The following is a 129,171-nucleotide window of genomic DNA, read 5'->3' on the forward strand; positions in this document are numbered from 1 at the left end:
ACTGGGCAGAATTAGCTCAACTTTAATCTTCTTTATTGTTGACCCTTCAAAGAGCACAGAGAAAAGTATAGAAAAAGTATCTGTGTTTCCAGAGATGTAATATCCATCTACATGGATCTATAGCTCCGGCAGTAGCTCAGTCCATAGGTACTTGGGTTAGGAACCAGAGGGTCGCCTGTTTGAGTCCCCATCCAGACCAAATAATGGAGTGCGGACTGGTAGCTGGAGAGGTGCCAGTTCACCTCTTGGGCACTGCCGAGGTGCCCCTGAGCAAGGCACCGAACCCCCCAACCACTCAGAGTGCCTGTCATGGGCAGCCCACTCTGACATCTCTCCACTTAGTGCATGTATAGGTCCAGTTTGTGCATGTGTGTGTTTGGACCTGTGTGCAATTGACAACAGAGTGAAAAACTGAATTTCCTGGGGATTTATAAAGTATATATATATATATATATATATATATATATATGTGTGTGTGTGTGTGTGTAAAAAAATAAAAAAAATAAAAATAAAACTTTGGTGTTAATCCACTGGATGCCCACTCCTAAGGCATTCACTTGGACTAGGAAGCCGCATTCAAAGTCAGGACTCTGCAACACAGGAGATGAGCATCATTTCTCTTTTAGACCCCGAAAAGCACTTTCACTCTTGTCAATTCATTCCACTGGATTTCGAGCCAACTTGCAAGTGAGATAGGTCAGTGGAGCTGCCAGGCTGGCAAACTAAGGAATGAATAGACAAAACCCAGAAAAGACCAGACCTGGGTCTTGGTGACCTGGCCTTCACCACTCCCCAACTAATATCCCAGGTAACGAGTTTCCTGCTTGGCCCTCTCAAATTTCTATAAGATGAGTGTATGTCCCACAGCATTGATTGCACCTATAACTCAATGAGGGTGCTCTAAATGCTTCTTCTTGGTCAGGCTGAGGATGTCCACATCAACCTTGGCAGCAGGCAGCACTGCAGTCCTCACATACTTGAAGCACTTTATCCATCACAATCAAGTGAAAGAGGCCTAGCGGTTCCTTAATGCAGTGAGGGGCACGGGTCTAGATATCCAGGAGGACCCATCAATACCCCTTGTAAAGGTTCAAGGTAGTGATGCAGTTGGCTCGCCCAACCCTATCCTGCAGGTCCTCAGGCTGGGGCATTGGGTAGGCATCAAAAACAAGATGGCATTCAGTTTCTTAAAGCCAGTGCAAATGCAAAGGGATCCATTCTTCTTAGGCACAATGACAATAGGGCTACTTAACTCACTTTCAGATGGTTCAGTGACTTCCACCTTCAACATCAGGTGAATCTATCCCTTCAGCACCTCCACCAATTATTATGATATTCTATAACTGGAATCTGACCCAATTTGACTTGGATGGCATGCATCTGAATAGCCTGGTTTCTGTGTGAACAGCTGGGGAAAGGTGTTGAAAAGAACTTGTGATTCAATACACCTTGTATAGTCAACCTGAGTGTCCGTGGTGAAGTGATGTAATGAGGGCTGCTTCTTTCCTCCTAGGCTGTCAGAAATTTGCCATGGTACATTTGCTTCAGTTTCCCCTTCTCCAGATGCAGGACCTCATATGTGGTGAGGCCCATCCTCCTTAGAATTTCAAAAGGTCCCTTCCACTTGGCCAGCAACTTGGTGGATGACGAAGGCAGAAGCAACAAGACCTTCTGACGTGGTTTGAAGTCACATTGGTGTTTCTACAGTAAGCTGATAATTTTTTATTGTCAATTTATTCTCCCAGTGGAGAATAAAAGGAGGCGTGCGGAATACGACAACATCAGAAGGAAACTTCTTACAACGGACCTCCGATATGGCCTCCTGTATCCAGCCCGGCTCATTGTCACAATCGATGAGGTGAAACACATGTAGTGTGCTGCAGAGGCCACCGCAGGCCTGAAAAAAAGATTGCCCAAGGGTTTTGGTTAATACGGGCGTGAACACTATAGAGATATTATCGTCTACTCTAGCGTTATTCCTAGAAGCATAATTTCAGCTACACTAGCGCAAATTTTTTTTGTTACCACACCAGTGCTATTTAGAGAGGCATAATTTCATGTTTGGCAGCGAAATAATTTTATACATTAATTTGACTACATCAGCGCAAGTATCAGAGACATTATTTTGAATATACCAGCGCTATTAAAAGAGGCATATTTTCAATTAAACTAGCGCAGTATTTGAGACACTATTTTGACTACTCTAGCGCTACTTCTAGAGGCATGATTTTAGTTACACCAGCACGAATATCGGATATTACTCTGACTACACCAGCGCTATTAAAAGTGGTACAATTTCAATTAAACCAGCACACTATCTAAGACATTATTTCAATTAGCGCTTTTGGCTAAAGGCATTATTTCAATTATGTCAGTGGGAGTATTGGACACATTATATCTACTATTTTAACGTTTTTTTCTAAAGACATAATTTCAATTACACAAGCGTGATCACTAGAGATATTATTTTAACCACACCAGCACTACGCTATGTCCCCTCCTCTTGTCCCTTTATCAGTCTAAATCCATGGTTATTATATCTATACTTAGGCCAAGTGACATCGGAAATGGGGGCAATTTATTCATTGTATTCTTTTTACAAGGTAAAAAGGTTTACATTGATTTTTTTTTATTGCGATGCGCAGATGTCGAAAATGATAAATGATGCAGTGAACCTCATCATTATAATTAGCGCTGAAATATACAAGTGGTGTTTCAGACTATAACTGGCTTAATTTGGGGGTCAGAGTGGTGCGGGCAGCACGGCCCACTGTGCGGCTCGCGGTCTAGGGATGGACAATAAGTGCATCACTGTTGCAATTTTTGTTTTTCTTTTGCCTCATGGCATATTTTATACCGTTCTGTGTTTTGTATTGTTTGTCCTGTATATCCATCTATGTTGGTACAGAATATGCAAGGATGAGACAGTAAATGTCAAAAATATAATTCATGGTATCAAATGGTATTAATATGATAAGTTGGAATGTGAAAGGGATTTCAAACAAAGTGAAAAGGGATAAAATCATCACACATTTAAAATCAGTGTCTTGTGACTTGGCAGTGCTTCAAGAGACTCATTTAAATGAAATGGAATCAGCTAAATTGAGACAGAGATGGGTGGGTCAAGTCTTCTCAGCACCTGGCCGTGGAGCATCTAGAGGGGTCTGCATTTTCATCTCAAAAAGAATATCTTTCAAGGTTGCCTATCAAATAATCGATAAAGAGGGTAGATACATTATATTGTCAGGTTTCCTCCAAAATGAAAAATGTTTATGTGTAATCTCCTAACTCCAGGCAGAACACATTCCTTTCCAAGTTAAACTTGATGTTGGCTAAATTTGCTGATTGCCCTATCATGATTGGTGGGGACTTAAACCTGGTCAACAGTGCTTTAATTGATAGGTCTGGACGCCCCCTCCCATCGGATGCTGCACTGTCCAGTGCTTTAATTGAATTACAAAGTTCACTTGCACTATGTGATGTCTGGCGGATTGTCAGTCCAGACACACATGATTACACTTTCTATTCTCATGCCCACAATTCATAGTCTAGGATTGATTATCTGCTTTTTTCACAGTCTTTGGCTGGTAACATAATTGATTCCAAAATTCACAGTATTATTTTATCAGACCATGCTTCTTTATCGGTCCGGTTTATCCCATCTGTAATTGACAGTAGAGCAAGACAATGGAGGTTTATTAACTTTCTATTGAAAGATCAAGATTTTGTATCTATGTTAAAGGAAAAAAAACAGGAATACATTTGCATTAACCTTAATTCAGTCCAGTCAATACAGACAGTATGGGAAGCATTTAAAGCAACCTGAATGGATTATAAGTTATTCAACAGCCAAGAAAAAAGAAAAAATGTCAAAGAAGCATGGTCTGATAACTGAACTTAAGGCCCTCGAAACAAAGCATATGCTGGACCCTGGCAACCAACAATTAAAAAATACAGTGTCTATCATTAAAACAGAACTGTAAGCTCTTTTACATGAGGAAAATGCATTTGCTCTTTTTCAGTTACGCCGAAAATACTTTGAATCTGGTGAAAAGGCTGGTAAGATGCTTGTGCCATCAATCAATTAGTAGCATACCTGATGTAGATGGGTGTAGATCCTTGGTGTGTGAACAAGCACAAATTAATCAGGCATTCAACGAATTCTACAGTGCTTTATATACATCAGAATGTTGTGGCAGTGATGAGGAGATGGAAAACTTTTTCAGAGATCTTCACCTAACAGCTATCTGTGAAGAAGAAAGGGAATCATTAAGGTACCTATAACGCAGGATGAAATTAAATCAGCTATTAAAACCCTCTCAACTGGTAAAACACCAGGTGATGACGGATACACAATTAAACCTATAAATGTTTCCAAGACACCCTCACACCACTTCTAATGCTGCTATTCAAAGACATAATAGTAAATCAATCCATACCACCAACTATGCGCTAAGCTACAATTTCATTAATTCTTAAACCAGGCAAGGGCTATTTGCAAATGGGCAACTATAGACCACTGAGGGCCGAATTCACAAAGAATGAACTGCGGCCGCTGATAGCACCTTGAACTGCACTTCACTTGCACCCGCAGTTTGCTCCGTCTTAACGTCCTATTCACAAAGGATATGGCGCTAATGATATACCAGCGCAAACGCCCACAAAGTTTGGCAGCTGAGTGCAGTTTGCCCCTGATTTGCCCCTGATTGCAATTAGCCACACATGATAAAGTATAAATGCTGGCTTTGCACCAAGAACACCGTGGCAGAACAATGGCAGCTAGGAAGACAAAGATGAAATTTTCAGAACGCGAGAGGTCCTGACCGAGGAGGTGCAAACCCATTCCTCAAAACTCCAGGCAAGATATACAATGGCTGGAGAAAGAAACCGTATTTGAGATTTGATATCCCAGTCTGTGAGTTCCATAGGAGTTTTCAAACGCACGCCATCGGAATATAAAAGAAGATGGCATGATTTGAAGCGGAGGACCAAAGAAAAATTATCATTATAATGCCTCACAAGCTGCACAAGCGTGTGGCTATTAGCGCTGGTATTAGTTGGGCTAACTAGACTTTGTTTGGCAAAGTACTGAATACTGTATACCCTCATGTAGTGATGCCTGCTGGTGAGTCAGTCTAACAGTGTCAGATGGGTTGAGGCTGTGGATTTGACCAAGTTTGACCACTTTATCACTATTCCCTCTCACTTGTAGCTGTTTTTTCGTTATCTTTTAAATTTAATATGAATTATGGAACTGTTTTTGTTCACGTTTGTTTCCCCCGTTTCGTAAAATAAATTATTGAAAGTTGCTTTTGAAGTGCGTGACAGAAGTGCGTTCTGAGAACGACCGCAGACTGTCACCTGTTCAATGCATCAGTATCTTCGGATGCCATTAAAGTAATAATGATTATAATGATAATGTCAAAATATTATTTACAGACTGATTTAACAGACCATCACTGCTGCCACGATCGCTGGAAAGTCTGAGGCTTCCACAGAGGAGCGCCCAGTTTGCACCAGCTTTCTAAATACGTTATTTACTTCACTCAAACTGCGTGTGGCTATTAACGCTGGTGTTAGTGAATTAGACGTTGTTTATCAATGAGGCTCATTTGCATAGAAATGGGCAATTTTTGCACCAAATATATGCATATTACCATGGGTGCAGATCCCGGGGGGGACGGGGGGGACATGTCCCCCCCCAAATTCTGAAAAACACAAATTCAATCAATCAATCAATCAATCAATCAATCAATCAATTTTATTTATAAAGCCCAATATCACAAATCACAATTTGCCTCACAGGGCTTTACAGCATACGACATCCCTCTGTCCTTAAGACCCTCACAGTGGATAAGGAAAAATTCCCCCAAAAAAACCCTTTAATGGGGAAAAAAAAACGGTAGAAACCTCAGGAAGAGCAATTGTCCCCCCCAGTTCTAAATAGCTAAAATGACTGAATACAGTACACTTCTGTATACAGTAGTCCTATATACTGGGAGAAAGGGAAGATGATGAGGAGAAATGGGAATCTGTGAGAGGTGAGAGATGAGAACGTGAGTGGACATAACATGCCTGAGACCCTGAAACTAGAAGTAGCATTAACTAACAGCAAAGCAGTGAAAAGGAGGGTGATGGCTGGTTCCATATACTACTGGCTGTTTAAGAGAAATAAACAGTAAAGGTAAGCATATGATTCTCTTTGTAGTGCTTTTTGAATGACTTGGTGATGGTGATGAGCCTCTATGAAATCGTGAAATATGCTGGCAATCTCAAGTGCTCTGTGGGCATGATTTGCACGCATGCAATTAAAAAAAAAATCACAACTGATTGTGTCCCCCCCAGACTTGTCATCAGATCTGCACCCATGCATATTACCTCATTTAAATACGTGCAAGTAACACCGGAGCACCGAGACGCAATCTGCTTGGCAGTGCAGTTAGTGGAGCATTTCACCCTCTGCGTGTGCTTTGTGAATTAGACGGTATCTGTTTGCTCCATTTTTACCGGTTTAGCGGCCACAAAAGCCACGCAATCCTTTTGTGAATTCGGCCTTGAGTATCCCTGAGTAGCCTCACTGATACATGTCGACCAGTCAGGTTTTGTTAAAGGTCGCTTGGCCTCAAATAATATGAGGAGGCTCCTCCATGTTATGTCAAGGGCGGAGGCTTCTCAGCATCCGACGATAGCAGTATCGTCGGATGCTGAGAAGGCCTTCGACCGTGTGGAGTGGAAATATTTGTTTTATGCACTCCTCAAGTATGGATTTGGAACGGTACTTATGAAATGCATAAAGGCATTTTACCATGAACCAGTTGCATCCATTAAAACCAATGGGGTATGGTCTAGTCCGTTCCACCTCTACCGGTCTATGCATCAAGGCTGCCCAGTCTCACCTCTCATTTTTATTCTGGCACTTGAACCCCTTTCCTGCGCCATATGGGCCCAGAAGAACATAACTGGCATTAGTATTGGGGAATATGAATTCAAGGCCAGCATGTTCGCTGATGACATTAACTAATCCAGCACACTCCATCCCACAAGTACTAAAACTTATTGATATATTTGGCCACATTTCTGGCTATAAAGTAAACTACAGTGAAAGCGAGGCTATCCCACTGAATCACTTTACCGGTCAGTCACATTTGGGCACTGCCCCCTTTAATTGGAAACCAAAAGGCATGAAATATTTGGGAATCAAAATCCAATCACCTGTTGAAAAAATGGTTGAATTAAATGCACCTGACCCCTTGAAAAAGATCAAGGAAGACCTCAAAAGATGGACAGTATTCAAGTAAGTAAGTAATCAAGATGAGCATACTGCCATGACTGGCTTTCCTTATGTCATCTATCCTACTCAAGTTCCCTCCCAATTGGTTCAATGAAATAAATAAACAACTATCCAGCATCCGATGGAAGGACAAGAAACCAAGTATCAGTTACAAAAAAATAATACACACACGAATTAATGGCAGAATAGGCTTACCAGACAGTCAGCAGTATTATATAGCATACAATTCAAGATACCCACTGCACTAGGCCTATAATAGTGCGAGACACATAGGCGTAGGATTGGATAGGGACGGTAGGGACACGTCCCTACCAATATTCAGCCCCTTCTGTATTGTCCCTACCAATATAAACATTGGCTGTTGGCGTCCGCTCAATATGGTACACAAAGGGTTAACAGTCGTTGGTGTCTTCCATACGTCCCGCCTCTAATATCTTGCTCATCGATTGGCTCTCCACTGACTTTGTGGTTGCGCGTCACCATAGAGTTCACGGCAGTTCTGAATGGCGTTCCTTGGCAACTCTTTGCCAGATAATGAGATGCTAACGAGCTAATACTAGCTGAGCTAAGTTTGGCAACTATTAGATCAATATTATATGCCAGAGAACATGAAATTCCACTTCACATGCTCCATCAGCAATCATAGATGTCATGTAGTGATGACACAGTTCAAATTAATGTTTGTAGTAAGATGACATGATAGAAACAGTCTGAATAAATAAAGTGTAAACACTATAAATAATAGCTCCTTCAGTGACAGTCTTCAGCATCCATGGTGTGTGAAGGAGAGACTTAGGAGAATACAGATCCACTGCTCCCAGTAAAAACACCAACACTGAGTCATATTCATGTAATAGATATTGGGTGTAAGTGCAATATTTTGCACACAGTTGTATTATAATGATTTTGGAGCATTTACATTTACGTTGATTTATTTTATTTTTGTTTAACATGATGAAGCTGACAAACTTGTGTTGACATTATGGCTGTTCTTTAGCCTATATACATTCAGATGTTGTTTAATGAATTACACAATTGTAAAACACACAGTATGTTTTCCTCAAAACAATCAAAATCTATGACTGTTGCATCTCAAATTGTCCCACTGTTCACATGTCTTGCATCAATATATTTTTTGTCAGATGACAAGTAGTAGAGAGACTGGAGGAGATGGAGGAGATGGAGGAGGAGAGGCAGGAAGAGAGACAGAAGGAGATGGAAGAGAGATGGGGAGATAGAGGAGAGACAGGAGCCTCACAGGTGAGATTGAATCATGAAGGATATATGTTGATAGTGAGATTCAGCATTGTGACTAGGGGTACGTAAAAATATTGATTCATGCATAATATATGTTTTTACCTGATATCAATATCAATTTGGATCACTATTACCAACCCAACTGCAGACCGCAGGCTGGTACTGAATTTACGCCCATTCGGAGTATACTGTTATTGTTATTATTATAGTTTACCTTGGGAAGCACATACGGACAGATGTGGTGAAGTTATCAGTGTATATTCATGTAACTGATAACATTAGAGAATACATTAACCAAGACATTCTTGTATTTAGTGTAGATATCTAAATATGCATTATAAAGCAGTGATCAGTTTCACATGACGTGAAACTGCATTAAAAAATCATCAACATACAGGTCGCCGCCATGGAGCACTTTTATGTCCCTACCAATGTGAAAATCAAACCTACACCCTTGGCGAGACCAAATGGAAGTTGGGACTGGTTAGAAGAACAAATCATAACAAACCATAATAAGGACCTATTTCTATCAAGCCTGTGGTATAATCATAAAATTACTTCCCAAATTAAATAACCCTTTGTTAGAATTTTCATGTGAAATTATCAAAACATTACAAAAACACTTTTCTTTCAGTGGTGATTCCTCACCCTCCTGCCCACTGTGGAATAACACATTATTCACTGCAGGTGGCAAAATACTTAAAAATAATATAAAATATATAAGACAATCAATATAATATCAATATCAATATAAAACATGTGGGACATGTTGGAACAAATGGAGACATTATTCCTTTTAATGAATTAAAGTCACAATTTAGCATGGAAGACTCTGATATATTTAGTTATTTGCAATTGAAATCTATTATTAAACCACTACTCACCAGGGGTGTAGGAACAAAGAGAGATTTGGAGGTCAAGGGTTTTTTGTAAAAAAAAAAAAAAAAAAAGATTTCAATGTGCACGCATCACCAGTAAGGTTGCCAACTCCCAGAGATGGAAATAAGGGACAGGCCATGGGTGGACGTGTCACGGGGCGTCATAGGGCATGGCACAGTGCAGGTGGTGGCAATGGGACGAGGGGATCTGGCACAAAACAATATGTCTTACATCTGCATGACTGCATCATTATTACCTAATTAGACACCTGCCATATCTAAATATATAGGCCTACTTTAGTAAGAAGTCTTATTCATACCATACATTGATACCTACCATATCTAGGCCTAATGTTACTATTAGACTGCTACAACTGCTATTTGACTGGGGAGGCCAGCATCAAGAGTGGGCAGGCAGGCTCTACCAGGCCTTCCAATAGCTACGCCCCTGCTTCAAAGTGACATTTCTTCAAGAAATGTTCTTGGCTGATGTCAGCTAACGTTAATGTTAGCTAGCAATGCTTTCATGGTGTTTTGGGGTGATAAAAACAGCTAACAGTTAGCAGTTATAAGTTAGCGTTACCTTATCAGCCTTGGGAGTATTGAGCTTAACGACGTATTTCCCGATAGCTCCCGTGCTCTTTTGAGCCTTCTCATTTTCTTTATGGGTGTGTCCTGAGCTGTGCTGCTTCACATCATTAACTCCTCCATGACAGACCGTGAACTCACGTCGGCAGAGATTACAGGTGGCTTTATATTCATTGCCTACAACTTTCTCCAGCCAGTCGTAGTCTTTTTCCCAGTCATCTCTGTATTTTTTCTGTCCTTCTTTTTTGGACTTGTATCATATAATGCTGCTGTCAATTTTTTGCACGACACACACCTCAGTTTCATAGCAACAATAGCGGATTTCATTGGTCAACAACAGAGCAGCAGTGCTTCTTACTGGTCAAAGAGGATTGCATTCTAGACAAGCAGAGAGATGGCACCATCTGACAGGCACAGTGTGTGATAGAAGTGGAATGCTCTGATGGAAATTAGGGTTGCTCTCCTATCAGGGTAAATACGGGACAAAGTGCGTCCCGTATTGGTTCAATACGGGACATGAATTTTAGTCTCCAAATAGGCCTACCACACTGTCCCGTATTATACGGGACGGTTGGCAACCATAGTCACCAGCCTCAGGTCACCAGCTGGCAATGGATGGTTGTGCATTAGGCTGCGTGAGTGGGCGCAGCAGCAAGAAAGGTGAACCAGAATAAACTTTTGGAGAAACGCAACCTGTAACGCTTTACAACCCTGCCATAAGGGAAGACAAAAACATTACTAGGAAGAAAGAGGACATTTGTCTTTCTTTGATAACGTTAAAAGTATAGTTAGGCTTTGCTGATGGCTTCCAGACAGATTTTAAAAAAGAGGAGAGAGCAAGAGAGAGAGAGAGAGAGAGAGAGAGAGAGAAGCAGTGGTCGAGCGAGCTAGAGAATGGATGAGGAGAGTGAGCAGCGGTAGTGAGAAAGCCGGTGAATGAGAGGAATATTCATGTAGCCTAACAAATATACAAAATCCAAAACCAGTGAAGTTGGAAGTTTCGGCCTTGTCGCTTACGTGCAGTGATTTCTCCAGATTCTCTGAACCTTTTGACGATATTACGGACCGTAGATGATGAAATCCCTAAATTTCTTGCAATAGCTCGTTGAGGAATGTTGTTCTTAAACTGTTCGACAATCAGCTCACGCATTTGTTCACTAAGTGGTGACCCTCGCCCCATCCTTGTTTGTGAATGACTGAGCATTTCAGGGAAGCTGCTTTTATACCCAATCATGGCACCCACCTGTTCCCAATTAGCCCGTTCACAAATAAGTGTTTGATGAGCATTCCTCAACTTTCTCAGTCTTTTTTGCCACTTGTGCCAGCTTTTTTGAAACATGTTGCAGGCATCAAATTCCAAATGAGCTAATATTTGCAAAAAATTACAAAGTTTACCTGTTCGAACATTAAGTAACTTGTCTTTGCAGTGTATTCAATTGAATATAGGTTGAAAAGGATTTGCAAATCATTGTATTCTGTTTTTATTTACGGTTTACACAACGTGCCAACTTCACTGGTTTTGGGTTTTGTACAAATGTCAGTTAAATGGTAATCTGCATGAGAAATTAAGAAAAAGAAAAAGAAATTGGTTATAATAATTATAAGCTTATAGTGATCAATTTGACCCGGACGGAAGGGATCACTATAAGCGGTTTCCACTGTGTGTAGGCCTTCTATGCAGTTATTACAGTAAAAAATACAGGCGCACGTGTGTAAATTAACACTCCCTTTATTCCAAAAGTCGTAGAGAAAGCAGGGGAAGAGCTTTTAATAAAGCCCTGGAGGGCGGAGTGGAAGAGTAACTGCCTGGACGTGACACTCTAAAACTAAAGCGAGCACGCTTGCAAGGAGGCAGGGATCATTTCATTGGTCAATGGTCACATTTTGAGAATAAGGTTGGTTTTGTTCTGTTTTTTATAGTTATTCTCGAATAATCAAGTCATTAAGAAAACAGAGCTGGGCTGCACATCAGATTTTTAATGATGGGAAGCATCTTTACTTATGTTTTCACTCCTTTTTTTTTGTGTTGTTTTGCCTCAGCTTTTTCATGATGTAAAGTATCTTAACTGTTTATCAACTTCTTTTCATTAGTCGTCATATTTTAATGACACTGGACTGAGTTCCAGATCTCAAATTACAAATCCTCACAAATTCATAGAAGTTACATAAAATGCTTCACTCTTTCACTTTTTCAATTTATAATTTTTTGTTCTTGAGTCATTATTGTAAATTTGGGTTGACACCTCAAGTGTACTGTCACAATATGCCTGCGCTTGACAATTTCTATTTTCCACAGAATATTTCTTATATACATTTTTAAAAATAGAGTGTGCCAGGGCTGATGTCAAAACCCGGAAGTTTAGTGAGAGAAAGAGAAAGTGAATGTGATTTTTGCATTGCGTTTTGGATTATGTCAGAAAATAAGCTCTGTGGCTAACACAAGTTTATGATACTTACAGGTTTTGTTCAGCGAGATAATCTTCACATATGAACACCTTTCATACCGCATTTGAAGCTTAAATGCGATCGCCAGAAGTAAAACGATAACGTTAGGCTTTAACGGACTACATGACTACTCCACGGTCGCATGACTCTTGACATCACCGCCACTAAGCTTGCAACTGATTTCGGCCGCTTTATTTTAAAAACATTGTATAATTGGGAAATCGGACTGTTTAAGCTAAATAAGAAGCTGTAATGGCGGACTGCCTGTTCGGGAGTGATGACGTTTAATGTCCCTGACAGGGATTGTAGTCGTATTGAGCAACTTGTTAGCAACTGCCTTTTTTACGACACGTAAAAGCTTCAAAATTCACAAGTAGGGTGTTTACTTACGTGTTTTATGTCGTAGAACAAAACCTGAAACTCGCTTAAGCTTTTGTTAACCACAGACCTTATTTGAGGCGTTTTACCAAAATCCCATTCAAAAAACGTATTGACTTTTAGATGAGAGAACCGGAGGTGCTAAAAGCACTAACGGAGTTCCGGGTTTACTGGCACACTCTATTGACATATACTTTACTCTTTTAGTGTGAGATGTGTATTAGTGTGTTTTTGACTGTGACTGCTCCAATGCAATGCCTTAATACACTGCTGCTGGGATCAATAAAGTACATCTAGCTAGCTAGCGCTGGGTGATAAAGAGATTTCCTGATTGCGGTTATGCCAAGTCCTTATTCCTCCATGGGGCCCGAAGCAAAATTTGATTTTGGGGCCCTCTATTACTGCCAATAATACTGATTATTGATCATTCACACACCTACTATAAGTTATTTTATGTTCTACTCTGTCATTACAGATACACTTGTAAAACTAGATGTGAGAACTTTTTGTTGTAGTTAGATTGTAATACACAGTGAGTAAGGCCATGGAAGCAGACAACAGATTTGCAAACTTGCTGAAAAATCTTTCAATTAATATTTGGCAAAGTCAGCAACTCCCCCTACTGGCCACACAGAGAATCAATACATAAAACCTCAAAGAGCAGCGTGGCATGTTTTACCCATCTATGGTTTTTAATCTGAAATGGTAGCAAATTCAGCTACAAGAGCAGCCTGGGGTTGATTTACACTTAATATTCAAAGTGATAAAGTACTAAGTGGGATACCGAATGTCATCTAGGCCAACTATTATTTACTGTAAACACAATCTGCTTTATTATTTTTTGTTTTAAATAAACTGCCACATAGAGGGGACAGTGGGCACAGTGAATGGAGCAAGGGGTGGAGATGGACCTAAGATGAAAAACAACAACAAAAGCTAGCCATGTTAGATGTCATATTACACTTGAAAATGATGCTGCTTATTTTCTAGGTAAAATAGTACAGTTAAAGCTTGTAAAAAGAAAACAATCTGCCAGTGAACAACTGAAAATTGCTTGAGAAGTTTTGAAATAATATGCATTTGTCTAAAAACATGTCCCTTTTCATATGATTACATCTTATATTAAAAATGATTCATCTCAGAATGTTCTGCAGTATGCTGAGCAACTACAAAGGCTGTTTTGTTGTTAACTTACCAGGTAGAGCTGAGGTTGCAGCAGACACAGAGGAGACAGTGGATGATGGAGATGGACCTAAGATGAAAAACATTTCCCTTGTCATATGATTATATCTTATATTAATATCTTAATTAGATAATTTGACTAGAAATTAAATATATACGGTGACAGTTTTTCCCTCACCTGATTCATTAGCCTTGGCTGAGCCTAAGGAGGTGGACTGCCCCTGGGCTGAGTCAGTGCCTCTTCCAAAATACTTTAACAGTGCTCCTGGGGAAGTTTCATATAACTTAACTTAACAGGGAGTTGATGTAAAAGGAATATGTTTATTTACTCTCATAAATTACTATGCTCTGCAGCAAACAATTGCAAACAACATATCTCAAACAATTACTTTCAAAGCTCTTCTAAAAGCTGTTCGTGGGGCAGTTGCAGTCCTTGGTATCTGCTTTTGTGAATGATGATGTAGTCCAATTTCTGGCCCAGGGACTGCCAACGGCCAACTTGACTGGTGTCAAACCAACCTCCGATTCATCTTCTCTCACCCACGTCCTGATGTCTGGAGGGAGCACTTGCGACAGCTGCTTAAGGATGATTGTCTCACCCAGCTGATCATTAGAGCCAGTGTCCACCAAATAATATCTGAGTTACTTAACCTAAATGTTGATTATTCATATCTGACATATTGACAGCTGTAGTCTGCATACAGTTATTTCACACACCATATTTTTCACAAGCCACTTAAAGGAGGAGTCCAGTATTTTGCACTTTGAGCCCCATTTCTGGGTCGTTTATGATGAAATAGAGTGGCTAAGACCAAAATAGTGACGATTGCTCATTTTCGGAGAATTTGGCTTTCCTCTACCTGGCTTAACACTGCTGCCTATGGCCATGTGTATATCTGTCCTAAAACCACCCTAACCGTTCTTTTCAAAGCCATGAAGATCACCGACTTCACAAACTTCCAGGGAGGAAAAGGTGGTGCAGAGCGTGGCAAAAAACGGAACTGAGGATATGGCAGGGCACTGAGGACAAGGAAACAGAGACACAGGTTAGCAAAAATCAGGTTGGTTCAAAGATTGAAAGTACAAGATCCAAAAACACAGCAAAAAAGGGCCAAGCTGGTTACCACTGGAGGATAATCAACGAACTGGCAATGAGTGGAGAATGAGACCAGGTATTTGTGCTGCAGCAGAGGTAAGTGGCAATCAGTGGTGATACAGTTCAGGTGGTGGAGGAGGAGATGCAGCAGAGAAGAAGGTCAGCCACACCCAGCCAGTAACAGACAGGGAAGACAAAGCAAACCAAAACAAGCAGGGAGGGGAACAGAGAGAACGCACACACCCTGCATCCCAACAAAAAATCGTCGCAAACTGAATAGAATAGAATAGAATAGAAACCTTTATTGTCATTGTATACCAGATACAACGAAATTGGACATGCTGCTCCTAATGGTGCACAACAACAATTCCACATTAAAAAGAGTATCACTCATACACACACGTTCCACATTAAAATAGAGTCCATAGTGCAATACTGCATCTATCAGCAGTAGTCAGGTGCAAATAGCAATAAAGTGCAGACAGAGAAAAAACAGAACAAGAAAAAAGTCAATGAGAGTTTATCGCAGTAATAGCCTGGGGGAAGAAACTGGCTACGGTTACATAATGGCTTCTCATTCGGAATGAAATGAATCTGAATGAAATCATTCGGAATTAAAGTGTTTCCAGGTAGTTTACATGGGAAATATTAGTTCCCAAATGAGGGTTTACACGGAGATCAGTTCAATCGCCTTTATTCAGGTCCGCACAAGGTTTGGGGCAGGGAAGGTTTCTGACTGGATAGGGGGCGGGGTGGATGTTACGTGTTTACGTTTACTGGAAGAAAACACTGTAGTCCTCACTCCGGATAACAAGATGCTTGACGACGCTGTTCTTAGTGCCTTTTTCGGGCTTGTTTTGCTTATATTCTTGAAGCAGCAGTACGACAACAACCTTGTTCTGCTAATGCTTCATCTGTTGAGGAGAAGGGAGGTAGAAGGCTGTGCTGTGGCGAATGGAAACTGGTGAGTGCAACGAGTCCGACTGCTCTAAGCTCATCCCATTGCTATGCGCGCTATATACGTCATCGTGCCAGAAGGGCAAGGAAACGAGCATGCGCAGAAAGACCGGAATGAACTTAAAGAGGAATGAGTGTATACATGCACACAAAATTCTTTCATTCAGAATGACAAACGGAATAAACCACCCCCTTTAATCGGATTTAATTTTCAATCGGAATGACTATTTTTCAATCGGAATGACCATTTTTCAATCGGAATGACCGTTTACATGACCACTTTTAATCGGAATGGCCTTTCATTCCGATTAAAAGTGGAATTAAACTGTCTATGTAAACGTACTGTTTCTAAATCTGGATGTGTGTGTTTTGATGGACCGATAGCGCCTGCCTGTTTCAGCAGCTGAAACAGGTTATGGCCAGGGTGAGTGCAGTCTTTTGCGATGGTGGAAGCTCTTTTTAGGTAGCGAGCAGTGGTGATGTCGTTTAATGAGGGAAGTGAGCAGCCGATGACTTTTTCAGCTGTGCGGATGATGCGTTGTAGTGAGTGTCTCTCCGCAGCTGTGCTGCCTGCATACCAGACTGTAATGTTATATGTTATGATGCTTTCAATGGCTGACCAGTAGAAGGTCACAAGCAGCTTCTCCTCCAGGTTGTTCCTCCTCAGCAGCCTGAGGAAAGGGAAGTCCGGTATGGTAGCCTCCTTAGCCTAGTGAGTAGGAAGGCTACCATACCGGACTTCACTACCTAGCATCTTCCTCACCAACGCCAGATCAATCACGCACAAAATGGACGAACTGGAGCTGACCATCGATACAAACAGTTACGGTGTTACGGAAACTGTGGTTTCCATCCGTGTTTTTGCTATTCATCTCGATTGTGGAACTATTTTTTCAGCTGCCTCACACCCGTGTGTAAACTTCCGCTTGATGGTTCATTTGACCCTGAAGCGTTATACACTCCAGCCCACTTGATGGTGATAATGCTCCTTTACATGGGTGGTAGCCACTCTATTTCATCATAAACAACCCAGAAATGGGGCTCAAAGTGCAAAATACAGGACCTCTCCTTTAATAATGCATACTGGAGTTCATGGTTAAAAAAGTGTACAGAGTGCTATAAAATTAAAGCTATAAAGTTAAACTACAAGTTTAATTTTGGTCTGTCTCTAAATTACTGATAGACTTAACATTAATTCCCAGTTGGGATGCTGGTCATTTTCACTAGCAAAAGTGATGGTATGAGAAAGAAAATGAGAAGCTGCTACCTGAAGGTTTTTTACACCGCTCTTTGCTAATCTTAATTAGCATCAGATCTGAGATAATCAGTGTCGACAGTCAATTGCCAGTGTAAATAGTAAAATAGTACAGTAGAGGAAGGGTCAGCATTGGATCATCAGTTTTATTAGACAATACCAGTCCATTAAAATATGCTCAGAATGGTCTAAATACCAGTTCTTATGAAATGTTCACACCAAACACAAAACAAGTGAATATTTGCTCTCACAAGCTATGCTATCAGTTGTGCTAACTAACTGGGGATGGCAGCTAACTGCTAACTTTGTGAGGTGCCATAGCATTGTTCCGACCTCTCATTAGTCTGACGTCCCGTTGTTCCAATATGTGATTATACTAGGCTATACTGTATTTGTGTACCATAGAGGATCAGCAACGCAACAAAAGTAGGCTACTGGTCGAGATACAAGTGTCATAGAGAGGAGAGAGTGAAACACCATAAAATCCTGTTATTAACTCTGGTCCAGGTTGTGTGGGGAGCTCTCCGCGGTGCTGAACAGCTCCCGGCGGGCGTATTTCTACCTTGATGGTGCGCCGCGACTGGCTCTGGGTAAGCTGGGAAAGGCTTGAGGCGGAGCAGGCTCACAGCTTCTGTGTTTGTCACTTTCTTTTTCATTTTAACCCACACCATGATCTTTTCCTGACCCTAACCAAGTGATTTTTGGACCAATGGGCTGTCGGACCAATGGGCAGACCCCACTTTGGTGAGCAGTAAAGTACAAGCAGTAGCTGGAATCAAGTAATGTGAACATGGTCAACATTGCTCTAAACTAGTGTGAACCAAGATGGTCATTTTTCATACTGCAGCAGTACATTACTGCTTCACTCCCTCCGTTGTTTAATTTCTACAATAAAAGACTAACTTGAACTACTCAAAGTAATTTGCTAAGAAACAACTCAACAAAATAAATTACACAAATCATAAAAATATATTTTCAGAATTTAGCTTGTATTCCTATGGCTTTGCTATCTAATGTCTGAAACCTCTCCTTTATTGTTTGTCTCTGTACAGCCCTGATGAGTTGTAGAGCTCCGGGTGCCCACAGGTGGTGACAACACGTTTGTCCTCCATCTGTAACAACAGAAGAATCTTGACTAGATCTCAGTGCTGATAGATTTCATGACACAGTTACTTATAAAGTGAATCACATCCTCATGTATGATTAATTAAAGGGCCAGTGTGTAATATTTGGCATGGTTTATTGTCGAATCTGAATCTGAATCTGAATATTCTACCCATTAATATGTTTATACAAGTGTATAATCGCTATAAATTCATTTGGTTTTCGTTGCCTTATAATTATGCTTTTATATATATATATATATATATATATATAGCAAGGGCCTTGCTTTAGAGAGATCGCCATCTTGCGCCGCCATGTATGTACGGCAGCCCAAGTGGACAATCCAGCCAGCCAGAGAATGCATTTCGCATGTATAAATGAACCACCGAAGACAGCGGGAGGAAGGAAGAAGGAGGAGGAAACAGCAGAGTGTTAGTAGTTCGTCGATAGAGAGTAGTGAAACGTTTTTTTAGTTATAAAGTTTGTGAATGGACCACACTTACCACGCAACAGGGAGAATGAACCCGAACCGTCATCTGCGAGTAAAGAAGACGCAACTTCACTCCTTGTGATGCACTCTCTGCGGCGCTTTTCCTCCTGATGATATATCTCCCCAGCGATGGTAGCACTGAATCCCATTCTGTGCATTCAGCCTCTCTTCTCGCCCGCTCAGCATCAAACACATGGAGTTCCTCATCTGTATGCTCTGGCTCAAACAGGTATGGCTCTGGGTCTGTGTCCGCCACAAGAAACTCTTCAAAATCACGTTCAAAGTCGTCCATTGCAGCTACTATAGTCCGGAGATATTGCTAGGCTAAATAAACAGCTGAGCTCTGTTTACAGGCTACGCTGTCAGTCAGTGTGCGGGCTGGAGATTGGTGGAGCAGAGAGGGGAGGGGGTCCCCACTCGGTATTGTAAACGAGTATGTGTGTATGAAGTGTGTCTGTTACGCTAGAAGAGTCAGAATTTGGGACGGACTCTTTTACCCCCTGGAGTGTTATGGGAGTTTCTGGAGTGCTCAAATAAACGGGCCTTTTTCCCGAGGGCTCCTCCTGTCTCCTGCTCATGAGGGATCCATTACAATATCGTAACATGGTTTAGATTTCTAAATAAATATTCACCTCATCACTAGATAGACCTACTCCTGAAAAACTCTTGTCTGTGCAAGGCTTTTTGTCCCTACGAGGCCACCGTCATTTACCCGACAGGAGGGGTGAGTGAGTGAGCCCTGCAATCTAGAATTTGACCACTGATGTCACTGTTTTCAACCCATTTTACACACTGGCCCTTTAAGTGGATTATTAGTACACTTGGCCTCATATTTATTTACTATAGTGTGGCAGTGTACCAAAGTTCAGATAACCATTGCAATGGTGGGGTTGTCTTGCAGTAGTGGTGGGTGCAGTTTGCAGGGGTGTGTCTTGTGTGCTACAAATGGAATATGTCTGCAGTTATGCATGTCTCAGAAAAATGGCAGAGCTTTCGTCACACACCAGCAAGAGTGTTTATTGGTCTGGAGTGGGGCAGTGTATTCTGGTAATTGGAGGCTTTCTACCTTTTGAGCAAAAGCAAATACCTCAGCCCTTTTCTTGTTTTCTCTGGTCATGTCGCACCAATTTTAAAAGTATTTACATTTTCCTATTGCAAAGACAGCCCAGTTTTTTGAACAGACCATCTTTCTGGCAGTGAAATTCTTCTGTAAGTACATGATTGTTAATAAATATTGATTTTTTTGTATATAAGAGTGAAAATTCTGCAGATATGTTAAAATATTTCATTGACTGCTTTTTAAATTATAGATGTTGACTTCATTGATGTGTATAATGCTTTGCAATGCCAAACATCCACCCATGGACATTTATGTTGTCAAAGTGTTGGAGCTGCCATGCAAGGCAATATAATTACACTTCAAGAACACTTTGTTTCTGTTGAGAGGAGCTGGGAATCAAACCAACACCAGCCATCATCGAATATCACGTGGGAACTAGTCAAAACACTGATTCAGAGGTGGTGGATGATTTTGCTCAGGGCCACATAAATGCTTGTTCCGGCTTTGAAAATGGGGATTGCTTTTAAACTGTTCTGCCATGTCCCTGAGTTGAGTGAAACGTGATTCCTATGATGAGGTTTTTATTTACAAGAGGGAGGAATAATCTGCCTCTCTTGTTGTGTCATGCCAGGCTGCAAATAATCCCTGTGTGTGTGTGTGTGTGTGTGTGTGTGTGTGTGTGTGTGTGTGTGTGTGTGTGTGTTTTCCCCTCGGAGCATGTAGGCTACAGATGTTCAGCCCCCTCTCTCTCCCTCGCTGTCGGTCTCTCCCCTTTCCTCTCTCTCTTTCTCTCTCTCGTGAGGATGAGTGCAGACCGTGTACAGCATCGCACACACAAACACATTCCTTTCCTGCAGCCTCGCGCGGCAGACAGTCTGATGCCATGACCGAGAACACATCCATTCTCTGCTGAGAACCATGCGCTGCCGGCTGAGCCCTGCTGGAATGAACCGACTGAAAGGAGCTTTCAAGAGACTCACCTGTGGATTTGCGCCGTCAAGATGCCTTATTTGACCAAACCTCTGATTTTACTTCTGTGTCTGGTTATTACTGGTGAATGCCGTAAGCACGGCCACCGGGTGCGTAGATGGACCGGTACCGTGGAAACGCAAAAGCATGGCACGTAAGTGAAAAATAGATACAAGATGCCAAAATGTGCAACATCAAATATTTTTTTTCAACTGAAATGTCATTATCACTACACTTATCAGGTTACATTAGACAGTAGGCAACCGCTGGACAATGTGAACATTATTTAGCTGGGATCTATGCAATGATGGTTTTAAGATGCTCCAGAGAAGTGGATATATATATATATATATATGTATATATATATATATATATATATAATGTTTTACATCATCTTCCCTAATAAATAGAATAAGAAAAAGACCACTTATCAAAAGAAACAGCTATCACTTGTAATCACCTGTAGATAGTCAAAATGTATTATGGAGTACCATGTTACAGTATCTAGTATCTTATAAAGCATTGGGGTCATTGTCTTTATACCTTCATTATTTTTCTCTCAGTAGTATTATTTTAGTTGTAAAAGATGTTTTCTTTACTGCTTTTGTAAAAAAGCAACCGTTCAAGTCTGAACTTTGTGCACTGCATAAATGAGGTGTGTCAGCAGTGGATCTCTCAGGCTTTGTTTCAGAACATCTTGTTAAAAAGGTGCCCGACAGTTTGTGTATGGGAACACTTCTAAACAAGATCATTAACATGTATTGATTCCTTTATGACATAGAGGAGTGGAAATGATAACAATCCTATAAAAAAGTAAGTGAAAGTATTTAAAATGGTTAATGGACTGCAGCTCTGTCAGGTGGTGGTGAAGCTGCCTGCAAGACTCTTGATCTGCTCATCAGGAGAACTTTGGCATTCAGAAGGACACTTTGACATACTGTTGGAGCCTGAAAGCATCCATCATTTGTTCAAATACGTAAAACAACCAGCACTTAAGTTAAGCAGACTAAGACCTCTTGTGGCTGTGTAAATTATGACACTGACACTGACATAGAGCTTCAAAACCTTGTAGGGTGGAGGCTAAGGTGGGTGACTGGATCATCAAATCACTCACTTAAATGTTGGAATCATTGTCCCAGCTCCCACACAGTCAGCATTGGTTTGTCACAAAATGTCCACTTTTAGTTATGACCATGATTTTCCCTTAAACCTTAATCTAGCAGGGTTTTTCCTCTTCTTTTTTTTAAGATTGTTTTTGTGGGCTTATGCCTTTAATGGATAGGACAGTGTGTGAAATAGGGAGACACAGAGAGAGAGCGGGGACTGACACGGAGCAAAGGGTCGCAGGCCTGACTCCAACCCGTGACCACTGCAGTGAGTTGGGCGCCGGCACCACTACGCTACTACGCCCCAGGCTTTTTCTTTAAATATAAATCATATTGTCATGGTGTAACAGGCATATTCACTTTAGAATTAACTGACAAATAATGTAGCTTTGCTGATAGGGGCACCAGATCAGAATATACTCCTACTACTGAGTATACTACTGAGTCCTTTTTGGAAGGCAGTGGCTCAAACCATTTTGAAAGCATTCAAAGTCCAAACATTTTGGCTCTCGCCATCTTGGTTTTTTGGAGAGGGTGAAGATGTGGAGGAGCGAGGGGTGGATCTGACTGAGCCCTTATTTATGCATAACTTTAAGCCTTGTAAAATATAAACCAGTGAGTTGTTTAAAAACTCATCCAGATACAGTTGTAATGAATGGGGAAATCAGTCACAGTCACATGTTGTAAACATGTTTATTTCTGCTGTAAAGTTGGGCATTTTGATGTGAGGGTCTATAAGAATTGACTGGCTTCTGGAGTCAGCCTCAAGTGGCCATTAGAGGAACTATAGCTTTTTGGAACTTGAGCTTTGGCTGCATCTTTCAACCCTGGAAGTTGCTGCTTGCTTAAAACCTGTTTCGTTGCTTAGTTTGAGGAACTTATTGTAGTATTAGGAGGGATCTGGGAATCAAAAAGATTGGCCCTCTAATCTGTATTATTCTTTCTACGAATGCCAAAAAAACGGAGAGGTTTTTGGCGGGGAGGTGTACTAAGTTTTGAGAGTCCAGTCTCTGTGGTTAGATTTAGGCAACACTTTGGTGAAGATTGCGTTCTTGATTAAATGTTAATAAACATCTTACCTGTACCTTGACCAAGTGCTGGCATAACGGAGATGTGCAACACCAAATTTTCATTTTTGTTTTCTGTTAAATGCCTGTATACCTTTATATCAGTCTGTGATCCCTCTCTAAATTTGTGGATCCATTAATGCACCACAGACAAAGCTCTCCATTAGTTTTCTTGTTCCTTAGCAGCAGTTTTGGACTTGCTGGATGGATAACTGATCTGTTGATCCATTCAGAGCTTATTAGATCAGAGAGGAGCAGCTGTTGCAGGTGAATGCAAATGTCAGACCCAGCAGACTGAAAGGTTAAGTGTTACTTTCAATATGCCCGTTGTTCCGCTGCTCCATCACTGCCCCGAGTGCGCTCTGCGCTCCAACAGTGTGGTGCTACAAATAACCGATTGGTATACATATTCCAACAGTGCTCCTAAAGAATAATCCAGTTCTACAGGTGTGTAGGAGATCATAATGTAGCCTGGGTTTGAAGGTTGTGATACAAGAAATGGCGCTAAAAAGTGGGGAAAGAGCCATTGGACCTCCTTCCACTTTTTTCCCCTGGCCAACATTTACTTTAGTCATGTATCACAACTGGACTGATCCCATTGCAAGATGGTCTCTAGTTTACTGATGAGTTCAGTATCAACATCTTTGCAATTTTGGGTGCTGTGGGGGCCAGAAGTAGGGGGGTAGAAAGTAGAGAAGGGGCCATTTGTCCATCACATTACACCACTGGCTCATGAAACTTTACAGGAGATCACAATGAAGTTTGAAGGATGTGGTACAACAAGGGCACTGAAAAGTAGGTACGTAGTCAGTAAGGAAGGGGCCACTGCCCCCTCCAACACTGTCAATTAAATTAAAACTATTTTCTTCTTGTTAAATGATATAGATATATGTTTCTTTATAAAACACTGCAAATCTTTAATTTATTAATGTCATTTCTGGGAGACAGGGTTAGACATGACACAAGAGACCACCGTTTGCCTCCCATCTCCTACAAACATTTTTTTTTCATGACCACAATTTTTCTGTAACCTTAGCCTTGTGGTGATTATTTCACTATTTCACCAACTCTTTTTGTTTGTGGCTAAATCTATCCAAACTATAGCCATCAGATAGAAAGAAGCTATTGGTAATCATTTTTTTAATTATGATATGCACAATCAATGCTGTCCGACTGATTGAAAATGTTCATATGTTGTTGGGGAGGACTGATACAAACAATGTATGTTGTAGGACTTGTTGGAGTCAAACTGCCAACATGATGGTAACTTCTCAAACTTGACTTGGCTCATGAGTTTAGCCACAGTGTTAGCCATGATAAAAAAGTCTCTATGCAAGCTAATTACAACAATTCTTACAGAGCATAATAACAGCTTCAACATTAGTGAACGATCAGATTGATATAGGTTTCAAATCATTGTCATGCAAAACACAAACTTAAATCCACAAAATGTGGGAGATTAAAAGACTTAGGTCTCAGGCTGAGCCAATGGCAGTAACTCGGTGAGACTTCTTTTGACTGCAGGAACCCTAACCATATAAGTCACTCCCTCTTCTGAGTCCGTTGCACCAAATGTGCTGCATTCCAACAAATACAAACCCAAAATGGAGGGCACAATATTTATCTCTTCTTCTTTGCTCGCTGGTAGAGAAAACGTATATCTGTCTTTCATAGCTCTGCCAGAGCATTGCCATGTGAAGCTCATCTGTCCTTAGAGGTGATTTAACACAGCATGTGGTCTGCCATCACTGTTAGAGACACTGACAATTACCACAGCTCAACTTTCCATTCAACCAAGGGCACAAATACAATTTTAGGAGTGGCATGTCTGCAGTTAGGATGACTGTTTTGCTTGAACATGGGGTTGATCTCAACATTTCTATACATTTGCATTTTCTCTATTGTGATATAATGATGAGTTTCTGTGTGAGCTTTGAGTTGCTGACATTTTATGCGTGATCTTTAGGAAGTTTGGAATGCAGATGTTATGCACAATAGAACACTGAAGGTGAGAAAAAAGAAATCGGTTGTAAATAATTGTTCAATTTATGTAGTTCTTGTTCTCAGTTCTCACAGCAGATTGGTTCAGTATTCTCTGGTGTTGATGCTTTTTATCTCTTCAAAACCAAACCCCACTCTACCAGTTGCCTACCTTCTAACAGTGAATGTCATTTTCCTCCAGCTCCTTGCCAAAGAAGCCTCCAGATGTGACAAAGTCTCGGAAAACAAAGACAGAGCATCTGCTCAAAGTAGACGATCATGACTTTACCATGAGGCCAGCATTTGGAGGTAGGTGTGGAATGCTCTCCTGTCATTAGAAGTCAGTGATGAATTTTAGTGTCTCACAGGACACAAACAGTGATCTCCTGGGTGAAAGTCTGGTGTTTGTTTGACCCTTCTACAATCCTGACCTCCTCCACTGTGGACTTTCTCACATTTTATACTACCTATGGCAGGAGTGTCCAAACTTTCTTGAATGGGGAACAGATTACATGATGTGAAAATACCTGCGGGTCACCTGCTTCTCTCATCAGGTGGCTTTTTACTCAGTCACATCATACAATAAGACAAACCCAACAGTTTCATCTTTTACTGAAAAATGATTAAACTTTCCAGTGCCCCTGAAAGCGGCACATCTTTACTCGTCTTTGCTGTGGCTATGTCTATTACCTAGCAGGAAATGTCTGCTAGGTAACCATTAGTTTGGTTGCTTACCATCTTTTAATGGAAAGTTCTGCCTGCTTAGTTCCTACTTGTTGCCTGTCCACAGACTGTATGACAGTGCTGCCATCGAGAGCTGAACAAAAAAGGAAAGCAAGCTTGCTTGATTAACGAATAACGTGTGGCAGGCCACATATAGTGCAGTTTGAGAGACAAGCCGCGGGCCATTTAAAATTAGTCTGTGGACCATGATTGGCCCTGGAGCCGGACTTCAGCCATGTCTGTCCAGGGGGCTGTAACATGAAACCCCGCCCATTGGGAGACGTTGTTGAACCAGGGAATTCATGTATCAACCACAACAAAGGATTCTATATTGACTTTCTATTGGCATAGCTGCTGTTGTGCCGAAATCTCAACACATTACATTCCACCATGTGTCATTTCATGTATTTCTGTGAAACAAGATTGAGCTTTTTTTTTTTTTTTTTTTTTTTAACCACATCTCATTTGCCTGATTGCTGGCTTGTAATGTAAACTCCATTCACTGATAAAGACCTTCAGTGATGTGGTTAATAGCTCTAGGAAAAGCTAGTGGATGTCTGGCCAGTCTTTTGAGGAAGAACAGTATTAAAATTAATACAGCAAGTTTGGTCGTCCTGATTTATGAACTTCCAGATTTTCAGAATCTCGAGAGTCTGTCATGCATCAGCTTTTTTGTTGTTGCTGTTGTTGTTGTTCGTTTGTTTTATACTGTTATTTGTGTGGAGCTCAAATTCGAATGTTTGATCTCAGCAGCAGGACATGAGATTTTGGTCAGATATCTCTCTCTGAAAGAGTTGGGTCCTGATGACACAGCTGTGTTTTTTTTTTTTTTTTGTTTTCGTGTTTATATGTTATACATATGACATCTTCATATCAAATGTATATTGACATTGACATTTGACATTGACATTTTCATGACATTTTTCTATATTATTTAGATATATATAAAAAATAGACTTAATTTCCATTTGATAGAAAACACTGACTGCACCTTTCAAAAAAAGAAAAAAATGAGTAAAAACTCATTTCATTTGCAATTTATTTTACAATAAATTAAAAAAAAAAATCATCTGTTGCTCACATTGATTCACATAATGGTCTTTGACATATCAGTCAGTATTAACTTACTGTCAATATATTGTTGACTGATAAGTAACAAGACTCTCAGTACAGAAATGCCAAAGACATGTTTGAGGTCATTTAAGTCCAGTTCAGACCAAAGATGCACAATGGGATGAAACTGTTTTAGAATGTTGCAGAGAAAAGTTGCAGCGGTGTGAACTGGCTGGTCTGAGCTCGACTTAAGCCGTGTCACAAGCCTGCAACTCAGCTGGTCAAATCGCCAGGTACGGGTTTTACAACATAAACCATGTCACCTGTTTAAACAGCCAATTGGCTTGTAGTGAAATCCACTGGTCAAGCCAAAATGACTGCAGACGACATGTTCGCTTGCTGCAGCAGGTGCTTCATTACTGCTGAGCCCTCTGTTTCTGTCCTTATAGTGTGCCGGTGTCAGACGGTAGGTTGCTGCTGCTGCTGCTGCTCTCTGTATGTGCTTATGGGCTTTAGAAACGGTGTCTCCATTACATATTTTGCACACCAGAGAGCACTGACATTCTTGTTTACAGCGTCAGATTTCCCTCTCAGTCCTTAGGAAAAATGGTTGTTTTTGCTTTGGGTTTGTGTACAAAATATATATATATATATATATATATATATATATCAGCCTATATTGTTAATATATTTTGTATTCAGACTGCAGATTTTTGTAGTTCTCAAATTCCAGTATTTGTATTGGCCATAGGCTTTAATAGAACATATAAGCTTTAATATATGAGTCGAAAAGTGTGCCAAGGGTGTAGGAGAACTATGGTGACTGACGTGAAAATGTGAAAATATGAATGGCCCTATCAAGAGCCACTGTTTGATTTGTCTGTTCTGGGCTACTGTAGAGCAACATGGTAGACTCCATGAAAGAGGACATGCTCTGTATGTAGATATAAACAGCTCATTCTAAAGTAATAAAAACATAATGATTCTTACAGCCAAAATAGGAAGATCCAAAAGTGCTTGATCCTACATTTCTATCAATTACATCTATCGTTTGCCTCCATGTGTCTCATAATTGATTGGTCTTTGTTGTCCAGAACCCAACCAGTCAGCAGAATAAATGTTGGCATTGGACATTTCTGCAAAATACAGATATATTACATTTGTATGTCATTATACAGTTGATACATTGCAACTTTATGTTAAAGCTTTTTGTTTCAACAATGCTGGTCAATGTGTGGTTATGTTTATGTTTATGTTTATGTTTATTTTATTTAAGAAGGGACAGTGCACATTAATTAAGTCACGTAAATGTGCCAGATTTAGCCATACAGGCTAATTTTCATCTGCAGTCCCTGGCAGGTTGACGGTATATACATATATATATGAACAGGCATTAAAATAATGTACAGAAGTACAAAAGCACATAAGCACGGATAAAAGGCATGTCCATAGAAAGGCAGATAAACATATATAGAAAGCACATAAGCTCAGAGCAAGTACATAACCACAGACAAAAGCACATAACAAAGCACATAGCAGAAACAGCAAGATTTAAGTAACTTAACCATATAACAAAAACATTAAAAACTTACTATACAAAAGTAGAACATAAAACATAACATAGACCAAAGCACACAGCCAAGAAGAGGCACAAAATGATCATGTTTTGGCTTAAGATAGCTGGTTTTGAGGCCACGATCCCTGCTGAAAATGTAGCAATGTCTCAGTAAAAAACGACTGCTTTTTTTTTGGCACTACTCCTGCTGGAAAAACAGCCATGGATCCCTAAAACACCCACATGTGGTGGCTGGAAAGCCACTTTAAACACAGCAAGGACAAACCAGTTCTGTTGTTTGTTGATCTCAAACAGTGGTCTGCAGCTTGGTAGACGTCTCCATCATCCACCATTCTCTCCACTTCCAGATGACAGCGTCAGCTCATACACAACATCAGTCTAGAAATGTTGATATGATTTGTATGATCTGTACAGATGTAACATTCATGGTTTGCAGAGATGTACAATGCCAACAGTTTCTTCCAGTGAGTGGGCTGCTAGACCTTTGATGTTACGCCAATTTAAAGTATCATCTCAAAGCGTGAAGCATCTTTAGCCCGCACCTGTTTGGACTGAGTTTAACAGACATATTTTTTGTTCTGCTGGCTGGATCACAAGAAAAACTAGATCTAAAGCTTTTTTTCCCAGGCTGACAATCTAAATGTCTCTCCTGGGTTTTTAAGATAAATTTCTCAGTATGATAGATGCTCACGCATTAAGGAGTTGTTCCCTGAGTTGTGAAACATCCCACTGGTGTCGTTCTGTGTGCCATCTAAAGACAGCAGTTCACAAGATGTTTCACAGTGTTGTGTTCAAGCTGTATGTCTTGGTATCTTTGTAAGGCACGAGTTAAAATCTAAAGATAGCAGTACTTTATCATAGAAATACTTCAGAAAGTAGCTCAAGGCTAGTTCTTTGTTGATATGCTTAGAAGTGTCTGCCTCTTGTATCTCTTTTGAGCAATCAAGTGAAACTTGTAGGACTGCTCAAAACTCAAAACTTGACTGGGCTTTCATGAAGATATTTGGATACCAGGATACACCCACACCTCTGCTCTGAAATAGGGCGAGAAAGGGAATAAATCTTCTGACTCTTCTTCCTTTTGAAGTTGTACCTTGTTGGGAGCAGAAGTGTAACTGTCATTAAGCGAGATCACTCCTCCCCTGTTAGAGCGATTGTTACTTCAGAGAAAGGCAGAGCATGTAGCAGGAGGTCACAGTGGAAATGGGACTAAAAATAGCACGGGTACAGGCACAAAGTCCCAGCAGAGAATGCACGGCTCTAGTCGCATTAGTATAAAGAGTCTCATACTCCATCCTTTTCCCTAGAAAGGGCTGCCCCCTCCAGATGTGTTTAAACCCGTAGCTTTTTTTATATTGAATAATGCTTTAACATGGTTTTTCCACCAAAACAGATCAGTAAGCTACTGGCTTAGTCGCATCCGAATGAAAGAGGCTGAAAATTGAAAATGCCCCCAAACACACCCCACCACTTCCTCCACATACTGTAGGCAAGTCAATAACAGACTCAGAGCCCATAGAGCAGCTTGTTGTTATCCAAGTTAGAGGCTTGATGTTAGAAAGTATATCTACTTGTTTTTAATAAAGATTATTACAAGTTTTTACTTTTGTAGCTGCAAGTATCAGATGTATCAGTCATGATAACATTGTACTCATGTTGTGACCGAGATCTTTGAATTGGGCAACATCGCTAAAATAAAGTCCACTCACACAAGAAAAACAAGCATTTAGTCTTAAACAAGCCTACACTTTACCCAGATTCTCTATATCACTTTATTTGGAAGTCAAACTCAAAGTCTTACTTTTCTACTGGTAGCACTGATGCTATCAACATTTTTATTAGTCTGTCGCACCAGCACATGATTTGGTCACACCCTTTCTTTGTTGATGTTGTTATTATTAATCAGATAGCCAAAAAAAAAAGATGAATTAATTGAAAAATGCCCACCCACAGCATTACATGTTCAGTGTTCAGGGTTGGGAAATGATCTAATACTAGTAACAGTGTTACATATTTAAAATACAAAATGTAAATAACTGTATTCTGTTAGTTTAAATTGCCAGCATTCTGAATACAGTTGCTGTCTTTAAAAATAGACAAAAAAATTTATGGAAATGAGTAACAGTTATTTTTTAACATTTTAATTTTCATTCATCAGTGTTGTAGCCTTTAATTCTTACATTTTCCAGTTGTTTAAATGTGTAGCCTATACACTGGATTAAAAACAAAAAAAGGTTTTAATATCGAGTCAGCTATATTTGTCATACATCTACAGCCTAGCGCCTTTTCCTAAAATTTGCTAAATGACAATAGTGATGGCTAGTCTTGAGTCTCCTTAGTGAGGCTAGCTATTGATTCCAAATCCAAAAAAGAAGATGTCTCAGAGGAAAATAGAAAATTTCATAGTGAGTGGACAGATTTGTTTGCTTTCATGACTAACGCTGCAAAGTTTACGTACCAAATATTCATAAATAGCTCACTGCAGAGTGGCTACTTTGTTGTAAAACATGTTAATGAATGCTCATTTACACTGATTATGAATATTTCCAGGCTAATTTAGATTAAATAAGCTGTGTTGCCATCACTATAAGGAACAAATATGCATTGTGGCTTCAGTCGGATTTGAAAAAAAAAAAAAAAAAAAAAAAAGGCCACTTCTTTTTGTGTTTTTATAGTCAAGATGGCTGACCCCTGTCCTGCGAATGATGTAGCTTGCATGTCGTTTCCTTTAAATATCACTTAAACATTAATAAAAGTGCAAACATAGAAAGATAACAAGTACTTGTCCAAGTGGTTGCGTCTCCAGTCGAGCGCGCAGATCAATGTAGCCTACATGGTTTGCTTACTTGACATTAAAGAGGTGCATACATAAAGCATTTGGTGTGGACAGAAAGTGATGTTCGCTTGCTGTTAGGACAAGGTGTGAAATTCATGTGAGGCATGCATTTCCCATAATGAGATTTAGTAGAAAGTGTGTGCAGTGAACCTGCCACACACCAATGGCAGAGGAGATTCACAGCCAGGACACTGTCAGGAATGTGTTTTCACTATGAAAATATAAGACCAATGTATAGCCTGGTAAGACCGTCCTGATGATGTGAGCTCAACATTCTGTTTTTCTCTCTATATCAGTCTGGACTCCGTAGTGCCCTGCCTCGTACCCAGAAATTAAAATCCAATTGAGGCGAATCAGGGATCGGCAACATAGCTGACAACATATGCAGCCAGTCAATAGTTGCTGACATAAAATGCATAAAATGCCACAGTTGAAAGGACAGGGAGCTACCAGAGTAATTCCGATTTTTCTTTAGGGGACTATGAATCTCAGTACAAAATTTGATGACTATCTAGTAAGGCAGTTTTCAAGACATCTTGCTCTGGATTAAAGTGTTAGGCAGCTGATGATGATTATTTCCATCCTCAGGACCTACTTTAGGTCTATGGCTTAGATTCATGGCTTTAACTCCTCTTGAAATTCCTTTTTTGTTTTCACTTGAGTACAGCCCCCCCAAAAAAGACAGAATCTCAATTTAATTTTGACTTGTCACAGCAGGAAAAGCACAGGTGTAAATAATGAGGCTATTTGGGTAAATTCCATCTAGATGCTTGAGTTTCAGGTCCATGGTATCCTAAATGCCCTCACTGGAACACTTGCATGGAACAGAGCCATCCTTAATGTTGTTATATATGCCTGAGCTTTTTCTACTGTAACAAGGCAACATGTCAGCTGTGAAAAAGGCCTATTAAAGGGATAGTTTTATTATTACTTACAATCAGTCAGTCAGCATGCCCCCAGTTTGGAGAAGCAGGCTGGAGCACCAACACAGAAGCTAAACAATGTACTGCTATGGAAAGGAAAAAGCAACAAAAATGTTTTAGGCACCTTTAAAAATCCACTTTTCTGTTAGACGGCGATTTCCAACGGGGCACTGAAGCTGTTATATGGCTCTCCTCCAAGCCCAATTCCATAGAGAAACATAGTTATTTACCATTGCTCAACACACAGATTGTCTATTACTGCCTCAGTTACTTAGTTTGTTTGTGCTATTGTGTGGTTGAAGGGTTAGTTCAGATTCAACAAAGCCACTTTAATAACACTGACTAATTGATCAAGGCAGCAGTAGACCAACAGAAAATTACTGTTTTCGTCAGTCTGATGATTTGATGAAATCATAGATGTGGATCTGAAGCTGGTAATGGCTTCCCCATTATTACTTGCTGTCTTTTTTTGGTGCAACTCTTTTTAAGTTGCTAAAATGCTTATTGCTGCTGACCTCTCCATAGCAGTTCATTAGTTAGCTTCTGTGACGCTAGTACCGCCACCTCTCCAACTTGGGCACATGCTAACTGACATCTACTGTATGTAATACACTGCCTATGGTTAAGTGCCTCATACAACAAGCCTGGTTCCAGACCATAGACCCCGCCCACTCAACTGAGTAGGCTTGCATCTGTGGTCTGGCATACTGCAATGAATTTGTGATTTATCTCGTCCAAACAATGGAAGGACCAATGACCGCCGGGGGTAGGGGCGGGTCTAGCGATTAGCCAATCAGCGCCACGCTGATGTCAAGCTGTACGCCGGTAGGTAACTGGTGAGGATAGCAACAATAGCGACCACTACAGATCCTACAGACCACATTAACGATGCTATCGAGGTATTTCGCCACTACTCACGTTAATGGAGGACCAAATTAAGGAAGCTGCTAAACTGGATGTAACGGTGATGCAGCTGGGCGTGCACGACAATGGAGACATTTTAAACGGGCAATGCTCGCTTGTTTTTGGCACCCCCGAGGCATGGATACTAATGACGTCAGATTCTGGGTGAGTCGTTGATCTCTACTGATTGGTTAGGGAAAAAATCAAATTCCCTCCCCCTTGTAAATCGCCTTCAATGGAAGCCATGTCAGACTGAAGGTTCTGGGAGCTTCAGTCTGACACTATCATACAACCACACATTAAAAAATCCAAACTATCCCTTTAAAGGTTCTCTCAAGCAATTTAGTATTTTACCTCCATAGCTGTGAAACTCCTGAGATTCTATTGATTCAGTCAATAGCATTTTTTCATTCATCCCACCCTGCCTATGAAACTAATCTCACACCCCCAGTTTGTAATGCAAGCTGAAGCTTAGATACCCCTTGATGTCACCATCAGTAATACTGATGAGTACATACTGTATGCACTGTAAGACTGTTACATATGTATGTGGTTGTAGACATACACTTTCAAACAGATGCAGATCAGAGTCAGCTGCGGCATGTCTTTCAGTGGACGGGGGGGTGAGTGTGGCTAACGTGTGGGGTGTATTATTGCTCTTAATCCTCGGTAAGATAACACATTAAGCTTGTTGTTAATCCATGCTGAAGGGAAAGAGACAGAAAGCCCATCGGCCGGATCATTTGATGTATGGGCTCGGAGCGAGTCATGTTATGATCTGTTAACTGTATATCAAAGCCACTGTGTGCTTTTCAGAAAATGTGGTGGCTTAGCAGTGTTGCGGATTTACTGAAGGTCACAAAGTCAGGTGGGGTTGTTTCATGCTGCCTAGTACTTTATTATAGCATTTTTATCACAGCCCTGAAACCACATTGCTGGATTCAGTGAGGAAGGTCTGTCTCGAGCCTTGCAAAGAAAAAAAGAAAAGGAAAAAAAAACCCTACAAACTGTCTCATATGGTCCAGTGAGTAACTTTTTTTATTTGACCCAAAAAGCCGTGACCTTTTCACATTAGTGCAGGTGACTCTAATCGTATTTTAATCGTACAAGCGCAACGACAAGTGCTAAGTGATAGGTCTTGGCATATAAATTGCCACTGTAAATCAGAATGTGGTAATTATTAAATACACTCAGCCAGTCACATCACTGGTGTCATAGTTGAGATTCAACTCAGCCAATTGCGTTGATGTATGATGACAACAGCTCAATAAATGGAAAGATGCTACTCAAGCAAATAAATTTCTCCGAAAGTAGCAGAGTGATACAACTTGAACACACAACACCACAAATCTGCAGGCCTCCAGGAAGTGTGCTGGACTTTGAAGTCAATTTCCATAGTGGCCATCAGTGGAATTACAGCTCCTGGGATCCATCAGCGATGCCATGCTGCCCAAAAAGACTTTTTCCCATTCACTTACATGGAGAGAGAGAGAGATGTCAATAAATCAGTGGATACTTTTTTTTGAGTATCACAACCCCCACAGAATGACTCATTTCACTATCAGGATTTAATCCATTTGGCCAACACATTCTCACTCCAACCTATATTGATGTTTGGTCATGGACTTTCCACGTTGAGATGTGACATGCAAGGTACCCTGAGTGACACCATGTCAACTTCAGCCTGTTACATGCATTGTCTGTTTTCAAAATACACTTCCATTTTCACAGGAAATGTACAGTTTGCATACAGTCTCTGTCAAAATAAATGCACTTTGTCAGTATAAGACCATGACTTGACGTTTTTTTCCTCTGACAACAAATGCGTGTGGTTGGGTTTAAGCAATAAATGTACGTGATTGGGTTTAAAGAGAAAGATCAGGGTTTGGCTTAACATTCACATGGGAAGCAAGCACCAGCCTCCCGGGTGAAAGTTGGTGGTTGTTGGAGAGTAGTGTTTGCACGATAATGCATTTCAAGAAAAAAAACTAAAGTTGGGAAAGAGGCTGTGACGCAGAGGATTGATGACGTCTGCTAATCCAACGTGTCCTGCGTAAAAAGAAATACCAAGTTTCAACAGAGCCGTCTGATGTGTGTAGAGGTGTGTGTGTTTATTCTGGAGCAGCCTGGTGTTGTTTGAATGTGATTTATTGAAGAGAAACACAGCAAACATCTGCGTGTAATGGCCCTGCGCTCTGCTAAGGCACCTCTGAGGCTACAGAACTGCCAACATACGTGTCCCACTGCCTTCAGACAGATTTGTACTGTCTGTGCCTTCATACAGCATAAAGCAACAGTGGACAACAGATATGCCAAGACTCAACCATATTAATCTTTAGCCAAGTAACAACTGATTTGCCAGTGTTTCTGCTTTAACTTCATTCAACAATATGTTTTATGCTGATTTAAACACAGAGACTGTTTAGAGAGTGTTTGGTTAAATTGCTCGGTTTTTTTTTGGTTGTCTGAAATTGAGCATTATATAGGGTCTTTAAGTGTTATTCCATTATTGCTGCATATTTGTTGCAGTTATTAAGTTTGCTACTATTATTTTATAATGACCCAAGTGGCTATGGAGTTGCTTCGCTCCAGAAACAGACACCATGGAATGTGTACGACCCACCTACCAACTGTCTGTTTTTCCCTCTCATCGATGCACTGTGCACTCTGCACTGAGTACCAAAATACCACATATCAATCAATTTTATTTATAAAGCCCAATATCACAAATCAGAATTTGCCTCAGAGGGCTTTACAGTATACGACATCCCTCTGTCCTTTGGACCCTCGCAGCAGATAAGGGAAAACTCCCCAAAAAAACACTTGGGGAACATGGGAAAAAACATAGATGTTGATGTACAAAGCAAATTTCAAGGTCAGGAAAACACCAAACTGTGAAAGTGTTGCTAGTGCCCTAAATGTGATGTGAAAGGAGTCACTCATTATCAACAACTCTACAGTTCTGCTGAGATCTCAGAAGTTTTTGGCAGAGCATTTTACAAATTGTGGGCTAGAAGCTGCAGTGGTGCTAGTTCACCTCCCAGACACCACCATGGTTCCTTTGAGCAAAGCACCAAATCCCAATTGTTTGAGATGCTGTGCTGCGGCAGCTTTATCATTCTGACAGCTCTCTACATTCATTTGTGTGTGTGTGTGTGTGTGTGTGTGTGTGTGTGTGTGTAAAAGATGAAAATAATGGAATAAAAAAAATAATTTCCCCAAGGAGAAAATAAAATTAAGTGCTTAGTTTTGGCAGAGAGCCCTGATAAACCTACTTACGTAGCTTAGTATGAAACAGCAGACAAAATTAGCTCTCAGGTGTTAAACAAAGTGGAGCATTTAGCAGGTAAAGAGACAAGAGTCATGGAATAAGCTAAAACAAGAGTGACTATTAGACTTGTATTTGTTACATAGCCAGGAACAATGAAAGCTAATGTAAATTTGTTGCTGTTAGGACAGTAGATGTTTTGCAAAAACCCAAGCAGCAACCTCCAGGGTTAAAAAAAGAAGGCAACACAGAATTGCCAAAACTGCAGTCCTCCGAATGGCCACTGTAGGCTGGCTCTAGAAGCCAGTCAATTTCCATTGATCCACATGTTAAAACTTTACAGCAGAAATAACATTTTTACAGCCTGGTACAAAAAAGGTTTTGGTCTGGTTTACCTCTTCATGAGAACTATATGGAGGGTGAATTTTTAAATAACTCAACTGTTTACATTTTTATAAAGGCTTAAAGGGCCAGTGTGTAAAATGGGTTGAAAACAGTGACATCAGTGGTCAAATTCTAGATTGCAGGGCTCACTCGCTCACCCCTCCCGTCGGGTAAATGACGGTGGCCTCGTAGGGTCAAAAAGCCTTGCGCAGACACAAGTTTTTCAGGAGTAGGTCTATCTAGGTGAATGTTTATTCAGAAATCTAAACCATGTTACGATATTGTAATGAATCCCTCACGAGCAGGAGACCAGAGGAGCATTCGGAAAAAAGGCCCGTTTATTTGAGCACTCCGGTAACACTCCAGGGGGTAAAAGACTCCTCCCAAACTCTGACTCTTCTAGCGTAACAGACACACTTCATATACACATACTCGTTTACCATACCTAGCGGGGACCCCCTCCCCTCTCTGCTCCACCAACCTCCAGCCCGTACACTGACTGACAGCGTAGCCTGTAAACAGAGCTCAGCTGTTTATTTAGCCTAGCAATATCTCCGGACTATAGTAGCTGCAATGGACAACTTTGAATGCGATTTTGAAGAGTTTCTTGTAGCGGACACAGACCCAGAGCCATACCTGTTTGAGCCGGAGCATACAGATGAGGAACTCCATGTGTTTGATGCTGAGCGGGCGAGAAGAGAAGCTGAATGCACAGAATGGGATTCGGTGCTACCATCGTTGGGAGATATATCACCAGGAGGAAAAGTGCCGCAGAGAGTGCATCACAAGGAGTGAAGTTGCGTCTTCTTTTCCTCGCAGATGGAAACTCAACTCCTTCCGTTGTCTTTGTTGGTTTATTTATACACACGAAACGCGTTCTCTAGCTGGCTGGATTGTCCGCTCGGTCTGCCGTACATACATGGTGGCGCAAGATGGCGACCTCTCTAAAGCAAGGCCCTTGCTATATATATATATATGTATATATATATATATATATATATACATATATAAAAGCATAATTATAAGGCTACAAAATCCAAACGAATTTTATTTTATAGCGATTATACACTTATATAAACATATTAATGGGTAGAATATTCAGATTCAGATTCAGATTGACAATAAACCATGCCAAATATTACACACTGGTCCTTTAAAGTTATGCATGATTATGGGCAAGACACATCAAGTGACAGTGTCCTCGGCCTCTCATTCAGATCCACCCCTCGCTCCTCCACAGCTCCAGCCCTTTTACACAAATATGGTCACTACTGGATCCAAAGAACCAAGATGCCAGCGGCTGTAATGCCAAGCTGGAGGAATCGAAATGGGAATCCACAAACCAATGGATGCAAAAAGACATTTCCCACAAGCCCTAGACCAGAGTGCCTGAGGGATGGGTCCCTTTTTGAAAACCCACACCCGACCATACCTGTAAAGCTCAGTACCAGTTCCTGTTACCCGTCATTATGTCTTAGTCAAAGCTGCACCCATTAATAAAAGTCCCGCGACTTGACTTGCACTCATAGTAAAACACACAGGCTACAGCCACTCACATTAAGTTGGGCTCTCCGTTCTTGAATTATAAATCCAGCAAAATAAAAATGTCTCTTTCACTGGCTGCGCTTGATGCCAAGATGGTGAAAAAAATTCTGCACAATGCACTGCCAGGTTAGGAAATATTTTAGCATTCTCCTTCCACCACCATAAAACCTCAAAATGATCCTCCTCGGGTGTCTTGAAGTCGATGTAGGTTGCTACTTATCCTCAGGCTGCAAATTTTAATCGCTGGAGTCCTCCACATTGGAGATGAATGTGACAGCAGAGTCAAAGGTTCAACTTGTGTCACTGATTTTTTCATTTGTCTTATTCTGAAAAATAAAAAATGATATTTTTGTTCTCACCTGCTGCCAGCCCACTGGGGCAGAGTCCTGCACTGGGTCAGGTCTGAGGGGTAAGAAGTAAGAATAAGATTATGAAATAGAAGTATGTAAAGATAAAGCAAATAAATAAAATAGAAATGAAAATGTGCATTAAAAATAAAATCAATAAAATGTTTATCATGCTACATTGTTTAACAGTAGTAGTTAAGATATAAAAAAATATATATTTTCAATACATTTCAATATAATAATTAAAATATTTAGTAATATATATATATACCCATCCCCCTCGGATACCCCTTGGACTCTGCCCCAGATTATTACAGATAATGTCATCATCTCACCAGAAGAGGCAAGTCCATGATTGAGTCGAATAGCCACAATGAGATCAGACATAATAACTGTAGGAACATGTTTCACCATTTCTGAATGTCTAATTAAACAAAGCCTCAGTGAGTATATTGAGTTAGAGAAGCTAGTGGAACAGCACTCAAAATTCAAGTGGTCTTTGTTGAAGGCCAGAAAAAGCTAAAATATTTAGCAAGAAAATGCTGGAATGTCTTTTGAAGTGAACCACATTACATAGCCTACTGTTGTACAGTGTTTCAAGCTGGATTTTTGGTCATTTGTGTCATTACAAATATTGATGTAATTCTGAATGATCTAATGTCCAGTTCAGGCCAAAGATTAACGACGGGACAAGTTGAAACAGGCACCAACTTGCAATGTGCCGTTCTGCAACGTTTTAAAAACCTGCCGTTTCACACCAATGCAACTAGATGAAATGGTGTATCATCTCTATGCAACATCCCTCTGTACTTTGTTCTGATTTCCAGCTTTTCAGACTTATTTTGTGGTTGAATATAATTTGTAGCTTCGCAAAATATGAATGAGGATAATGATGGTGAGATAGTGGCTACAGTTGCATTTGTAGTAGTGATGCAACAGCAACAACAACAACAAAAAAAACGAGCACCAGATGGACTGTACCAGTACTAATCAATCAGTCAGTGAGAATGTGTGTGAGGGGACATAAACACATACAGTGAGCAGCAGCAGCAACCCACTGTCCGACACCGACACACCATGAGGACAGAAACAGGGTTCAGCGGGGGACAGAGCACCTGACGTGGCAAGCTAACAAGCCGTCTGCGGTCATTTTGACTTGACCACAAGCCGCGTGGCTGTAGAAACAGGTAACCGGCCTTATGTTATGAAACCAGCCACTGGATTCGATCAGCTGAGTTTCAGGTGACACCATTAGCCAGCTTGAGTCGAGCTCAGACCAGCCAGTTCACCCCGCTACAATTTTTTTTTATGCAACATTCGAAAACGGTTTCCTCTCATCACAAATCTTTGGTCTCAACTGAGCTTTAACTTCCTGAACAGATCTCAAAATGTCCCATTCTATTTCTGCTCTCTGTGTTAACTTTTTAAGCCAAAATGTCAGATGTTTAAATTGTATTAACAAACCAATCACCATATATATCACACTTGCACATTTCTATGTAGTGGATCCGTTGAAACCTTACATTTCAACAATGCTGTAGTTAATGTGTGGTCTGGTTTATGCACAAAAAAACATTTGGTTATGGTCTGGAAAAGATCATGTTTTGATTTAAAATACCTGGTTCGGGGGCACAATCCCTTTTTCTTGGTAGAAAAAAAAACAACACTTTTTATGCCTCTATTCTGACAGGAACTAAAACAGTGACTCACTAAATCACCGTCAGTTTGTTGTTGATCTTGAACAGTGGTCTGCAGCTTGGCCAGCATCTTGCGTAGGTGTCACGCCATCCACCCTTTCCTCCACCCCTGGATTGCAAAGCCAGCTCATGTAATTCATCACTTTAAAAATACTGATAAGATACATATGAGTCTTGCAAATGCAATATATTGGTGGCTGGGGAAACATTCCAACATTACTTCTGGCAACTGGGCAACTGTATATTAGAGTATTAGAGACTGAAGGCCAAAAGACAGTGGCTGTGATTATGATAATAACTGGCAGTAAACTGGACCTTGAGGAATACAGGCTCTATAAAGAAGGTAAAACCAGGACAGGAAAGTTAAGCACTGTTTCCCTCTTAAATTATCCAGTGGAAGACAACAAAGCTGTGGGTCTTTTCCAGGGACTCCCTGCTGCACCCCCACTCTGGGAGCTTTGCCACTGAGCAGTTTCTTATCTTTTAGTTTTGATGAAAAGGTTCAAAGGCCATTGATGCATCAGTGAAATGCACAGAAAGCTATAACAATTTTATATTCCGTTTAGAGGCTCTTAAAACCTCCAAATGAAGTGATTAAATATCATCCCCCACAAGTCTTAAAATAACATGGCATGACATCCACCAAACATCAGGGCTATGACTGCTACCGCTGCCATAGTTTGAAGTCAAGAGTGTGGAGATTCAATTAGAAGATTGTATCAAGCTTGCTACATCAAAGGGAACTGTAATAATCTATTAATTAAGGCTCTCTGCTTTATTATTATGTAAAACCAAATTAAATACCGTCACGTTTAAATGTGTGCATAATTCAATGATATTTTCTATTGGCAGGAGAGGACATTCAGCTTATTAAATGTCATGAGCAGCAGAAATGTGTCATTCGCTTTATCCCCGATCACCACAGTGCCATGCTATCCCTGTGTGTCATCTGTGAGGGGACATGAGCTCAGGGGAACATCACAATAATAACCACCAGTTTTTTGTTTCCTCTTTTTGTCGCTAAAGCTTTAAGCGGTGTTCACTGATGGTTGGGTAAGTAGCACCCAGATACCATCTGGAGATATCGGCTTAATTTGAGGTGACTGGAGTATAGCTTTAGTTTGCTAGCTGCACCCAGTCTAATTCAGTTCGCCTAAAGTGTTAGCATAGCCTACCTCTGCCTAGCTGCATGGCAGGCCCCACTCCAGCAGAGATGAGCAGATTAAGCTGGCAGCGGTTCCTTCTGCTTACAGCTTAGATTAGCACAGGCACCAATCTGTTACGCCATCAGGCAGCTGTTACCCCGCAAATGACACTTTGTCCTAACTGAGGAATAGACACAGAAATGAAAAGAGGCCTAAAACTGGCTGTAAAAGTGCATCCGGTGCTGCTGAAGGTACTTTGAAATTCTGTAATAAAGAAAAGAATGAAGGTCTTATCAGTATGAGTGTTAATCTCATATTTTGGTGCATTGTGACAATTGGTCATGAGAACATTTTACTCTTACTGTTTACTATATCATCATGTATTGCATTACAGCGCACAAGGATTTCTCTGGGACTGCTTTTGCTTTTGTGTGTTTAGTTTGAGATTAAAATTGGAGTGTTGTTCTTGTTGAAGTGGTGAGTTCAATTTTATAATGAGCACATGGCAAAATGGGTCAAACTTTGAGAAGAACACCCAGACTGACAAAAGTTTGCAAGCTCACAGAGAAATCTGCAGATGCCCTCAGCTCTATGGAGCCTTTTTTTTTTTTGGTTTCCAACAGCAGCAGTTTTATTTGATTTCATCAAAAAAGCTCTGAGTTAGGGACTAGCTGGTTAACACAGTGGAGAGATTAGCAGCTAAAGGGACGGAGATTTTTCTCAGGAGTTGGTGGAGACCCAATGTACAGAAGCCCGGAGGGGCAAGGTGAAAAATCTCTGATGTTTATCTCCTACCAAGAAGATAATATCTACTAGGAGATAAATAATTAGGCCTATTTAGGCCATTTATGGGAGCAAGAAATTCATCCAGAAAAAAGCACTTAGTGCACCAAACAAGAGCCATTGAAAACTCAAAGTCAAATGCAGCATAAAGAGAATTATTAGGAAGTGAAATAAGAGTAGGAAAACAGGAAATATATGAATATAAAGCAAATAGAATACAAAAAAAAAAATGTGGTGGCACGTTGGTGCAGTGGTTAGCATTGCAGTCTCACAGAAAGATGGTTCCTGGTTCAAACCCTGCTACGGGGAAGTCCTGTGTAGAGTGTGCTTGTTCTCCCCGTGTCAGTGTGGGTTTTCTCTGGGTTCTCTAGCTAGTTCTCCCACAGTCCAAAGACATGCAGGCTAAGTTAACTGGTGACTCTAAATTCCTGTAGGTGTGAATGTGAGCGTGAATAGTTTTCTGTCTCTATGTGTCAGCTCTTTGATGGGATAGGCTCCAGCACCCCCACGACCCCCAAGAGGATAAGCAGTTATGGAAAATGAATGAATGAAAGTGACTACATTATGCTGCAATGTTTAACACTAGTATGTAAAATATTAACAAGTTTGTAAATGGTAAATTTGTGTTTTACACTCTCCTATGGTTCACTAGGAATTGGGCCTGAAAACACATGTAATGTCTTATGTAATCCAAAACAAGTGCTCTATCTATCCGTATGCTGCTGTGGTCAGCTAATGTCACAATATGGATTGACTGTTGCAGGGCGCAGCTGGAACAACTCAAAATCCAACTGTAAATGGAAGTGACTGTAGCCTGACCACTAAATTTAAAACACAAGACCGGAACCTGCTATCACTCTGAAATGACCCGACAGGTGTTTTAAACAGATTAATCTAACATATGACTGTTCTTAGCTACTGTTTATGGTTTGTTTATACCAATAATGTTTGTGAATATTGAGGGGAAAAGGCTAAAGTCTCCATTATGATCCATTACAAACACACAAAATGCTGATTTTTTTTCAGTTATCGTAACTTAAGTTATTCATGTGCATATAGGCTACATCATTTTTATGTGTCCATAACAGTTATTAATTGGCACACGAAGACTGAGTCAGATTGTGCTGACAAATATTCAGTGAGCAATAAAGGTTTGCTGTTTTGGTGCTGCCATCACTGTGCTGGGTCTAATAAACCAGGGCTAAGTGGCGGGGCTGTTGGCATTAATGAGCCTTGAGCAAAATGCTTTTTATACATATGCAGTGGTACAATAAACCAGTTTTGATAACACCCTTGTTTGATTGGCTATATTAAAAGCTCCAAATGACAGAGCTAGGGGAGACATAAATACACCAGCTGGGTTTGTGAGAACAAAAAGTAAAGAAGGAAAATGGGCCTCATTTAGTAACTTCAACAAGTTGTTAACACTGAAACCAATAATCAATAACACTGACACACTGCTTTGAGGTGAAGTCGCACCATTTAAAAATCTGGCAGTTTAATTAATTTATTTTTTTCTCAGGAAAAACATTGCACTCTTTATAGCCAGTGAAACACAACCTGTCCTCAGTAGTAATTGTCCTTTCGAAAATTTGATGCACAAGTAATAAAGTTTCAGGTACTGAGAGAAAAATAATTCATGCATGCATACTGTTTGCCACCATCTGCTGCAGGCCTTTGTCTTCTTTCTAATGACTATCCCCGACAGTATTTATCAGTTTGTTCCAGCACGTCACCCCCATCATTGAATCTATGGCATATAACCCAGTGAAAAACTTGATGTTGATTCTCAAGCCCCACAAAGATGTAATGGAATGTTGTTCATCAATATGGGATGACAAAGCTTAACACAAATAAACATGTTAGGCTGTTCAACAAGTTCTCTAGACTGTTCAGGTGTGTCTGAAATAGATATCAGCAGTGTATTCTGTGTGTCTGTTTGAATCTTCTGTTAATTCACTTTGTACATCATCACACAACAGCAATGTATTTGTAGTGTACGCAAGTCTGTGGTGGCCAGTATTATAATGCAATGATTGAATCATATTCAAACGTCATCTTTCATTTCAACCATTAGTCAACCATTATGACCATGACAATGGTCATTTTTATTTCACTGACTGTCATTATATATATATATTTATATATAGAAAATCACCCTCTCACCCTCTTGGGGTGGTATCATCCTCAAGCTCGGGTCCTCTACCTAGGACTGCACAATTCTGACCTGAGGCCTCAGATGTTGTTCCTGGAATCTGCCGGAGCCACACTCCCAGTTTGGGGGTCACTGCCCCGAGTGCTCCTACTACCTGTACACTATCCCAGCCACTTGGTTGTGCCTCTCCATGTATGCTGATCCTGCCTGCATCTTACACCCTGCCACCGTGCTGCGATCATTAGTGCCTCTGTGCTGTCAGTCAGTCCAGCATTCTCCAGCCACTGGTACGTCTTCTTGATGTCAGTCACTTCCTCTATCTGACGGTGGTATGCACCATGTAGGGGCTTGTCTCTCCATGTTGTTTGCTCCTCCACCTCTTTGCCCTCATCTGGTTTCTGTTGTCTGAGGCATTCACTTAGCAGCTCGTCCCTTGGGGCCACCTTCTTGATGTACTCCTGGATTTTGGATGTTTCATCCTGGATAGTGGCACTGATGCTCACTAGTCCTCGGCCTCCCTCTTTTTGCTTAGTGTATAGCCTCAGGGTGCTGGACTTGGGGTGCAACCCCCCATGCATGGTGAGGAGCTTTCTTGTCTTGATATCAGTGGTTTCTATCTCCTCCTTTGGCCAGCTTATGATCCCAGCTGGGTATCTGATGACTGGCAGTGTGTGGCTCGGACCTTGTTCTGAGCATTCAGCTGACTCCTCAGGACTAACCTTACTCTCTGAAGGTATTTGGTTGTAGTCAACTTCCTTGCAGCCTCCTCATGATTTCCATTAGCCTGTGGGATCCCAAGGTACTTGTAGCTGTCCTGGATATCTCCAATGTTGCCCTCTTGCAGGTCAACTCCTTCAGTTCTGATCATCTTGCCTCTCTTTGATACCATCCGGCCACACTTGTCTAATCCGAATGACATCCCTGTGTCTTTACTGTAGATCCTGTTGGTGTGGATCAGTGAGTTGATTTTTTGCTCATTCTTGAGCACATTCCACCGGCACCACTGTTGCCTTTATTCCCCACATCTTTTCTAGCTCCTTTTTCAGCCCTTGGTATTTTCCGAGCTTCTCATGTTCCTTCTTTTGATTTTGCTGTTGCTTGGGATTGCCACATCTATCACAGCTGCCTTCTTCCGTTGTCTAAACACGATGTCCAGTAGGTTAGCCATCACCAGTTCGTCAGTCTGGATCTGGAAGTCCCACAGGATCTTAGCTCGATCATTTGTCTTGCAGTGATATTATGTTGATATTTACTGTGTATATATATGTGTGTGTGTGTGTGTGTGTGTGTGTGTGTGTGTGTGTGTATTTAATGTAATGTTTATGCTGTTCAGTGCCAATGTATTTAATAATTTGTAATTACTGAACTGGTTTGCATGCATGCAGACATAAATTGAATGAGTGAATTACAGAATTGAAGTTACACTACACTGGTCATTTGCAGCTGGTTACATCCATGATAATAAAATGCTTTTGTATTTTATTAACAAATAAACAACTCAATTTGATCAACCCACTGGTGACTCTTACAGACAATCAAATCAAAAAGAGATTAAAAGTTGACAGTCTTATAATTAAATGCTGTAGCTCGGGGTTTGTCCATTACCTGTCTATAACCATGAGGAGCAGCCTTTAGTGTACGACAGTTATGAAGACGGAATGGCAGAATGGCAATACAAGACTTACGTACACATCTGATATTATCCTCGTTGTATGAAATGACAATGACAAAATGCATTCTTCGGCTTTGTGTGTGTGTGTGTGTGTGTGTGTGTGTGTGTGTGTGTGTGTGTGTGTGTGTGTGTGAGACAGAGAGAGAGAAAGAGAGAGAGAGAGATTTTGTTAAAATGATTATAGATGTACAGAGGCATTGCAGGTCATTCCTCACTGCTATATTTAGGCTACATTTCTGAAGAAGATTCTCATTTGTGTATGGCAATAATTAATGATGATTGCCATTAGTATATGAGACACTGAAGTTATTTTAGAAACTACAACCAGCAACTGGTAGTTTCACTGGATTTGAAAATTGATTTTTAAAAATGAATCAGAGTCATTTACTGTTGATCGAATCAACTTATCATTTCAGTTGTACAGCTGGTTGAAGTGTCTACAAAAACAAGTCAGAGTTCAACTGAGCATCCTGTTCACATCTGCTTTTTTCAGAGTGCTGTTTTCCTGATTATTGGTAAAGGAATACTTCACCCACAAAATGACCTTTCGTATGTACTCACTGCATACTTTTACCTTGAATTCATGAGGAAAGCGTGTTTTTCTGCGGTGTCAGATTGGACATAACTTTCATAACCCAGTCAAAGATTAGATCTTCAAAGATTTAAGCTTGTCAGAGGTGCAACACAACCTGAAATTCATTGGTTGCTGCTAGTTTTGTCTCTGCTGTCACGTTTGTTGAATATATGTTTTAATACAGTCTCAGGCTGGAATCTCTAAACATCTGAGTCCAACACATTCTCACTGCGACCTTGCAAGGTACCCTGGGTACGCTGGTTGTTGATGTTCTGGGACGCCGTGTCAACTTCAGCCTGTTACATGCATTGTCTGTCTTCAAAACACACTTCTGCTTTTACAGGAAATGTACAGTTTGCATACAGTCTCTGTCAAAATAAACATACTATATTGGTACAACACTACCAATTGACATTTTTTTCCTTCACAAACAAGCGCATGTGGTTACATTTAGCCAACACACATGGTTGGCTTTAGGTAAAAAAAAAAGCACATGGTTGGGTTTAGGAAAAAATAACAGGCTTTGTTTTAACATTCAAACAGGAACCGAACGCTGGCCTCCCAAGTGAAAGTCAGTGGTTGTTGGACCTGAATCCTAAGAAGAACGAAGGGGAATGGCTGTGTAGCAGTTGCAGAACAAAGTAGGAGAGAGTGTAAATACAAAAAAATAGTCAGCAACAAAGTAAAAGTGTCTTGTGTTACAAAGACATGGTTCATATATTACACACAGATACTTTTACACAAAGTGTGTCCCTGACATTTCTGCTGCCACACCAGCATAATGGATGTGGATGGAATTTTGTTTGTGCTGCTCACCACATTACAAAATGACATCTGAAAACCTGAACAGCAGCTTGTTTTTTTCCAGGAACTGTGTCTGTGTAACTCTGGATAATCCACAGAATACACTGTCCCCAGTTTCTTTTATTTTTTTTCCACTTATGTTCAACTAACTGCTTGACACTCAGAGCAAAAAGCAGTCTTTTGAAGTTCTCTTTTCCTCTATCATTATTTGTTTGTAATGCAGAGCAGAAACAAGCACAAAGGTTTTGGATAATGCCTCCCTCAGTAATTCACAGTCCAACCTCTTTTACACAGATAGAAAAAAAAGCCAGGGCAACAAAAAGCAGCCCAGAAATTTGCTATCAGGCAGCCTCAATATGACACACCAAATTCAAACAGACACATGTTTGTTGATCAACAAATCATTAATTAAAACACACACATACACACAATCTGTTGATTTGGTTTATTATTGGCAAAGAAAAAAGGATGATTTTAATTATCCAGGGTTTCCCTCTCCATTGCTGTGTACAGAAAGCAAAAATTCAAAGGTGAGTCACTGTAATGACCATTCATTCATTCATTCATTCATCTTCTAACCGCTTCAGCCTCTTGGGGGTCGCGGGGGGGCTGGAGCCTATCCCAGCTGACATGGGGCGAGAGGCAGGGTACACCCTGGACAGGTCGCCAGACTATCGCAGGGCTGACTCACATAGAGACAAACAACCATTCACGCTCACATTCACACCTATGGACAATTTAGAGTCACCAATTAACCTAGTCCCCAATCTTTGGACTGTGGGAGGAAGCCGGAGTGCCTGGAGAGAACCCACGCTGACACGGGGAGAACATGCAAACTCTGCACAGAAGGGCTCCCACACCCGGGATCGAACCGGCAACCCTCTTGCTGTGAGGCGAGAGTGCTAACCGCTACACCACCGTGCCGCCCTGTAATGACCATATGATACCTAATTTGACTTAAGTGCCTGCTTTTCAGAATTAATTGAAATATTGCGAAACAGTCAACAGAGTTATAAATCACAACCAGCAGACTTTGTCCACATGGAGTGTATGTTAGAAGGCGTTAACAAAGAGGCTGGCCTCAAACGATGACCCGCCAGGTAAATTCCCAAACTCCCCCTTGACCAGTCTGCACCTGAAAAAAGCCATTGCAATCTGCACGGGAGGTAACTTTGAAAGAAAACTGCTCCAAAAAGAGGTTTTCCTGCCTGTTTTCCTGCAGTGTCTGCTGACAAGTGGTTTAATGCTTTTTGGTGTGTATATATTTTGGCATATAATTACTGTAAGCCCCGCAGCTAAGCAAGTGGGCGTTTGTCCTGTCAAATGGTGAAATGAGCATGGCTAAATTAGGCGTTGCTTGTGTAGGTAGCGTGACACTTTCCGCAGTACTGAAACAAGTGGAGGAGATCAAGAGACAGACAGAGAGAACATGTCATCGCTGTCCGATGAAAAACACGTATCTCCACTTTTGACGATTTTGATTTTCTACAGTGCATGGAGTGTCCATAATATTCTCTAGCACCCGTTAGCGTTGGATATCCAAATAACCAATGGAAAGACGTCTATTACATCACCTATTCAACACGTATTTCCATTGGGTGTCAGAAGTGTCTACCAAAGCACGTAGAAAGTCAAAATCGTCAAAAGTGGAGAAACGTGTTTTTCATCGGACAGAGACGTTGTCATGGTTTCTTAGCAGACAAAGAGAAAGAGAGAGCACATTACAAACAGCTGTTTCTATGCTGTTTCTAACACTAGCAAGAATTACTTCACCTTGTAAATATGGACTTCAGAACTGTTTTGAAATGCAAAATGGTAGAAATTTAAACCTGCAATTGAAAAAAAAATCATAATAATTTGATACTCGTGAATTAGCCCGAAATTCTGGTGTCCTATTTGAGTCAAATCTCTCAAAATGGGAGAAAATGAAGATGTCTAAACACTTTCTTAAAGCGCTGTATGTGTTTTGTTTTCCCACTTGATCCACACCACTTTTTATTTGCATACTTTATACTGCTGATGTTTTGCCTCACATTTGATATATTGTAAAGTATTTAAAATATTTTGTTTACAGTGCTTTAGTATTTTATTTCACTTTTACATTCTTATATATTGTGCCTTTTTATGTATAGCACTTTGAGACATGCTTTGTGATATCAGGCTATAATAGACTTACTTGACTTGACCATGAGAGTCCATAGAATGTCCACTTGAGGCCGCTTGTAGACTTTGTGAAATGCGGATTTGGTCAATCCTTGGCCCTTGCAAACTTTTCTTCCTCAGACTGCAACATCTAAGTCTGCAGGTCTGCTACTGCAATGACGTGTGGACATTATGGATTCAGTCAAAATGCTACTTTATACTTTGAGTGCCAACCCATTTATCTTTAGGTGGACATTGCTGATTTAGTTAGTTTTAGTGGAGCAGTTAAATAAGGGTGATCTTTCACTCTTACTGTTTCTTAGTCCTGCTCTGAGCTGCCTGGATGAGGATACTTTAAATAACTGAACATTGGTGTTTAAGTTACTGTGTGAAAGACCTTTATGTCCCTAATGTGACAAGAAGTGCAACACACTTGATGGCATTGTCCCATTAAGTGAAGAATAATCCCAAACACAGAGATCCCTCCACAGCCCCCCATCTGAAGAGCTTTGATGACTGTAATCTAGCATTTAGCGTTTCTGCTAATCTCTTTGGATTACAGACTGTATAGATAAGTGATGCAAAGTGGTTCAAATCGCCTGTAAATCTTCCCTCCACTTTAGCTCTGTCTATGCAGTGTGTGTGTATGCTGACTGGTGATGTGTGAGAGGGTCACATATAATACTGTTATACTTATGCAGAGGTCAGGGGTCATGGCAGAGATGGTAAAGAGATATGAAACATTTTAAAGTCCAGGTAAAGTCAAGCCAAATGAGGTGCAGTAAATAAAACACTGGTGCCTCCCATAGCTACAGTTCATGTACTGTAAAGGCATGAGGTGGTTCATGCAATATATAAAGAGAAAACCTGAGCATGACCTAACATGTATAAACATAGCCATCAAACAAAATATATCCCAAGAGCTGAAAGCTGTTAGTTTTAATAATAAATCTTTGCAACTGGTGCTGCCTAAATCCCCTATTTTCCATTAAAAACAACCCGTTAACAGAATTCAGATCTGTTTTTGGGTCACTCGTCCCACTTCCTGTGGACTTGGGTAATGTTTTGTGATCTCTCGTTCATACAGTGAAACAGCTGCCGATTCCTGGATTCCACACAGTCACACTGAGAAACTGGGCCAAATGTCACCACGGGTTCTCATGGAACTAAATAAAATTGGTGTCAACTATGCTTTTTAAAAATGTAAATCCCATTTAGGGGATGTTTAGGTCCTCGGAACTCACATTAATATTTCAGAGGGAGGAATTCACTTAGGCTCGAGGCTTTTTGTTGTCTTGGAAAACAAATCAGATTGCTTGTTTGTCCAAGTGGTGTACTGTAGGCAGTAGGGGTGTAACACAAAGGTACTATCTGTATCTGTGGCACTTTATTTCACAAAAGTATCTGTATTCAGATTTATAGCATAACTGGGCCGTTTTCCTCTTATACAATATATACAATTTTAGCTGCTGATAAAATATACAAAGCCCAGCGATAGTCTGACGACCTGTCCAGGGTGCACCCGGCCTCTCACCCAATGTCAGTAGGGAAAGGCTCCAGCCCCCCACGACCCCTAACAGGATAAGCAGTTACAGAAAATGAATGAATGAACAAAATATACTACATATATATGTGTATATATATATATATATTTAAAATTAAATAATTTAATTATTATATTAAATAATAATATATGATAATGATATAATATTAAATAATAATATTAGATAATATCTATCTATCTATCTATCTCTCTCTCTCTCTCTCTCTCTCTCTCTATATATATATATATATATATATATATAATTTTTAATATTTTTTTATATCTTAAGTACTAGTGTTAAAAAATGTAGCATAATAAACATTTTATTGATTTTATTTTTAATGCACATTTTCATTTCTATGTTATTTAATTGCTTTATCTTTACATACTTCTATTTCATAATCTTATTCTTACTTCTTATAACTATTCTTTTTTTTTTTTTTAAAGATTGGCTTGCCCAAAGATTTTTTTGGGCAGTTTTGCCTTTAATTGAATGACATGCAGCAAAGGGCCACAGGCTGGAGTCGAACCCGAGCCGCTGCAGCAACAGCCTTGTACATGGGGCATCTGCTCTATCCACTAATCCACCGACGCCCCATAACTCTCTATTCTTTACATCAGAGCAACTGTAATGATTCACAATGTCCCCTCAGGGATCAATAATGTATTTCTGATTTTGATACACAATATTTGAGCTATGTATCTAAATTTATCAGTTAATAAAGAACTGTATCTTAACCCAGCCTCCAAACAGACAAAGAAGTAAATCTAAACTAAACTAATGTAAACTACTGTCTGGCTACGTCAGTAATTTAAAAACAGAATTCCGTCAACAAAATTATAATGAATTAAAGGCAAATATACAAACAATAAAACCAACAGACCTAAATTAAAATGTTTCTTTTTGGACATTAGAGCATGAACATGTCCTGCAGATAACAAGTGACATCAGTGTGTCACTCTCTCACCTCTCTTGAGGACGCTACCACACCACTCAGTCAATTAATCAGCTTCACTACTGAAAAGCTACTTGACTCAGAAAGTAGTGACGTTACCACCACACCACTGAGAAATGTAGTTAAGTTAACAACGTCGCTACTTGTGGTGATGCTACTGCTCAACACTGTGAGGCAGATAATCTGTGAAAAAATCCTATTCCTCTGCTCTCTTGAATTGCTTCTAATGGCCTCACCACACATGAGAGAAAACTGCCAGTCAGAGCCGAGGAGTCTCTAACACAGCTGCCAGTCATGTCAGTCACTGCTTGTGAACTGCAGTCAAACTACACAGCACTGATCAAATATCAATCAAGATGCAGTTACTGTATTGCCTATTTCTTGCCTTAAATGTGTTCAGGAGCATGTTTTAATGTACTCTTTAGCTGTAAAATGAAATGGTTTGCTGTGGCTGGTGGGTGGTGCTTTATTCAGTTGTTTTTAACATGGCGGCTGGGTCACAAACCTTGTCACTCTACAACTAAATCAGGATGATCATGGAACATGTTTAGAAGCTTTAATTGTTTAATTTTTTAACTGTAGAAAATACTGTTATACTCTGCTACAGTCACTCTGTGGAAAACTGAATATGCTAACAAAACAGAGCAGACTGGGCTTTTTCAGGAGGGGGGGGGTTAAAGACTCAGACAATAAACAAAGCCTTTTCAGACAGAGGGTGAATACAGGTGTTCCAGCACAGAAAGATTGAGGGAGTGTTTCTTTAACACTGAAGCATGTAAACATGTTCCAGTAGACATGCAAAATACAAGTATGAACCTGTAAATGAGCATAACAGGTCCTCTTTAAGGTAAAAATATTATGAGTTATTGGCTTCAGCTAGGAGGTGAAATGCAGGAGGGTAGAGAAGCCAGAGGAGGATGGTTAAGTTTTTGACAATTGAAATATGAACAATTCAAAAGTGCAACTCAATATCAAATAGGCTAACCTAAAATATTGTAAAAAATGAAAATTGATAAAGTGCCACCCACCTGTAAGCTGCAGTCAAGTTATGGTGCAAAGAACCTGGGTGTCTAAAACAGTGGTTCTCCACTGGTCCAGCCACAAGGTCCAGATTTCTCATTAGTTCAAAGTCCGCTCAGCATCATACTTGCGTTTAGCCATGTGATCAAGCTAATTTGTTGTCTCTGTTAAGTAGCTGTCTGTTATTCACTCACTCAAAATGAATCTTGTGCTGCAAATTCACTGTACTTCAAAAATAAAGTGTGTTTTAAAAAAAAAGAAGAAAAAAAACAAAACAAAACTTGACACATTTGCGAGTCACTTGCGGTCCATTCAAAATGGACCCATGACCCACTTTTGGACTGCAACCCACCAGTTGTGAACCACTGGTCTAAAACACTCAACTGAACTGAGTGGAGGAAGCAACTGCTCAAAGTGAGATAGTTCTCTCATACAACAGCTCGGCAGCACCTCCTGCAGTGTCATTACAAATGTTTGCTCATGATATATTTTTGTTTTGCAGGGCCTGCAATCCCTGTTGGAGTGGACGTTCAGGTGGAGAGCTTGGACAGCATCTCTGAGGTGGACATGGTAAGAAAATCTGTGTTAATCCACACCTGTTTATAATGTCACAGATTATCAGTCTTGCAGAATGACCTGTTACATGTTACTGAGTAATGTGATTCAGTTACAAAATAAATGTAATTGTAATCTGCTACAGTTACTGAGAAATAATATGTAATTAAATTACAAATCAAATGGTCTGAATATATTCTTTAGGGTTAAAAGTTTATATGAAGAATACACATCATATTCATTCTGTTGCTTTTGCATCTTTTTGCCACGCAGGAATGCCCTCCTTTAGTAATAATGACATTTATAGCACAATTTAAAAAAAACAGTTATAACCTGATTTAAGAAAGAAAAATAATATTTAAAAAAAAATCAATAGAAGAAACTTAAAAAACTCCCAGGTGGCTTCGTTGACTGATTAATATTTAGATATCACAGAAGTACTTGAGTTTGAGTTCAGGTCCTTTGTGTGATTTATCCTGGCTTTATATGAGTAGAGAGAAACTCCACTGGCTGCTAGGCTAATCTAAACAATGTAAAATGCCATACTTTTGGGCTAATAACATTAGCATGTTGTATTTGTGGGAAAAAATGTGTCAAGCAAAAGTCAGGTATTTTGTCTATGAATCTGGTGAGTTATAATAAAGCCAATTTCTGTACTTGGATTTGAAGGTGTCGCTATTAAGCCAAGTTTTATATGTGTTTTAGGTGTGTTTTGAATCAATCAAACTATACAGCACTTCACTGAAACCTCCCCATCGACTAGTGTTTCGGATGTGTAACTGCAGAACAACACAGACACACCACTACACAAGTTAAGTATATCATGTATAAGGAATACAGGACCTGTATAATCAGAGAAAGCACCTAAACTGGAACTAAAAATTGCAAATATTGTCACATTAAGCTGGGATCACTGGACATCAGTTAAAAATCAAAATTATTTTAGGGTAACTGTGTTTTCTGATCTGGAACAGTGCAATCCTTTAAAAAAATAACCTCTAAGGCATTGCTTCAAGACCTTAGTGCTGTAGTAATGCAGCACTGATTTGAAAGCAATAAATCTGAGAGGCAAGATCACAAAGCCAGTTTTTTTGCACTCATTTGATTCACAATCCAGACACTCTGGTAAGAATTGCTGTACGTTGGTAATATGGAGTTCAAAACTGTTTGGGAATGCAAAGTAATGGAATTTAAACAAGCACTTCAACTTGCAATTAATTGTGATTAACTGTTGAAATTCAGCAATTAATTGTGTTTTAAAAAATGATCATTTGAAATGCTAGTATACCAAATGTCATATAAACTGTATAAAAACAAATAATAAATAATAAGTTTACAGAAGGTTTTTTACGCTTCCAGTCTCTTGGTATTATTTGAACATGTTAACTACAGTGAGTTTGCGTTGGGCTGTGACCGCTGCCAAAAAGTAGGTGGCCTACACACTGTGTCTGAACACATCCTGTGTCGACCCAGACAGAGAAGCTGCTGCTGCTCTAATAATGTGCTACTTTTGCCACGCCTGCTGTGTAGACATTATGTTAAACCTAGCCATGGGAACAGCCAGCAGGTCTGAGGATCTCTGTGTGTAGCTTGATAAGAGAGAGGAAGTTATCTGGGGCTATTAAGTGTTTATAAGTGAAGAGAAAAATCTGAAAATCAGGTCTATAACTGCCATCTGGTGTAAAGTCAAGGGCAAGTAATAGGTTCCTGTTCTTCGTGTCCAGATGGTGTATTCTCTACAATTATTTATGCCTGTTAAAAGTTACAGTGAAGAAAAATAAGCATTTATGATTTAACTCTAGAATTAGTGTGAGTGCACAGTTGAAAAGTTGAAGGGACTCTGGCAGTAATCCTTGGATGTAGGTACAAGATTGGATGATCTTACGAATATGTAAGTCAAGTTGTAGCTGGAATCACATCATGGTTTGGTCCTGGGTTTCTGACAGAATGCTGAATATGTTGGACAGGATTTGTGTGTGCACTGTGCAGGTAGTTAGGGCCAATGGTAAACATTATTGTTTAATCTTTTGGAATGGGTGAAAATTGCAAGTCAGTATAAAACAACAGTCAGGACTGTGCACTGCAGTGCTCTCCAAGGTGCTGATCCAGCTGCTGGGAGCAAGTGGGGAACTATCCACAGCGCTCCCTTTCGCCCCCATTCACAACAGTGGGCTGAAAACATCCTGGTTTAATCATTGCCTTCACCGGCTTCCAAACATACATATACATGTGTATGTACATATATATATATATATATATATATATATATATATATGTATATATATATATATACACACACCCCATTAATATTTCCTGCTTGCTGAATCTTGGATTTTCATAGATATGTGAGTAGTAGACAAGAAGTTAAGTTCTGCATGTTGCTTTTTCTGCACAACAGTTTGATGGTCGCAGTGATTTAGTTAGTAAGCATTGTTGGCTGTAGTGTTTTTTGTTGTAGTTTGTTTTTTGCTAGAAATGTTGAATGACGATCAAATGTAATATGCATAGGCAAACAGTCATCTTTAGTCCCACACGATGTCTGAAGCAATAGGGGGCAAATTGATCTCTAGATCATGGCCCTGTTTCAGGAAGCAGATTTAGTGAAAACTCTGAGATGAGGGAAATTCTGGGTTTTCAGTTCCAGAAAGATAGGTCACTTAAACTCTGGGTCAGTGACTGTGATATCTGACTCTGCGACCCTAACCTGTTGCCAGCAGGTCTTCCTCAACAACCCCTGAGTTTGTCTTTGTCTCCTCCCTCTGACAGAACCAGACACGCTCATTCACTTCCTCATTGATTCAGTACTTGTCAAAATGCACATCAAAGTGCATTAATTATGCACGTCAGTCATTTTTTTGAAGAGCAGATTTTGCCCTCACATTAAAATATCACACAGCATCAAATCACTGCTAATCACATACACAGACATCTGCGTATGTATGCTTTATCGTTGTCAGACGATAGCCGATAGGTTCCAAGATTAAGTCACCCCCAGCTCAGAATAAAACCTTGGCATGTGGCTTTTGGCAGGTGGTAGTGGCAGTTCCTGTGGTGTTGGAGACTGTATGTTACTTATTATGATGAGCAGAACTGTGGAGCAGCTGCAGAATGAAATTTAAGTTTTTAATCAGGCTATGTTTTAACAGAATTTCAATGGCTGTTAAGATAGATAGACAGACAGACAGACAGACAGACAGATAGATAGATAGATAGATAGATGTGGAAGTTCTGCCTTTTAATTACCTGTTGACATGGTGAATCATAGTATCGGAGCTCCATTTATGATGGCTTTTTTCATTGACTGCAGACAAGCTTAACTCAGAGTAAACATACTCAAGAGTTTATTGAACTGACTTTGATCAGCTGTTCTGCAACTCCAAACTCAAAGTTTTCTGTCTCGGGGTTCATTAACTGAGAGTTCAGGGTTACACTCACAGTTTGTTAACCCTGCTTTCTGAAACAGGCCCTTGGAGATACAATGGTGAATAAATTTCAGTTCATTCCATTCTCTACCTTGAAGTGACTTTAACTCCATGTAACTAACAAAGACAACATTTTTTTGCAAGCCAAATGGTTCTCTGTTCTCTGTGAGCCTGAAGATGTACAGGAACGTGAAGTTTTAAATAGCTGGAATTAGTTTTTGTCTCTTCTCATGACATGAAGTCAGTAGGAAGGGAAATGGGAAAGTGAGGAAGTCTAATGTTGACAACTGAGGACCAAAAGCAATTAAAGAGTGGCCAGTTTTTCCCAACTGATGGGGTTTTTGGTGGTCGACACTACAGCCAGATTTCCCTGGTTGTTCAGTTGCTGTCAGTCCTGTCCCTACTGTGTTACTTACAGTAGTTTCTTAGACCCCATGGTCAATTCTTACATTTGGTTTCTCAGCTTGTTCCATAGGTTATTTGCTTTTGGCTGGTTCATAGCTTGTCACTGGATACTTATTTGGTCTTGATCAGCCACCAGCGTAGCAAATGTTGGCATTGTATGTGCATGTTTCCTACTTGTCATATCAACGTCTACTTTTTAAAATGTCATATATAAAGGTTTTTTGGGGGGCAGAGTTCTTCCTTATCCGCTGTGAGGGTCCAAAGGACAGAGGGATGTCGTATGCTGTAAAGATAAGATAAGATAAGATAAGATGCCTTTATTGTCACTATATACAGTGATACAGTGAAATTTCCTCACAGTAACAACAGTAACAGTAACTTAAGATTTTACATACATTACGTGAACAGCCCTCTGAGGCAAACTGTTATTTGTGATGTTGAGCTTTATAAATAAAATTGAATTGATTTGAACTGAATATATGAACTTACTTTGTCGCCTGGAGTTTGAATGCATGGTGGACGGTGTTCCAACTACCAAGCTGCAGAAAACCATTGGAGACCAACAAACAACAAAAACCCCGCTGCCTGAGATCCTCCAACAAGGCTTGACTATTGGTCCCCAAATCTCAACTTGTGACTAAAAGATGACAGAGCTTTTGCTATTTTGGCCCTTCAGCTGTGGAACTCAGTGACCTCTTTCAAATTTCTTCCTAAAACTCACTTTTATTATTTGGCCTTTTCTTAACTGAATGTATTTATTGTCACTTTTTTATATTATTTTATCCTGTTTTTTTTTAGCTTTATTATTGTTTTTGTTGTAAAGCAATTTGTTTTGAAAAATGCCATATAAATAGTTTAAAAAAAAAAAGTATAACATGCGAATGTGATGTACCTGTGGTTTGCCGTAACCTACAATGCCAACATTTTTTCTAATGATTGAGTTGTGTTGACAGATGCTACTTATAGTGGCTTGAATTACAGTTTATATCAAACTCTCCATAGCCTTTATATTATATTATACATCTAATGTTCAACACGTTATATTGTCATAATCTCTAAGCAAGAAATAGGGAGCAGAAATGGGTAGTGTCCCCGACTCAACTGCAGGCTAAACCCTATGTTCCAATTATTGATTCCAACACTCCATATGTAAGTCTACAGTTTAACATGTTAAGTTAATACTGTGAACCCCAATTCGCTCACTCAACTTAAAAAATATTTCGAAACAGCTTGCACTCAAATTTTTAGTTTAGTACAATGCAGTAACATAAAAGTTTTGAGCTCACCAGAAAACAAATAAATGTGTCATAATATGACCCTTGTCTGACAGGAATTTTATGTCAGTTTAACGTCACTGATTTGTTGTTGTTGTGTGAGCATTTGATTTGTCATATAAACACAAAAATAGTGAGTACACATTTTAGAATCTTTTTTTTTTTTTAATAAAAAAATATATTGTGGTGAGCTTAGGTTTCTCGACTGCAAGAATAAGGCAAAGAGATCATTTCTGAACCAGTAAATGCTCTTTATTTCACCTCAGCACAACTTTATGTGAGACACTCTAATATCTCTAATATATAATAAAGTTTTTATGTAATTTTGATAGTCTGGGGCATTTGTGTAGACTTTATATTAAAATGTTGTGTCACGGATGGATTGGGGTTTACAGTTTGGGTGACTGATGGCACAGTAATCATAAGTATGCTCTAATTAATGGAGACCAGTAGCTACCAAGGAGGGAAAAGGAGGGAAGCAAACAAGTTCCAGATGGTATAGCTTGGTAAATGGTTAGCAGGCATGTTGTACATGACATCTGCTGTGGTCCTTTACAGTGAGACTGTATAACATTTGACAGAAGTAAAGACACATTTTAAACATGAATGTATAAGCAATAAGCCACACATTTGTTCAGTTGAATACACTTAGTTTTGCTGCCACTGTCTTGTTTGGTTTCTTTTGAACAGTAGTTTATGACAGCCAGTGTTTGCTAAACATAGAGATACTGATTCTTGACCCTGATCTTGTGCTACTGTTACACTTCATTTTAGCAGGTCACAGATCACAAATGTCACAAACATTTCAGTGGTTTTATCACAAAAGTAAAACAAGAAGTAAACCAATGTACCTGGGGACATATCTGTTGTTTCCTGTGTCTGGTCCCACTCCACTTACTGTCAGTCCAGGTACATTATCATGATGTCTTTAAGACAAGACTTCATTGCTCCCTGGGGCAAAAATGAAAGCAACTCACACACAAACAGTTTGGGAAATGGAGAGAACTCCAATATGCCATTTTACCACAAATAGCATTTGGGGCCAGAGTGGCTGCTGTACGTAGTCTGACTTTAAAGTCCCACTAAAACAGGAGCTGGAGCACTTCAAGATTGCTTAATGGGAAGATAGAAGAACAATCAACACAGAAACACAGGGTTGGAACTTTTCAAAATGTCATTGGGTTTTTTAAAGGAATACTTCACTTGCAAAATGACCATTTGTATATTGATAACTCACTTAACGTTGAATTTGTTGGAGAACTTTGTTTTTCTCGCATGCCTCCATAGTGAATGGATAATCCAAAAAAGGCAGACATTCTTAATGAATTAAAGTGAAAGGGGACCATGTTTCCCAACAGCATGGACCTGTGCTAGAAAAACATTTTCTCCACACATTTAATGAAACACGAAGTGAGTAATTGGTATGTAAATGGTCATTCTGCAGGTGAAGTATTCTTTGACGTCATTGGTTTTGACAAAATTCTACCATGCTCGGGTACTAAAAACGTAATGTTTTATGGGTTTAACATCATCCTCCCTTTCTTTAATTCCACCAGGACTTCACCATGACTCTGTACCTGAGGCACTACTGGAAGGATGAGCGCCTGTCGTTCACCAGCAGCACCAACAAGAGCATGACGTTTGATGGTCGTCTGGTGAAGAAGATCTGGGTGCCCGATGTCTTCTTTGTCCACTCAAAGAGGTCCTTCATCCATGACACCACCACTGATAACATCATGCTGCGTGTCTTTCCTGATGGACATGTCCTCTACAGCTTGAGGTCTGTAGCATTTCAGCATCTGACCTATTGACATGTATTTTTGTGACTGTCTGTCTGATTTGTTTGGATGACGATACGATGTTTGCCGATATCACAAAGTCTGTCACGATACGATTTTGATTCGATTCGATTCAGGAGCCTGCAATCGATATGGCGCGATATCACATGCCCATCTAACACAATCATTTACATCAACTCACAAAAACAACTAGAAAATGATTTGACCATTTTATTTCTGAGCTCTGTTTGTTGTTTGAGCGGAGGCGCGCTTGCCCAGAAATGGTGACACAGACGTGCTATGTGAATTTCAAAATAAATGTGTATCTTTAAGATGACAATATGGATCGATGTTTTCATTTTGCATCGATGTAATCAGATCGTTAATCAATGAATCAATGTATCGATGTGGATCGATGTATCGTTCCACCCCTAATAGGTTGTATAAGCAGCAATTATGACCTATATTTAGGTTTATTGTAAGGCAGTGACCTCTAGTGGCCATTTATGATGGGAACAACGGAGTATAAAGAGCAAGAAAATCCACTTAAGACAAAGGGGCAGGGAGGTGGATGGGTCAAACAAACACAGGACTTTCATCCGGGGGATCAATCATGATGCTTTGTGAAACCAAAAGTTAGTGATGAGTTTTAACACTGTAATATAGTTTGTGGTCGTATGTCATGTGACACACGTGACATATGAGCAGGTTATAGCAGTAAAAGCACAGGTGCACTTTCATAGAGTAAGAAAATATTTTTTTTTGTCCTGGAATGAACATGGACACTGACCAACAAGTCACCTGTGGAGCCAGCCTGCTAGCTCTCTGCTGGTCTTACCTGGCCAGTGGTTTTACATATGTTCAAAAACAGCAGATTTTTTCACTTAACTATTATTACCTCCGCTGTGGCGCAGTAACGTTAGTATCCAGCTGGGCTTTATCTAGAGCTCGCGAGATATATTTCGGCCGCGCTTTGGAAAGCAGAGTCAGATGGTAAACAAACATGGCAGCACACCGGTAAGGTAAGACACGTTTACATGTCGTTTTCTATATGTTCTCTGACATTTATCCTTACGATATGAGGCGGTCTTTGTGGAGAAAAAACTTGTTTAGTGGACTAACTTTGCACTTGAAGGTTGCCCGTTCACTTACATTTTAACAGGTTTGACGCTACTATGCGCCCCGGCTGTATCAAGGCTAACGGCTAACATGCTAACTATTATTTTTATGTCACTAGACACTTGAAACAAATTTAGGACAATAGGAGACAGGTTGAATTAAACCGAAATTTCCCTTTAACTGAACTGAAGCTCGGTGTCAGTTACTATGGCAACTGACTCTGTGAACCTAACCTGGTCGGGAGCAGGTTTTCTTCAGTGAACCTCGAGTTTCTAGCTGTCTCCTCCCTCTTACACCACACACGCAGTGTGATTCATTCATTCATTCATTCGTTTAGTGTCGCGCGGGTTTCAAGGAGTTTGATCATCTGTCCTCAAGGTAAAGTTGGATCCTAAAGTGTGTTCTAGTTCTAAATCTACTTTTTTCAACCATGGTATGTCCGTTCTTGGAGGACCCTGTGGACGAAGAGGCAGTGTTACTGAGGAGGGAGTTATGCATTCGTCGGGAGATTATTCACAGGCCCAGAATTGACGTATTATCATTTCCAGAACATTTTCTTTTTGAACGGTACCGTTTCATATACAATCCATCATTTATATCCATAACCAACATCACCAACCGTGGACGTGCACTTTCATCTACCCAGATTCTTTGTGTTGCTCTTCGTGTTTTTGCAAACGGGAGTTTTCTGTATAATATCGGAGATGCAGAAAATATCAGTAAGGCCATTGTCTGCAGAGCCGTGAGAAAAGTGTCCCTAGCTCTGAAACGTCTATTAAACTCTTTTGTTGTGTTCCCTGGACATAAACTTGTGAGGGTCATCAAGGAGGAGCTCCACAGGATTGCAGGTGAATGATGTAGAAATCAGTTAAAATTTATGATTATAAATCATATGCAGTTAATGACATGGTGCTGCAACCTCAGACTGGGATTAGTCATTTTAATTTCTTTTAGGATTTCCTGGTGTGATAGGGTGCACTGATGGAACCCACATTCCCATCACTGCTCCTTCACAAAATGAAGGAGACTATGTGAATATGAAGTCCATTCACAGCATTAAATGTCAGACTGCATCACACTGCAAAAACTCAAAATGATACCAAGAATATGTCTTATTTCTAGTCAGAATGTCTCATTTCTAGTCAAAACAAATCACACCTAAAAGTAACTTGTTTTTAGACCATTCTCACTTGAAAAATAATGAGGTGGGATTGCATCTAAGTTAACTAAATTTTCGCTTTAACACTTTCGCTTTGTTTGCATCTGTAGCCTAACATTATTGTGATTGCATAAATGTGTAAAATAAATTTAAACTTAGGCTACGCATTGACTCAAGCAGTAATTTTCTCCCACGCCGACTCCTGTTCCTTCGCTGCTGCAGCCGTGTTACTCTTCTCCCTGAAAACAGCTTCAAATTCGTTGTATGAACGCATTAAAATATCCAACTCCGAGGAGTAAAAAGAGTCTGAAACGGACTCCAGGTGTTCCCAGTTACCTTAATGACACCTCAGCTCCAGTCAGCCACGGACCTGCATCACACACACACACAAACACACACACATACACACACACACCACAAAGGACCAAGAAAAAAAAATCTGGAACTAAATTTGGTTAATTCTTAAACACTTGTGTGGTTTATGCAAAAGTACTGGAGGAACTGAGAGGGAAGTGGCTTACCAAAATGGACTGTAGACCTGATAACTGATATTCATTGCCCCTTTATTTTTTACTAATCAGCCTATGTGTTAGCCACAAAAAGAACTGATTGCACTTCCCTCAAGAAAAACAATGTTGTGACTACTTTGCTTTCTGACCAGTTTACACTCTGCAAGTAGACCATTGTGTTGAGAATATTATGTCATACAAATATGTATACTATATATTTTTTGATGTATTGTATTGTTTAACACCAGGCAACCATTGGTCTCCATTCACTGTTGAGCTTTATAAAACAGTCAGTTACATTATTGCATGGTAATGGAGTGTCCAGATTGATGTAAAAAGTCTGAACTACATTACCTTACAACAATAATACTCCTTTGACAAGAAATAATACAGACAATGGATTACATAACTTATGCAGAATCCACTAATGGTTTTCATACCTCATGGAAATGCATGAAAAGTCCAAGTCTTCATTGAGGCCTTATTATCTTGTCCTGTTGAATAATGAGGAGGGTCACTCTGCCTGAAAGAGCTGCTAACCCTAAAATAATTTCTATCATCTACTCATCATCTTCTATCAGCTACTTCTTACATCTCATGAATAATATTCTAAAGAAAAACACTTAATACTTGTCATTTCTAATCATTAAAATGGTTTCATTTGAGACCAATGTTGACATGAAATCATATTTGCCACAGACTGATGGCCCTGTTTTCATGCTGGCACAGATTAAGTGCAGGGACCTTGTGCCTGTGAAAAAGCAATTTCATTGGGAAAGGTTTGTGAGAAAACTGTTTCCCACCTACAAGAGCACCTGGTAATTTAGTGGCTAGAGGAGAGTGTCAGTACAGATCAGGTGGTCCAATGCAATTTTGGTGTCCAAAGATGTGTTTGCTAAATCAAAGCTGAGTGAGTCACTTACAGGCATTACTTTAATTATTTATTGTTGCAGCTGACCAAGATGCAACGATGTAGAGGCATCTTCAAAGAAAAACAAAAACTCTTTTATGTGTATGTTATGGCCGCCTGTTTTACTCTTGTGTAACATCTTCTATTAGACATATTTTCATGTCTCCATGCCAGTGATAGCCCTTGCTGGAGGCATTATGTTATTGGGTTGTCTGTACGTTCCATTTTCGTGCATGCAATATCTCAAGAATGCCTTGAGGGAATTTCTTCAAATTGAGCACAAATGTCCACTTAGATGCAACAATGAATTGCTTAGATTTTGTTGGTCATAGCTCAAAGGTCAAGGTCACTGTGACCTCATTTGTCTCATTCTTGTGAGAGCAATATCTCAAGAACTCCTTGAGGGAATTTCTAAAAATTTGGCAAAAATTTTCACATGAACTGGTTATATTTTGTAGGTCATAGGTAATGTTCACTGTGACCTTGCATCCATCTCGTTTTCATGAACGTGATATCTAAAGAACATGTCGAGGGAATTTCCTCAGATTTGGCACAAAAGTCCACTTTGACTCAAGAATAAAGTCATTAGAATTTGGAGGTTGAGGGTCAAATGTCAAGTTCATTGTGACCTCACAAAACATCATTTTGGCTGTAACTGAAGAATTCATATGTAATTATGGCGAACTTTCACACAAATGTCTGATAGGATATAATAATATTTAATATCCAACATTGTTAAATGTTCAACAAAGTATGTCCTTATAAAGCTGTTATAGCCAATATGTTGTACAGTTGCCTACAACATTATCATTTATTTGGAGTCATGTTTGTGTTAGCTGTCCTTTTAGCTCTGTTCTCCTGTCTGTCTCTAATTCCTCCATTATGTTCCCCAGCTAGTCTCTAACTGTGTCTGTCTGCTGTTTGCTGCTGAGCAGGTAGTACAGTGGGTTCATCTGAGCATTTTCACAGAAAACAGCTGCCTACTGCAGCTTGAAATGGGGTTAATGGGAGCAGTGAGACTGAACTAAATAGTTAAGTTGTGGAGACCAAAACAATGACGTCAAAGAGGCTAAAAAGCTCCTGAGAGTTGAGGGGAATGGTAGAGATGATGATAATTCTCTGTGGGCTCACTACAATAAATGACACATCATACACACATTTCATTACTCATTTATTTTACTGATTGTTAGTGTAAAAGAGTATTCCGCAGATTTAGTACTATACTCCTGTAACACTGTCAGACTCACAGTGGACAATTTTTTTTCTTTTTGTAAGTGTCAAAACTGATGCAGCAGAAGCAGGAAAATTGTCATTTTTATTCCACACTTTCCTCTTACGTGTCAATCTGGGGCCTACATAAGCCACAATTCAATCTGACTGCCAAGAGTTTGATTTGTGATTGTGTGTGTATCAATTTCGTTGTACTCGTACAATGACAATAAAGAGATTCTGTTTCTGATTCTGCAAGGCTAGAAGAGGCTAATGTAGCCTGGAGCCACTAGCCTGAAGCAGGGGTGTGAAATGGGCTACAGAGGTCTGTAAGCTCACTTCTTTTTAATGCCACACCTTCAGATTGTTTTTTTTTACCTTTACAACTCGCAACCAGTCGAATACCCCTCCACTCAACCCTTCCTTTCCTAGCATTTCAGGAACATTCAGGTGACCTTCAGTGACTGTAAAAACATGAAAGGCCCTCTTGTTTGGTTTATCCATTCTGGGCTACTGTAGAAACATGGCATTTTAACATTTAGGTCTCTAGTGGGGAGGACCCATGTGCAGTTTTTTACCCAAAAGTGTTTCACTTATGCCCTGTTTCCACCAAGCAGTTCGGTCCAGTCCAGTCCAGTTCAGTACACATTTCTCTCCGTTTCCACTGTAAAAAGTTGTGGATGTTACCAACAGAACCGCTCCTTATCATTCCCATTAGAGTTAGGGGGGGCGGGCGGCGGACTCCGGGGTTTTTTCAGACCTAATTGTAGTTTTGCACAGCGGCGACCGGATCTTTGCTCTCAAACCACAAAAAAATGTGATGGCACAACAGTCTCCTTCAGTACATTATTCTATGCTTTCTTTTGATTTTCACATTGGCTAGTCATCCTGTTTAATTTGTCTTCTGATTAAATTGGAACCGTTGAAACAAGTTGTGGGAAGCCTCTGCAAGTAATTGGTTGCTGGCAGACACTCTGTGCTGCAATAAAATGGTTAATCAGCAGAATGGAATATAATGTCTATAGCCTTACTGTTGTGTGTACAGCCTTTATAGACTGTGAAATCAGTCTGTAAATGATATTTTGACATTATTGGCTATTACTGTCATGGCATCCGAAGGTACTGATGCGTTGAGCAGGTGACAGTCCGCGGTCATTTTCAAAACACACTTGTGTCACGCACTCCAAAAGAAACTTGTTGAAACTTTAAACAATAATTTATTGTACAAAACGGGGGAAACAAACGTTGACAAAAACGGTTCCATAATTCCAAAATTGTCCATAGATGTGAATGTGAGCGTGAATGGTTGTTTGTCTCTATGTGTCAGCCCTGCGATAGTCTGGCGACCTGTCCAGGGTGTACCCTGCCTCTCGCCCCATGTCAGCTGGGATAGGCTCCAGCCCCCCCGCGACCCTCAAGAGGATGAAGCGGTTAGAAGATGAATGAATGAATGAACGAAAAAACAGCTACAAGTTAGAGGGAACAGTGATAAAGTAGTAAAACTTGGCATTGATCCACAGCCTCAGACGGATGCGCTCAAGTGTGCCATGCGCACAAGCTCAGTTGGTAGGCTATACTATATTTTCACATTTTTAACAAGTTTTGATTTTTATTGATAACCTACATTTACCAACAACAAAAAGACTACATTTAGCACCAAAAAAATATGTAAAAAAAAAAAAAAAAAAGTAAATAAAAAAAACGAATATCGAATACCAAATTTTCATAATGAATACCTACCCATACAAACAAATATTTGAATATCTGAATATTTGGGTACAGCCCTACTTAGTTTATACAAAAAGTAATAAGCAGGATACCAGCAGGTGCATTTTCATATCCAGTCCAATATACCCAATGAGTGATGGAATATTGCAGGAATTTCCAGAAACCAAACTCACACGAACCACAACACCCAACACACCAATTCTTTGTTTCAGGTGATTGTACACTAATAAAAACTTAATCATGAATGTCATGTTCCATTTCCACTAATAGCTCTCCACAGTCCTACACTCTGCTCCTGTAAGTGACTCACTTGTAGACATTTATCACACATCGCACAGTTTTCTATGGATTCATATATGCAGCAGAGCTCCCAAAACCTATTAACACCCTCTTGTGATGTAAAATCAGTGGACTCACCTCTAAGATTTATTGCATACAACAATGTTGAAGTCTTGCTCTGTGTCCAACAGCAAACCTGTAGCAAAGTGACATTTCGCACTAGAAAAACTGCGCACAGAGTGGAAGGAATGGGAGTTAATGGGCTTAATTAATTAATTAATTAGTTAATGGGGTACCAGCATTTTTTTCTGCAGCATCTTAATTCAGCCCTAGTTTCAGTAATCTTAATCTTCCCAACTTTGCAATTAATTTTTCAACTGTAGCTAAAGTACATTATATGCTAGCCTTATGCTAGCATTATATGCTAGCCTTTACCGAAGCCCTGCAGACATCATTACACCAGTTAACACGTCATGTGCAGTCATATCTATGGGCTTTGTTCTGCAACTGTTCAGTCTGCACCCAGAGGAATCCGTGTGGATTAAATCATCTGCTTATTTACTTGTGTACTTGTTATGCTCACATTGCATTTATATTTGTGTAATGCAGCAGAGGGATGCATTAAGAAGAACAGAGGAGTCTTCTGGCAGTGTTTGAAGTTTTATTTGTAGCTCAGCTCAACTCCATATCTCCAAATCCATGACATGAAAACTCATGAATTATTTTGGCACATTTTTCTCCACATTTTATGACTCATATTTCAGTCTGACAGTGCATACCAACCTGTAGACTCACTCACTAACAAGCTACCAGTATGTCAGTCAAAATGAGAACTTAAACGTATCACATGACAGAGTATGGAGAAAGATGGATTAAGATATAACTAGTTTCACTATCTGCAGGTGAAAGTCTTTCTCACATTTTTGCACACATCAGATTGGAGAACAGAGCAGGAGGATATGGGAAAAAGAACTATTAGAAAGAAAGGGATTTCAGGGGGAGATGATGACACTGTCAGAAAGCCAGTAGAATAATAAGATTTATTAAAACATAGTGTGAATTAAAAATTTCTGTGGGATGTTTTTGGAGCCAATTATGCTTGGGCAGTATGTAATGTCTTCTATCTTCATACCTGCCTGAAATTTCACCGGGGGTATGCAGTATACAACAGTTTTAGTGTGCAGTGCATCCCACCCCAGACCACCTCCACCACCAGCAAGTTTTCTACACTCTTTTTTAAGTCTTACAAATGAACAAACTAGTAGAGACTGGAGACTGACCTGTGGTGGTGCACGATGTGCACTACATACAATAAGTGTAATAGGGAGAGGATCACCTGTATTTTAGCTACCGTCAGGATTTCTAAATACCCTGGTATACCATAATCCCATGGTACCGCCCAAGATAGAGCCAGTATCTGGTCTCCCATCCTTAATAGTATCCTTACTTTCTTAATGTGATGCAGGGATGGAACTTTGATTTTCAAGGTGAGGGACACACAGTTAGAACAGGCACAAATCCTCCAAAGGGCTTTAGTTTTTCAGATACACCCAAGGTAGAAGAAAACACCTGCCATGATTTTTCATAACTTTGATATGTACCATTCATAATATGTAGGGTCATAACAAAAATGTCTTATACAGGGTAGATTATGATGGTCTGCTGGCACAGTTCCAGCCATTACATTGATTAAGACAAAAAAAAACAGAATGAGGTGCAGTGAAGCAAAATATGTAAAGTCTGGAGTAAAATGCAATCTGTCATGTTAAAATGTAACACATACTTCTGGAGATATATCAAAACCAAAACTTTTATATCCATTAAACCCTACAGAGCTCAAGATTTCAAAATGTATCTCCTCTTGCAATGTTTAAATGAGGTACTCCAAGCTCTGCTCTAATAGATAGTATTACAACCTTTAAAGATTTTACACATTTTGGAAAGTGTGCGTAGTTTTTTAAGTTATTCTCATTTCCATACTACTAGGATACAAACACCATTCCAACTTCCATCCCTTTAAAAAAACATGATAATGGTAGTTTTCAGACAGCAGAAAGTAGAAGATTATTTATTAAGAAAATTCTGCAAAAACTAATGCATACAACAACAACTAAACAATGATATTCGGTATTCGGTACTTGGTATTCGGCCAAGCGTTTAATATCATTCGGCTTCAGCTTCGGCCACAAATTTTCATTTCGGTGCATCCCTACTTTGGTTTCAGGGTAAAATACAAAGATGGAAATAAACAAGTAGACAAGACAAAAGCAGTGTGCCGACACTGCAGAACAGCGGTCGGGTATGTACTTGGAAACACGTCTAACATGCTAACGCATCTAAAGCGACACCACGCGAGTTTGAATGTTAACCGGCACGACTAGAAAAAGCAATCTGGTGCAAACTACGATATCGTCGTCGTTTAAAAAGAAAGAGCGTTTCCCTGACCATTGCGCTAAAGAAATAACCAACGCCATTGGAGTTGAGTAAAATTGTTTAAGCTACACTTCAGATATAAGCATGTTTTGTTTGCTGCACTTTAACAAAGTGGGAAAGCTAAGTAAGTTCCTAGTAAAACTGAATCTGAGCAGGCTTTAAAGCTGACCAGCTGCGCTATACTTTTTATTTTAATTGAGTAAAACTGTTAAAGCAGAAATGTATATTTATATTTTTCATTCAAAAAATGTGTGTGGATTTTATTTTTCACTTTTATATTCTATTTTCTTTCAAACAATGTGAAAAAGCAGGATTTTAAATATATTTGTTTCATTAAAAAAATGTGTAAAAAGAGTTAACTGCTGTGGTGGTATGTTTTAATAAGGTTACCAATAAGTAAAAGATACTTAATAGTTGTCTATTTTTTTCCATTACTGTACCGAAAAAAAAAACGAACCGTGACTTGTGTACCGAGGTACGTACCGAACCGAGATTTTTGTGTACCTTTACACCCCTAATACATATTCATGACTGGCAAGAGTGTACAGTAAGGTAGTTACCATGGGCCCCAGTGTACGCTATTGTGACGGGCCCTGATGTACACTAAATACTAGTTATAAGGTGCACACACACAAACACACCACTCGCAGCTGTTAATAAAAAAGCCAAAGGAATGCAATTTAGGGAGCTTTGCTACTTTTTCCTCCTGTTCATTTCTCTCTTGGCCTTTCTTACTGCCACTTTATGTTTAAAAGGCATGACTGCTCACTGGACTTGCAGATGTGCTCAGCTTGTCAGTCTTGACAGATTTTCACCTAAACTGGCAACTGTATCATCCATCCATCCATCCATCCAGCCATCCATCCAGCCATCCACCCATCTGACCTTGAGGGTCCCGGGCTAACATACAGAGACAGACAACCATTCACACTCACATTCACACCTACGGACAATTTTAGAGTCACCAATTAACCTATCCCCAACCTGTATGTCTTTGGGCTGTGGGAGGAAGCCGGAGTACCCTGAAAAAATCCGTCTATAATTTTGTTATGGATTTCTACTGACAATTTTACCAAAAACTAAGAAAAGAAAAGAAAAAGTAAAGAAAAAAATCATGAAGGAGGTAGGTTTGCATTTTTGAGGGCATAAAGCCTATAGTACATGGCACCAATTTTAATTTGATGTGAGTTTTTTGAACACAGGTGTAGTTCCAAAGTGGCAATCTGAATCATTTGCATTACATGACATTTACACAAGACTTATAGGAATAAGGTGAGAAAGAATTTCCCACTTTTAGCACCAATTGTACCTCTGCATTTAGGGCTTTGTGTCTGAACACAGCACCAGAAATGGTCCCTTGTTTGATGGTGGCAGAGAGTGAAGCACTGCAGCTGCCAGCAGGTGTCAAGTTGGTCACTGGGGTAAAACACAGGTAATAGGAGTTGATTGACATGGCAGTGGCAGCCTGTTGCTTAACGTTAGCCTCTTAAGCATGGCTAGCTCGCCCTGCCTCTCCATGTCTTCCATAGAAGACACTACTAACTAGTGACAGAACTTAATAGACCAACAGGCTGTTTTATTTATAAGAAGGATCTAATGCTTCTATGTGTGAACTAGCTAACATGCGTTACAACTTGTTTAGCCATCTGACAAAACATCATTATTGTTACAGCAGGTCAAAGCTAACCAAACTGTGATTGATGTTTGGCTAACCTGGGAGCTTGGCAACCTGTGTGAAATATGAAAATAATACCGCACTCATATAAAACAGGATTATATTTTGGGCTTTTTTTTTTTATCCTTCATCCATGGTGCCAACTGATGGTGCTCACTGGTGCTGACATTCAACTGTGTGTTCACGTGTTTAGCAGAATCACAGAATGCCACTCCAAGTGATTTCTGTCCAGGTCTGATTGTCTTGTTATTTTGCATCGAAATGAACATACAAAAACAGCATGAAGTAAATCTTTGTATTTTTAATCAGGTCACAGAAAATAAGGAGGAATGGCACATTAGTTCAAATGACTTAAAGTGACATCAGTGAATGATTGCACTACCGTAACTGTTCTCACCTTGTGTGCCTGTTGTTGTTTCTATTGTTGAACAGAGTGACAGTGACAGCGGCCTGTAACATGGACTTCAGCCGCTTTCCTCTGGATTCTCAGACCTGCTCACTGGAGCTGGAGAGTTGTGAGTAAATTCTAAATAAATCTAAATTGAACTCATAATGCTCATTTTCAGGTTTATACTTACCTTTAGGGTTTCTACTCGAACAAAACTTTATTTTCCTCTTCCTATATCCCCCTTCTGAAAAAGTCCAGTTTGCTCTGACAAGTCAGCTTTTTCAGGTCTTCCTTATCTCCACATCTCTGACTTAGCATATTTGCACTCCTGGTTCCCTTGTCTCAAAGTCAATTTTTTGAATGGGTTTTTGGTTAGATGCTTCAGATGATACACAAGCTTAAGAAACTTTTATGTTTTGTGCTATGACTGTCATGCTTTGTTCTACGACTGTCTTTAAAAAGGTGGTTGCTAACAAGTGGCTAAAAGAGTCTACAGAATGTCATCACACTACACCTTTGTGGTGGTGATGTTAAAGTTGTGTATAATTCATTCATTCATTCATTCATTTTCCGTGACTGCTTATCCTCTTGAGGGTCGCAGGGGGCTGCAGCCAATCCCAGCTTGCATTGGGCAAGAGGTGGGTTACACCCTGGACAGGTCGCCGACTACTGCAGGGCTCATGTGTATAATTAAGAATAAAAATTATATATATATATATATATATACATATATATATATATATATATTCTAGAAAAAATTTTTGAAAACTTTATAAACTTATGTGTTATTATTTAACATATACCTTGTATGATGTCCAGTCAGTCACAGTGCGGTGAAGTCTCATCCTGTGTTGACAGATTTAATACTATACCTTTTTTGTATACATTTGGATTGTGCTTTTAAATTTCTAAAGTTTAATTACACTTCTTCCATGCAGAGCTAGATTGTGTTGGACACTAACTTACCAAAATTCTGCCGAAGAACATGATTCGAGTGAAGCTTTATTCTTTTAATCATAAAAATTAGTTAGGGCCAGAGTAAGATGACTGTCCAGTCTTGTCTCATGGTGTAAAATAAAGACCAAAAAATGGTGTTCTTCCTAGCGAAAGCTTCTCACGGTGTCTTAACTACCAGCCCGGTCTCACTGTGAACTCAACGAATACCGGCACTTGGACAGTGACCTCTGGTGTGATACACTGCCCAAAAAACCTGTCCTTTCACATCAGCGGCATCAGGTGGAAACGCCGTGGGACACAGTGGGGTGGGCAGGAGGGGTGGTGGATGGGTCCAACAACTGGTTGCTCCATTATAAGTGCTCTGCTTTTACTTTGTTTGTACTTTTTACTGTACACACACACACATATATATATATATATATATATATATATATATATATAGTATTTAATATGGTAACAATAAATAACACTGGATAAAAATGTATCACAGATGTTCTAAATGTATGCATATACAAACTGTACTATGGGTAATTATTATGTATATGTTATAAAGTTATATCTTAATTTATCCAAAAGGATGTGTATGTGTTAATAAAACATCTTATAGGTAACATAATGGCAACATCATTCTTGATACAGCTGATCCTTCACTGCCCAGAATGAAAACAGATCATTCTGTTCCGCTCACATCTTTGAAACACAGAACATGCAATGTTTGGTGGTATTTGTAGCAGAGCATAAATACTCGTTCCCATTGCAAATCATTTTAAAAATACGCTGGCCTGGAGAAAAACTAATGCTGCTATGGACATGGCCCCTAATGCAAGCATAACTTTTGATTGCATGGGCATAAAAACATAATTGAAACATATAATTAACAATGGGACTTGGAGGATTCAAGAGAATTATGTGAGTGGTCTTGCTAAATAACATGCCAGAGCACTTTGCTTCACAACATGGAGAAATCAGCTTCAGTCTCTACACTAGCTACTAGCTATAGCCTACTCTAAATCCCCTTAATTAGCTTACAGATAAGTGATTTTTTTAAGCTATGGGCCTTTTTTATACAATATAACATCATTTAAATGTTAAAGAATGAGGTTGTTACCTACTGTTTGACTGCTGTCTGCCCCAGACAGTTGAAAGACAGCAGTCAGTCTTCCATTTTCAACTGCATTTAGTTAGGATGTTGCACGTCAGGCAGAGATAGATCCCAGATGTTGCTCAAGCACCTGCCCTTTTTTGGTCTCTGACTAAACTACTATATTAAGTTTTTGAATTTGGCCCATGATATCAATTCTCAATTAAAAGTGTGTTGTGTGCCTGACAACTACATCTGAACTGACCCCCTGCCCCTCCCTCTTCAACTTCACTTGTCACCACAGCTAACATATGCAAATCGAGCGCCCTGAGAAGCAGCAGCCTTGTCTAATTCACCTGCCTTCATGGACAGCCAGGTAGTATTTGCCCTAAGCTTTGCCAGTGTTTGCCAGTGTGGTGAAATTAAACCACTATGAAAAATTCTCAGTACAGCCAGCCAATGTAGGCAGTAAACCACCATTAAGCTCAACAAGAAGTGAGCTAGTCTAGCGTAGTCAAACTGTCTTCTTCTTCAGATTCCAAATTGCTTTTAAATTCCACTTGTCTTTACAAACCATGTTTGTATGTTTACATCTCCCACAGCATGGTAATAATGCTTTAACAAATCTGACATGCAGTTAGATTCTACTTTAACATGCTCTGTGCAAAGAGCGCAGAAGAGGAGAGGAAGCTGCAGCTGCAGCAGCTGCATACATCTGTTCTCCGGCATTATTTGAAAATATTTAAAGCTTATTTAGAAGGTAATTATTAGAATTAGTATATGACTACTTAAAACAGAAAGAGGAGAAGAAAATGAGGAGAGCCTGAATCGTTTCCCTGCTCACCACTGTGCACAATGATATACTTGGTATGATAAATGATAAACCCTGCCCTGCTGGCAGATAGAAACCTCCCAACAGGGTGCACTTTGCATGCGCGCAATAATTATTTACTTATTTATTTATTTTGCACCAGCACCTCACACATGCAAAAAAAAAAAAAAATGTAAGTATTATAAACATTTGTTTGTCACAGAGCTCATTTTCTGCAATATCCAAAATCCAGTCTCTTTGGCTTTTTGTGGAGGGAACCAGGGCGATGTTAACTCCTGGGTTGCCCTCCAAAAAGAACTTCATCCCTGCACCACTATTTTGCACCTGCAAAAAGACAGCAACCTTGGGCACCTGATTTTATTTCATAATGGGGGAGCAAATGTGGAAAGATACATAACTTGCAAGGGGACTTGGGGTTCTCCCCCAGAACATAATTACAGTTTCTGCCTCACAGAGCTCTGATACTGCTGTAGACTCTTGGCCTTATCAATGAAGCTCTATGGCTGCTGTTTACTTCTGTGTCAGGCTGCTGCTTGATTGTTAGCCATCAAACACCTTTCTTTTTTTCCTGCTGGAAAGGAAGTCATCAGCCCCCATCACCCTACAATGTGCTCACATTCACACATGAATAAATTATTTTTAAAAACATGAAAAAATACATACTTCTGATAACCCTGGGCATGTATTTGTTTTTTGACAGTCAGTTTCATAAAAATTAATAGTAATTAGTCTAGTTATTAACCATTTATTTAGACCAAGTTTTGTTGGTGTCATGAAAATTGTATTAGATATGAAGGAACGAATGATCTATGCATTTTCATGGTTTGGCATTTTAAGAGGTCTCAGAGTCCTTCACACTTGGAATGCGTTATTTACGGAGGTTCTGGTTGTGTGGAAGTTAAGATAAGATGAAGACCCTGGATGACAGGTTACACAACATTGTTTTGCCTCCTCCTTGATGGGATGGTGTGATATGTCATTATGTATGATGTGGGACATTCTCTGTATAGCTGAGTGAATGTAACATTAGTTTTTGGTATATCTGTGTCCATGCATACGAGCTGTATCAGCATCTTGTCTGACATCAGATTTGTGACATAACAAACATTTGTATTCAAGTGAGGACAACTAAGGCTCAACAAGTCAGAGTCCTGCACAGGTCCATTTTTGAAAATCCGCATCTGCCACTACCCGTAAAGTTCAGTACCAGAACCGACCTATAACCCATCATTATGTTTAAGTCAAAGCTGCACCTGCCCGCACCCATTAATAAAAGTCCTGCAACCCGACCTGCACCCGTGATTAAACACACACAGGCTACAGTCACTCACATTAAGCTGGGTGCTCTGTTCTTGAATTACAAATCCAGCGGAGGAAAAGTCTCTTTCACTTCTTTCATTAGCTGCGCTTGATACCAGGATGGTAAAAACATTCTGCACAATCACTGCCAGGTTAGGAAACATTTTAGCATGCTCCTTTCACCACAATAAAACACATTTTATTATATAACACAAGGATCCTCACTGGATGTCTTGAACTCGAAGTAGGCTGCTACCTCAAAGTTTCATGGCTGGAGTCCTCCACGTCAGTGACAAAGGTGACGGGTTCAACTTGTGTCATTGACTTTAAAATCAATCCTGCCTATCATCAGGAATTGTGACTTGATATTAATGATTTAGATGTCAAAATATTACACATTTACTGCACATCTTTCCATTTGTTGTATTCTGCAAAATAAAAAAATATATTTTTGTTCGCACCCTTTGCCTGACCACACATAGTTCATTTTTACCCGTGCCCATACCCGTTGATTTATATATAAATATATATATATTTATATATAAATATATATATTTTTAATTTATTTTTTTATTTAATTTTATTTTTTATTTATTTATTTTTACCCATTACACAGCTTTTTGCAAGACTGTGCATCACATTATTCTTTTATTTATCCAAGTGAAGATTGACCTGAACAACAAGTTTTTCACATCAGTTCACATCAGTCTTTGACTAAATGTGACTGGAGTGTGTGATGTTTTGCAGATGCCTACACAGACGAAGACCTGATGCTGTACTGGAAAAGCGGTGATGAGTCTCTTAGCACTGATGATCGAATCTCATTATCACAGTTCCTCATCCAGAAGTTCCACACCACATCTCGCTTGGCCTTCTACAGCAGTACAGGTACCCACACACACATCCCTGTACTTATAGCTTTGTGAGGACCCTCATTTACATCAAGCATTTCCCAGCCCCTAACCTAACTGTAACCATCACAACTAAATGCCTTACACTAAACCTAACCTAAACATAATTCTAACCTGAACCTTAAAACCAAGCAGTGAGGACCAATCACAAAGTTCCCACTATCCAAAAATGTCCTCACTCTGTTGGTTAGAAACATGTTTCGGTCTTCACTATGTAGCATGAACACTAGCACACACACACACACACACACACAAAGGCAGCGCAACTATAGCAGCGCAAGCTCAGATGGGTTGGTATGAAATCTATAATTATGCTCGTTGGACATTGCTCTTGTGTACAGTATCATGACATGAATAACAATTACTTTGTCCAAATGAATCATGTCCGCAGTCATTTCTGCCTACAAGTATAGGCCTCCAGTCACTAAACATAAGTGTATGACCCCATGTCCTTTATCTCTTTCTTCAGGACAAATGATGTATTTTTAGCTCAACTGCTGGCAACACTGCGAGGAGGATTTTTACAAAGGATTCAAGGTCTGTTTGTAAGCACTAAAACAGACCAATTGAGTTTTGAGTCTAGAGAAAAAAAAAATAAATGAATTAAAACAGGGACAAAGTAGGAAATAGGGTGATGTTGTGATAGCATGATAAAGTGCACAGGGGATTGAGTTCAGGGTTGAATTGATGGGTCAAGTATATTAGGACTTGTAACCTACACCATGTTTCTCTTATAGACATATATACGTAGACGCCGCATCGAGCGGGTTTGCCCGCTGCTGCGATACGTCAACGTCGCCGCCATATTGGATGTGGCAAGGCTGCGCTGTAAACTAATACAAGTGAATGGACTTAATTTCATAAAGTGCCTTTCTTCAAAGAAATTTACGTTAATGCCTCTCGTTTATTCATTCACACACACACACACACACACTAATATACTTGGGAAACAGTTAGGCACCAAAAACAATGTATTTGATCTTCTCAGATGGCTAAGATAAGAACTTTATTGATCCCACACAGGAGTAATTCACCTTACATCAGCTATAGAGAACAAGGTAGTGCCGAAAAATAATACACAGTATATACTGTGTATTGTCTGTATATATTACCTATATATATCTACCTAGGTATATATCGGTAATGCCGAAAAAATACACAGTATATACTGTGTACTGTGTATATATATACATATATATAGGCCTACTGTAGCGTCCGCCAGGACGTATGGAAAGGATGACGCAGTTATTCGGCAAACCACCGTTTATTACTGAACAGTACAGGTTACTGTTGGCCGTAACCACGCCAAAACAAACAAGAACTTAGCTGTAACTCCAGCTGTGCACTCCTGCTCTCTCCTCCAGCTCGCTCCTACACACACCAGCACCCTCACACATTGCCCTCATTCCCATCACACTCGCACCCCGCCCCCCTACCTATACTCATTCAATCCCAAACATGCCATTAACTCACAGAACACTGACATTATAACAGAACATTTACTGCAGGGTCGCTACAATACATACATACATATATATATATATGTATACATATATATATATATATATGTGTGTGTGTGTTTGTGTGTGTGTGTGTGTGTGTACTGTGCATTGTTTTTCGGCACTACCGTGTTCTCTATAGCTGATGTAAGGTGAATTACTCCTGTGTGGGATCAATAAAGTTCTTATCTTAGCCATCTGAGAAGATCAAATACATTGTTTTTGGTGCCTAACTGTTTCCCAAGTATATTAGTGTGTGTGTGAATGAATAAACGAGAGGCATTAACGTAAATTTCTTTGAAGAAAGGCGCTTTATGAAATTAAGTCCATTCACTTGTATTAGTTTACAGCGCAGCCTTGCCACATCCAATATGGCGGCGACATTGACGTACGGCTCAGAGCTCGATGCGGTGTCTACATATATGTCTATGATTTCTCTAACCCAACTTATTTTGACCCAAATCATAAGCTTAGCTAAGTACAAAACAAATAAGTCCGCACACCAAACAGCTCCCATTTACAAGGATTTTAATGCAGAGTGATATTTCAAGCCTGCAGCTTTTCCTCACACTTATGATAAATTCAGAATCAAAAAGTCACCATCTTAAATACATCTTAATAGTGCTGCCTGAGCCAGTCATGTGACATGCCACACCTGTTGCCCATATTCATAAAAAAAATAAACCAAGAAATATATTTTCATACATAGGTTCTCTGGCCCTTCGCCAGTGGCTGCCTGTGCCTTTGACAAAAAAAAAAAAAAAAAAAATTGATATTGTTATTTCCATTTTTATAGGCCTTAAGAAAGTCCTATATTCTGATTGTAAAATTATGTAGCCTATACACAGAATAAAAATGTTTTAACATTTAGTCAGCTAAAAGTGCATCATACATATATGGCCTGGTGCCTTTCCTCTAGATTTTGCCAAACCTTAATAGCAGTGACTAGTCTTGAGTCTAGCTTTGGCTAGGCTGGCTATGGATTTCAAATCCATAAGGAAAAGTCAGAGAATTTTATTCTACCACCAAAGCTACAAAATTAAAGTACCAAATAATCATCAATTGTCTCCTGCAGAGTAGCCATCTTGTGGTAAAACATATGAATGTGTGCATCTTTAGATCTATTAGTAATATTGACAGCCTAATTTCATTATTGTTTCACTTCCTTTTAAGGCTCTAGTTAGATTTCTTTTTTTTTTAAATTTTTGTTAAAAAAAAAAGTGCTATGCTATGGACACACAACATATTTTACCTGTTTGATCTGCTAGACTTGTTGTTTGTACAGGCACCTGACCTGAGCCTGTCCTTTAAGATGTGGGTTTTTACCAAATCTAAATTACCACATCCAGCAGACACAGAGCAACATTAGCATAAATTTGGAATCATTTTTATTTAATCCATCTGATAACCATCAGTCCAATATTCACTCTGTTTTAACTCTGTTTTTGGTCTCTACTAACTCCTGAGAAAAAAGTAGCTTCACCGTTCAAAGTACTTTATGTAGGTACTTAACATAACATAAATCATGTAAGAGTACATGACTTACATACAGTTATTTTTACTGAAACCACAATCTGTTTTTAAACTTAACCAAGTATTTTTCCTTTCCTTAAATCTTACATAGTTCTCCATGGGAAAAGAGCTTTGTTCAATCTTTGAGGAGGTGGATATGATGTATATTTAAACAAATAACTTATGTTGCAGTGTAAACTCTAATAAGAAAAAGCTTTTACTGAAATTTGAAAAAAAAAATGGTTTGGAAACATTTTGTCAGTGCCTAAATTAAGGACATATGTGCATATAAATCAGAAGTGGCTCTGAACTATATATAACATCCTGTTTATCTAGAAGCCAAAGATTTATAGTTGTACAGCTGAGAGCTGGTATTCTTCCTCTGGCCATTAAGATCAGGTGATTCAACAATATTCACCCAAATCACATAGAGAGTCCTCTTTTCTTTTATATTGTACAAACTTACAAAATTTTCTTGTGCTCGAATTACCAAAAGCTAGAATGGTTGGTTAATTCTGACACGTTTACGTTTGCCAATTTTGTTGTTAAAGCCTGGAAAAAAAGGCAAGAAAGTTTGTTTGATTATTATTTCTTTTGATTTTTTTTTTCTTTCAGTTTTACACACTTTGTGAGAGATCCATGAACTTGGTACTCCGAAATGATGATATGATTATATATGATGCTTTTGTTGCTTTGTTCCATTTTCTTTCCCTTTAATGCTGCCTGAATTTATGTTTGCTGGACTGGGCTTTGGATTTATGGTGTCTTGTAACCCCATGTTGGCTGGGCATAACTGCTTGCATGACACTAATAAAAATTCATTCATTTATTTATTCTAATCAGTCTGCAACGGTTACATAAGTTTTGCACTGGCATTGTTTTCGTGTTGCCAATGCGTAATTTGAACACATTTAATTTGGCCACAGTTTATGCCCACCACCTCCTAATGCACTGTGCATTGTTCAGAGGTTGTGTCCATTGTATCAATTTCTGTTAGACTGTGTGTGTGTGTGTGTGTGTGTGTGTGTGTGTGTGTGTGTGAGGGGGACTTCAGTATTTGTAAAATCCTGACTATGGCTTTGGGAGAAGGGAGAGGGGATTTATACGAATATTTTTTGCATCTGATTTAGGGAAAAGAGAAAGTTGCCTTCGAAATTTACTGTCAGGATAATGTTGGTGTAAAAACAGAGGAACATATCACATTATATCAAAAGATGAATATAATGTCAGTTTATATTAGTTCTTGATTTAGCATGATAACAATACAAGACAAAGGAGCAGAAATATGAGTCTGCTTTCACATGATATGGGTGATTCTCTGAATCCGGTGCCTTTTGGCTCTCGACATTTTTGAAAAAATATCCTCAAATAATTGTATTTCTGATCACTACATCTGATAGTAGACTGGTTAAACCTTTGAGAAAATATATTTTCCCACCTCAGACAAAAAAGGCTAATCATTATTCTGCATTTCTTTACAACGAAAAGTCGCTTTGAGTTCAACCCCGTCACAGACAACTTGGACCCTGTGTGAACAGGATTTTAAAGACTGTTCAAGTAAATTTTTGTAGAGCCTTAATAATGAGATGTCCCTTGTTTAAAATCACTAATTCTAAATATGATGATTATTTTTAAATACTAAAATTTGACTCTTACAGCAGGTCATGTGAACTTTATCTAAAATTCGCCTTCATATTTTATCAAAAATATGCATCAATGTTTGATGCTGATCAGACTTTTATATTATTTCTTATTTTCCAGTAAATTGTATACACAGTTCAACAAACATTAACCTCATATTTCCTGTTATCATCAAAATATTGACAAAAACTCATCATGTGACAGGGTTGAACTCTGTGTGACGGGTTGAAAACGATAACAGGGTTGAACAGACGATCAATATTGCAATACCATATTGATTAATTTACCTGTGAAATTGAATTTTATTAAAACCTACAGAGGACAATAATCACATTTTTCAACTGTAATGAAAAACCATGAAACAAACATTTTATTAAGTATTTAAACTCAACATTTAACATTGAATCAAAAACATTAAGTATAAATTCATAAGATGTTAATGAAATGGATCTGTCCAAAAAACTGCCTTTCTGAAATTTCATTTTAAATAAAACTTGTATTCAGTACACTCTAAAAACTGATCCGAACTGAACTCTAAGAGTGTGACTGTAAAATACTAACTGATACATCTTTAGGTTTCATCAATCATAAATTCATCATTTAAAAAAATGAAACAAAACATTTTATGTCATCAGTCATCAGAGACATAAAAGAAATGGATCTGTTCATGCAGTCAAAAAAGGTCCATAAAATGACAGAAAATTATGAAAAAATTCTGACCAGTTTTCCCCAATATTCAAGGTAAGTAAATGTCATATTTTGTCATATTCAGTTTACTCTCAGAGAAGAGTAAAGAAACCAGATAATATACACATTTAAGAAATCAGAGAATTTTGACTAAAAAGTTATTCAAACTGAGGGTGCCTGGGTGGCTCAGTTGATGGAGCGTGCACCCCATGGAGGCTGTGAGTCCTCTGTAGTGGCAGTGCACCCCGATTATCAAAACAGTTGTTTAATATTAATAATTTTTTTTGATTAATTGTTGCAGCTTTATGTACACGTTGATTCATCCTTCTTTTATTCAGAGAGCCTGGCCCACACTTCTCTCTGAATTTCCATGTGACGGGATGTCACAGGCTTTGGGGGTGGGATGAGCTCAAGCACATCATCAAAAAGATACCACAGCACATCCTCCCGACTTGGCCAGAAGTACCTGTTTGGTCCGACACGGTGCATGCATTTAACTTGCACATGTGTTTCATCCACAGCGAGAATAATTCCTGGATACAGATCTTTGTCGTATGTTAGCACACACCACTGCCCCAACACTTCCGGGTCATCCCAATGGATTTGTGTCTGCCTCTGTAACACACCAGCTGGCACCTTCTTGATGAAGCTGAAATGCTGTGTATTCCAACACACACAGGCAAACTGCTTCTTGGTTGAGCACATACAACTGACATCCCGAGAAATTATCTCTCCTGGAGCAAGACTTACCACTTGATGTATTTTCATTGTTGATGGGACTGCTGGTAGGTTTGATGGTATCTTCTCAAGTGCCCGCTCAACAGTTTCACCATCAACAAAGAACAACTTGATAGATGTGTTGGTCTCCAAAAGGGCCTTGAAGAGCTCATGTGCATCTCGGATGTCCTGGCCATGGCTTATTAGCATGTCGGCAGTCCTCTTCAAGGCTGCTCCAACACCATCTGGTGCTCCCTTACCATGACTGGCCTCAAAAAAATTCCAAGTTCCTGCCTTGATGCCTCTTTTCTCCAGCTCAGTGCTAAAAAGGAAAAAATTGCCCTTCTGCTTGTATTGGGTACAAGGGCCATCACTGAAAAAGTGGATCACTGAAATCTCTGGGTATGTTGCCTGCACATAATCCAATACAGGGTTCAGATGCTCCCATATTGCTGCTGGGCTTTTGTGCTTTGATGGGGATATTGTGCTGAAGCAGGTTGGTTCTTGGCTACCACCTACATAAAAAACTCCTGTATGTAGTGTCACCTGCTGATGAGATGATCCGAAGTGCACTGATTGGATTTCAGAACTATACTTGCAGGTGAAGTTCTCTGAAAAATCAATGTGAATTAAGCATTCATCAGTGCCCAAGCTCTCTCTTAGCTCACGATAGTAAGCAAACTGTTGTCTAATATTGAAGAAGTGCTTCTTGAACTTGGTCAGGTGTGTGTGAAAAAGTTCAGCAAGTTGCTCCTGGGTGCTCTCAACATTTTGTTTGATAGATATCTTTACTGTTGGTCCATCCTGATCCTTCATTTTTGCTTTTTCTTCTGTCCCCCACTGAGTATACGTTACCTTTTCTGCACCGTCATATGTACTCAAGAGGGGAACTCTTTTGTCTTTGCATGTTTCACAGTCTCCATACATACAATCTTTCCTTGTGATATCACAGCACACAAGTTTGACAAGTCTTTCAAGATCTGATGTCTGAATTAGCCTCAGCTGACTCAGCTTTTCTGCCATAAAGCTGAGATTTTCATGCAGCTTGCACATGCATGTGTCACGGTCAGAGAGGGATGGGTGCACAACCCAAAAAGGACGTAGGCGGCAAAATGCAGGATATGAAATTGTGATATTGTTCTCTGCAAGAAGTTTCCTATGTAGGTTTCTCATTGTGTCTACAAGGAACCTTTTTTGCATCTTCACTTTGTTTCTTGTAATAGTTTGTTTCCTTCCTGTGGTCATCCTGCTGACATCATCTCTTGTAAAGAAGGCATTCACGATGTTCTCAACAGATGTAGTGGCATACCTATTGACAGTCTTTCTGTTAAAACTGCTCAGGCATTCACTCTTCAAAAGGTTCCTGCGTTTCTTTGAGAACCCTAATGCCTGTTCTGACCATCTCTGTAGCCTATATTTTTTATTATTTTTCCCACAGCAACCTTAGATATAATTTGCTTTTCTCTTTCGGTTCTGGCATTCTGGTATTTTCTCTTGATATTTGCAGTCAGGGCTTCATGCAGCAGTAAAGTTTTTCTGACTCTACTGTTCACAGTACAGTTCTGGACCAGTTCACGGACTTTGGATCTGGGAGATTCATTATGCTTTGATCGCTGACACCGCTTTTTGTACTTTTCTTTAAGTGTTTTCTCCCTTTTGAGAGCATGTTTAAGTTCCTCTATTTCTTTGTACAGTTTGTATCTTGCTCGTCTGGCTTCTTGCCCTCCAAATGCTGCCTAAAACAAAACACACAACAAATAATTACTAAACTGCAGACAACATAAAAATTTCTCATGGACAAACACATATACACACCTATATAGACAGTATATGTAGACTCACACACTCACTCACACATGCGTGTTGACATAGGTCATTTGGGGTTGATCCTAACCCTAACCCCTAATGCCAGACTGACATTCTTTTCCAAGAGAGTTATCCTAACCCTAACCCCTAATGCCAGACTGACATTCTTTTCCAAGAGAGTTATCCTAACCCTTACCACTACTGGCCTAATTCTGACCCTTACCCTACCCATATCTGCAACCAAAAATCTGCTTTTGTCCAGAAGTAGGCTAAGTCGGAAACGGAAACACACACACACACACCGGAAACACACACACACACCGGAAACACACACACACTCACTCACACACTCACTCACTCATGAAAAAGACTAACAACCCATAACAACTGACCTTTAGGACACAGATCTGGGTTGCTCTCATCAGGACTTTCTGGGGGTGTTGATATTGCTCAACAAAGCTTCCCTTTTCTTCTGTCTTTTTCGCATTCCTCCACATCTTGCGCTTATGCCGTTTAGCTCTTTCACTTAAATTATTGATACTTTTCTTTTTCCCTGCTTCAGTGTCCCTTTTCCATCTCTCACGCTCACTCCTGAGATATTTTTCCCTTTTTGCTGGGTCTGCATCCCTCCTTGCCCTGTACTCTCTTTGCCTCTCTGCTGTTTTTGCCATAGTGATGTCTGAAAATATTGGAACATAAGATAGCATAAACAATTATTTTGGATAAAAGTATAAAACTGTGTCATCTACATAGATGTGTCACATCAGACATTCAACCCTGTCACAATAATTCAACCCCGTTACAATCAAAAATGTGACGGGGTTGAATGTGACGGGGTTGAAGTTTTTGGCTAATATTAGCCATAGCTCCATATTTAGCTAAAACATTAGCACCACATGGCATTTAGGACATCAAAAATAGTAATATTTTGCAACACAACTGTTATTTTTTTCATAAAAACCTGTGTACTACCATCAAGTCTCATAACAGAGTTGAACTGTTGAGCCCAACAATCTCAATGTGACAATAAAAACAATGAAATATTGATGAAAAAAGACACAGACACTTGCCTTTCTTTGCAGCATCTTCTCCAAAAGACTTGCGTGATGTCACTTCCTGAATGTTGATGTCACTTGGAATGATCCATTATTTTTATAGGGGGTAAATGGCATAGTGTGACGGGGTTGAAAACAAACTGAGAGACGTGTATAAATATTGCAGAATCATGGGTAATTCATGTATTTTTTCAGAAAAAATATATGTTTAGTTAAAGTAGACAAACAAATTACTATATTAGCATCAAAATTTTGGTTTACATCGTATTATTTATTTGTTTTTAATTCAATGAAAATGTAAAGATTGTCAGTGGGGACATGCATATATGTTTGTCATCTACTATTAGACAGCCCATTACTTAATAATAAAATAAAAAATATTTATATTTTGTTTTGCATCATAGTACAAAAACACCTTGTTTTATTAATTGGTGGCTTAAAATGTCTTTTTTGTGGGTTCCTTTGATTGAAAATGTTTGAGTAAGTCTGGGGGACTTAAAGGGCACCGGATTCAGAGAATCACCCATATGACATTTTGTCTTCTGCTTAAATGTGTATTTTATAGAGCCTTAATAGACCGCGGCAGGTCCAGTCCTGTGCAGCAGCTAATCAAATATTAAGTCAGCCTGTAAACAGTTTCTTCTCTCACAGCGACAATACTGCCAAAGGGATGGAGGATACCAAAAATCTATCACATTGATTTATTTCCAGTCAGCCTCTGGGCCACTGGCTGGGCTTTAGACTCGTAGAGTTTTAATTGACACTGTTGGCATGATTATTATTTACTGTTACAATAATTACAACAACATATGTTGCAAGAATTATATTAATTACAAAATGTCTAGAGCAGTTGAATACAGTCTCCTGTAAACACATGGTTGTCAGTTAGAAAGGCCTATCAAATTGACCTATGGCTAAGCCACGCCCCCCTCCATTCACTCGGACAAAATATTAACATCTATCTATCATCATATTAACATCTATCATATCCCATCCCATATAACATCTAATCAGTGACCCGACGCTTGGCAGGTGTCACAGTACACGGCATTTCGCAGAAGGCAATTGATGATTTTTGGAGACATAACAATCAGATGTCATTGTCATTTTATTGTTGAGAAGGTCGATGAAAAGCTTAAATTACAAGACAAAATTTACAGGTCACAGTGTACGCTTGTGAACCGCATCTGGTTGCCATCGCCATCAAAGACAACAAGTTAAAGTGCCACTGAAGTTAAGGTTTTTGGCTCAGAATATGAGGAAAGGATAACGGCCTTTTTACCATCTTTACCAAGAGTGTCTCTCCGTTAGTTTGGTGCTGCAGTATTTACACTGAATCATTCAGCATAACGTTTGCCAACCTTTGTTATCTCTGCCATTACAGATAAGTTAATGAAGCTAAGCTCCAGAAGTTAACGTTAGCTTAACTAGAGCCCTTTGGACAACAGCTAACAATGATGTACGATCACCAAAGTACAAAACTAGAACAAAATAGGCTAATGAACTCCCAGCAAACAAGGTGACATGATGAACAACGCAGCTAGGAGCTAACGTTAGGCTAACTTTAGCTAACGTTAGCTAGAGATGTTAAAGATAACTTTATATTTCTTTCCAGCAAAGTGACAATATGTTGCCTCAAACACAATGTTGACTTACCTTAGAACAGATGTAGACATCCTTGTTAATCTTATTCACGTTGAGTTGATGTTGTGGTCTAACGTTACCACACAACTTTATCCAAAGGAGACACTTTTCTCGGTTGAGATGTGGTTTAAAGTGTAAAAATTCACCTCGCCGCCCAGCCTCTCAGGATACCTCAGAGTTGCATGTACCCCATGCACACCGTTTGACCATTTTTAAACTTCAAATCTCCGAAAAAGCTCATAAAACCGAACAAAACTGACTTCCTGTTGGGGCTAACGAATATTCTAAATGCGAATTTAAATTTGGAAAAAAAAAAAAATGGACCTTTGAATGTGAAAATTGATATTCGGTTGTGGAGAAAAAAAAAAAACACCACTGCAGCTGTCCTCTTTGCGAGTGGGCGTTGGCATCAGAAACACATTTCTCCTGGTCGACAAGCGGTTCTGCTCCCAGCTGTTGTCTCCGTCACCCGGCTTGACACCAGATGCCGAAATGATAGCTGCAGGGAACGAGCCGGTCACGATCCAGCGCTTCGAGGCTATTCGCAGGGCTTCCGCGGGCGGTGTGGCCACGGGTCAGAGAGGGGGTGCGAGCGAGAGGTCTGTGGTCGTTTATAATGTAATGTTATAGATAATTGTTTTATGTGTTTTAATGTGTAGGTATGTAAATGTTTTCAAAGACGTTTATGTTGAAATAAAAATACCTACAAGTTGTTATGTTTCCTTGTATTAAGACATATACAAGTATGTTTCCTTGTATTAGTTTGCCCTCTTGTGGACATAAAGCGGAAAAAAAAAAATTTGAATGGTTCGAACCTATGAGTTATTTTTACAAGGAATATTCAAACATCATTTTTGAGCAATTTTGACAGCCCTACTTCCTGTAATGCATTTCAATGAATGTCCAGGAAGAGAATGTCCGAGTGTATGAGAATGCCTATACGCACTGTAATAGACTCATCGCGTCTGAGGGTGGGGTTTAGCCACAGGTCAATTGACAAACTTGCAAGGTACATAAAAGTGCATTCACTTGAATTTCATCATCAGTTACGACACAGAAACACATCTAATGTAAAGTACTGATTATATTACCAGGGATTTAAAGGGGATGGACACATGCCCTGATGCCAAGATTTATATATTCATAGCCCTTTTTTGCCACAGAATAGTACATACGTAGTACACATATGCACCTTGTCTTTCCAGTTGCAACAAGATCGATGTTGACATGGAATCACCATTTTGTTAGGACTACATTTTTTTGTCTGATATTGGCTTCTTGTTAGCCATCATTAGCTTGGTGTCTTTCATGTCAATCAAAGTTGCATTGCACTGTCACTAGGGCTCAATATTGTTTAAATACTATTGTATAAATTACAATATTACAGTGTATATTTATTTTCGACGTAATTTGCCGGTATACATTAAAGAAGCAACAGACAGCATTTTTGCCTACATATATATATCATGATGAAAATAATGTGTGTTGCACAGGGTAGTATACACAGTAAAATCAGACTATCAGCATTTACATAGGTTACGTAATGGCTTTGCAATCTTTGCAATAAGCTTCTGCCACCGGGGACGAATTTTCGTGGAAAAAATCTGCTTTACGGCAGGAAATGCGTCATGTATTGCCAAACTGGTCGGTCAGCCAATCAGGGACTGGAGCTGGTCCTTATGAGGAACTGGGCATGAGATAGTTGAGTAAGGAGCACAATGGCAGACGGACAAAGTTTGGAGATAAGTGAAAAATGGCCTCCCAAAAGAAAACGAGCTAATCTGTCTGAGGAAGCGAGGATGCACAAAAAGGAGAGTGATAAAAGAAGAGGAAAAACAAGAGTAAACCTCAGTCAGGCGTTCAAGAGATGGAGGAAGCTCCGTGACCAAAGAGGCTTCAAAACCCATGTCCAGCTTTCTTTCTTTCTAATGGATCAGTAAGTAACACGGCTAAATGTTAGCTAGACCAGAGAGGACTGTACTGTACTGGCTGCTAGTTCATTCCTAGCTGGCCAGCATCACAAATCGCCGCAACCAGGGACTGGGTAGCGAGTGTTGGTTGGCTGACATCCTGGTTGCCATTCTACAGCAGCCCTCGGACAGTGATTACCCCCACCCCTCCGCCGCCGCAGCTACCGGGCACCCAGCCTCTCCGACCGGGAGAAGTGGAGTAAGATCCTCTCCTCCGCTCCCGTTTGTCTGATGAACGCCTCTCCTCTGTCAATACACTCTGCCAGCAGTTTATTAATATTGATGCCAGTTGTAACATTTGAATCTTTTAGTAGTAAGCCATGTTCTAAGCGGGATAATCTATAGTGAGCCGGTGACTGTTGAAAAAATAACTCCGCTGTGCGTCGGGGTTCCATTCCCCTGTCGGGAGTTTTTTTATTTTTCAACAGTCACCGGCTCACTATGCATTATCCCTTACGTGTATACTGTTGTTTGTACTGATGCTGTATATATTGGTATCATTTACTGTGCATTACTATTTGTTTTTTTTCTTCAGATAAATCTGATAATTGTTGCTCGGTCTCTTTACTCATTTATTTAGTATAGTGTCCACACACATCATTCTACATATACATAGAGGTATACTGGTGGCTTTACACCCTACATTTTATTGATTATCTCTGATCCCCACGGTCAACTTGGTCTTTGCGACAGTGCAAGCAACACTGCTGACGCTAGGTGGCGCCAAGCTAAAAAAAAGCCGAATCCTATCTGTTGCCTCTTTAACCAATAACTGCAATATCAGCATATATAGATATCAGGGCAATGACAAACAGGTAAACAAAACAGAATATAATAATAAATATAAAAACAAAAACTGTCTGACCTTCTCTTAATAACAGCACACCTCATACAATACAGCGCTACTGGTATGACAAAGACAGTAACAGACACAAAGATGTAACGTAACATACACACCTGCAACCTTTGCTCAATCCTCAACCCTGACTTCCCCCTCCCTCATGGGTCTTTCTCTAAGTTCCACTATACATTTATAAAGTTTCTCAAAAGTGCATTATAAAAATGAAGATATTCATTAGTGGCTGATTTTCATAGCACTTTGGTGGTGGATGGGTCCAAAAACCACTGACTTTCACCCAGAAGGCTGGTGTTTGGTTCCTGTATGATTGTAAAGCCAAACCCTGTTTTTTTTCTGAATGCAAACTGTACATTTCTCATGAAAAACTGTATTTTGAAAACACAAAATGCATGTAGGTTGAAGTTGACACGGTGTCCCAGAACATCAACAACCAACTCACCCAAGGTACGTGGGGTACCTTGCACGTCATTTCTTGACATGGAATGTCCATGATCAATGTTGAAACGTGACGAGGTCGGAATGAGAATGTATTGCTCAATCATTGTTTAAAGAAAACAAGTCAGAAATGTACTCAGGACCTTCAACACATTGTGTCTGATTGGTAAAAGCAATTTTAGATTGAAATATTATTAATGTTATTTTTAAGATTGCATGTTTATTAAGGTGTATAGACTCAGACTCATGTAAAAAGAAAATGTGTGACGCCTAAATTTTTTGGTATACTACAAATATTAGAGGTCAAAAGTCACAGATTTTGCACCTTTAGAGACCCTATCTGAATGACATCATTATATATTATCATCATTATTAATAAGGCTATTACATACTATAATAAGCACATTTCTTCAACGTAGGAAATTAAACCTCATGTAAATGTTGACCATGTGTTGTGTAACCACTTTATCCGTTGAACCCTTGAGTGCCTCGTCTGAGCACGTCTCTTACTGTGTTTGCAGGCTGGTACAATCGGCTCTACATCAACTTCACATTGAGACGCCACATCTTCTTCTTCCTACTCCAGACGTACTTTCCCGCCACACTTATGGTGATGCTTTCATGGGTGTCGTTCTGGATCGACCGCCGTGCTGTGCCGGCCAGAGTTTCCCTGGGTAAGAAAAAAAAAAAAAGCCTCTTGTCAAATGTCCTTTGAAGAGATTGTGCGTGCCTGAGGAAAATCTGTCTGTGAAATGATGAAAGCTGGCTGTGACATGGCTCCACAAATTGGGAACACACACATGCATGCGTGAACACACAAACCTCCCACGCTCTACCACTCTCACTTTTCTTTTGAATTATTTTCTGTATTGGGGCTGTTGCTGTACTTGTCATATGGGTGCCTGTTTTCCCCCTCGCTGAGATCCTCTCCTGGCTCATCTCATTGCTCTTATTAAATTCAGCTGTTAGGATGGGATATTTTTACAAGTGTTTCCTGTTTGTCTCTTCTCCTGTATGTGTGTGTGTGTGTGTGTGTGTGTGTGTGTGTGTGTGTGCATGCGTGCGTGCATGCGTGCATGCATGCGTGTATATCTCTCTATACCATATATAGAGCTCCTTTGTCATCAGTAACACATCACTGGGCCACACTGTTGCACTGGGTAACATGTTCCTTCACTACCATGACCTCACACTGTCTTGCTGGCCCAAATACTCAGTAGAGCACCAAATTTGGATTAATCCACTGCTGAAAATATTCCCCAACAAATAAATTATTTCCTCGTGTATGAGCAAAGTGGGCTAAAAACAGTTTGCTACAGTGGCCAACTGTTTAAGGTGTCACTGAGTATTTTTTTTAATGATAATTTATATGTACAAGTTGTTTGTTTCGGTAGAAACTGATGGGGGACAGGGTAGTTAAGTCCGAATGAGACACAGGAAGAAGACATATTCTCTGTAAACCCCAATTCACTTATTCAACTTTTTTGGAAACAGCTTGCACTCAAAACTTTTAGTTTAGTACAATACAGTAGTCTCGCCACCAGACAATCAGAGATCTCTGCCTTCTTATAGTCTGGGGACACTCCTTTCTAAAGTGTGTTTAACACACCGGCGAAAACGGCCGGCAACAAAGCAACGCCTCTTGCATTTTTGAAAAGGACACGCCTACTCGGAAATGTGCGCTCCCCCTTCTCTTGTCCGCAAGGAAACAAACACACAGAGAGCTTGAAAATGGATGCCGAGAGATTTAACTCAGTTTTATCAAACGTGTGCTCATCCGTAAAGAAAATATTTTTTTCCAGCGGATGTCTTAGTTACAACATTATTGAGCTAACTGGAGTAGTTTCATGTCGTATCCGACAACGGGAGGCTTTTAACAGATGACGTCCTGATGTTAGCTTTGCTGCTAGTGTTAGCTGTCCCTGTCAGCTGCAGCCACTGATGCTTTCTAGACATCGTGATTTCCCAAAACTGAATATATACCACACATAGCAACACAAAACTGCTTTGCTAGCTCAATCATGTTGTAACTAAGATATCCGCTGCAAAAGATATTTTTTTCACGGACCGTTTAATGAGTTATTACCTATTACAAACACTGCTAACGGCTAAGAAATAGTAATGTTTGTTCAATCATTGTGTTTATAGACTTTTCAAACATCGGATTAGTCTAAACGGTGATACAGTCATGTGAAAAATGTGATATGTACATATATATATATATAAGTTATATATATATATAGCTCTCCTGGTTTTCTACCCGGACTATAGACTATAGAGGGAATCGCCTTGTAAACAACAAGGCGATTCCCTCTATAGTCCGGCCGGACAGATGAGTCATGTCCTTGTAAAAGATTATGTTTGTTTCTTTTAGTTGGCGAGAATGTGTCGCCGCAAACACGACAAACATCCACTAACTTTGACGGCGTTTTCTGCGAGCACGGCTGAGCCATTTTGTACCGCTACACGTGTTTCTAGTGGGACTATGTTTACAAGCACAAGAGTTCAGCGAGCCACCGAAGGACCGCCCTGCAGATTTACGATTGGTTCTGCAACGTAAGGAGTTTTTTTAAACTCTGAAATTGTATCCACCCATCTAAACACAAAATCAGGGAGAAAGTCATCAGTCTTTATTTAATTAAAGCATCTAAAGACTGACTTGTGAGTCTAACAATACAGTAACATAAAAGTTTTCAGTTTCTGTCAGTTTAACATCACTTTTGTTGTTGTTGTTGCTTGGGGATTTAATTATACTGTATGTCATATAAACATTAAAACAGTGACTACACATTTTACAACATTAACTAGGGAGTGTTCTTTATTTCACCTCAGCACAACTTTATGTTAGACATTCTAATATCCACACAGGTGGGAGCTCACTTACTGTGTAAACAACTTAACTCGTGGTGCAAAATGTCTTTTACCATTAACTGTAATCCATTAGAACCATTAGCCCTTTTTAGATAGGACTTGTGCAAATTTGCAGGAAAGCCCAATCAGTCTTTTCAGCATTGGCAGTATAAAAACAAAATCGGGGAGTGCAGCAAAATGCCGCCTACCTACTTTTGTTTATACAGAATGCGCTTTTGTCGGGGCAATGGGGGGCGTGAGCAAGTAACAAAACGTGTAGCTCAGCGTGTGACGTACACAGTGACGTGGGAGGGAAGCCGCGGCTGGTCAGTCCTTCGGTGATTCTCTCGTAAGTCGGCCCGTCCTTCACCGTCCCCGTCATCTGACGGTTAATGGCCTCTTCGTTTGCGAGGACAAGGAGGGCGCGCAATTCCTTGGCTCCCCAGTTGCTCATCTTTACAGTGTCTGTCAGGTTTGCGTTTCCTTCTTGCTACTAGCTGCTCGCTAATTCCTGCTATCAGCTGTTTCCTGTTTATCCACCAGCAGTGGGTTGCACGTGCGGCGTCATCAACAGCTCCTCCCACATGTCATCAACAGCAACTACCCTGCTAGGCGGGAAAGTGGGCACCTCGGATCAACTTGCCAATCCGGCTCTGTGTGTCTAAACACTCGCAGCTTGCTGGCAAAGTGGCCCAACATTCGCAGAAAATCTGGCAGTGTAAAAGGGGCTATTGTAATTTACATAAACATTAATCACTGTGTAATGGGTAACGTGAGTGACTTAGAGCACATTCAAAAACAGTTTTCTTTGGCTTATGGCCTTTAATACATTGTATCATGGCATTCTGGGAAACATCATCCATTTAGCCCCAACACACCACAATATGTTAGGTGCACAATGACAGTGTTGGTCTTAAACTAATTAGACAAAGTTGGCTTTATTAATTTTAGTAAAATAAACTCAAAATGTTTTGACTTAACTTGAACAAATTATATCCAGCTCACAAGGGATGAGTTTTTGTGTCAAGTGAACATAAAGTTTTTATATTATTTTGACAATCCAGGGCATTTGTGTTGACTTAACATAAAAATGTTGCCTCATGTATGGATTGGGGTTTACAGTGTTGTTGACTTTGTTCTTCTCCTGGAATCTTTTGACATTCATTTATTTATTATTAATGATTGCTGATCTTATTCAGAGCTGGGTAGGGCTGGAACCTATGCCAGCTGACACCCTGGACAGGTCACCAGACTATCAGAATCCGTTGATAATTAAAAAAAAAAAAAAAAAAAAAAACACACTAAGGGCTCTAGTTTCGCAGACCGGGCGTGGCGGGGGTGCAGCGCACCTGCGCTTCGGCACCTGGGTGTGGCCAGGCGGATTTTGTAAGTTTGGCGCACCGTGCGCACTGGCGCAGCTACTCCTCTTTCCCACCTCCGTCCCTCCTACCTGCTCAAGTCGGAAAGAGGAAGGAGAGAAGGCGTGGAGTGGGTTTTACACACATCACACCAATCAAATGAGCCCCTCTCCTCGCCCTTAAATGCGCCGCGCGAAGGTGTAATGAGAGTTTACTTCTCCCAGGAGGAAACTGATGTTTTGGTCCGGGAGGTCCAAGCTCGCAGTGTCCGAATATATGGAACTGCGAGCAGACCTCCACGGGCTGATGATGCAAAGGTAGCCTGGGAGGAGGTCACCACAATTGTAAATCAATGTTGCGTTTCTCTCGTGCGCGCGCGCTCTCTCTTTCTCTCTCGCAGTCTCACTCTGTTTCTTTTCTTTTGACTTTTCTAAGATGACAGATGCTGAATATATACTCCCTATCTGATGCTGTGGCTGTTTGTGGTTGGCTGAGAGGGATGTGAACTCATTAGTTTGCAGCTGTGTTAATCAAATCAGGTTGGGTTTCCATTACGTGTGCCAAACGTGCCAAACGGTGCCAATCCCCTTTGATCTGACATCAGATGTGACGGGACAGTCGATATAGAGATACATTTATGTGCTGATTGCAGATAGTTGCATTGAATAGTGTATTTTTTGGGGGTATTTATTGCATCGTTAATGTGCCTGATATTCTGGAAACCTGCCTGTGAGGTTTTGGTGACGTGTGCACACTGTCCGCCGGTCAGCCAAACTTCGGCTTACACCGGCTGCGCTGGCACGAAACTGTCACTGCACCAAGCTGGATCTGTCGACACCTCCCCCTGCTGCGCCGCCACACCCATCTCAGCGCACCTCGGTCTGCCAAACTACCAAACTCAGCGCGCCTCGGGTTTCGCTGCTCGAAACTAGCTCTACGCGGGGTTCGCCACCCTGCGCCGCGCCGGGAAACTAGAGCCCTAAATTTTAAATGTTATTCATAAATTATTAAAAACATCCAGTTTTGCATACAACATTCTTTTAACATCATTGCATTTAGAGATGCAACAACTCCTTAACACTACATTATGTCCCACTGTGCTGTAGGGTTACTTTTCTAAACACTTGAAGGGAAAACGTATTTAAATATAACTTTATCTGGTTACAATACACAATACAATCAACACACATTTTGATGTATTATGATTAGAAGAAAAATCTACCAGTAGTATGATGTACTTACAATGATCATCCCTTTATGCAAGTGATGCCTACACAATGTATCAATGATAATATTGATATAACAATTTAATGTATATAATGGATTATAGTCCAATAATATACATTTTTCTGAAATGGGCCATAATGACATACTTTCACGTTTGGCTAATTACACTTTTAAATCCATTTTTGAATGCAGAACTTTTACTTACTTACAGATACTGTGGTATTACCTCTTTTACTTGAGCAAAACTTCTTAGTCATTATTCCAGCACTGACACCTTCTCACCTGCAAATCTTCATAAGAGCTTGTCAGGGTGGTATTTATTGCAGGGCTGTTGGACCATGTTGCATCATATTGTAAAATTCCTGATTTAAGGTAGGGTGCTCAACATGTTTGATAAGTGTCATTTGACAGATATTAAAGAGCAGTGCAACATTTTTAGTGTATACTTCATCATTTTTTATGTTTATATATATATATATATATATATATATATTGATAGATAGATAGATATGTATAAAAAAAGGGGGGAAGATGGGTGATAACATGCAGGAAAGCGAGCATAGCAGCATAGCCACTGCGGCTAGGACATTGTCTTCATACCTGGGACTCCCACTCCAGAGTCAGTTTTTGAAAACTCATACCCGCCCATACCTGTGAAGTCTGTCACCATAACCGACCCATTACCAGTCAGTAGGTCTCAAAGCTGCACTCGTTAATTAAAGTCTTGCGACCCTACCCGCAACTGTGATTAAACAGACACAAGCTACAGTCACTACAACATTTTGGCATGCTCCTTCCACCACCATAAAACTTCAAAAGTGGTGTATTGGGTGTCTTGCACTCGAACAAAGGCTGCCACCTCATCCTCGGGCTGCAAAGTTTCATTGTCCTCCATGTCGGTGACAGGGTCAAAGGTTCATTTGTGCCACTGACTTTCAGAATAAAAGGAATTGTGGCTTGATAATAGTGATTAAAATGTAAAAATATCACATATATAGTGCACACCTTTTTCATTTACCTACAGGTACCCAACCCGGTGCAGGACTCTGGCCGTCTCAAACCACTTAACTATTGGGTGCCTATATGCTGCAACTCTGAACATCTAGAAAATGCGAGCAGGGGCGCTGGTTGCTACTCTTTTGCCAACTCTGTGCTAACCTATGGCACAGGGGCAGGTTGTATCTTATGTTGCTAAGCAACCATAACCACCATTATATAATAGCCTACTAACCAGAAATCAAGTTTGGAGGTGATCGGGGCGTCGGTGGCGTAGTGGTAGAGCAGGCGCCCCATGTACAAGGCTGTTGCTGCAGCGGCCTGGGTTCGACTTCAGCCTGTGGCCCTTTGCTGCATGTCATTACCTCTCTCTCTCTCTCTCTCTCTCTCTCTCTCTCTCTCTCTCTCTCTCTCACGCTTGAGCTGTCCTATCAATTAAAGGCTAAAATGCCCAAAAAATATCTTTAATTTAAAAAAAAAAATGTTTGGAGGTGATCTTCTTCCAGGCATTGTTTTTCAAGAGTATTTTAGGCCAAAAATGATGTCTGTGGGATGGATGTAATGCTCGAAATAGCTACATTGAAAACAGTGGATTTGAGGGCCCAAAATGTGTGTTTACAGGCCCTAAATTGGTCATGTTATTGCTCTATAGCTTTAGCTACCCAACACTGGGTCAGTGTCTTTATCCAGAGCAGCCTATTATACTGTATCTACACTGTGAAAGTAAAAATAGACTGCACTTTAGTTTAACTAGAACATTGTGTATCTTGTGTCCAGGCATCACGACAGTGCTGACCATGTCCACCATCATCACTGGAGTGAATGCATCCATGCCCCGTGTGTCCTACATCAAGGCGGTGGACATTTACCTTTGGGTCAGCTTCGTCTTTGTTTTTTTGTCTGTGTTGGAGTACGCAGCTGTTAACTACCTGTCCACCGTCCAGGACCGCCGAGAGCGCAAGATGAGAGAACGGGCACGATCTCAGGTTTGTTTCTGTTTCATGCTCTTTGGTGCTGTGAGAAAAACTCCCAACTGGTATGCAATATTAATAAAATGAAGCAAGTGTCTCTCTGCGTTTGTGCTTGATCATTCCCTTTAGCTGTTCAGAGAATGCAGACTCCAAAAGCTCCAGCCACACTCGCTGACTGTGCAGTTTCACTTCTGTCAGGCTGTCTGGATATTTACTAAAAAACAAGAGCGGCAGTGAAACAAATAAAGACAAAAAGAGCAAGAACACAAGTGATTATATTTAACAAATGACTGCATGGTGGTAACATTCAGCATCTCATCCCTGACAGATGTTCAGCAGTTCTGTTTAAAACAGCCTGTTGAACCAGAAAAACTGTATCTGAATTTGGATGAACAAAGGAACTCACTAAATTGTGTATCGGTAGTCAATACCTTTAAAGGGGAAAAAAGCGAAATCGTTTCACCGCTAGGTTTGCTGTTGTGCACTGCCTGTAGACCAAAACAAAGTGTGTCATGAGCCACACCTCCCTCTACCTCTGCTCTCCACCCCCCATTCCACTCACCTCGTCTGAACTTAGTTTAGCTGTTAGCGATGTCTTTCACTCCCTCTCGGGCCCTGCTGTGTTTAGCTATTCCCCTGCCTACTTCAATGAGGATGGTACCTGTAATAAATGCAATATATTTGCTGAGATGGAGGCGAGGCTCAGTGACTAGAAGAGCTGGTAGAAGCGCTCCATAGCTGTAAGTTACTCTAGTAGTTGGTGGCAGCCGACTCGGCTAGAGCCATCGCCGGATCCAGGCTAGTGCTAACACTGGGAGCTAACGCTAACGTTCCTACTCTTCTCTGTGAGTGAGAGCGATGTTTTAGCCTGGCTACATTTTACAATGCTAATTGCAAATGTTAGCTGGGCTGCCGGGCTACACACCTAACATAACCGTGACACCTGACCCATTGCTGGGACCGAGCCGCTAATAACTCAAGCTCCGGACATTAACCCATGCTACGATTGTAACATTAAATTTAATTGAATGAACTTAGCGACATGTGCCTGTTACTGTAACACTAATTAAAACAGACATTTGACTTTATGTTGTTACTTAACTGTTACCTGTCCAGGAGAAGACGAGCTCTGAGTCAAATTGTAGCCCGTTTAGCTCTCGCAGTGCTCTCCACCTTGGAAATGCAAGGCCAATGTTAATCCGGGTTCTGTCCCTTTCTTTATCCGACATTTTCTTGCTTTTGAGGTAATGTCGGATCCTGGTCGTCTTCAGGTGAACGTTTCGTTCCGCTCTCCACCATTTCGCTTCGAAAATACACGCTGCCATTGCTCACTGGCTGTAGCCTTTTATAGGGAGGGATGGCCAAGGGCTCCGAGAGGAGGGAGGAGGCGGCAATTCACATGAACGTACATGAACGCGCAGCAGGACCGGCTTGTAAACAATGGGCTGGAGATCAACACAGAGAGAGGGTGTGTGAGGTCATGCTATACTCCAGATGAAATTACACCTCCAGTTCTTCACATAGCAATTTTTTAATTCCTTCAGTCTAGAAATGATGAATTTCCGCTTATTGCCCCTTTAAGATATTGACCAAAATAACACAGTTCCAAGTAGTATCAAAACATATCCAGTCAAACAATACCTGCATTTGATCCTTTTTGTGCCAGGGATCTGGTGGCATGGTGTATTAGACTCAGCGTGCTGAAATGTAACCAAAACGTTACACAATTATGGCTACAATGACAAACAATCAGAAGCTAAGCCCTATGAAATGCACAGTCCCTTATACTAACATCTCAGCACGCTGAGTCTAATACACCATGCCACCAGATCCCTGGCACAAAAAGGTATTACAAAATGCACAATATGATGAATGTGAAGGATTCTTTGGCGATTAGACCCCACTGAGATGTGAATAATTAGGGGGTTAATTTAAGAACATCCCCCTGATGGAGTCTACACACTGGTGGTGCAGGTGAAAAGAGGGATGGCTTGAGAATGAGGATGATAGGATGAGGAGCAGGACTTGGGCAGTGATGAGCTGAAGGCTGAAGGTGGATGGGGTGGAGAAGGGTCGCATCTGTTTGACCTACACGGACAACTGACAGCAGCAGAAAGGAGAACCATTTTTAAAAACTTGACAGCAACGACATGATTGGCTTAGGGAGATTGTGGCAAAATCTGGTTGGATTAATTTAGGGTGATGCCCATAAGTCAGCTGAGAGAGTAGAAGCCGGAGAGGAGCAGGGAAAATTGGGAATTAAAAAAAAGGACTGTAGAGAGAGTTAATTTCTCAGTTAGATGCCAGATGTGGTTACCAGTGACACTGCAAAGTAGTATATTTTTAATAAGTTCTTCTGATATAACGGCTCATAAAGCCTATTGAGTCTGCTTGAGTTAATGTTATTTAGCTGCTTTGATCCTGCTTACAAGTTTAAGCTTCTGTCAATATGGACATGCTACACACCATTAGCTCAGTTAGATTCTCCAGAATTCAATCATATAGTTCACTTTACTGAAACCATGAGCACCAAACAATAATTCATTCATTCATTTATCTGCGTGGTAAACAAGAGAGGCGAAAAAGGGTGCTGACTCCCTACCTCTGGAGTGGTCATAAAGTCTGTATGGGTCTACTCCTTGATTATTTCTATTCCTTTAGTCTGTACAGGTCCACCAATCAAAGAAATCAAAATATTTTTCGTAAAAACGATTCAAATTTGTAGATATTATTTTAAGAGAATAAATAGAGGTATTATGTTAATAAAGCAGGTACCACAATCCTGGGTGTGTCAATCAAATGGAGCTAGATCAAAAGAATGAACTGTAATACTTCAAATAAAAGCCTAGTCCCAATTAAACACCCAGTCCCTTTGACTAGGCTGGTGTGGCTGCACATTTCTACAAATAAACGTCTTGAGCTAACGTTAATTAGCTGTTTAAACTGCACATACAAATATAAATGTTTAAGCTCTTGTCAATATGGAGATGCTACATATCGTTAGCTGGGTTAGATTCTCCGCAATTCAATTGTTCAGTTCATTTTACAGAAACCCTGAGGATCAGAGAAGACCGTAATTTAATCAGATTTACTGGCATGACGAAAAAAAAGGTGACTCCCTTCCTCTAAAGCTGTCATAAAGTCAGAATATGCGTCCATTTCTCGATTACCTTTCAAGTTATTCATGTTCCTTTAGTCCATAAGGATTCACTGGTCAAAAGAAAGGGGCCATTCATAAAAATTAATCCAAGTTGTGTGTATTGTTTAAACAAAATAAAGTGGTGTTGGGTTGGTACATCAGATGCCGTAATCCTTGAGTGCTGTAAAAAATGTCGTAATACTCTCTCTGATGCCTTGTCCGTTTGGAGCTAGTTAAACTAATGGTTTATAATTGATATTTGTTTTAAAGCCTAATTTTTATAAAAGTAATATTCATACTGATTCAAATAAACAATTTTCCCATCTTTGCATAACAACAGTTTTGTGTAAAAGGAATTACAGGCCTCTCTAACATAGACGCTTGTCCCAAATATAAGCCTGTTGACTTCAGCAAATAATAGCCAGGGCTACTAATTCAAGTTTTACGGTAGCCTCATTTTTATAAAAGAGAATTCATAGTGGTTTAAATAAACAGTTTAATAATATTCCCATTAGGTGTGTGCTATAGCACATCATTCACATTAATACCTGTATAATTTTTAATATGATATGAAAAATTCATATCGTGATACTTGCAATATTTTGACTTGTTGACATATTGACGTCATACTGTTACCCACGACAACAACAAGCATGGCTGAAAGCGAAATTATTACTGATTCTACGGTGGTTCCAAAAGGAGGAGCAGCTTCAGTAGTGTGGAATAAACTGAGGCGTCCTGAATGTGTAATTCACAGCCCCGAACTTCTCAGACTGTTTTAGTGAGTTGCCGCTCAGAGGGAACATATTCAGCGAGTCCTCTGGCAGCAGCACAACATCTCTCCCTCTCCTCTCTCACCATGCGCACACTGGAGTCAGTGATATCAAGCACATTTTTTGTATTTGGAAACTGTTGAAATGTGTCATTTGTGGGAGATTTTATCATGTTGTACTATCTTATAACAATGAAAACTCTGTGTGTGTGTGTGTGTGTGTGTGTGTGTGTGTGTGTGTCTGTTCCATGTTTTTCTCCTCACTGACTTGGTCAATCCATGTGAAATTTGGCACAGTGGTAGAGGGTCATAGGAGGATGCGAATGAAGCAATATTACATCAATTGGCCAAAGGGGGGCACTATAGCAACCGACTGAAATTGCAAACTTTGAATGGGCATATCTCATGCCCCATATGTCATAGAGACATGAAACTTTGCACAGAGATGCCTCTCCTCATGAGGAACACATTTGCCTCAAGAACCCATAACTTCCGCTTATATAGATTTTCCACCATTTTGAATTTTTTGAAAAACACTTCAAATGGATCTCTTCCTAGGAAGTTTGAGCGATCTGCATGAACCTGGGTGAACATAATCTAGGGACCAATATCTAAAGTTCCCTCTTGGCAAAAGTTGGAAAACTTACTAAAACTGAGCTTCTATAAGGCAATGAATATTGCGGAGGGCGTGGCTCATCACATAAAGGTGTATAACATCTCAAGGGTTTCACCCATCACCACGCAACTTTGTAGGCATATGACCACACATAATCTGAGGGGACCCCTCCATTATTGACCCCATCAAACAAAATGGGGGCGCTAGAGAGCTCATTTCTTATCTAGGCCTAACCGCCATATGGATTTTTACTAAACTTGGTAGATATATAGAACAGGACGCCTCAAGGTGACTGGAGAAATTTAACTCTAATTGGCAACTGGGTGGCGCTATAATAACAGAAAAATGCTTCAAAATGGCTAAAATGCGACCGATCGCTGTGGCTCCCCTGTGGACCAATGTTTTGGGTTTTTTTTCAGATTTTTGGTATGACTAAGTCATGGTATGGTATGCTGTACATAATCACAGAAACTGTCAGTGTGTCATTCTGTCAGTCAGTCGTTCTGTCTGTCCCACGTTTTTCAAACACTCTGTCTGAATACATTGCTCTTCTTAATGGGTTCAGTTGACTATTTAATCTGCAATTTCCTATGACCTGTATCCCAAACACACACCATGTGAAACTGTGCTTGGGCAACTGTGCACTCAAAGGGTATGGACTAGTTAATATTGTATACATAATCTGAATCTCACTCTGAGTTACTGTTGCTGCTCGCAAACTAAAGAAATAAGAGATCATTCTTGTTTGGTTTTTACTGATTATTTGAAGGCAAACTGTGAGGTTGACATGTAAAACTATATTACTTATTTTGTTACATTCTTTGTACTAATTTGTCATATTGTCAAGAATATCGCAAAAATACCCTGACATATTGTGAGATTATTTTAGGGCTATATCACCCATCTCTACTTCCCATGTTTTCTGAGCAAGAGTTTTGTGTGAAAGGAATTAAAGGCTCATCCCAAATAGCCTATACGCCAGTTGTGTGTAATAACTGAAGCAAATAAAAGCCTGGGCTATTAATTAAAGTTTTATGATATACTACTCCATTCACCTTATGGGTATTGAGTAAGGACAGCTGCGTTAGAGACTCCTCAGCTCTGATCGGTTGTTTTCCTTGAGCCAAGTAGATTCTATCAGATGCCATTAGAAGCACAAGAAGTGGAAGAAGGAACATGAGACCACCTGTTTCGTACTGCCATGTGGTTGTAGGGACAGATTCAGCACATATGACAAAAAGTTATTTTTCTAAAAGTTACCAACTGTATCTGTAAGTGGTTCTTATAACAACATGAGCCAGCAAAAAAAAAAAGCAGCACATGGTTACACATAGTAGTTATACTGAGTGGGACAGGTCTCTCTCTGGGGTACTGTCAAAACAGAGATGTCTTTCTTAGTGTGACTGATAAAATCCCAGGAGGAAGATGAGGTGGTGGACTCCCAGCAGCATGTGGCAGACTGGGACAGGCAGCATGGGAGGCAGTGTGCAGCATGAAGATGGAGTGGTCAGTTTAAATAGACTGCCCTTCTTCATGAAGTGTAAACAACTGCAGATGTATTTTCACAGTACAATTTGTGCTCTATGGGGCTTTTATAATCCAAGGTATCTGCATGACTACAAAACATGAAATGGCTATAGCAAGGGCCCAAGCTAACAGATGACTTAAAAGCATTACAGCCTGTTGACCCAAGTCCATTACCATATAGTTAAGTGTCGGCCATAAGTGTGTGTGGATGTGGTAAGTGGGGAAACACCACCTGCTGGCAACAGGAAAACATGTTTAGTGGTAGTAAGTTAACAGGAATTGATAGACTGCTAAAAACTAGTACTAGTACTAGTGATGGTGAATCAGTTTTACCTGCCTAGATGCAAATGAAAGTGACAACAGGTGCAATGAAGAAGCAAAAGCAAGACAACCACTGAAAAGGGAATGGATTTACAGTTGCTCTCTTCTCATCCTTCCTGACTGATTCTTCTCTAGTTTTGTGTTCTGCTAGTGTCCTAGTCTACTACTACTGGTAACATTAGGCTGTAACTGCTGCCCAGTCAGGTTGCACAGGTAGTCCAGCTTATCCAGGATGGAACATCCATACGTGCGGTTGCAACAAGGTTTGCTGTGTCTCCCTGCACAGTCTCAAGAGCATGGACAAGATACCAGGAGAGTGGACATTACACAAGGAGAGCTGGACAGGGCTGTAGAAGGTCATCAACCCAGCGGCTGACCAGTATCTGCTCCTTTGTGCGAGGAGGGACAGGAGGAGCACTGTCAGAGCCCTACAAAATGACCTCCAGCAGGCTCCTGGTGTGCATGTTTCTGACCAAACTGTCAGACTCCATGAGGATGGCACGAGGGCCTGACATCCTCTAGTGGGACCTGTGCTCACAGCCCAGCACCGTGCAGCTCAACTGGCCTTCGCCAGAGAACACCAGAATTGGCAGGTCCACCATCGGCACCACGTTCTCTTCACAGATGAGAGCAGGTTCACGCTGAGCACGTGACAAGAGTGAAAGAGTCTGGAGATGCTGTGGTGAATGTTATGCACCTGTAACGTCATCCAGCATGACCGGCTTGGCTGTGGGTCAGTGATGGTCTAGGGAGGCATATCCTTGGAGGGTGGCACAGACCTCCATGTCACAGAAAACGGTACCCTTACTGCTGTTAGGTACCAGGATGGTACCTCATGCTGATGCAATGGGCCTTGGGTTCCTCCCCGTGTAGGACGATGCCCAGCCTCATGTGGCTAGAGTGATGATGCTCTCTTTTTCCCCTGACCTCAATCCAATTGAGAACCTATGGGATGTTATGTATCGCTGCATCTGGCGCCACCAAGTACCACCACAGACTGTCCAGGAGCTAACTGATGCCCTGATCCAGGTCTGGAAGGAGATCCCCCAGGACACCATCTGCCGACTCATTAGAAGCATGCCCAGACATTTTCGGGAGTTCATACAGGCATACAGGGGCCGTACACACTACTGAGTCACATTATGAATTAAAATAAAATTCACGCAAGTTGGATCAGCCTGTGATTTCAGTTTTTACTTCGACTTTCAGTGTGATTTTGAATTCAGCCCTCAGTGGGTTAATGATTTAGCTTTCCATTGACCATTGTTATGTCATTTTGTTCTCAACAAATGATACATCAGTAAAGACTTTCAACTTGAATAATTTTGTCCATCTAAATCTGATATGTGATTTAAGTGTCTCTTAGTGTCCCTTTTTTTTTTTTTTTTTTTTTTTTGAGTAGTGTATAATGTTGGGTTAATTACAGTAACATCCTCTGTTTCATGCTTGCAATGTCAAGTGCCCTCAGTGCTGAAAACTACTTGCCGAGTACATTTGTCATCATTTGCTTAAAGTTGGCAGTAGCACAAACGAACAGGGAGATGTGCGGTACAACAGCAGATTGAGGAGAACAGGTGTGTTCCCAGTTGGAGTATCACCTCTGTCAAACTGTGTGGGAAATGTGAAATAGCACATTATGTCAAATTGTAAAAGCTTGCATTTTCTGGTTTTGTATCTCTGCAAAATAGTTGTTGCCCTACCATTTAAAGACCACTGTGTGTAGGCTTAAACATCAATGCCAACCTTTTATTTTGGTTTTATTCCCAACATCAATGATGTCATTTTCCCTTGTGTTGATGTGCACTGTCAAAAGGTCCAGGCTTTCCATTATTTGGAGCATTTCAAGTATCTGAATCAAAGTAACCAAAGGAGTCACTGATCATCTCAACAGGCATACCCCTGACCAGAGAGAGCCAAATTCACTCCAGACAGTTCATAAGTAATAATGATCTACCTTCACCATAGCTGTGCAGTAATCACCTGTAGGCCATTTGTACAATAGTGAAATGAAGTGACTTGGTCTTACAACTTTATTGCAAAACAGATCTGCTGAAGAGGTCGATCTAAAGATTGGTGGAAAAAAATGGCAGTATTATTCCATTATTAATGGTGTTTCAACATAATTTAGTTGACATGTTAAGAAAATATATGGAGATATTCAAAGCATGTTCATATGAGTGAGACAAAGAGACGCATACAGTACATGAACAGAGAGAGGTGAAACTTTCTTTTGTAATTCAATTATACTTAATTCACTGATTTATCAGTGAAGAGTAGGAACTGCAAACACACGCTGAGATATTCATTATGGATGCACGATAATGGATTTTTTTGCCGATATCCAATATGCCGATGTTTAACTTAACTTATGTGGCTAATAATTGATACCATTATCAACGTCCACGTTTTTCCCTACCTAATTTTAGTGATCGTCAAGTGTCTTCTGTAGTGGAATCAACATCATATTATGCATGCATACTCTTTTCGTGATGGCCCACCAATAGATGAAACTGAATGTATGTAATTTTTTGATGTATGCAATTTTCATTAATTGTGCAAATTAAGAAAAAGCATGTTGGCCGGTTCTGATTTTAAAACATTATAAAGCCCATATTAGCCAATACCAATGATGCACCAATATTATCAGCATGTTGGCCAATTCCAATGTGTTATTTTAAAGCCAATATCAACCGTTACTGATGATATGCTGATATTATCATCCATCCATAGTGTTAATGGTATGATCCTAACTATTAATACACACAGCATTTAATATGCCTTCATTTTATTAAAAAAAAAAAAAAAAAAAAAAAAAGCTCAGGTCCTCTACCAGAGGCCTGGGAGTTTGGGGTCCATGTCATTGGTCCGACAGCCCATTGGTCTGACATTCCATTAGTCCGACTGTCCGTGGTGCTGAACGGCTCCCAGCAGGCGTATTTCTGCCTTGATGGTGCGCCATGACCAGCTCTGGGTCAGCTGGGAAAGGCTTGAGGCGAAGCTGGCTCACGGCTTATGTGTTTGTCACTTTCTTTTTCATTTTAACCCACACCATGATCTTTTCCTAACCCTAACCAAGTGGTTTTTGTGCCTAAACCTAACCAGACCTTAACCACAGGGCATCATGATGATTTCGGAACAGACTTCGGAACAATGGGTTTAATATGGTCGGACCAATGGGCTGTCGGACCAATGGGCAGTTCCCGGGAGTTTGAGGGTTGTGCGCAGTATATTAGCTGTAAAGGACTGCACACTTCCTGATTAAGGCTTCAGATGTTGTTCCTGGAATCTGCGGGAGCCACTCTCCCAGTTTGGGGGGTCACTGCCCTGAGCGCTCCTACTACCACGGGGACCACGTCATATTTGGCCTTCCACATCTGTTCCAGCTGTTCTTCCAACCCTTGATACTTCTCCACCTTTTCTTGTTCCTTCTTTCTGATGTTGCTGTCGGCTGGTGTCGCCACATCTACCACCACTGCCCTCTTCTGGTGTTTGTCAACCACCACTATGTCCATTCGGTGAGCCAGCAGCTGTTTGTCAGTCTGGAAGCTGAAGTCCCACAGGATCTTAGCCCTGTTGCCTCTGTGTTGTCTGTCAGTCCAGCATTTGCCAGCCATTGGTAGGTCTTCTTGATGTCAGCCGCTTCCTCTATCTGACGGTGGTATGCACCATGTAGGGGCTTGTCCCTCCATGTTGTTTGCTCCTCCACTCCTTCACCCTCCTCCGGTTTCTGTTGTCTGAGGCATTCACTTAGCAGCTCATCCCTTGGGTCCACCTTCTTGATGTACTCCTGGATTTTGGATGTTTCATCCTGGATAGTGGCACTGATGCTCACTAGTCCTCGGCCTCCCTCTTTTTGCTTAGTGTATAGCCTCAGGGTGCTGGACATGGGGTGCAACCCTCCATGCATGGTGAGGAGCTTTCTTGTCTTGATATCAGTGGTTTCTACCTCCTCCTTTGGCCAGCTTATGATCCCAGCTGGGTATCTGATGACTGGCAGTGTGTGGCTTGGACCTTGTTCTGAGCATTCAGCTGACTCCTCAGGACTAACCTTACTCTCTGAAGGTATTTGGTTGTAGTCAACTTCCTTGCGGCCTCCTCATGATTTCCATTAGACCTGTGGGATCCCAAGGTACTTGTAGCTGTCCTGGATATCTCCAATATTGCCCTCTCGTAGGTCAGCTCCCTCAGTTCTGATCATCTTGCCTCTCTTTAATACCATCCTGCCATCCTGACTTCTCAGGACTTGCCCTACTCTCTGGAGGTATTTGGTTGTTTGGTCGTTGCATATTATTACACATAATTTATTCCTTCATAAGAGTACAACATTTTTAGACTTTGAATTAAAAGAGATGTTTTAAGAGTAACTATGGAATCCACAGCATTCAGCAGGGAGTGCAGATAACTGTAAAGATGATACTGCACACTAAGCAACCAGTGCAGTTTGGGGAATTTTGCAAATGGTCACAAAAGGCCATTAAACTAACAACTAATATACTTGTTCAACTGTTATATATATATATATATATATATATATATATATATATATATATATATATATATATATATATATACTTGTTCAACTGTTATATATATATATATATATATATATATATATATATATATATAACAGTTGAACAAGTATATTAGTTATATATATATATATATATATATAACAGTAAATGCATCAGGAAAATGAATATGAATGTTTTTGTTTCTTTGTTTTATTTATCATTATTAAGTAAATATGACAAAGGCATAGGAGTAATTGGGAGTCAGGCACATACACAGATAGACCCCAGGTGGTGCTCAAGCACCTCTCCTTTTGGCCTCTGACTAGATAAGAGCCCTTTTTACAAGACTTTTTTTTTTTCTTTTTTTCTTTTTTAATTTTATATATTATTTTAAGTTTTTAGTTTGGCCCATGACATCAATTCTCAATTAAAAGCGCGTTGCATTTGAGTTTTAATTCTGCCAGACTGCAGGAAGTCCTGCCCCTCCCTCTTCAATGTCCCTTGTTGTCACGGCCACCACAGTTAACACACAAACAAATTAAGTGCCCTGCAGAGCAGCATCCACATCTCCCTAACCTGCCTTCACAGACAGCCAGGTAAAGACAGTGTTTGACCTGAGCCTCGGCCCTGTTAAAACATCTAAATGCAGCAAGTCTAACAAAGGCTACAACCCACTATTAAGCTTAACAACAACTAAGCTAGTCTGGTGTAAAATTCCATTGACTACCTCCAACATTCTGTCAGATTTGGGTTCACATGCTGTGCAGTGCAAGCGAAGACAGACACTGAATTGCTTTCCCTCTTCCATGTGTCTTTATAAACCAAAACTCAACTTGAAACACTGACCAGAGCAAGATATTGCTGTGCTGATAATTTATTTTAAGAAATCTGATGTGGTTTGGTGCTGCAGGAACATCGTGTGTGCAATGACGCAGGAGGAGAGGAAGAGCGCAGAGCTGCATGCGTCTGTTATTTAGGATTCATTAATAATATTTGCAGCATATTTAGAAGATAATTATAGGAATTAGTGTGGTTCTCTCTTCTACAAAATGTAATTGTTCACATATTCTAAGGCAGTGGATTGAATTTAATTTTATGGACCAACAGGAAATTAAGCAATAATTTTTAGAATAAATCAAAGGGTTCTAATGAGAAAGTATAAAGGACAGAAAATATAAAAACAAGCCATGCAATAAGGCATGAAAAAAAGAAACATGTTAGACAGAGGCCAGATTTAATGTAAATAAACCAAACTTCCCCCTCAAAAAAACTCTTCCTCTTCAGCACTGTGTGGATTTTATGTCTAATTGAAGAACTTTGACAAAGACAAAGTGTGTCTGTGTGTCAGAGCAGTGTCAAGACATTTCCACCATAAGCTGATGCAGAAAAAATCACCAGAATAAAAGGAAATTCAGTGTTAATACTCAAAATTTGCTGGGAGAGGACACCTGGAAAAGCCTTTAATTTATGATGATGTGAGAGGGGTACCCTATTGTTTGTTTCTTGTTGCTTGAGCACCAGTGACTTGATAGGGTTATCTGGGGATGTCAGTCTAGATGCTGAAGTTAATTTTCCTGAGCCCAGGCTGAGTAGTAAACATGATAGGAGGTCTGCCACAATCAAGGAATCAATGTCCACTGCTGTTTCCATCTTAACTGATCCACTCTTTGATGTTTGTGTTTTAGGGAACAAAAAGACTCATTACATTTGCTGTACACTAAATACTCTTGAAATTGCTTGTCTGTGTTTATTATTCATTTTGGTTGATCAAGTATCTCCAGAAAATCATAAAAAAAAACTAAGAAGCTATTTATTTGTGAACAGCAACTTAAACTTTCTATATATTCTGATTCTCTGTTGCCAGAAACTAGAAGACTAGAAAAAGGTTCACACATCAATGCATACCAATAAATATGCAGTATTTTGTGGTGAACTGAAATTGAAATAGTCCCCAACAAATGCACCGTTTCCTCCTGTTTGGGAAATGTGACCAGCTGTTGAGGGAAACTTTATACAAAATTGAATGTCTAAGGTCATTTTAGAGACCACAATGTTCAATTCCAGCTCAATTATTTAGGTGTTGGACAGAACATACTGGACATTTTGCTATTCTCTGTACACTGTTGAACAAGCACCCATCTCATAGAACAGATCCATTTTAGGAAATTAAGCTGTCCTAATGGGCTACCAGCCCAGTTCCCAGAAGAAAATGTTGGCATTGTACATTTCTGAAAAAGATGTTACAATTGCATGTTTTGTACCTATCATATCAGTGTTTTTAAAGTGATGTAGTATATGAGCTGACTCTGTCATGTGTAGGTGAAGGGGATGATGGATGGTGTGACAACTAGGTGAGACGCCTGCCAAGATGCAGACCACTGTTCAGGACCAACAAACAACAAAACTGGTTGTTCTTTAGCGACCTGTCACTGTTTTTCCACCAGGGATAGTGCCACAAAAGGAATTTTTAGTGAGACATTGCTGCTTTTCCAGCAGGATTGTGCCCCCCAAAATGGATATTTTAAGCCAAAACGTAATCTTTCCTTTACCATAGCCAAGCAGTTTTGGGGCCTAAGCCTAACCAAAGCATTCTTGAAATGTAAAGAAATGTAAATTTGTAACATATCTGCTACTAATTAAAGGACAACTTCGGTATTTTTCAACATGGGCTCTATTTCCCCATGTGTATGTGTACGTATGATTCATGGGTACCACTCGTTCTAAACTTGGTTCAGTATTGAGCCGCGAAACGAGCTAAAAAAAAAAAAAAATTATTGAGTTTTGGTCTATGAGCTCTGTTAAACACCTTAGTGCACAGCAGCATGATACATGGATGAAATCCAGCATGTACATTCATGGAGGGCTGTAGCTGCTGCTAATCTGCAGCTAAACCTTGCTAGTAGTGAGGTTATAAATTAAAAATTGTCCTCCTGTCAATGTGCTTCAAAACTTGACGGCTGTTGTCCATTAGAGTATGAAATATCATGTGTATGAAAGCACTCTACAAGAGAAAAGCTCACGCAGTGTTCAAAATGGAAACAGTTCATCCTCTAGGGAGCATGAATATGCCTTGTCAACTTCATGCCAGTGTTCCTTACAGATATTTCTAGGGTTCAAGTTAACAATTTTGTCAGATGCACTAGAACAGTAGGCTGCAACCTGGAGCAAAGAACCTATCGAGATTGTACAATCAGTGTAAGCGATAGTGAGATATTTCTACTACACAGAAGCATCTTACTTTCCAGGCTTTTGTAAACTACCAGATAATGATACCTCTTCAGGCCAATAAAGATTCATAGATCCGTAAAACAAGAGAAAAAAATAATCACTTTGGTTGATCTGGTCACAACCCTTTAGATATACTGCATATAAACATTGTCAGTGGTTTTAAGAGGTCACAATCTGAAAGGTTTGGAAACTACTATTAAACATAAAAGATCAGGCGGGTCAGCACTAACACTGGGATTCATCCCCTTGAAACATGAATATCCACAGCATGTTTCATGGGAAGCCGTCCAACAGACTTTGACTATTGGTCAAGAAGAAATATTTACTCTAATGGTGGTGTTGCACGATGGAGTGGGTGGTCAACTCAGTTAATAGGAATTATCCTCTGGGGATAGTGAAATTAATTCCAGATATCATGGTATTGTTGACGGTAGTTGGAGTGACTACAGCATTAGTCAAATAGAAATGCTGACCTTGAAAGCCAGCTCACTACTACTACATGGGATTATCCTATGGAGACAAATGAATATAAATTCTAAAAATATCCTAATATTGTTGCCTGTAGTTGATGAGAATTCTTGCTCTGGGCAAAAGTGTTGGAGTGACTCCAATGCTACTCAGGTTGAAATGTTAACCATATGGAACACCAGTCACCACACTTAAAGGGATAGTGCACCCAAAAATGAAAATTCAGCCATTATCTACTCACCCATATGCCGATGTAGGCTCAGATGAAGTTTTAGAGTCCTTACAACACTTCCAGAGATCCAAGGGGAGAGGGGGTAGCAACACAACTCCACCTAATGCAGGCTGACGGCGCTCCAGATTCAAACATCCAAAAACACATCACTGAAACCACAAAATATCTCCATACTGCTTGTCCGTAGTGATCCAAGCGTCCTGTAGCCCCAACATAAAAAGTTGTTTGGGAAAGTTGTTTTTTTTTCTCTGTGGACAATCAATATTCATACCAAATATCACAGTATTATTGCCTGTAGTTGTTGAGAATTGTTGCTCTAGACCAAAGTGTTGGAATGACCAACAATTACCAATCACTGCCATATAAATAAGTGCTGCGATTAGCAAGACACAAAAGCTATTACCATGGATTATCAAAGCTGACGATCTGCTAATGACACTGATGGGTTTTCATTACTTATTTTAACCCTTCAGGCTCAGGATACCTGATAATTTCCCCAAACTTTTGTGGAATCCCTTAAAATTCCAGTAATGATTTTATTGTATTTCTTCCCCATCAGTCACTGCCCTGCACCTGTGGAATCTCCCAGACACGAACCATGACCATGCTGGACGGTACCTACAGCGAGGCCGACACCAATAGCCTAGCCGGCTACACTGAGGAGCCTATGGTGCCAGAGGAGGAGCAGGAAGAGCTGCACGAGGTTCCAGAGAAACCTGAACACATGGTGGTCCATCTGTCCGTGAGCAGTGAGTCAACCACCACCAAGAAGAAGAAGAGCCTGCGTGCCCTCAACATCATCCAGAACACCCACGCCATTGACAAGTACTCCCGGATGATTTTCCCTGGTTCGTACATTTTCTTCAACCTTATCTACTGGTCCGTCTACTGCTGAGAGACACTCCCGAATCTGGACTGAGGCCAGGGAGGTTAACACACAGACAGTGTGAATGCTGCATCAGAAAGGGACACCAACTCTAAGAGTGCTATTGTACTGTACGTCTGGTTCTGCAAAGTGCAAGTTCTACAAAAATTCAGCATTAAGACTTTGAGATTGATTGAGCACTTCTTTTTTGTGTTTTTTTTTCCTCATGCAGCAATTTGAATGTTCATTAACGCTCTAAACCATAAACACAGAAAATAATCTTTTGAATGGTGTTTTTCAACTACGGATGCTAATTCTCTTTTTCAGCATCATTAACTGTCAACTGCTGTTGAAAAGCTCTTTGTCCTCATTACTGCTGTTCCTGAGATGATGCCAGCTTTGGTGGGAGAAAAAGTACATTTTGTATAACATTGATAGGTAGGGATAAGGTATGCTTTGCGTGTGTATCATGCTGTGAGCTACTCAGTTAACAGGTGTCTGTATTTATATTTACTGGCAATGATTGTTTAGCTGAAAATCACCATGATTATAAGGTTTTAAGGCCCATAAACCATCAGTTATGACTTGATTATAAACAGTAATGACAGTTTAATTTTTAGTATGTCACAATAACAAATGTTGACCATATTCTTTAAGCCTGTTATCTCAAAAAAAAAATGTATATTGTTATTTAATGTTGATGAATAAATCAGACTGAGAGGGTGCAGCCATGTAAGCAGCCCTGTGAGGCTGGATTTAGTGGTGCTTCTAGCTAAATGCTAAATGCCAACATGCTAACATGCTTATGTTAACATTCAGATGATGTTTAGCAGGTAATGTTTACCATGCAAACATTTGCTAGTACAGCTAAGGCTGAAGGGGATGACAGTGGTTTTGCTGGCATTTGGTCATAAATTAAAGTACTGGAAAGAAATAAACTTGATTATGATGGGACTAGATGAAAACTCCGGATCACCGTAGTTTTTACAGTTCATTCTGTGGAGAACATGAATGTCTGTACCAAAGTTCATGGTAATATTGGGTTCAGACTACACAATCAGCCAGATTATAGCCTGGCGCAGTGCCATACGATGTCGGCTTGGATCGTGAATGACAATGAGTGATGTATGCGATAATCCATTGTGTCATCTTGTGACAACAGACGAGAACAAATTCCACGTCTGGGACACCTCACAGTGTCCCGACAGAAAGTCTAATATGTTTACTTTTTTTGTCATCCATGAGTTCTCCTGTTCAGCAGTCCCTTTGACCAATAGAAACACAGAGCGATCTGCTGCCATGTACAACTGTATGGAAACAACACCCCAGCCTTTTTGATATTTCTTGTAGGAACTACCACATAGAGTAAAAATGGAAAAATGATGGCGTGAAACAGCAGAGGCACCTCGTCAACTGGGCATTTAATTATCATTCCCTCTATATTTTTATATTTTTACCTTTGATCTGCTCCCGTTTGCCCTGTTAAATTTGATGCATCACACTGGCATTTCAAACTCCACACATCCTATATCAATTTAAAATCAACAGCCTCTTATAATTTTGGTGAAGAATCCCTTCATATTCTAAAAAGGCTTTTATTGTGAAACATGTACAGGATTTGGAGGTCGTGGAGGATTCAGTGACTTGTGGTACTTCAAATGTAGCCCCTGCCATCTGGTGGCACTTTTTACATTATTACAATAACAGTTCAGCTGGGACATGAAGAGCCACAGTGACTGACATAATAGTAACAATAATAAAAATAGGACAAGAATAATTGTGAAAGAGGACCGGAGATGATTGGTTATGGACCAATATGTAGTCTGTCACGTCTGCCAGCCAAGTCACTACAAGATTATATGACTCCATAATCACCTAATCTTACATAGTGACTGTTAGAAAAGACAAAAATGTTGTGTAGTCCGAACCCAGCATAAGATATTTCACTCAAAAACCAAAAATGTCAACCTCGTGGTGGTGCTTGAGGCAAATTGAGTCAAATGATCACCAAAAGCAGTAGGATTCATCCTCTGGGGAAAATAAATGTAAATAAGAATTGCATGACAATCTATCTACTATTTCACAGAAAATGTCAGTCTGGCCCAAGGTAACCACCTCTGAACCTTCCCTATATCCCTTTCTCCACCAAATTAGCTCTGGCTCTTGAACCAGTTCTGTTTAGAATTCTTAGAACCTTTATGCTATCTAACAAACAAGCCCGCATTTCACCAGTTTTGAGCAGAACTATTGTAATCAAGGATGTGTCATCAACAGAAGGCATTGAAAAAACTGGCCTCCATACTACATGGTCCGTCAAGAGTGGATTTCTTCAGTGAGTCATTTCTATCAGCTTTGACATGTAAGTCTCCAGTTGGGTGCCATTAAACTGTTGCAGAAATAGATGGCTCAACAAGATAAAGATATCTTAGGGTTACTCCCTTTGGCACCACAGCACCACTTGATGTCTTTAGGAAATTTGATATTTAAGTGATGATCTTGAGGTAACAGGCCTAAAAAGGCGGTGGTCATGGCCAATCTCGACTTCTGTAGCACTGACCATGTAAACTGTATTTTTTGCAGGCTGTTCCCACTTACTGTTCGTACTTAAACCTACAAAAATGAATGCATTATAATTCATGTATAACCCACCTAATTGTGAGCTGTCTTCTGTCATATAACAGGAGCAAAGAACGAAGTCAGTTCATGAAGAGTGACAAAGTCCATGTAGGGACGTAGTCGGGGTACTGGGACTTTGACCCAGAAGACTGCTGTTTGTCTCCTGTGTAAAACCAAAAGTTGACGTTGAATTATTTAAGTTACTTATGTACGTAACAACACACCGCCATGCCATGTTAGGTTAAATAACTTGAAAATGTCCAATCACAATTCTTTTCCTAAACCTAACCAGTTAATTCAATGTATGAACCAAGTGCATAACTTTTCGTAGAAAATCATACTAATTGTATCAAGATTGCTGATTTTTCACTGATTTCGTACTGGTTTTCATATTGTCATGCTATTCTGATATGTTAAGACTACAATGACTTTTTGACAAACTGGCCTCAAACTTTCATAGCAAGGTTACTAGCACTACACAACACTGCACTACTTACAGGACCACATTATTTATTGCTAATTGCCTTAGCATGTGACGAATGTACTGTATGTTCACAGTACCATAGATGACTATTGTGATACCTGTATCATAATAGCTAAAAGGTTTGTTGGCCAGTGGGACATTTTCTCTAAAGGTTGCTGTAGTCATTTATCCTTGTTAGCAAACAAAATGAGCAAAGGCTAGCTTAATAAAATGGCTTCAGAACTTACCAGTTACCCCACTGGTGAATGCAGTGATTTATTTAAAATAATTTTAGAGGGACTGATTTCTCTTGTCTTCGAAATAAAAGTCAAGAGCAGATTTGTAACACTGGAATAAGCTTTCTTGTCCATTTTGCACTTACCAAGCAGAACCATAGACTGTATTATAAAGATCGACGATATGACAGCACCTTATAAGTAGAGCCAAATCATCTTAATCAACCCCTGGTGGCCCAGCTGTAGCATAATTGATAAACCTCACCCCATCCATGTTAGCAGAAAAACTCCAAATACATGTCCAATAAATTTTTCCCAAAGGTGGTTTCAGTCATTTTACGGAGTTCGTATCACACTGAAGTTTGTTCAAGTGTTAACTTTTCTGATTAGTTTGGCTCTAACCAGTAATTTGATGTCTAAAAGGGGGATTGACATCATGTGCTTGCTATCAATTGTGCTACTCGCATTTGGTTGGTTGGCAGGAACTCAATACCAGCAGAGATCTCTACTGCACAGACTCTAAATGTGTTTCAAATTGCATGCTTCCGTTAGTACATTTTAATGTAGTACACTATGTACACTATGTACTTATTGAGTGGTGCATTTTTTTCAACAGGGTAGCATTGTCTCAAATCACACACTGCCATTTTGTACTTACCAGAAGTGAGGACGGAGTTTGTTTTTAACCACCTCTTCTTCTTCACTGTTCTTTAAACAGTGAATTGCAAACTGACGTTTGAGCATCATTGCCAGCATTTTACCGCAGTTTCTGCACACACATAAACCAAACTTACATCACAACGTCAATGCTGATTAAAAAGTGTTGCCATAGCTATGAGCAAGTTAGCTAGCTAGTAAATGCTATGGCTTTAGCACTCACATTATTGTTCGCAGTACCAAATCATTACAGACCCAACAAACATTACTGACGGCTTCTATTTGACACCAGTATAGGTACTTAGTCCAAAAAACATGCATAACTAACAGGCTCCTTGTTGGCCCCAGCAGCCATGTCAAAAGTTGAGAAGTTTGCTATGTCACAAAGATGGCGACCATCATCCCTCGCTCAACTTTAGGACCGTTTTGAGTGAGAAGGGCTGTGTTCGTTCATGCTATATTGTAGGCAACTGAACTTGCTTGCATTTCTTTAAACGCAAACAAGTTCAGTTGCCTACGATATAGCACTTGCGATTACCATGACCTGGATGACTGAGAATCTTCACCAACAAGGGCTGTGTTAAATCAGCTTTCCTGAGAGGAGTACAAAAACGTAAGTTCATTACTTGATTTCACATATAACACTTACAAAATCAAATCACTGCATGCTTCTTATCCTGGATCTCAGTGCGTGCGCCTCACAGAAGAGGTGAAAGACAGAGAGGCCTACACACTCCCAGCTTGGCCTTTTCTAACCTAAGCTCCTCCCACTGACACCCTACTTCCTCATCTATCTTCCCCTAATCCACCCAATGTCCTGGGTCCTGAAGTCCTCCCCACTACACCATCATTTTAGCAAAGACTGAAGACAAATTGTTTTGTAGGGAAATTGTAAATGCTAACAAACGAATCAATGTTCTAACTAATCATCATCTCTGAAGATGAGGTGCTCAAGTTTTATTAAGCTGTAAGGTGACACTCATTTATGTTTAAACATTGACAAAATGTCCCAGAAACATTTTTTCAGCTTTTTGTAAGACTGATGATGAAAACCGTTCATATGAAAATACATTTACTGGTCAAAGCTAGTTGAACAAAGACTGACCCTTAGATGGTTCCAGCTTTTTGGCTCTTTATATGGTGGCCCAGAAAGGCAACATACAAGAGGTCAAATAACAAATGAACAAAACTAAAACAAAACATCAGGAAACATGTAGCTTATCAGAAAGACAACATTTTAGACAATAAACCTTTAAAGCTGCGACATGGTGTTGTAGTGGTTAGCACTTTCCCCAGGCACCAAGAGCATTCTGTGTTAAAATCCGCAAGCAAGCCCATGTCAGTGTGGGTGTTCTCTGGCTTCCTCCCCTTCCTCCCACAGTCCAGCATTTCAGAAAACACAAAACCTCTGAAAACACATTTAAGGAAGCATCTCTTACGAACTAAAAAAGGGCTGTTTCTATTTTTCTCACTTACATTCCATTTTGTAGTCTGTTATGGAGGTAGGACATGGTGTGCTCATGCATTGTTTTTGTGCACACCCCATTACCCAGTTTACAGTCTGTAGGGTTCCACTTGTTCTTCTAAAACATAGTGTAGCTACTAGAAGATACTGTGATGACACATGATGTAAGAAAACCTATAGCAACCTGTTGCTGTAGCAGGATGATGCCCTGTGAGGGTGGTGCTGAGGAGGAAAACAAGCTCACCATGGCCATGTTACCTTCCAGCAGAAAAATCTATTTTACATCCCATTTCAGAAGCATTATCAACTGTTGCTGTTTTACAGCCAGGTATGTGTTTATTTAAAGTTGTATTCACTAGTAAACTTGACTGTTTATTCATTTATTCCCTTTGGCAAAGCACTGCAACTGACCTATGGCTAAGCCCCGCCCCCCTCCACTCACTCGGACAAACTATCAACATTCAGTGACTGGCGCTATGGCAAATGTCACAGTACACAGCATTTCACAGGAGGCAATTGATGATTTTTGGGGACATAACGATCAGATGTCATTGAGAAGTAACCAAAAGGGCCTAAACTACGCATTGGAGGGATATATTCATCATTTTATTGTTGAGAAGGTCGATGAAAAGCTTAAATTACAAGACAAAATTTACAGGTCACAGTGTACGCTTGTGAACCGCATCTGGTTGCCGTCACCATCAAAGACAACAAGATAGAGGATCAGCATTGTTCCACTGAAGTTAAGGTTTTTGGCTCAGAATATGAGGAAAGGATAACAGCCTTTTTTACCAAGAGTGTCTCTCCGTTAGTTTGGTGCTGCAGTATTTACACTGAATCATTCAGCATAACATTTGCCAACCTTTGTTATCTCTGCCATTACAGATAAGTTAATGAAGCTAAGCTCCAGAAGTTAACGTTAGCTTAACTAGAGCCCTTTGGACAACAGCTAACAATGATGTACGATCACCAAAGTACAAAACTAGAACAAAATAGGCTACTGAACTCCCAGCAAACAAGGTGACATGATGAACAACGCAGCTAGGAGCTAACGTTAGGCTAACTTTAGCTAACGTTAGCTAGAGATGTTAAAGATAACTTTATATTTCTTTCCAGCAAAGTGACAATATGTTGTCTCAAACACAATGTTGACTTACCTTAGAACAGATGTAGACATCATTGTTAATCTTATTCACGTTGAGTTGATGTTGTGGTCTAACGTTACTGCACAACTTTATCCAAAGGAGACACTTTTCTTGGTTGAGATGTGGTTTAAAGTGTAAAAATTTCACCTCGTCGCCCAGCCTCTCAGGATACCTTGTGTCAGAGTTGCATGTACCCCATGCACACCGTTTGACCATTTTTAAACTTCAAATCTCCGAAAAAGCTCATAAAACCGAACAAACTGACTTTCTGTAATGCATTTCAATGAACGTCCAGGCAGAGAATGTCCCAGTGTATGGGAATGGCTATACGCACTGTGATTGGCTCATCCATAGGGCTCATCGTGTTTGAGGGCGGGGCTTAGCCATAGGTCAATTGATCTTGAGAGCACTTACAATGACTGTGTTTACAAGGTCTTTAGTATCCCGGTTTTGATTGGGTTTTTTAAGTATCCCGTTTTTGTGTTTGTGCATGTAAACACCATATCCCGAATTCAGAAACCGGGTTATGCCCTTTTCCTGGTTTCAAGAAACCCGGTTTTGCCACCTGGAGTACTCCGATAGAAGCCGGGATACTGGAGCATGTATACACCTTATCCCAGTTTCATGAATGGTTCAACTACGTCACACAGCCGGCTGAAGGATGCCCTACTCATTCTGAAGTTTTCTCTCCATGAGAACAATCCTATCCCACCAGTCACGGCTACGTATTTTCATCCACTGTTGCCTTGTACTGCGTGGTGGCAGTGACAGCCAAATACCTATCAAAGTTGGTGACATATTCAATATTTGTTGTTGCTCTCTCCTCCCATTGCTGAAGATGAAGTGGATGAGCCATAGCTGTAATGCGACGTGAGTATTTACTAACGCTAAGTCCGCTAGAAGCCACAGAGGTCTCATTTTTGTCTTACTTCTAAATATAATAAATATATCACATTTCCCGCTCAATCTGTTGTAAACAAAAGACGTAGAAGACAAAACACATGCCTGCGCAGATAGGATGCAGTGATCAGAAAACGGGTTACTGGTATTTATCATGTATACAGGGATATGAATAACCGGGTTTCTCTGTGTTCCATGTAAACATCATATCCCGGATATGCCCAAAGCCGGGATAAGCCTCAAAACCGGGATACTAAAGACCTTGTAAATATATATTTTTTAATATTTGTTGAAAATGAATACAACAGTGTATTAATAATGAAAAAGATATCAGATACCTACCTCTCCTGTTCTGTTTTTTTATGTGTTTTCTGTTCCGTTGTGATGTCAAGAAAAATGAATGTTTCATTTATTTTTTATCCGTGTAAAGCACAGAGCCACTGGACTGCCTGACTGTGTTATTTTGTTTGGCACCACAGCTCCACTGCAGCTCTACCAGCATGAAATGTCAAAAGTCACTTAAAATCCAGAAAGTAACTAACATGTACATCTTAACATTTCCATGAGGTGGTACAAATTGCTAAATTACTTCTGTAAATAGTGAGGAACCATATATTTTCTAGAGTCATACGTCTGTGATGTTAAAAAAAAGCTGAGGTCATGCACACAATTCTTTTAGACTCCCTCCCAAAAAAGATAGTGATTTATCTATATTATATCATAGTGAAATTTGAAATATACTGCTTGTGCAAAATTATGTATTGTAACCATATAAAATATCATTTCCACAGAGTTGGTGAGTGGTGAGATTTGAAGCTTTAGGACAGTTAGGGTTTACCTGATCTTATGACTCAATCAAACCTTTAAATCCAAGGAGACACATACAAGCTCATTTTGAACAGATAAAGCTGTTTTTCTTTTTTTACACAGAATGTGAATTTTGTTGAATATTATATCATATTACTGATATTATATATTGACATCATATGTAAACAACTTATTGACTATGTCATAGGCTTGAAAATGGAACACTCTCTGGCCCAGACTTTTGCAACAATTTTAAATACAGGGGTCACCACTGGAAAACATTCCGGACATTCCGGTCAGCAACACATCATCATTCATTCAATGTACATTAGCCCTGCTATCACTCTTGACTGGTAACTAGGCTGTTGTAATCTCAATATATAGTAGTTCTGCTCTTAACTTCAAATAATATTTTACTTAACACACTGAATACATTTACACATGCACTACACCTAAACTAAATAACATTCCTCACAAAAACAACTTGTCAAACATGTCTGCTTTATTTTACTGTTTCATGTTCACTATCAGCTGTATAGGGGTCATGTAAAGCTACTGCTGATGAAAACTCAACATTTCCTTGTTTTGGTGCTTCACAATAGATAAAAAGAGTTTAAAGGAGATTAAATGCATTCATCACCGAATTAGTGTTACTTTGTCAGGACCTTTTCTTCAATAAAGGCAAGTCTAATAATATCACAGGGACGAAGAATGAAAGCAGAAACAGCCATAGTGAGATGTTGATGAAGAGCTGCAGACGACAGGCTCTTACTGCACCTCTGCAAACAGCTCACCTCCACCAGGTAAACTTCTTTGACCCACCCTGCTGTTTTTAGCTGTGGATCAGACGATTGCTTTAATACATCATCACTCAAGACAAGCCATCATCAGTTTAAAACACACCTGCAAGCAGGTAGCACTGTTGCAATGGAAATGCAAATCCCTGCTGTGCTGGGCTGATGGCCCAAACCAAGCCAAGCCAAGCCAAGACTGTCGAAATGGGGTAAGAGACTTTTAAAAACACATGTCTCTCTGGTCTCCTCTACAAACATGAGTTGAGCTTCATAACACACGTTTGTTTGATGGGGACCTAAGGGGAGAAGGGGGGTGGCCAGGGGTTGGCTGCAGTTGGCGGGATGTAACTGCTACCTTCTTGGAGGAGGTCAGGTGCAGTTTTGGCCTGATTTCAGAGATGGTCCATCTCCCGCATACCCTGGAAATCCAGAGTTCTCGCTAGAGCACAATTTGCTCAGCGAGTCACTCTGGCAATCAGTAATGATGCTCATTACCCATGCCCTTGTAGCCGAGCTGCACCAATCACATCGATGTATCTGATATAGGCGGGCCAGAGGCGAGCTAAACAGATGACGACAATTCTGCGACGAAGTCCGGAATCAGTCAGTTAACATTGCAAGATGGCTACGGATGAACACCAGCTGTTTGAAACGGCTTTGGCCGCTACAATGAACAAGTTAGACTTGGCTTTATCTAAAAGAGCAGCGCTCGAATCTTTCCATTGCAAGAAGGACGTTTTTGCTGTTTTGCCAACCGGATACGGCAAGAGTCTAATCTACCAGTTAGCTCCGCTGGTAGCTAAGCTCTGGATACGTCAGTTTAAAGTTTTTTAAACTGCTACTACATTTCCCTCTGAAATGTGGCAGCAGTAGAAGTATAAAGTAGCAGAGATTGAAAATATTATAAAGTACCTCAAAATTGTACTGAAGTACAGTATGTGAGTAAATGTAATTAGCTACTTTCCACCACTGTTTAAGACCCTCTGAGACTTGGTCACGTGTTGGACCCATAGTGCCTAATGGAAGACCACAAGCTTGATGCAGCCCACCACTAAGACTAATCTGAGCTGTAAGTAATAACAGGACTGATGTAATTTGGAATAAACCACACAGCAACCAGACACAGCTTCAATCAGGGTTGTTGAAGATGGAGTCCTGATGTTACAATCTACAGAGGTATAAGAAGCTTGCTGTTTGTATGACGAGTGCAAGGCAACCCATGATTTACTTGGCAGGAGAAAAAGAGGTGCAACATTGTCATATACATGCAGAAGTCACTTCTTTCAGAACCAGTGAGGCCCAGCCATCCAGCCCTGGGACCGGAGCTGACAAAGTGTGATGTTGCTTTACATTATGACACAGCAGAGCTCCTGACAGCATCTCAGTGCCCTGAATGTGAAACTGCAGAAAGACACAAGCAGGTGCTCATGAATATGTATCACCTGAACACACATGCCTTGGAAATAAAACTGCTTGTGGGCGAGCTGCATGCAAAAAGGAGAAGCTACTCACTTTCTGTCATGTAAGTCAGCAGCAACAGTCATAACGCCTGCTTTAAATGCTGGGACTCACTTCCCAAAAAGGAATATACTGACATTTTAGCAGACCTGGTTATCAGGAGCCTCAGACATTCAATTCTGAATTGATTTGATTTTGGAGAATTTATTCACAGTTGATGGTGGAGAGTGTGGTACTGACTGAAGTAAAGAGGGTTCTATGGCTCAATCTTTTAAGGTGCGTTTCTGCATTTTGGTTAGGAAACACAGCTCTGATTTGACATTTTAAGATGGCAGGACTGGAGGAAAGCTCAAGGAGTGTACAAAATGGGAAAAGCTCCAAACCCACTGGCTCCTTCTGAACATAGAAATCTTAGAAGACACTTTACAAATACTGTGTAGATCCTTTTTTTTTAGGTTTATTAATTTCTTTAAACAGCTGGTCACTGTAGTGTTAGCAAATGATACTCAAACAGGAGGAATTGATGTATTTTCTAGGGACTATTTTTACTGGCAAATTAATTAGCCCGTTCCCACTCTGAAGTCGTCACATACTGCCATTTGTCAATGATTTTGGCATTAGACACTGCTGCCAAAAGCCATCTTTCGCAGTGTTATGATATGCTGTTTAAGAGACTTTCACGTTTTGTCCAATGACATAAAATGTGTCAGCCTTTATGTGGTGGGGACGTTAAAGTCATGCGACTGTGGTGAAGTTCGTTTATAACTTAACATTAACTTTTTATCTGGTGATTGCATTTAGGCCTCAAAAATCAAAAAAGTGTGTTCATTTGTGAAGCTTACCTTTCTGAACAGAATGTGTAAATATCTTAAATGTTTGTTTGATGCAGATCTTATTTTCTGCAATAATCTAAAATCCAATGGAAACATCTCATAGGCATTTTGACAAGGGAACCACGGCAATGTTAATTTCCTCGTCGGCTTACAGAAGAATTTCATCCCTGGTGCACTCTATAGTGTTAGAATATTAGGGTAGACCAATCAGAGGCAAAGTAAGGCAGAGTAGGGTGGGTCATGCCATTCTGGGAAAAAAAATCCACAGTCTGTGTCCATATACTCAGAACTAGTGCCCCACAGATGACGTTACATACTTACATACTACTAAATTATGCACTTAACATATAGTTTCATAGGTTAGGTGTAGGCAAGTAAAGTTATCCTGGTTAAGTTTACATAAAGAAACATAGTGACCACGTACTGGAAATAACTCAAACTTCACTCAAAGTTCACATGGTACTGAACACCGGTCCTGAAAGGTCCTGGGGGAAAGTCCCTTCCCTTTTTTTGTGACCCATCCACCCCAACCTGCGTCTTTATGAGGACGACTTCCTTCTTTACTACCATCAGTGCAGTGGTCACATGAATGCAGCCTTCCGAGATATATTGGTTAAACACAAATTGCTGGCTCATTATAATGTGGGATATGTACGAATTTTGGTGTATTACAGTTTGGCAGTTTGCAGCCGTTTAGTCTCGCTCACCAGACCTTTCTCAAGAAAAGAAAGGTCTGGCTGGGCCGACTCTCACTTTGAGATTGGAGAAAAAAATGCCCCGGCTGCTTGTACTTCTTTCAACCAATCACAGTCATTCTGGGCGGTGCCACAGGAACAGTGCGCTTGCAAAAATATTGCCAGGGGGAAACAGGTTTTGGTGTAACACGCCCACAAAAATATCACCTACAGGACGCGAACCATGGCAGAAAAATGGCTACATCCCCGCAAGATCAAACACTGCAAAAGTTAGTAAAGGACGTGTTGAAAACGGTTGAAAACTGCTGCACAACCAGAGGTGGTAGGGCGGGACTTCAGCGGGTGGCTCGTTCCGCCCAGTGAGAGGCTGATCTCTGCAGCAAACTTCCACCCACTCAGACTAGCAGTCGTTAAGCTTGTTTGAGAGGCAGGGGGGCAATGTGAATGGCTGAAAGGTGAGAGAGTGGTGACAACACCACTGTCATGAAAAGTGACACTATAAACTAAAAAGTGTCATGAAATAAAGTTGTTGGGGCGTTAGTTTAAATTACAAAATAAATTGCATTATGGGTGGGATGAAAAACACGTAATTGCAAAGAGTTCCCACTTTAAAAGTCATTAGGTCTCATTCATGAAATGTTATTAAATCTGTGAGTAGATTTGCACATAGAAAACCATGGTACTAAAAACCTACACTGAATTCATGACCACCGTGGGAAACTCAGATTTAATCATTGGCATGTGTGTACATTGTCCATGGATGCCAATCAATCGTAAACTGAAGGCGTGCTACCACTAGTCAGTCAGCAATTAGCATACAAACTCGCTCATGAATAGCCAGTGGCTATGAATAGGTGCATACTGTCGACCTGCCAACATGGAGTAAATCGCCCACTCACGATCTTAGGGTGGTATCTATATCATCCTCAAACTCGGGTCCTCTACCAGAGGCCTGGGAGTTTGAGGGTTCTGCACAGTATCTTAGCTGTAAAGGACTGCACCCCACTGGACTGAGGCCTCAGATGTTGTTCCTGAAATCTGCCGGAGCCACTCTCCCAGTTTGGGGGTCACTGCCCTGAGTGCTCCTACTACCACGGGGACCACGTTAACTTTGACCGTCCACATCTGTTCCAGCTGTTCTTTCAACCCTTGATACTTCTCCACCTTTTCCTGTTCCTTCTTTCTGATGTTGCTGTCGGCTGGTATCGCCACATCTACCACCACTGCCCTTTTCTGGTGTTTGTCAACCACCACTATGTCCAGTCAGTGAGCCAGCAGCTGTTTGTCAGTCTGGAAGCTGAAGTCCCACAGGATCTTAGCCCTGTTGTTCTCAACCACCTTTGGTGGTGTGTCCCATTGGGATTTGGGTACTTCGAGTCCATACTGGGTACAGATGTTCCTTTACACTATCCCAGCCGCTTGGTTGTGCCTCTCCATGTACGCTGATCCTAGCCTGGTGAAACCATATTCTATTTCGCTCTGCAGATCAGTCTGGCCATGCAATCATAAAGGCGCATTCTGGCATCGGTACTCCGTGTCCAGACCCATTTGCGTTTTGCGAATTGGGTCTGGCAACCCCAGGCTACACTGATCCTGCCTGCATCTCACATCCTGCCACTATGTTGGTCTATACATAATAATACATATATAATTATTATTATCATTATCATTATTATTAGTGGTGTGACAGGGACAGTTAAATCAAAGGCCTGGAGGGAGGTAGTGGATGGTGTTAACTCTGCGTCCTCTGTTGTAAGAACCGTCCAAGAAGTTAAACGAAAATGGTTTGATATGAAATTTCATGCAAAAATAACACATAAGTACACATAGCTACAGGAGGGGGCTCCTCTCAGCTCTCTGCTGCAGGTGGGCACATTGCTTGCATCATCAGAGAGACCTCTCTGTCAGGGGCGACAGCGACATGCCTCCACTGGAGCAGTCAATAGCAAACTCAGAAGGGAAGGTGATGTACATGTTATATTAAGTGTTAAGTGTCTCTTGATTGTTTCAAGTAGAAACAGGGTGGCAGAAATGTAGAAAACACATTTAATAAGTCAATTTAAATGACCCATTCACATTTTTAAGAAACCTAATCTGAAGCTTAAATCTGCTAAATGCCAACGAATTTAGCTATATGTGTTATATTAATCCTTTGTCATGTTTAACTTATGTGTTTCAAAGGCATCTGCATATTGTGAACATAAGACAGCACAATATGAATTAAAATTGTAATTTCTAATAAAGACAAGCAATATTTATGTGCATTCCTTATTTATACATAATTTTTATTATTTTATTTTTATAATTTTTATTTTTATTTATACATACAGTCAGAAGCAGGTGTGACTTTGTAAGTACCTACGAAAAGATCAGAGCTATTAACATATTGATGAATTAATTTCCTTTAGCCAGCAGTTTACGTGCAAATTTGTTCAGCTCACGTTTCATGAATGAGACCTACTGAGAATATAAACATACATACAAAAGACCTGAAACAAAACAACAACCATAATCATCAATAAACTTTAGGAAATTTAATTGATAGTGTCTTTTAAAGCTAACTAAATCTGCCAAAGCAGCCCTTAATACCAACTAAAGCCAGGCTAACACTGGCATAAAGCAGCAGCTGTTTCTGTTCTCTTACATCTTGATCTGTAATAAATTTAGTTTGGCTGCCTGCCAGATGCAATTTGAATACGTTTTCTGTTAGGACGGTTTGTGATTTCCATAGATAGAGAAGGAAGGAGACGGATGTGACTGGAGAGAGAAGGAGGGCAACATGCTGTTTACCCAATTCATATCTGTCCTCTTCTTCACTGTTTGTTTCAACCATATTACTAGCAGTTATTTGCTAACGTTTTAAAATAGTGTTACTCCACATTTTAGAGGCTGCCAAGTACTGCAGATCTATGTGTGATCCAGTAACACCCACTGTAGTAAAGTTCCTTTTCATGAAGTGTTCACTGTGTGTATTCAGGATAAGTTCCAATAGCCTGAATGGAAACTGGGTGGTGACTGCTGCTATTCTTTCTACCAATAGAAACAAACTTGTGAGACGCGGCCTGCAGTTTGAATCAGTGACGTTTGAGGGTCTGAGTCAGCTGCTGTCCTGCATTTGTTC

The 129,171-nt window shown here is 40.1% G+C and overlaps 1 protein-coding gene across 1 annotated transcript; it reads left to right on the forward strand.

The window, feature by feature from the left end:
* The first annotated feature begins 20,747 nt into the window (after positions 1 to 20,747).
* gabrr2a (gamma-aminobutyric acid type A receptor subunit rho2a) lies at positions 20,748 to 115,297 on the forward strand. The gene is made up of 9 exons (XM_049596295.1): positions 20,748 to 21,104; positions 25,306 to 25,412; positions 53,655 to 53,722; positions 60,365 to 60,588; positions 72,040 to 72,122; positions 76,912 to 77,052; positions 91,422 to 91,574; positions 98,109 to 98,317; positions 113,676 to 115,297. Exons 1-9 carry the CDS (start codon positions 20,983 to 20,985, stop codon positions 114,009 to 114,011), a joined length of 1,443 nt encoding a protein of 480 aa, XP_049452252.1. The 5' UTR covers positions 20,748 to 20,982; the 3' UTR covers positions 114,012 to 115,297.
* Positions 115,298 to 129,171: the final 13,874 nt, after the last annotated feature.

The sequence above is a fragment of the Epinephelus fuscoguttatus genome, linkage group LG14 (genome assembly GCF_011397635.1).
Source record: "Epinephelus fuscoguttatus linkage group LG14, E.fuscoguttatus.final_Chr_v1".
Lineage (NCBI taxonomy): Eukaryota > Metazoa > Chordata > Actinopteri > Perciformes > Serranidae > Epinephelus > Epinephelus fuscoguttatus.

What these genes read in the sequence shown, in the direction of transcription:
- gabrr2a (XM_049596295.1), top strand. Translation starts at nt 20,983, where the DNA reads ATGCCTTATTTGACCAAACCTCTGATTTTACTTCTGTGTCTGGTTATT. An exon ending in CATGAGGCCAGCATTTGGAG is followed by an intron (nt 25,413 to 53,654) that starts GTAGGTGTGGAA and finishes TTTGTTTTGCAG; the next exon opens with GGCCTGCAATCCCTGTTGGA. An exon ending in GCCGGCCAGAGTTTCCCTGG is followed by an intron (nt 91,575 to 98,108) that starts GTAAGAAAAAAA and finishes TCTTGTGTCCAG; the next exon opens with GCATCACGACAGTGCTGACC.